Below are 106,281 nucleotides of genomic sequence, written 5' to 3' on the forward strand. Positions count from 1 at the left end.
AACATTCTTGATACCCTCGAAAACTACAATATATTAGAATGCCAACCGGTAAATATTTTCATTTTACGCTGACGTTGTGTGGCAACTGTAAAATTTAATGCAACACACATACGTGGCAATGGCAACGCCAACGTGACGAGGACGAACCGAGTCCTGCCTGCGAATAAATTTCTCACCCGGCCGCAAGCTGCCCCCCGCACCGAGTTCCCATAACTTCTACCTTCCCATTTTATTCCCATCTGCTGCTGCTTTTGCTTTTGCTACTGCTGACGACTACTTCTCCTGTTGCCAGTTCAGTGTCAGTGTGTCAAGCAGCGTGCGATGTGGAATAATTTGCAAAATGTCATTATTAGTTTGGATTTTGCGCAGCAGCAACTAAGCAGAAGCAGAAGCAGAAGACATTGAATAAGCCGGGAGTGGAAAGGAGACGAGGAACCGAAGCTATCCGCAGGACAAACGGGCACGTTCCTGGCTGACTGAATGCCTGCCTCTGGATATATGCTATCCAATGAAACTGCGTTCCCACAACCTTACTCGTATATCATCATCAACGCTGAGACAAGCTTACGTCCTTGCTCCTGCGTGTGCGTGTATGCGTGTGTGTGTGTATGTGTTGCTTTTATTGTTCACCTGAAGGACACGTAGCCGGCGTCGTTTGTGCCGTTATGCCATACGCATAAGCAAACACGCCCAGCAAAAGAGAAACAATGAAATTGGCTTGAGGTAGATGTAGATGCTGATGCTGATGCTGATGCACAAACTAAGGCAAATCATTAGGCAAGCAATGTAAATGAAATTAACATACTTCTATCCCGACGCGGGCCTAATTCATGCAAAGGACAGCTGGGATAAGTCCAATGATGGATTGCAGCACAAACAGCGGACGGGAGTAAACCCAAATGCAAAGTGAAAAGTAAAAAGGAAAAATTGAATTTGTTCGTTGATTAAACTTAAGGCCTGGGATAAAGACCTGAATACAAATCAAATAACATTAGTCAAAATCGGATCAAACAGGTGAATAATCGATTTCAGTTTGTCTGAGAAAAGTTAATTAAAAAGATATCATGCAAGTAAAGCAAAATGCTTTTATGTTATTACTTTATATCAATCAAATCCCCTGTCAACCATTTTTACAAATCAGCTCATCAAATATTCAGTTATACTTTTACAATGGTTTTTAAAATAAGACCATTTATTTTGGATTATGGGTTTTTTTAGTTTTTAAATGTATATAGTATATTAAATATATGTATTTATTTCATATTTGTACCATGTCCCCTTATTTTAAAGCAAGCGTCTTGATTTTTGACATATTTTGTATTCTTTGGGAAATTTTAAATGCATACTTTCAGTATATTTTAGTATACTCGTATTTGCGCAACATCTACTGTTCTTTTCATACTTCTCTTTAGAGACTTTAAGGAAAAAGCAGCCAAATAAAGTCACGGATTCTTAGCCAGAACATTATTTTGTACTGCTTCGTTTCGGTAGAAGTCCCGAATGAATTGTAAGCTTCTACTAAAGAAAATTAACTTTCGCTGAGACATCAGAAATGCCAAGCTCGTAAACTACACTCGGACACATGCCTTTATACAGTAACTGACAACAAGTCATAACGGCATAACGTGCCGTGTCTGCTATTCGTTATTTGATGATATACTGGATCACGTTGTCCAGCCACCTGGTCAACTGGCTGTATTACTAACTGGAAATGAAATTACGTAGAGCACTGAATGCTGAATTAAGATGGAAGCAAAAAAGAACAGAAAAAAAGCCCAGCCTGTCACATATACGTCTGTTACTTCGTCAGTCAATCAGCTAGTCAGTCAGTTAGAATGAAAGTGAAGGGGGCGTGTCTTATGTCAACATTGGCATCTAATAAAGCTTATGGAGCGCAAAATTGGATTTGCATACATTATTGGTTAACACAAGTGGAAAAGTAGGAAATTTGGGCCCAAGTCACATGGAAAATGGAGCACACAAGTCACAAGCTCAGCTCTGTAATGCGTTAATGGAAAATGCTTTTCACATTTCCCCCCAATTGACAGTGGTCCAAAAGAACGTTTAATTCGAATTTGTACTCAATTGCAGAGCAATCGGAAGTGCTTGAAATGAGCTGGCAAAATTAAAAAATTTCTCTACGCTACTTTTACAGAGTATTTAACTATAGTTAATTTGTATACATTCGTGAGTAATTTGATTATTTATTAATAACGAGAATTAAATGATATTAAATACAGGTATTAACATAGATGTTTTTTGTTTTACAATATCCTACTTTACATTTTGAGTCATCAATTAGTGATTTATTTTGTAATACCCGCTACCCCTAAGATAGAAGGGTATTATTATACTTCGAAGCTGAAGCTTCTCATATTCTCTCCATATCCGTCTGTCCATAAGTACACATAAGTGTAACTAGATATCAGAGATACACAGCTGTAATCTTTGATCAAGTTTATCCATTTCTGCCCCCATAAATCTAAAAAAATTGTATAACAAGCGTAATTTTAAGGCTAAAAAAGAGTCTTGGCACCTACAATAATAAATACAGTCTTTATGATTCCTGAGAATTTGGTTGAAGTTATTCCAGAAATTATTTTATATGACCAAAAACCTGGTATACCTGGTATATTTCGTACTCTGTGGTATATTTTGAACGAAGTTGAAATGAAGCATTCGTTATATTTAAGTGTTTTTCGGTATATTTATTAAGAATAATACCGCACTGTCTTACTTTTATTGAAAATGAGTGTTTGAGTTATTCTCGCTCTTAAGGTATTTATATTAATATATTCTAATCACATTACAAAATATTTATGTATTTATTTCTTTTGTTTTCACATTACCTTATTATTTAAATTGATTATCTAAGCTTAGTCAATGATTTTACTAAAAATAAATCCTATAGTTATTGTGGAAAAATGTAATTACTTGTAAATAATAAACATGCAAGGTATTTATATGGTATATTTTAATACTGAGCTCTTTTGAAAGTGGAGACTTGAATAAAAATAAATCTTAAACTTTCGTAGGTACATATAATTGTGTGTAAGTAATTTATTCGGTATATTTTACTTGTATTATATATCATGATTTTCATGTAAGGTATTTTTTTGCTATATTTTACAAAGATTCTTTAAACACTGAAAAAGTCTTTGTATTGTTCTAACTGTTAGGCGTAGTAAACTTTAATAAAAACATTACTTTTGGTCCAATGTGCAATTGGTTCGGTGTATGTTTTGGGTGTGTTTATATTTGATTGCCGTAAATGCGATTAACTTTAGCTTCGACTTCAAAAGCGACTAAATTTGATTGCCAGCTGTGAGAAGCCACTGGATAGCAGCTATTGGATACTGCCACTTTCATTGCTTAATACGACACGCCCCATAAATCTCCAAGGTGTAGTTCCATGGTTCATGTGGGCGTCATTAATAAAAAGGAAGCGTTCAGCTCAAAAGACAAGGACAATAAAAAAATTAAAATAAAAATGCGGATAAGACTGAAAAATGAGCAACGCGGTTGGTTTGCCTTGAGCATTTCACCGCACAAATACATACACATACACACGTACACACAACCTGCATTTTAATGTGCTGCGTCGTTATTGCGCCTAGAAGCTCACTATAGCCAGTGGCCAAAGGTCAGCGTGACGCGTCCTGTAGCTGCCTCTCTGTGGCTCTGGCTTTGGCTCTGACTCTGACTCCGACTCGGGTTCTGGTTGCGGTTGGTTCTGGTTGCATGTGACTCGCTGTGGTCAGCGCAAAGGTTTTAAATTACGAGCGAGCAGAGGAGCTGCTTGTTAGTGCTTCTTATGCGGCTATTTCTTGCAGCCCCTGCGGCAGGCAGGCAATATATTATATAATGAACACGTGTATATATGGTATACTCGTATGCAAGCATGTGTGTCACTAGATAAGACATTAGACACACTGGCCACTTGATACATTCGTACGTGTTTCAAGGGCAGCAAAATCATCTCTATAACAAGTCGACTACAGTCGAGTCGACTGATAGTTGTCGCTATTCTGATATCCTTTTTATTCTTTAAATATGCCAAATTATGTTTTTAAAAATACTAAAATATTATAAAGGCTATACTTTATACATATATTGATCATACATTCAAAATATATCGTAGAGCATAGCATAGCAACTATTACAACCCATCCTCGACAGCAACAACCAAGGTCTGGAGTTGTTTGTTTGTTTTCTTGTTTTAAAATTACAGTTGCTTGAGATGCCGTTCAGAATACTAAAACAAAACGGACTTCCTTGCAATAATAGAAAGTGTTGTTTCAAAAATTTCTATCTCTATTTATATCTTCATAATCTCTGAAATCAGACAGACAAGCGGATATGACTACATCGAGAATGCCTCTTTCTGTCTGCTGCACACGTTATAATATCCTTCTTTCTTATGGATAGCGGGTATTAAAAAGTACACACTTTGTTAGTTGTCAACCATTATTTAAACTCTAATTAAGTAATGTAGCTAAATTGACAATATAAGTGCATAGTTGTATTGTAAGTTGAAATGCTACAAATATTGTACTTTAAGCAAAGCTTCTTTAAAGGAGCTGCCGCACTTCCTGGCAATTTCAAGTCAATTACAAGTCTATTGAATTATGCAATTTGCATAAATAAAAGAAGGGAAAACGAATTAAAGTCACTCAGCACACATAACTCGGACTTTATTAGTTGCACTGCAGCGTAAATTCCAGTGATCTAATTAGAGAGCTACAAAATATGCTACACACGCCACGTGGCGTATGAGTAATGCTTTATTAAACAAGGCGCACACAAAGAAATACATATTAAGCATTTTCATTTTTTTAACAAGAAATGAAATGAAATTCACTAAACGAATTTTCGTGTTTAATGGTCGCACCCAAGCGGGAGGTCCCAGCACAAAAGGCAAATGTTGGGAAGGGGCTGGAAGGTTGGCAGCGAGCTGTGGGCGGTCAGCGCAAATGACAACGGCGACACATTTTGCATACAATGGCTGGCTTTGTGGGGAATATGAGTATTGGGTAGAAACGGCGAGCACTTGACAGTCACAGGCCACAGGCGCAATATTTCAGATGGACAACGTTCACTTGACTTTTCCTTTTTTTGTGTTTTGCTAACAAAGCCAAAGCGAGCTTGGTTTGAGGGTGGGCAGCAACAAGCCATAAATCAATTGACAGTGCAGAAAAATTGCAGAAAATTACTTGATATTTACGGTCAGTGCACACACAAAGAGAAAGTCACGGGGGCCACATGGCAACAAGCTACGCTGACGAAGATGATGATGATGTTGCCGATGAGGATGAGGATGAGAACGAGAAGGCTGCCACGCCCCTCGCCATTGCCCTCGTCTTGTGACAAACAGGAATGCAACAAGTTTTGCTGGCATCAATGACACACTCAAGGACAGCAACATTGTTAGCCATAATTACACATGTTCCATCTTTGAGTGTACCACATGGCGCATTAGTAATAAAAGCCTGCCAGCTAGCACACTGGGCTTCAATTATGGTATAAACATCATACGAAATTATATATCTAACGTATTCGATGTATCACCGTTGATATAAAATCCCGAATTTAAATATATGGGCACACTGTTTTCATATTATATCGTATTAAATGATCCTACTCTATGATGCAAGCGTTAACGCCAAAGTCGCATCACGCGAACATCTGATTTGGGGAGAAAATGTAAACATACTCAGACAGGAAGAAGAACAATATAAAAGGCAATATACATAATTTTACAATTTTATAACTTATGCAATTTTATAACTGATGGCATTTAAAAAGAATAAGTTTATTGTATATAAAATGTATTTTCTACATATATTTAGAAGAAGAATACGGACACATTTTCAGAATCATTGACCCATCATCAATGACGCGGCTCGATTAGTCGATATACTCAGCATCTTATGGAATTATGCGGCGGAAGATTCTACTAAACGCAAATTTTCAAGTCTATCTATCTATCTATGGTATTTTTATTAATTTAAAATCATCAACTGTCTAAATACAATAAATTCTAATCTTAAATGATAATGGCAAGTAAATGTTCAGCTTTAAATAATTCCGAATTGCTTGCTTCACTGTGCCACATCAATTGCGCAACGTGGGCAAAAACTGTCAACAACAAACGCAAGTGCTTTTATGAACTATTCTCGCTACAGTTGCCCTCCGATGTCCCTCGACCTCTGTTATACGCCTATGTCCTGCTGTGCACTGGAAGGAGCAAAGAAGATTGAGCGTTCTATAAATGTGTGTGACTTTGTGACAGTGTGCCTGTGTTCATGTAATTATTGTGTCAACTGAGGTGTGTGTCACGGAGCCAGAATAGAGACAAAAGCCAATATCCTTGCCAGGACAGGGCAGAACAGGGCAGGACAGTGCAAGGCCTAAGCCAGCGACAGTGACAGAGACAGCCTGTTTGTTGTTTATGGGTCGAACTAGACTCATAATTGCATTGTTGCCGTTGTAATTACTGGCAAACATGCAGTTAATTAAAATCATTAAAATACCTTTGAGCCAAAACAAGAGACAACAACAGCAGCAACAGCTGCCGTCACCAGTCACCCAGTGAAATGGAATGGCTCCTGAATTGGCCTGGGGGAAACTGGGGCACACAGGAGGAAGAGGAGGAGTCGGGGGAACTGCCTGCTGGCAGCTTTAATTTCCGACACACGCCAGCGTTCCACACAAATGGTACAAGAGAATGCAAGCTATCTACGAAGTCTAAGCACTCTAACGAACCTAATCAAGGACAAAGTATTCATTGAGAGCACAGGAAAGCAAATTCGAGATAAATGTGGCAAGATTCAATATGAATCCACTTCAGAATCTGGATAATCTTCAGTTTAATCAACCCTTGACTTTTTCAAATCTGAAATTCTTAAATTCAAGATTAAAATTTAATATAAATATTATTTTTTCATAGTAAGTTTTAATCCTGATTTCAAATGTAATAAAATAAAGAAAAATAAATAATTTTACTACTATTAATTGTATTTAGTTGAATTAAAAATTTGCGATATATTTATCACCAAATCACGCAAAATATTAATACTGCACAGAAAAGCGTCTAAAAAATGATTTACACTCATTTAATAAAAATTAAATTTTATGGTTTTTTTAAGTCTAGTTTACTGAAACAGAAATAATTTAACAAATTAATTCGTAATTCCAGCAAAAAATTAAGTTCATATAAACAAACAAAAGCCGCAAAAAAACGAAAAATACAACATTTCAGAGTTAAATCTTATCTGAAATATTTAAAAGTGTATATTTTTCATTTATGTTTTTAATTTTGTGTGCTTCTTTTTCGCATAATTCGATTCAAGATACTTTAATAATCTAGACTAAAATCTCAGCCTTTCCTTTCTTTGTGCCATATATTTAATCATTCATTCAAAATTCAAGAATAGCTTTGTACCCTCTTACCCTGAAAATTGAACTTAACGCATCACGAAATTGTAATGCTCTTGGGTAGAGTATGCATAACAAGGTGACATGCTCATGTCAGCAGGCTGCGTGCAAATTGCTTTGCACCCAACAGCGGGTATATTAAAATTGTCATCACATTTGCAATAAAGCGCCAAATGAAAACGCTAAGTACGTGAGTTTAGTTTACAAACTAACTATGGCCAGAGTCTAGAAATAAAAGTTCTTCTTTAAATCAACAATCAAGTACTCAATTTAAAGATCAATGCAACTTCGATGAACTGCTCTCTTCCCAACTATTCTTTCAGCATATTTTGCGCATTTTTATTACACTATTATCATAGTACCAGGCAGGCAGTTCACCGTGTAGTTCCCTAACCATGGAGCTGTCAGTCAGCCATCGATGAAACGTCTGCCCTTTATACACATATATTTCGTGCTCGTTAACAAAGTCAGGTTCAGGTTGAGGTTGAGGTTCAGATCCAGGATGAGTTTCGTCGTCTGGCATGCGTTTTTTATAGTTTGGTGCCTCCTATTTTAGCTGCCTAATACTAGACAGATTTTGATTAATGCTTTCGACTGCAAATATTGAGGACAAATGATTGAAGGTTGCCTGTTAAGTCAACATTTGTAGTTGATGCAGACGAGCCATGTAAATATCACTCTAACACATACAATATATCAAATTCGAAACATTATTGAAAACGAGCAGAGACATCCAAATTCCACAACAGTCTGGAAAATACCAATTACTAGCAGTAACTTATTGCACATAAGCTTGTTTATTAACATACAAAGTAAGGAAAGGGAGGTGCTAAAAATATTATATTTGCTTAATTCCTGGAATAGTTGTGTAGATTATGAATTAGCTTATTAACACAAATATTCGAAAGTAATAACAAGAATAACATAAAAATATTATAATATTCACATATGATAATTTCAATTCAATGATTCTATATTCGGTCCCCACAAAAGTTGTAAGGAAGTGTGGCTCCTATATCCGCTATATAAGTTATTCCTAACACACAAATATAAGAGACAATATATAGAACTACTTTGAGTTATATTTGGAAATAAGCTATCCAAATATATGGGACATTCAATAAATAAATATCGATTAATGGATATATTTAAGCTGATATCGACTTTAAAGTTAAAAGAGTGGGTTCCACGCGCATTCGCCTAAAGTTAGTTGGTGTTGAGATCTGGCAGTGAGTGACAGCAATAAAGAAAACCTATAAATCTAAAGAAGCAAAGTACTTAAATGTATTGTAACTGTAACATATATTTCAATAAATTCAAATTAGGAGTAAACAGCTGAGATTCTAAAACGAATGTTCGTTAGTATATGATAAAATCCATCAATTGAGACATTGAAGAGAACTGAACCCATCGGCATTAAAAAAAAAAGAAAAAAAACCCAGAAATTCAATCGAGGAATTACAGCCTCTTAAGGATTCATTCACTTTTATTTCAAATGTATATAGGATATACATATATGATTAATATTTTCATTTATATAAACTCTATTATGCATTTTTTTATCTATATAACTAGAATAAGATATCAGAAAACTGTGTTAATAAAAAACACAAAATAATAAGAAACTTAATTTACTTCAATGCAATAATAATTTGCAGTGCTATTCATGTAGTTAGATATTTATTTCATGTAGCTACAAATTTAATTTTTTCAGTGCTCTAATTAATAAAATGTGCGTATTAAGCAATAATAGTCAGTGCTTGCTAATGAATAAACTATTGTGGCCAACTCGATATGAATACAATCCTTAATCCCCAGTAAGCGAGACGTGCATAAAACATATTTAATGTTGATGAGAATCATCGGTAAAGTTGATTACATACAATAGAATCCAATATACGAGACTAATACAATACTGTCTGTATTCATGGCCAGCTCATGGAGTGGCAGCATTCCTATAATTAATGAGTTTAGTCTCGGATCTCGAGCCTGGACTTTGACTGGCTTTGTGTCTCTCTCTTTGCAGCTGTTATTTTATTCAGACGCTTGCCTACAGATAATTTTGCGCACGTGCTGCAAATTGTGTGTGTCCTTGGACCAGATAGCCATATAGCATTCAGTGCTGACGCATTTTCCCAAGGAAAAAGGCTGAAACCAATCGAATTTAATTGCAGTAAATAAACATGTTTGAATGCACAATTAAGATATTTAGTTTACTCTTTATTAATTTTAATTAAATGCTAATAAAAGACGCGAAAGTATTAAATAATTTCTAACATGATGATGCAACATTGAGTGGAATCCGTCAATAAGCGCCAACACTGGTCACATTGAGTTTGGATGCCCATAACTTATGTATGTATGTGTGTTAGTCTACACGCCAGATACTTGGCTTTAAGTGCGAGCATTCGTCTTTGGCATGTAATCAAATATGAACAAATTGGTGATTGAAAGAGGCGCCTGGCGAGCGCAATTAAAATTTAACGACCATTGAATATCAAAAGGTGCTATATAACTTTAAGTGTTCTGTTACATTTGCTGCTACAACAGCATTTCCTCGAAGCAACAATTTAATTGCCGACCAAATGTTTCGGAAATAATACCTCTGCAAATTCAGCGAAAAATATACACAAAACTGTTACGAAACGAGAGTCGAGAACAATGTGAAATGTCGAGAATGTAATAAACCAAACGACTGGCAGTTGAAATAAAATGTGAAGAGAATTAGAGTAGAAATATTGTTCAAAGCATTGTATTGAAACAAAAAAAAATATAAGAATTGCGATTGAGATTGAAATTGAAATTGAAACTGATATGAGATTAAATCAACGAAATATCTTTAAACGGGTCTCAAAAGTTTAAGTTGTTAAGCTTTGAAAGATAATCAAAAGTGAATATTTCTACTCTTATTTGATAAAATATAGTTGTAATATTAGTAATTTTGTTAATTTCTTAAAATAATATTACAAAGAATATGGGCATCTCAGTACGCAACTTTAATATTTATTTAAAAATACTGCAATTGTAGAGATTTTTGCACTTTGGAATTAAATTCAATTCAAGAGATGTTGATAACTTTCTGCCTGTTCAGGCATTAATCAATTTTAAAAGGGTGCAGAGTTGAAGAATATAAAATCGTGTCGTTATATATTTTCAATCTCTCAGATAGATTATCAAACACTAGCTTTAAGAAGAAGTTGAAACACTTAAGCTTAAATACTCTGAACCTAACTGATAATTATCCATAGATATTTGTTGCTTTACAACTCTGTAGTTCTGCAGCTTTTAAAGTGCTAATAAGGGCATCCCAACTGCAGTAGCTGTACAGCTGTAATTTGATCAGTAACAAATTCGCTGCTAAAAGTTGAAAATTGCTCTTGATTAATAGGCTAGCCAGTCGGTGTTCAATTAGTTGTAATTGGGCTAGCAAAATAAGGACACCTTTGTGCACGTTGTGGAAGCTCAACGAGATGCCACGCATTGCGCTCTGCAGAGGTTCGGCCTCGGGAGGAGTTGCAACGTCATTACTCAATGTCGCCGCAGGTGAGGTGAAAGCAAAAGAAAATGGGCGCAAGAGAAAGTTTGTGTGGGTAAAAATAAGCAAAGCACCAGGTGTACGTAAACGAAAAAGCAGCTCATAAAAATACTCAAGAAGGCGAAATGTTTAGCTTGAAGTGTGCGCTGGGCCCCCAAGGCACAAATGCGCGAAGGAGGAGAAGGCGAAGGAGGAGGAGGAGGAGATCGAAACGGAGGTGAAGATGGATGCGGAGAAGGCACTTGTATACCTTGGCATGCCATTGCCAGTAGCCTCTGCTTCTGCTTCTGCTTCTGCTTTTGCCTCTGCATTTAGCTTAATCCACACAAGTTTAAACAAAACAAAAAGCCTGGGTAGAGAGAACTCAAGGTCCTGCCAGGACGTCGAGTGCCAGTGGAAATGACAACTATGCGACTACTTGACAGTCGCTGACTTGAGTTCAGCTCTTTGTTTTTTTCCTCTTTTTTGTATTTTTTGCTTGCTGCATACTTTACATAGCGAGAGCGCATCTTATACGCTTTGTAGTTATAGTTGCCTTAAATATGTACTGCATTATGTATTTGTAAAACCCGCTCGCAACGCTTTGTTCAATGCAAATCGATGGCTTCTGTTTGCCTTCGGAGCGCGTACGCTGAAAAACTCGCAAATCCGTTGAAAATCCTTTTTAACTTTTAATGATGCCTGCCAACGTCTCAAAGTGTGCCAATGTTTTCTCTTGGGATTTGCGTAAAGTATCTGCTAAAAGCTTCCTTTCACTCTGCTTACTCTCTGCCTGCCAAAAAGGCAACAGAAACCACATGGCCAAAATCAAAATGTTGCTCCCCAGTTGCCCCAATTGTGTTTGCCATCAATTTAGCTTGGCCGAAACAATATGAACAAGCAGCTAACAGCAGAGCAACCCACCCATCAGGCCAATGGCAACTGACAGCCAATTCGTTGCCTTCTTTCTTCCCTTTATTTGCTCTCTTGCGCATTCTCAATTTCTTTTCCTTTTTTGACTGCTGTCTGTGTTTCCTTTTAATCTGGTAAATAACCGTCCTCCATGATCTTGCTTTCGTCTTGAAATTAACTTGAGCAACAAAAGAAACCCAATCTGGACTTTCTGTATTCCGTATTCATATCAATTTACTACAGAAAGTTTGCTTTCACCTTTAATGAACTTGCAACAAAAGTGATATAAACTGAATGCCCCACAAAGTAGGCAACATTTTACGAACTTCATTGAAATAGTAGACATTTAAATGTGAATTAAACTGTAACCCCAAAAAGTAGGCAACACTTTAACTTGAACTTGAACTTAATCAAAGCAACGCGTTCCAACGCAATAAATGTAAATCAATGAGTTTAGAATGTTCAATTATTATAGAGCCTATTGAAATGAGAAGCTCCTTAAATGAACATGCAACTAAAGTGAAATAAACTACGAGCCCCAAAAAGTAGGCACGGTAAACAATTGAAATTTGCTACATTTAAAATTGACAATTTAAATGTCTCTTTAACTGAATTTGACTATCTAAAATATGGATTGTCATTTTTATTTAATAAAAGAATGGCATTTATAACAATAACTACAACTGCATATATATCTAAGTTTTGATGGCATATTTTGAAATATATGGTAATATGGTAATTGTATAATTTTATAGCATTTCAAAACGTTTTAAAAACTGCAGATTTATTCGACAACTAAAGAGAAGACAGAGAGAAATAAATAAAATGCATATATAAATAAATAAATAGTATGAAATAAAAGGGATCTCTCACTATGTTATAGTCATTGTGTATAATGTTTAATATATAAAAAGTTTAAGGTTCCTTTTAAGTAGCAGAATAGTAATTGAATCCGAAGAAATACTCGAAATCTCAAATAAATTGGGAAACTTTAAAGAAAAAAAAAACAAGAAGAAGTTTCTTAAACATACAATTGAAGACTTTAGAAATTAAGTCCATAATTTTAAGTCATCAAATAAAATTAACTTTAAACATAAGGCAACAAATGCAAATACAAAATAGAGGCAAAAAACTGTGGAAAGGAAGCAGCGGAAAGGAAGTGCAACCATTTCTAGCGCATCCTGCAGCAGCAACAACGAGCGTCCGCCGCTCTTGGACCAGAAATTGTAAATTTTGCACTGCGGACAAACAAAAGCTCGCCAGGATGTGGGCGACTGCAGAGGAAGAGCAGAGCAGCGAACTAGTTAGAGTTGCAGTTGCATTGGCAACTTTTATGTGCAACTATCTTTTCTAGCTATGGCATTTTTGTGAAGTCCGCCTAAAGCTTTTAACTGTTTGGGTCAATAGATTTAGTTTTGGCCTCAGTCTCAACCCCCCACCTCAATCACAGTTCCAATTCCAATTCCGACCCAAGTCCTGCCCAGTGACCAACAAATCAAATAGCGGAAAAGTTTTATTTTGCAAGTTTTCCTCAAGCTTCCGGTCTCCGCTATGGTTTTTTGTCCCGACTCCCGGGTCCGGGTCGAGTCCGGGTCCGAGTGTGGGCAACAGTCCTAGTCGTCTTGGCTTCCACGGTGCCATCATGGGCCTCATAAATAAACAGAAATTGCATGCTTGGCTGGCTCAGCAGAGCAGCCGAACAGTCGAGCAGTCGAGCGTCCAAGCTTCTCTGCTTCCTTCACTGCCAAGGGAATAAAATTGATGACTTTGTAGCAGTTGCTGCATTAAATTGCTGGCCAAGATCGTTGGCAGTTTCCTTGAACTCTAGCCTCCCCCTTAGCTCAGCTCAGTTCGGTTGTATTTATGCGTTAATTATTTCATTAACGCTCCATTGAGCTCATCGCCTTCTAGTGCAAATTATTCCAGCCTATTGCATTCAAGTGATTCTGATTTTTGACCATAATGAGCCCTGTGTAATGACTTACCCACAGCAGCAAAGGGCTCATCGCCAGGGATTGAGATTGGCATTGGACATGGAATTGAAATTAGAGTCCTGGGGCGTGCGCCACTTCAAACTGAAACTGTGCAATCGACTGGAAGCGGAATGCCACAAAATGGTTTTCATTAGTGGGCTGGACGCTGATAATGTGAACTGGGGCGATTGAGCGATAAGAAAACCACAGTTTCAGCTCGAATATATTTTAATTAAATCCTTTTGTGCTTGATTGAATGCCAAATAAGTAACTCGAAAAATAAAGCTGAAAAATAGTAAAAAAAAATGTTAATAAATCATTGAATCATGCTGTTAATCAACAAACAAATATAGATGTTCAAATATAGTAAACAGATTTTAATTGTGAAGGTTAAATTAAAATACTCGTAACTACTTATTATATTTTTTGTATAACCTAATATTTTTATATTCCCATAAATATGGAAAGCACTTGAAGGATAGACCTTTAAAGTCAATTTACTTCAGACCATTACTGTCAACCCAAAGCTTCTAAGGAAATATTTTTTGATCTCTTAAAATTTATTAAATTTATAAAAAAGAATAGAAAAAAACATATTAACTTAAAACTTAAAACCATTGAAGAGTATTTCAATTCTTCTCACAGAGCAAATATAACTAAATTAGAAGTGATTAACATAGTTTAAAATAAGCAATAGTAAGAAAGCTACAGTCAAGTTTGACAGTTCGAGATACCTGATACCCGTTTTAAATAAAATAAAAATAGGGCGATAATCTTATTAAAATATACCAACTCAATAACTGTAATAATAAAAAGAAAGAGAGATTTTAGTATTAATTTTAAAATATACCAAATTAATATTATACAAAAATACTAAAAATACACCAAATGCTGTTTTAGGTATACAGTACTTCATTCAAAATATACCATAAAGTGCAAAGTATACCAGATTGTCATCCAAGGCAACTAAGGTCCCTAGTAAGTAGGCGGATTTAGTATATTTGCATCATATAATATTATATATGTATGAAACTGTTTACTATTTGTTGTATATAGTATATTTATATGAATATAAACATCTACATATATATTTGAATAGAACGCAGCTGTACTTTATAGATGAGATTTGCGTATGTTCTATGTAAAATCAATTTGCATGTCTTATGGAGAGCAGAGCAGAGCAAAGCAGGAGCAAACAATAAACAGTTTGCATGGTCTCAATTGCCGACAATAACAAACATTATTACGACCATACACAGGCACTTTATGCTGACTCCTGAGTCTCTTAAGGCAGCCACATTTTGAGTAGAAGACTCAATGCTCGAAGCTCGTGAAGCAAAGCCGGATGGGCATTTGGCATAAAGTTTCATGATGCTAAGTGGATGATTATTTGCGATTACACGACAGCAACAGCAAGTGCGTAGACTGGCAGAGGCAAAAGCAAAAGCAGAACCTCCAGAGCTGCAACAAATCCTTGAAGCGAAGGACACGGAATGGCGCACACACTCACACACATACACACAGATGGCCATTTCTTTTGTGTGTGAAATGTAATGAAGGTAACAACAACAGCAACAACAATAACAACAGCAACAAAAGCAAGGCGAAGGACAATACAAATACAAAAATGCGGGCCACTGCGCCCAAGCAATCGTCCGTTTTTACTGCTCCACGCTTTATGTGCGCAACTTTACTCCAATCCCAATCCCAATCTCGATCCCAGAGTCCTCGCGTTGTTGCTCTGGCTGTCAATGATTATGTGCTAATGGGCAACGCACGCGTTTTTATATCGAACGCCAAATTGGCTGCTAACAATTGATATATGGCAGCAATTACACAACACACATTACTCAACTCAACCCTCTTTCCCGATTCCCGTTCCCATAAATGCAACTCATAAATCTTATGCGTTGCATATAGCACAATAGTACTTTTTTGGGGCGCCACGAATCGATGCATTCGTTGCATGGCCAGCAGGCAAGAGCCATAAACATCAACCAACCATTGTCCTTGTGCCGCTGACTCATCGAGATGCTTGCCCCAAATAATGATGCAGTTGCATATTCAATTTGAATAAACTAAAATTCTTCTCTTTCCTAAATTTACAAAATTACGTTCTACAAACAAAAATCAAAATCTTCAGTTTTAAACATTTTTATTATGAATCAAAAATTTCAAAAGAAGAAATTATTTAAAAAGATTTTTGTCTTAAATTTTAAATTTAAATTACAACAATCTTATTTCACGACTAAAATATTGAGTTATATTTAAAATTATATATAGTATAATAAGATTAAGAAAGTTTTAATTTTAAATAAACATTTTCATAAATATATTTTATAATTATTCTAACCTTAAATTAATCTTACAAAATTAAATGATTATTATTTTATTTCCATTATCCGTTTTTTTTTTCATTTAAAAAAGGAAATACAAAAAATTGTCTTCTAAAATGAATTTTAATTATGTTATGTTCTTTCTGTATTTTATTATCTGACAAGTAAAAAAAAATATATATAGTATACCAAATTAGTATAACAATATACTATTACACTAAAAATATACCCTAACATAATAAATATATTTGAAATTAAAGTTACATCAATTTTCAAAAGCACATATATTTTAAGCCAAACACTGTTTTGAGATTAAAATTCTTTATTGAGATCAAAAAGCAATGTACTTTTATAAATTGAGACTGTTTACACGAAATATTTAGATAAGTGCTAGCCCGAAAAATGGAAGACAATTCGCAGTTTGATTATGTAGCTCAAGCAGAAACATTATTTATATGAATTCTGACGGCTGACGGTTCAATTTAAGAAATTAATGTGAATTCCTTTACAGTCAAGAGGCTATAAATCTAGACAAGGCGCAAAGGACGTGAAGTTGTCATTAGTGGAAAGAAAGAGAAATAAGGTGGCGGATGGATGACCAACCTTTCACAACTGAGGCAAGTCTGGGACGGAAACGGATGTCTTGCGCAAACAGAGTCGAGGAAAGCGGAAGCCCAAGTTCAGGCAGCGTGGCCAAAGTATAAGGCCCCATGTACAGAGTAAGTTTACTTTTGTTTTTGCCGCTTTATGGCATTTTGTGAAACTATAAAAGCAGCAAAACGGACCACTAAAGAAACCAAATGAACAGCCTGATATATCCAGAGGGTAATTCTCTGGCTGCAACTGCGTCCGCTATAAAACAGACAGACGGTCTGGTGGGCGAAGGAAGTTCCGACCCAAAGTGTTTATGTCACGGTCAGTTGGGGTGCAAAAGTTTTCAATTAGTTGCCAAATGAACTAAATTTAGACTTTACTTCATATTGATGGAAATGGTTGAATTTTAAGAAGCAGGTAGCATTTTAAGGAGCTTAAGTTACTCATAATATTTTTGTAAAATTTTCCCGTTAAATTATGTTTAAAAAATTTAAAAATAACCGGCTGAACATAAGGAGGCATACTATATATTATATTATAAAAAAAAATATTAAAAAAAAAACTATAAAAAAGTGGTGTTATCCTTAATTTTGTAACTGTATGTATGTGAATATATAGTAACTGATTTAACTTAGCTTGGCACAATCCCCTTATCAAATGTGCAATTAAAAAATAAACAATAACAAAATACGCGATTTGAAACAATGACGAAGCTTTAACTGTCAATTTGTACTTAATTGCCTTTCAACCAGATTTATATGACCGATATGAAATGAATTTGAATCTAATTAAACAAATATAATTAAATATTGAACAATAATGCTATCCTAACCATGATGCACGAAGAAGAATATTAAAGAGGAAATGGGCTGCTATTGCTTGATTCATAGTAACAATGGTGAGAGATATGAAAACAATGCTAAGGCTTAATTATTTATTGATTGAATTCTTGATAGGAAAACAATTTCGCAGAAGGTTAAAGGAGAAATTCTTTGTTCGTTCAAAAACAATAACCAATAACCTAAGAAGCAATGGCTGTTATTTATTTCTTTATGTAATTTTTTTTGCCATGTTCATAATTAAAAATAACATTTGGTGTACACACAAAGTTGATATTTAATTATTCTATTAAAAAATAATTTTAGAATGTAATTATATATCTTGCTATAAAAAAGAGTAAGCTGGCTTATGAAAATAACATTTGGTGAAAGGTAATAGGCTAATATTATGTATACGCCATGGGTTATCTTTACTTCCCTATTATATTAATTGAAATCACTTTTAAATAATTATCAAAATATTTAAATAAAAAAAAACAAGTTTTTACAACTACATGACTTAAAAAAAAAAATCATATAGCACGAATGAAGAAAATCTGTAATGTTTCGAGATTAGTTAATCTGATAACGAGTAAAATAAAAGGCGAATCCGAAAATATGTAAACAAGTGTAACAGTCTCTTTTCGACACAGCAGACTAAACAGTTTCAGCCTTTAAACAACGTCCGTTGAGGAAAATTATGCTTTAAACGTATTCGGCAGGGGGCCAGGATAATAGTTGCTTTGGGTTGCCTTGAGCTGTCCGTGCTATCCGTGTTTATCTGTATCTGTCCGTGTATTTGTAGAATGTTGTGTATACAGGAATTAGCATAATTACAGCATCAACCCTTCACAAAAGGCGCGCATTGACTGTCTGAAGCGGGTGGGGAGGCAGGGTGGAGCAGGTGGGCAGACTCTTGTACACGCCTAACTATGGCAGCAGCAACAATGTCCCGAAAACACAGAAAGAAACATCCCGCCCCCAAACCGCTGTCCCAGGCATGGCATCATAATAATTTCGTTGCGTTTGTTTTTTGACTCTGAATTGCTGGGCTGCGGAATTTTGTGCGGGTTTGTGGGACTGCTGCTCTGATGAAGGTACTAAAAGCCCGAAATCCGACGCATAAATTTATTTGTTGTATACAAGCAAACCCGATGAGTGGCCCCCCAGATCCCCAAAAACCTTAGCTAAGCCACAGCTTCAGCTTCAGCAACAGCAACAGCAACAGCTACAACCACAGTCACAGCCATAGCCACAGCCAGCTGCTGCTCATCAAAATTGTATGGACGGGTCCCTGTGGGCCGAGTGGGAAAGCAGACGATGGGAGGGTTTTGTTGGTGTTGCCACCAACAGGAGCAGGAACAGCAACAGCAAAAGTAAAACCAAAACCAAACAAAGCATGCCAAAAATTATCTCGGTCACTTTTCAAATGCACGCACACTTATACAGCCGAATAAATGCGAAGAGATGCAAACAGAAGGGTTAAGAAGGCAACCCTTAGCCCCAGCTCCTTGATAGGGTCAATGGTTTGACACCCATATAGCAGTCACTTGAAAGTTTTATGTGTATACCACACACACATCCACACTTTTGCTTTGCGGCAGCAAAGTTGACAACACTGTTTACCTAATGTACCGTTAAGCTGCACACTTAATGCCGTTATCTTTTCCCGTCTTTGTCATTGTCTCATGCACCAAGGAAATTATTTTCTTAATTTACTTTGAAGTGCCCGCTCTCCCGCTCGGAGGGGGTGACGGGAGGTGACTTTAAAATACTTATAATAAATATTTAAGTACTGAATTCAAAATGATGGCCGCATCCGCATTTTGAGCAATTTGCATTTGGCATATTTCACAAACTTTCGCTCATCAAACTTTTTTCATTTACAACAAAGTTGAGCACTTGTCCAACAACAACAATTAACATACATACAACTGAAAACAAAATACTTTCTTTTACAATCCGAACATTAAATACCCTTGCTGTGTAAAGTTAACTTTTAGTTTGATAAAAACATTTTCAAATGTGGCTTTTTTTACAAAATTATGTGTATTTAAATAAAAAGACAAAAAAAACGTTCAACTCTTTAGTTATGTGTGACATATTCCCTTAAACAGCTTACTCTATAAAATGGTTTCATTAAATCAAATTAGCCAATGTTTATTTGTATTGCTTTAATTAGATTGGGAATGCAAAAATATGGTTATTGTTACTACTCCAGATGTTGTTAATGTCTACTAAACATATTCCGCTCGTCAAGCCGATAGAAGCATCTTGGCAACCTTGTTCAACTTATGTATTGATTCATTCATTGTAACATATTTATACAAGGTATAACAATTCTCCGAATTTTTATTAATATCCAGCAAGTATGTGTGAGTAAAAGTCGGATTTATTGTTTTACCTTTTACAAAATATGCGAAACACGAAAATGGAAACCTTCAACGAAAGGATGACAAAAGGATTCACTGCAGCTGTGCAGCATTGTTACCTTGCCAACGAGTAAGGCCGAGGGAAAGCCTTGACAGCTCAGCTCGGCGCAGCACCACATACGCATGCCACGCCCATCAGCCAGCAGTTTCCTTCCCCACCAGCTAGAGCAACAGCAACTGCTGTAGCGAAGCCTAGTGCAGGTTAAGGTCACCACCCATCGTCAGCGGAGAACGCTAGTTGGCGATTATTTTATGCAGCAGACATCCGCACCAGCAATGGCATTGAAATGCAGCCGAGCCTGGGTTGGGCACGGACCTTGTCCTGAGTGTGGTAGGCCCCATCGGTGACGTTTAACGGTAAACGGACTTATAGCTACGCCAACACAGCTGATTTCGCCTTGGACCTGTGTCAGTTGCTGCAGATGCGTCTTCGTTTCACGCCAAGGCAATTGTCTTCTCTAGTTACTGCGCTTGTTTATGCTGTTATTTTTTTCTTAATCCAACCCCATTTTTTTCTTTTTGTGGCATGTGTGCGTGAATGTAAATATATAGTACAATAAACCGCATGCAATACTCGCAGCGCTCTCTGGAGAATTTAGTGTGTCTCACAAAAAAACTGCTAAAACAGCGTAAAAAGAACGCACAAAGACATTTTTCGAAAGCCACTTAAGTAGACACTTAAGTCAGTAGGATATGGCTACAAATCCACCACTCAACAAAAATCAAAGTCAATGTCAGCAAGCCATAAGGTCAATAGCTGAACAAATATTGCAGTCCCCGGATGACACCAAGGACAAAACATTTTTCAAATCAAAAAATAAAAAAAAATTATCTAAAACTGTACGAAATTTAAAAAGTGCGCACTGTGTGGCACTGTTGTATATGACATATCGATAACAAATGCCTGCAGAGTTGTCACCTACTCTATCCAAAAAATAAATGCACCCTGTTGCTGATTAATCGATATTTTAATAATTACTGTGGTTTTGGATACGGCTTTATTTAGACTCTAATACTACAATTATTTTAATTTATGACCAATTATGACCGTAAATGAGCTGATTATTTATGAAACGAACCATTCATTTATAATCGTAGAGTGCGCGTCACAGTTTTTGTTGGTGAACCACAAGTACTATTCAGATACCATAAAATACTTAACAAGTAACAAGTAATGAAATATCGCCCATCTCTAATTTAACGCGTGCTCTTTCTTTCCTCTTGCTCCAACATGGCTGATCAGGTAAGGCAGCAAAAATGTGTTCGAAATTAAATAAAATACAGCGTTAATTGGGCTGGTAAATGATAAAAGCAATGTAAACGGTGAAATTAAGTGGATTGTGAAACAAAATACACATTTTCCTGTACAGTGAGACCACTGCACAACATTCGTTGAGTGATCCAAAATTTACGCTGAAGCAATCCGTATTCAACATAACCACACTTGTACGCATGCTGTGTACGCTGGTGTCTCACAAAGAACACATTCGAAATTTTGTTTTAGCAAACCGAACGTGCATTTCGCAAACAACACGCTGTGCCAACAACGCGTCTTAAGCGCGCCAATGGCAAGAAGCAATCACGTTTACACCGTCGTATTGGGTTAGGCTTTAAAACGCCAGCCGAGGTAAGAGTCGCAGATCAAATGTAACTAATATTGCGTCCCCGTTTTCTTCCCTTTCATCCACAACCACCACAACAACAACAAACAAACGAAATGCCTCCGTCTCCCATGCACGTTGTTTGTACCCGGCCCCCGTAACTTGTCGAATGCAACGCTAACACGAAACAGAACGAACGCGCCTTCCAAAAGCAGTTCGGTGTTAACCTAAACCGTAAGGTGAAACCCGGCATCACCAAAAAGAAGGTGCTCCGCCGTTACCGTGATGTTGGTCTGGGTTTCAAAACCCCACGTGAGGTATGCATGCTCCTTTGTAGTCCCACCCGTTTGCCTTTAAAAGGATGTTTTTATAACTAATCTCCATTTCTTACACCCGACAGGCCATCGATGGCACCTACATTGACAAGAAGTGCCCATGGACCGGAGATGTCAGAATCCGTGGTCGCATCCTGACTGGCATTGTGCGCAAGGCCAAGATGCAGCGTACCATTGTCATCCGCCGTGATTATCTGCACTTTGTGCGCAAATACAGTCGTTTCGAGAAACGCCACCGCAACATGAGCGTCCACTGCTCGCCCGTCTTCAGGTATGTTCCACACAGGCCATTAGAGAATTATTCGATACTATATGATGATAAAATCATGACGGTCTTCATAAAACAAATTGCTGAAGCAACTTGACTCTTTTTACATACACTGTAAAAATACTGACAAATCTAAACGATTGTCTTATTGTTTATTTTACAATGCAATGTCAACTTAACTTGGAATTATCTCTTTACTTTGCAGAGATGTTGAGCAAGGAGACATCGTCACCATTGGCGAGTGCCGTCCCCTCTCAAAGACCGTGCGTTTCAATGTTTTGAAAGTCAGCAAGGGTCAGGGCGCCAAGAAGAGCTTCAAGAAGTTTTAAGTGAGGACAACACCACAGCGGAAGAAAACAATATTTGTAGCATTATTCTTTTTGAATAAAACAAAAAAAATGTAAATTTAACTCCACCGCATATATTTTTTTCAAGTTTATTTCAGAATTTTCAGAACTAATCCAATTCTTATGAGTACAAAAGGTTAGTATTCACTTAATTTTAATGTTGCTCTGTTAGCGTATTCTGATGATAAAATCATGACGGTCTTCATAAAACAAATTGCTGAAGAACCTTGACTCTTTTTTACTATATGTAAAAAAACTGAAATTTTTCAAAAGATTCGCAAAAGTTTTTTTGATTTATTTTCTTTTACTAATTTGTACAACTTTCATTTTGCTTTTCAGTTTTTAACTCCTTTTCGATGACACCGTAACTCCGAGACATGTGTTTATATATTTGACTTGAATAAAATTCTTTAAAATTAAAAATTGCTTTAAAACTTTATTTAATTTTGGGGAAATTCATTAGATTAGAAACAAGTTCCAAGCTCGCGTTTATTACAGGTATACGCAAGATGGAATTCCAAACAACTAATTGATAAGCATCTTCAGCTGCGATAAAAAAAAACCTATCTGAACTCTTTTTGCCCTGCGTAGGCTCAAAAGAATCGAATTGGCAAGAAAACTACCAAAAGACCTTTTCTATGTATTCCCAAAAATGTCAATCCATTTTAATCGGTGGAAATTTGATCATAATTTGCACCTTTCAACGTATTTTCCTGGGTATCAAACTCTCAACTTCATTTTGAATTCGTGTCTTTAACATTTGAACTGCGCGCCCAGCGTTGTTTATAAAGCAGTGAGTGAATGACTTGCTATTAAATAGTCTGGCAACGTCAAGTGACTCAGCTGTTGCAATGCACTGGCAACACTGTCAGACGCTAAACAAAAAAAGAAAAATAAGCAAAATGGAAACAGCGGGACCTGGTGCAGAAATTGGTAAAAAATAAATACAATTTGTTTTGCTTAATACAAAAAACAAAAGAATCTGCAAGCTGACATTGAGTACAATCGCTTGGTGCAATAAGCAAGTCAATTTGTGATTTTAATATGGCCAAAACAATTACTGAAACTTACAAACGTTTGCATTCTTTTTTTTGCAACAGAGCTTCTCGAGCGTGTTTTGCTGCGTCTGGGAAATGCGGACACCGATGAGAAGCTGGAGACAACTGTGGGCAAGTTCCTAACGCCCGTAATTCTCAAAATTAACTCGCCCGACAATGTAGTGCGCACAAAGGTGAATATATTAAATTGTCCAATCCAGTTGACGCAGTCTACATGACGATGCACAAATGATAAATAAAATAAAAAATGTATGTATGTATGTATATTGCACTTTCATCAGGTTGTTGAAGTGCTGACACACATAAAGCGACGCGTAACATCGCGTGGTCAGGTGCAGATACCGGTAGAAGCGCTCCTGGATCAATATGCGGCTCCTGACAGTACCACATTCCTCAAGAACTTTGCCATCATCTTCATTAGCATGGGATTTCCTCGTTTGCCGTTGGAGACACAAGCAGCGCTTGCCTCAAAGATTGTGGGCTGCGAGAGTAAAATGGAGAATTATCAAGACAAGCTCTTTACGCTGTTGTTGCCTATCTTGAGTGACATCAAGATTCCCGATGATCCAGCACAACGAGCCGAGTTGCTTAAACTCAAGGATAAACCAGCAATTAGAGCCAGTTTCTTGTCCTTGTTGCAGGATGTTCTATTGTTGCCATACGGCATTACACAGGAACAGGATGTACCACCCGGACTCAGTCCATATAGTTTTAAGCGCGTCATTGCCAACAATTGGCGAGCTGAGGAACTGGAGAAGATCAAAAAGGGAATTGTGCGCTTCCTATGTGCCAGTGTATTTAGTGATAACGAAATCTTTGTGCTCCTCGTCGTTGCATCTGCGGACACGCGCTTCAGTGTGGCGACGCCCGCCATCGCTGAGCTGAGCAAGCTTTGCACAATGCTGGACTTTAATAATCCAGCTGTGACCTCAGCTCTCTATACGCTCTTCATTGGTCAGCAGAATCCGATAACGGAGCGACAGACGCGTCCGTGCTGCGCTCGTGTACGTCAGAAACTGTTGCAGTATCTGATTAAATGTCGTGGCAAGAGCATTAATGTCGGCAAGGGTCTCCAGGTGATATTTGATGGACTCTTTGGCACCAATACCAATCAAAAGTGCAAGGTGTTGGCGCTACAATTTGTGGAACTAGTGCTCAAAGAGTAAGTAAAAATGAAAATGCGTTATATATTCCCTGACTGCATTGCTGACCTTTCACTTAATTTCAGTGGACCCCGTGAAGTGGTTTCTAAGGTTTCCAAGGTGATACTGACAGGCATCACAAAAGTTATTGGTCGTGACTCTGTGGAGCCCAATGATGTGCAGAATGCTGCGTATTCAGCTTTGGCACAGCACGCGCGTAGCTTCCCACAAGATGTCAGCCAGGACCTAAAGCTGGTATTGGGCTACTTCAATAATCTGGCGAATTGCGAGGCCAATCTGCATAGCTCGATACGCGAAGCCCTAGTATCAATGGCTCCAGCGTTTGCGTGGAAAACAAAGACCAAATCCGATGCCATGGACGTGGATGGCGATCCATCGGAGGTCCATCTGGATGGACAACAGCATCTATTGCTGGCCATGCTGTTGGACAATGCCGAGTCGAAGATACAAATTGTGCAAAATGTGACCAGTGTCTTTCTAACCAGCTGCTATCCAGAATTCTATGCCCCTGCTCGTTACTTGCTGCTCCTCATCGCTGGCGAACGGTAAGAGTTTTGCTAGCCGAGAAAATGTTTGTAGGTTAATAATCCTTAACTTGCAGCAATTCGTTGCGCGAGAATGTGACCACTTATTTGTACGGCACTTCGAAGAAAGATCATGTCAACTACAGCATGCTTACCTCTATTGATCAGACAGTTAAACACGACACCGAGTCCATTAGTGACTTTAATCATCTGTCGATGGAGCAGCGTCGTGTTGTGCTGCCCAGCTTCCCTGTGCTGATGGCCCATGTACACGACATGTCCAATAAGAGGCTGAAAAAGAGCACTTCATGCGTTGTAGTCGGTCGCACCAAACTACCCTACACTCTGGAAGTATACGAAGAGATACTTGACTATCTCCGCCTATGCTTGTGGTACTCGGCGGGTGTTGTGGCTGCTCCTGGCGATGAGAAATACACGCGCGAGCTTCGCAACTACATAAAGATTAACTATGACGAGGAAGAGACCAATGCTCTGCATCAATATATGCAATTCGTGCAGCGTGGCGTCGAAGCTAAGCGAAGTAAGTTTTAAATTGGTGTTATTACGAACCACATTTAATATTTGTTGCACTTCGCAGCGGAATCGAGTCTGCTTTGTCTTTATGATTTATTGAATGCTGCTCCCGAGCTATTTGCATCCAAGCAACTACATCTCCTTGAACCATTGAGCAATTCACTGAAGGATGTCTCCGAAGTAATGCGGATTAATGTCGCCCAGGTCTATGGCATATTGTGGGCTTATGGAATGCAGGACGATAAGTTCGATCAGGAGGTGAAGGATTGCTTATCCAATCTGCCACAAAGAACCTTAGAACACAAGCATGGTTGGCTCCTAGTTTTGGGACATGCTTTCAATCGCAAAATCGAACATTTAAACGAACAGAAAATTCGAAAAGATTATGACCAATGGACTGAATTTATTAACGCTGTGAAAGTTATTGGTAAGTGAATTATACAATTTCAAGAACAATGCCTAAAATTCTCCACAATGTTGTAGCAAAAATGCTTTGTGATACACGATGGCTTCTTGTATCCGCGGCCGTAAAGTGTACTTCGATGATTGGCAAGACGGTGGAGATACCGAATGTGCAGGTGGAAATCCAAGTACAGTGCAGCAACAACGATGACGATGACGACGAGGAGTTGGCCGAGTATAAGAGCATTGAGGCATCCACCAAAATGATCATCTTTGGCGTCGTCTTCCAGCTGCTGCGCAGCACCTCAGCCCGACAAAAGATTCGCGAGGAAGCGGCAAAGTGCTTGGGCTATTTGGCAATTGGCGATGGTGCACACTTTACTAAGCGCAATCTGGACAAATTCTTAACCTTGGCCAAGGTGCAAAAAGATGCAGCATTGAACATTGCCATCTCTGAGGCCATTGTTATTACTTTATGTGGCTACGATGTGAATCGAGGACCACCGTCTGAGACTTTCCAGAATATACATTGCAGCGATGCGGATTTTGAGCAGTTTCTGACTGCGTTAATACGCCTGGTCACCGAACCCAATCCTCAATCGCGGCAGGCCATTTCTGTGTGGCTGTTGGCGGTGGTTAAACACTGCAGCAACCGACCCGCTGTGCTCGGCAAGAAACAACTGCTGCAATTTGCCTTTACCGAGCTGCTCTCTGACGACAGCGGTAAGTGCAGAAAATTCAACGTAGCTTTGTTATTTCTTATATATACTTGTTTGCATTTACAGAATTCGTGCAGGATGTTGCTTCACGTGGCTTGGGCCTTGTATATGCGCTCTCAGATTCAAACAGCCAAACCGATCTAGCAAACTCTTTGCTCGATCAGCTCATCGGAGGAAAGCGACAGGTGAACCAAGTATCGGGTGACACAGAACTGTTTGCCGAAGGTATGCTGGGCAAGACACCAACGGGTGGCAACATTACCACCTATAAAGAACTGTGTTCCCTGGCATCAGATCTGAATCAACCGGACATGATATATCAGTTCATGCAGCTGGCCAACCATAACGCCGCATGGACTAGTAAATTGGGAGCTGCATTTGGGTTGAAGACGCTTTCAGCGGAGTCGCGTCAGAAGATGCAGCCATATCTGGGCAAAATTATACCGCGCCTTTATCGTTACAAATATGATCCCACGCCCAAGATACAGAACTCCATGATATCCATATGGGACACCATTGTCATTGACTCCAAGGAGATAACCGAGCAATACTATTGGGAAATCCTGCGAGAACTACTCGACAATTTAACATGCACCGAGTGGCGTGTGCGCATCGCATGTTGTCTGGCTGTTCGAGATCTGCTCAAGCGTCCAAATGGGCTGCGTCTTCGTACCGAAGAGCAACTGCCAATCGTTGCATCAACAGCAGTCACGAATAGTCCACGGCGTGTGACACCCGAGACCATGGATGTGGATGAGCTACCAGAACCAGAGCTACGGGAACTTTGGTATCAGCTATTCCGCGTTATGGATGATATTCACGAAGGCACCCGCATGACCGCCCATGGCACAGCCGCCTTTCTCGGCAAGCTGTGTGTGTTGGCATCTTCCTTGGAGCATGGCAAGTCGGGCACAGCTGTTGCTGCCTCAATTCTACCCTATTTATTGGAAGTGGGTGTGGGTCACAAGGTAGCCGACATTCGCAAAGTCAGCATTAAAACCATATCAGATATGATTGACTCCTCTGGAGCCCTAATTGCCCCACATCTTGCCACGCTTATACCATGTCTTCTGCGAGCAACAGGCGAACTGGAGAACACAAAATTATCCTATGTATCTACCCGTCTGGGTGCTGATAATGAAGCACAAGAAGCCGTTGACAGCTTGCGTGCGGAGGCTGCCAAATCCCATCATACCATGGAGACGATCAACAAGTGTGTGCGATTCATTGACTACCAAGTGCTAGAGCGAATGACACCCGAGTTGCTGGAACTGATTAAGACCAGCATTAATCTAGGCACCAAAATTGGTTGCGCACATTTTGTCTGCTTGGTAAGTGTGCACACTTCTAGACAGTCTATTATCACACATTTATCGTCGTCGATACTCTTTCAGATCAGCATTCGATTGGGCAAAGAAATGACACCGTTGGTAGGAAAATATCTGGGTGCTTGTTTCAGCGGACTCAAGGATCGGAATATAACAGTCCGCAAATACAATGCCAGCGCTATTGGCCATCTCGTGGGTTTGGCCAAGGTAGGACCCTGTTAACTTGCTCTTTATATGCAATTAAACACATTTTGTATTTAAATTTTTAGGAGCAATCAATTAAAAATCTTTTTGGCAAACTGGATGATCTGTACATGGAGCAACCAACCAATAGATCGATTCCGTTGACCATACAATCCATAAACAAACGTCACCATGAACTGCTTAAGGATTACATGGACTGCATGTTGCCGCTCATCTTCTTTGGCATGCATGAAGAGCAAACGGAGGAAAACAAGGCTAACATTGAACTTTGGAAGGATCTGTGGAATGACATTAGCCCCGGCGATGCTGGCATTCGTCTCAACTTGCATGTAATTATACCCAAGCTGGAGTCGTCGCTGACTGACGCTAGCTGGTCGCGCAAGGCTCAGGCGGCCAATGTCATACAGAATATTGCCACACGCCTGAGCAGCTCATTAGAGGAGGCAGATCGAGTGCGCCTTATTAAACTGCTGCTCAGCGGTCTACAGGGTCGCACCTTTGAGGGCAAGGAGCGTCTGCTTCAAGCTCTGGCCGCACTCTGCAAGAATCTCGATCGCCAGCACGAAATATGCGGCAACATAATTGAAGCCGCAATGCGCGAAGCACGTAAACAGGAGCCACTCTATCGAACAATGGCATTGCCTGCGTTGGGAGATATTTTGGATGAGCTGGAGGCGGATCGCTTTGAAGAGGTGTATGACATGATCTGGTATCTATTGGAGAAAAAGGAGCTTCGTTCCGCTGACTCTGACGACGATGATGAACCCAGCAGCAGTACAGCCAAAAAGGAATTAACCGCAGATGAAAGGAATAAGAAGGCTCAGACACTGAACAAGCTAAAAGAAGTAGTTTGGGAAACGCTAGGCAAATCGTGGCCAAAGCATGCCATTATAACACAACACAGATATCAGCTTTTCTTTGCTGAGAACTGCACCAGTATACTTAGCGAGAGCACCCGTCCCGTTCAAGTCAGTCTCTTGGCCGCTCTCACCAAGTACGTGGAGCGTCTGTATATCTTCGAGGAAACAGCCAAGCTACCCGAGATGCCAGTTGAACGCAAAAACCTGGAGAAGAAACCTAAAACAGATGCGCCACCGCCGCTGCAAACGCGCGAGGCTATCGTTCAGAAGATCTGCAGTGATGTCCTAGCCGCAGTCACTCTTGCAGCTGGTGTACCCCATACAGGTCTCAAAAAGGAAGCCCTCAACATTGTGTTGATGCTCATCAAACGCCTGAGCCCAAAACGAGATCAGACAACTTTTAACCTGCTTAAGCAAAACTTTGAAATGAATCTAACAAAGTTTCAACGCGACTCCGCACCCGAGGTTCGTTGTCGCATCAAGGATATCGAGGAAAAGCTTAACAAGCTGGATCAAACCAATTAAGGAGGAATTATGTAGAAACTATTTTCGTCAACAAAAATTGTGCATCTGAATTGTAAATCCGAATAAATAACTAATATGAGGTTATATTTCAATCGGGCGCATGCATCCCAAGTATTGTTGGGGCTTCAGATTGTACACTCGGGCTCTACATTTAAATTTCTCATTTAGGATCAGTTGGGAACGGTAGAAAATCACAGAGAACACTGATTAAACACCTAGGAGCTATAGGGTATTATAACTTTGAGACATAATATCTAATGTTTATATGCATAATTTATATCGAAATTGGAATTGAAATGCAATTAAATTTTTAGATTTATATTTATATTTTGTAATGACTTGCTTATTTTATGTATAAAATTATTGACTACAAATTTAGCTACACACTATAAATTAAAAAAAGTTGTTTGAAAACAGTTTCCTTTCTATTCTGATAATTTGAAGTACCTTTTGATATTACGCTAGATTCTTTCACTCGTATGACACACTAGATACATACTGAGCCGAGTATCTTACATTGAACTCCAGTCGATTGTATCACTTCGAATTGTATTTATAATAATTGAGTTATTAAGCTTTTATATTGTGTAAGTAGATACTATATACTATCGTAATACTTTGACCTTGCATGTCTGGTAATTTCGCAAACTTTTGATTTTCATAGCTAAAATGTGAAGTTAGACATGACTGTGAAAAGTTTGTAAATAGTTTATTCATAATGTACTCGTAATATAGTGTAACGTAAATATAGTGTATTTAGCAAGGATCTCTACAGAATCGTAAGTATATCTCGTCCATGGACTCCAGCATAAATGTTTTCGGATTAAAACGAATGTTGGGCACAGTTTTCTCACAGATCTCCACACGATGCAATCTCAAAATTTGGGCAACACCCAACTTAAGTTGCAACATACCGAGACGACTTCCAATGCAGCCATGTGGACCAGCTCCAAAGGGAATATACGTCATGGGCACAATGCTCTCTAGCCGCTCCGGGGCAAATCGTTCTGGATCGAAATGCAGAGGATTGGGCCAGTACTACAATTGAAAAAGTTCCAGTTAGGATAAGGAATCTATTTATGACTTACCTTGGCATCGCGGTGCAACCCTAGTATGGAGATATAAGCTGGCATGCCTGCGGGTATCACAAAGTCCACATGTGGTTGCAGGGAGAATCCTTCACTTTGGTTTGTCGTGCACTCACGATTGATAAAGGCGGCGGCGGGATACAGACGCAATGCCTCCAGGCAAATCATCTTCAAGTACGGCAATGAAACTGCCATTTCATAGCTTAACTTTGAGTGGGAGTCTTCGCGAAAGGCCTTGCCCAACTCTTCTCTTAGCCGCTGCTGCAATAGCGGCTGCTTAGCCAGTTCATAGAGAGTGAATCCCAGCAGTGCGGAGGATGTCTCAAATCCTGCTAGCAAAATAATTCCAGCCTGGGAGGCAATGAAATCAGGGTGCTGAACATAATGGTTGTGGGGTCGATTAAGTTGCAGTTGCTTTAACAAGTGGATAAGATCACCTTGATGGTGATCAGAGTGCCGAGACACCAGTTGTCTCATGAACTTCGAATACTGCTTGGAAAATACCTTAGCACGCCAATATGCCGCCCAGTGGGGAAGAAAGAAGATGCTCATAAAATGCAGAACCTTCATCAAGCTGGGCTTAAAGAGTTTCTTTGCCTCGTGTCTCAGTGGAGAATAACTATACCGCAGTCCACCCACATCTGAGCTGTAGAAGAGCTTACCCGTCACATCTGTTGTATAAAGTTGGCACATTTCGCTTAGCGGGAGCACGCGTTGCGTTTCTGCTCCCATTTTCCGCTGGAGATGTTGCTCCAGATCTTGTAACACTTGCTGTAACAGTGGGTACATGTGATTCTTCATCCGACCGCTGGTAAACAGTTGGGACATGCACTGACGACTCTCCCGCCAATGATGATACTTGGCCAAAGGGAGAGTGAGTGATCCCATCACATCATTTACAGCATCAGCGGCTTCATAGCGATTCAAGAAGCTATCGAATTGTTTGATTAGCACAAGGTGTATTAGCTTTGGATCCCTTATAATGAGTGCGGGCGTCTGAAAGATAAAGAAACCAGCGCACTTCTCTTCACTAATACGCTCATTGGCATAAATATTTTCAAAGAGATCTCCAAAAGATATGCGCAGAAACAGCAGCTTCTTCAAATGCCCTAAAGGCGTCCAGAAAGAGACCGGCAAATAGGGCAAATTGTGCCGTCGAAAGTAGCGATAAGAGTGCAGCAGGCGTAGATAGCTGATGAGCGCAATAAGAACCAGCAGATACATCCATAAAGGTAGCATGACAACTGTGAACAAATAAGTATAGCTTTGTATATAAGTAATACGGATGTTAGGACAATACATGTTATACAATACATTGCATCATTCAATGCTCCTAAAATTGTAGAATATATTCTATTACTCATAATCGGATACGTAGATCCAATCAGTAGCAGTAATCTTTTGCACCACTCAATACTTAGAATAATGCTACAATTTGTACATACGTACATACATACATATGTACGTGTATATGTAGGTCCATATTCACCACTCAGAAATATTGATAACTTATTTCAAATACTTCCATGGTATGGCAGATCACTGCTTTAATTTATTACTGGCTTCATCCGAATTTTGCTATATTTAAAACATAAATTTACTAAAATAAATGGTCTAATAATGTCGTCGATATGTACGTCATATTCTGAATAGACATCTTGTATGTTAAGTACTTACAGTACATATGCATACATATGTATTTGCATTTGTTTTATGTTTTAGCATTTTTTTATATATGTAAACTTATTTACATTTTTGGACATTTACATTCCTATAATGCTTTCTACATTAAACACAGCCCCAAGTTAACCTCACTTCTCTTATATTCTTAAATAAGCTAGGTAACAAAAGCACCACCATTCAGTCACAAAAGAGAAGTGACCCGTGGATGATCCCTGATCGAAATCTCTCATTTGACAGTCTCAAGTCCAGTTCTAACCCACAAAGTGCTCGGTTTATTGGAGACAGTTGTTCAAGATTCGTGAAACTGTAGAGATGACACTCGGAATGCTGCTTTCGCTGTTTGTTGTCCTGCTGGCATTAATTTATGTCCTGTTGAGACGACACTATTCCTATTGGCGACGTCGTGGCGTGCCGGAGCTACGTCCTTGCATGCTGCTGGGGAATCTAGGCGGGATACTGAGTATGCGGAGTAGTCCGGCCGACTTCATTTGCGATCTCTATAATCATCCGGATGCGCAGGATAAGCCATTTGTGGGCATACATGTGTTCCACAAGCCGGCGCTGCTGTTGCGGGATCCAGAATTGATTAAACGCATTATGATCAAGGATTTTCCAAAGTTCTCTGATCGCTACTCAAATTCCGATTATAAAGGTGATCCGCTTGGTTCACAGAACATATTCTTCCTGAAAAATCCAGCATGGAAGGAGGTGCGTCTGAAGCTGTCGCCGTTCTTCACCAGCAACCGATTGAAAAACATGCTTCCGCTGATCGATGAAGTTGGCTGCAACCTGGATGCATATCTGCGACAACAGCCGCTGCACAATGAGCGCATGCGATGCTTCGATCTGGAGGCCAAGGAGCTGTGTGCTCTGTTCACCACAGATGTGATTGCGACGGTGGCATATGGAGTGCAGGCCAATAGCTTCACACAGCCCAATAGCGAGTTTCGTCGTCATGGTCGCGCAGTTTTTCAGTTCAGCTTAAAGCGTGCCGCGGAGTTTACTTTGGTGTTCTTCATGCCACAAATGGTGCCCCATCTGGGCTTTAAGGTGGTACCAGCCGAGGCCACCAAGTTCCTGCGCAACACCATCAATTATGTAATGGCCGAAAGGGAGAGATCCAATCAAACCCGTAACGATCTGATCGACCTACTCATTGATTTTAAGAGGAGCACACAAAAAGCCAAAGCAGATGGCAGGACGGATCAATTTGTGTTCGAGGGCGATATCCTGGTTGCCCAAGCAGTACTCTTCTTTACCGCCGGCTTCGAGTCCTCCTCATCCACGATGTCCTTTGCTATGTACGAGTTGGCCCGCAATCCGGAAGTGCAGCAACGTTTGCGACAAGAGATAAAAGACGCCTTAATTGCAAGTGATGGACGCATCACCCAGCAGCTGATTGAGTCCTTAGAATACATGCACATGATACTGCAGGAAGTGCTGCGCATGTATCCACCATTGCCGTTCCTTGATCGCGAGTGCACCCTGGACCAAGGCTACCCACTATCGCCATTCCACGAGTTCAAAGTGCCCAAAGGCATGCCCATCTATATTCCCGCCTATGCTCTGCACATGGATCCTCAGGTAAGATATCAATCCAGCACTTCTCTTCTTGTACTCGATATCATATTCTTCTCCTTCTCCTTTTTTAGTACTTTCCCCAGCCTCGTCAATTCAAACCGGAACGTTTCTCCCCCGAAAACCGCAAACTTATTAACCCCTACATCTACATGCCCTTTGGCTTGGGGCCTCATGGCTGTATTGGTGAGCGTTTTGGCTTTCTGCAGGCTAAGGTGGGTCTAGTCTACATGCTGCGCAATCATCTGGTGACCACATCAGAGCGCACTCAGCGACGCATGAAACTCGATCCCAAAGCTATCATTACTCAGGCTAAAGGCGGCTTACATGTACGACTTGTACGTGATTCCCTAGGAGTCTAGCAACTTACTTGGACGTGGACTTGAACTCGACGTAGCTCTAGAGGATTGTTTTTGTACAAATTTTACCAGTCAGCGATTCACTTGCAACTGACTTGGGAACTCGCGTGAGATGTCAATTTAAATTATTTTTGCTACCAGAATTTGCGTTGACATCTTTAGAAATACATTGTGATCGAAGATTCGCGTGTGGCTTGATCGAAGCACTGCAGTGCGGTATACACATACATATATATTACTATATACAAAACAACTCCACTTAGCTTGAATTTAGAGCCTAACTAAATGCTATATGCCAATTATAACTGGGCTCTTTTAAAGTAAAAACAATTCAATTGACCGCCAAATAAATGCACAATATTTTGAACTAGTTGCAAATCATCATTGGTATCTCTAGAATTCTGCTCTTAGAAATACTCAAGACTCTGAGTTTATATTTTGCCCTTAAATATTTTATTTCGAATACTAAATCTTAATTATATTCAATTAAGTTTCACAATCGATATAATTTTTCATTATTCTTTTATTTTATTTAAATATTTTAATGACCATTGCTTAAAGTGGATTATAAATATAATTGTAAGTAGTTTTAAAGGAATAAGTACAATTGCGTTAAAAATATGTATTGATTAGGATAGACAATCGCTTATATTGAGAAAGAAAGAGTTAACATTTTCTGGAACAGCGCCAGTCAAAGCAATTGTTGAAATACATCTCAACCATCTGATAATACTTATCAGCCACCTCATTGTTAAAACAGAACAACGGTAATGTTTTTTTTTTGTATAAAGGTGGTTAGGTGGTTTTGTCAATATTAAGAGGAAGTGGACAATGTAATATAAATAATAGTTGCTTTCATAATAAATAGTTCAATTATCGTTTTGCTTAATGGCAAATCGATCATTCATTTACATATGTACATATATGCCACTTCAAAAACACTTCAAGTCACGCGATCAAATTTCGAAAATGATCCGATTCTATAATGTTCAATCACATCACTTGTCGTAGCAAATTGTAGATGATGGGACAAAGGCATCCCCGGGCTACAGATTAAAAAGCACTTAATCATGTAATATATAAAACGCTTTTAATCGTGTGCAAGCTCTACTTAAATTGTTGTTTACATTATTCTTATATCAGAAATAGAAAAATAATCTAAATTGAACATCGACGTCAGCTCACAATTCGAAAAGACCAACGATTGCCTTCTATTCAATCTTCACTCAATTGTTCTTGGATTTACTAAAACTGCTGCTCAAATATTTAATAGATTTTGGTCTTAAAGATTTAATATTACGCAATTCATTAGAGTTATAAGATATGTTAAATGTACTTATTAACGAATCGAATCATATAAAATTAAAATTCTTAGTACTATCATCGTAGAGCTTATCGTTAACAATTTCAAGATAAAGTCCCTTCTTTAGTTGGAGTACAAAAGTATTCGGATCAAATTCAATATCTTCTACGGTTTCGGAGCAAGTGCGTACGTAGTGATTCTTAAGAAAGTGAACCAAACCCAGCTTGGCTTGAAGCAGCCCGATTCGACTGCCAATGCAATTGTGTGGTCCCAAGCCAAATGGTTGATAGGCCATTGCATTAATTGTCTTGCGATTTTCAGGCGAAAAGCGTTCCGGGTCAAACTCATTTGGATTTCGCCAGTACTGTAAATAACATGTAATCAATTAGATTTGATTATTTTAATAGTCTAGTCTAACTCACTTTAGGATCACGCTGTAAGCCATAGACGGGTATAAAGACTGGTATGCCAGCCTCCAGTGTGTAGTCGTAGTAGGGCTTCAGAGAGAGATCCGGCGTACCCTTAATGCTCATATATTCACGATCGAGAAAAGGTAGCACAGGATACATGCGAAGTACCTCATCCACCACCATGCCAAGATATTCCAACGAGGTGATTGTCTCGTAGGTTAGTTTTCCGCCATCCTTCAGCAGAGCTTCATGGATTTCATTTCTCAGACGCTTTTGCAACTCCGGCTGTTTGGCCAGCTCCATCAGGCCAAACGACATGGCCGACGAGGATGTCTCAAAGCCGGCGGTAACGAAGACACCTGCCTGAGCAACCAGAAAGTCCTTCTTTCTGGCTAAATGTGGTTTCGTGGGATCCTCGGCAGCTTCCTTACGTAAACCAACCAATACATCAATGAGATCATTTCGTATAGTCGCTGTGCGCTCCCGTTCGTCCATCACATGATTGATTGTGTTTCGTATAAAGTCGGAATATTCTCGTGTGAAGAACCTAATGCGAAACAACGAAACCAGCTTCGGCAGAAAGAAAGCCACAAAGAAGTCCTTGCTGCGCAAAAGCGTCGCCGTAAGGACTTTGCGCCCCTGCTCATAAAACTCCCCCTTTGGATTTTGCAAGCTATCAGCATTTACCCCAAACGCAATGGCAGATATAGAGTCCATTGTAAACCTAGAGCAAATATCCTTCAAATCCGAAATGTATTTTTCAGTCTGGCCCGGATTATGTCTCGCCAAATGTGACTCCAAGTCGGCAGCTATCTACAAAAACAGCATTTAGAAAGCGAAATTATGCTGCGATCCATGGACTCACTTACCTCCTGCATGAGAGGATACATCGCTTTCAATTTTCCGCTGGTAAAGACGGGCGTCAATTTAGTGCGAATTTCCTTCCATTCCGGATTGCGCACAAAGAATAGATTTTGTGAACCAAGCGTGTCACCATGTGGATCAGAACGACCGTATCGGTTAGAGAAACGATTAAAGTCTTTAATTAACGCAGATTTAATTAGTTCGGGTTCCCTTAAGACCAATGCCGGCTGATTTATCACATAGATGCCAACGGCAGCTTCATCCTTCATCCGCGGATCATTGTATATTTCTGAGATGTGCAAGCCAAAGGAGCTCTTTTGCTTAAACACTGTCAGGGTATTACCCAAAATCAGGGTGGGCTCTATATAAGGCACTCCGTTACGCTTCCAATAACTGTGTCTTTGCTGAAACCACATATAGATAGCGCTCAAGGCGCCCACAATCGCAACAAGTATAGCTGTTAAGATCATGTTAAAGGCTGCGTAAGATTGTGGCCTAGAATTTCACTGATAGTTTTTAAGTTTCTAGGTTGGTCAACATTCCTTTGTTATAAGTTGAATCCAATATTCAGTTTGTTTAATTCACTTTTGATATGTATTCATTAATGAAAATGTAATATAACTGACCTAATTTTGCCGCGCGAACTTATGAATGACCGACAATTTCCGCTTCTCGCACAACACTCATTTAATTGAGACTGAGCGGAGGCTTTTATAGGCCTGAACTGCTTTACAGCTGATATGTAACAAACAAGATTATTTGAAAAAAGCTTACACGAATAGGGGATAATGGAAAAGATTATGTGAGATAACAACTTAGATTTCAGCTATTAAAAATATAAAAAGATATAGGTGGCGGACTTACATTTTATTTACTAACAATAAAATTAATTATTTTTCAAATACAATGTACACGATGTAACACTGCAAAAAATTTGTTAATTGATCTGAGAACAGCAAGATGTTCAGAATTTTAAAATAATAACTTTAATAATTGTTATAACAACCAATACGTATTCATGATTTAGAATTAAATTCTACAGTGTAATTAATTGTCTACTGATCTGAGAACAGTATATTGGAAAAATGAAATGTTTATTTATTAAAAAAAATATACATCATTGCATTCCATAGTATCTTTAAGAAGAGTGTTTTGTTTTGAAAGTGTTATGACTATTTAATTGCGTATAATGTATTTACATGTAGATTAGTAATCAGTAAAGTGACAATTGTAATCTAGATTCTACTAACGCGTTGATTATTGCTTGATAGCAACAATAGCATAGTGTCGAGGTGATATAACTGCATCAAACAAATCAATCAAATAGCTGTGCTCGTAGCCTAGCTCCTTTAGATACAAAAGTCGATCCAAAAGTATAACACTCTCCAGAATCGGAGCAAAAGACATCCGAATCAGATAGAACAGCTCCAGATATTGACGATCTTGTTCATGTGCCTTCAGCAATGCTTGCAATTCCGCTTCCTCCACAGCTGCCAACCAAGGTGCATTGAGCTTCTTGGCGCACTTTTGCACATATTCGGAGAATGAGCCGAATTTTCGCACCTTACCCACCTGCAATTCGTTCTTCAATTGCGGTGCATGACGACATACTAGTAATTCAAGTAGTGCGCGATAATAGAGGGTTATATTTGGTAATTCCTTGGCAGCAAGTGTACGTTCAATTGATTGAGCAGCAAGCATCCGTGCATTGCGACCCAACCGTAATTGTTTCTGCTGAAGATAGCGACTTAGTGGAAAGCCATATTCCGTTTGCTGCTCCATTACTACTTTGTTGCCAAAGAACTCCTGGTGTGAGTAGCGTTCCCGCAACAAATGATAGCAGCAGCCAATATTACACAATATACGACAAGAGTTCTGAGCATGAAATACTTGCAAGCAGGTTGTTGCCAGATTTCCGCAAGTGTGAAGGCCTGTTAAACATATTCCATTGGAGTGCTGGTCGAAATGTTGAGTCACTAAATCATCCAAGTTTATGTCTGTGGTTATGAACTGAGCTGTGGTTTTGTAATTTTCCATTGAGGAATGTGAAACTGAATTAGTTTCACGTTGAGCCGCTTTTTTGCCTCGACGTGGTGGTATTATGCCTTGGCTCTGTAGCTCTGCACGTTCAGTTAGTCCATTCCAAGCGCGCTGATTCAAAATTAAAAACAAGTGTTGGTTAAGTCTTTAAAAAAATTGCGTATTTTCTAATACTGAATGCGAACAACCCTGTATTACAGCTGCGTGTCGCTCTTCTTCTTACTTCTCCTTGCCCGACTCGCAAAACGTTTTAGCCGGCAAAAAAACATAAAACTTGCATTTCTTTCCAATCCCTTGCAACAAAATAAAAAACACACAAGATGTCGGCTGGCATGCCAATAAATCCAAAACCCTTCCTAAATGGACTCACTGGCAAACCGGTGCTCGTGAAACTAAAGTGGGGACAAGAATATAAGGGCTTCCTGGTGTCAGTGGATGGATACATGAACATGCAGCTGGCGAACACGGAAGAAGTGATCGAAGGATCGGTGACTGGAAATCTGGGTGAAGTACTGATACGCTGCAACAATGTGCTTTATATCAAAGGCATGGAGGATGACGACGAAGAGGGCGAGATGCGCGACTAACAGCAACAAAGCAACAATGGGCGCCATTCTCAGTACAAGACGTCGACACAAAACTTAGTAACATTAAGATTCGAAAGTAATAAAATAAATATGTATTTATTTTATAGAAAATTCCTTCCAACTTACCTGCAACTTGCGATTGCGTGTCAAAGCATTTTCAGTATTTGACTCGTTTGAATCAATACCAAGCACTCGATGTCCATATTGCAGCGCCAATCTAGACGAGAGGTAACCCTTGCCATCACCAGCGTCTACAATGCAACAACTCGCTTTCTGCGCTGGCTGCGACACGCTCTGAACTAGTTTATCCACCAGCGCCGCAGTCTGCTCCACCTAGTAATGAACATAAAATTAGATTGAGCAATCAGAAATCAATTGGAAACCTACCTCATGACACTTCTTGGCGCTCATAAATTCCTTAATACTCAGTTGTGTCTCCATGGCTACCGACAACTCTTGTTCCAATTGTTCTACGCTGGTCAGCACTGCATTTTCACAGCCTTCCAAGCGGAAACGCTTGCACGCCGCAAGGAAGTTCGCAAAAGCTGGAAATTGCAAATTGTCGCGTTCAGAATGCCAAAATTGTTGTTCTATAATTTGGTTTATTTCTTTGGCAGTGCAAGCCTCCAATCTGAGGTCTTCAGGCACAAAGTGCGTCCAGTGGTTGTCAGTTAAGTAGTTGACCATGTGGCAATTGACAAAATCCCAATGCGGCTCCAGATAGCTCAACAATCTTTCAAGAGCACTCTTCACCTCCCCCTCGCCCACAACACGGCTTTCCATTTTGCGTCGAGCACTAAAAACTGAGATCCTTGCGCTCAGCCCCCGTTGGCAGCTCCTGAGTACTGCGGCCTTTCTTTGTGCCAAGCAACGCTGTAAGCCGTCGATGCGTGTTGCGTATGAGCTCCACCGAGCCAATGATGTCTGCCTCGGGATCGTTGTTGCGGGGAAACTGATCGATTAGCGTACGTAATTGCTGCAGCGTACGCTGCACCTTCTCTGTATGCTCCAGTTGCTGTTGAGCCACCACTTGTCCGTAAATGCCACCCAATTCCTCGCCTAGTTGCACGCCCTGGGCATAGCCCAGCTGGTAGCCCTCCTGATTGCCCTGAGTAGAGCCGTCTCTGATACCCTCCTCGTAGCCTAAACGTGCGTGTGTCTCCTCAATCAGTAAGATATCATCAAAAAGATCGTTTATATTGTCCGATGCCATGGAGATTGCTGCAATGTGCCGACAGTGTGACCACAACTTCAAAGTATACCGCACACCTCCACAAGTGTTTATTGTGTTGCCACTTTATTTGTTGCTGTAGTGACAATCGAAATCTGACTTTCGATAACTTACGCCTTCGAAATTCGAATTATTTAGTTCTTAGCGATTGTCAACACTCGAGTGTAAACACAAACATGTAATGCTCGATCTGCCTAATATATTTTAATAATTTACACTAATGCTTAAAGCAAGGCACATACAAAGCTGGAACTAATTTAGTCGCAATTAATTTCTTCCCCATATACTATTCCCAAGCATCGTCCTCCTCTGAATTACCCTCATCGCTAGACACCGAACCCTTGCCCTTCTTCTTCACAGGCGCCTCAATCAACCTGGACAAATGACGCATCAATGGATTGCCCGACTGTTCCGCAGGATTCTGACTTCCGGAGATCCCTTTGCGCCGAAGCATGAGCTTATTATGCAGATCTGCCATAAGATCCCCACCAGACAACTGTCCGCCTGCCCGAGATCGTGCTGCATCATTTGTGCTGTGGGCATCCACTGCATCAACATTGACGGGCGCCGCTGCTGGTGAACGTAAGCGACCACCATGAGCACCGCCAGCATTACGTATGGCAGCCATAAGTTCGGAACGTGGATCCGGAGCAGGCGGAGCACGAGATTCGGGTATGTTAAGTGGTGTCTCAATTGATGGTGATAACGGTTTTATCACATTGTCGTTAGGCAATTTTAATGTTGCAGGCGGTGGCGGAGGAGGCGGTGGTGGTGGCGGCGGAGGTGGAGGAGGAGGATCTTGAGCTTCTACCGATGCTCTTGGCGGCTGCAGCTGCGCCACTTTTCTAGGCATATTCGTCTGAGTCGCCAGTGCTTGCACGGTAAAGTCCGTCGTCTTCTCCGCATTGAACATGGGCTCCTCTAGTCCAAGTAAATCAGGCAAGTCGTCTGGCACGTCAGCAAATTGATGAGAGGGCGCAATTGGCGTTTGCTCTGCCACCGGCTCGTATTGCAGGTCATTAGCAATGCCCGGCAAATCAGGCAAATCAAGCGGCACATCGATGGCAGGTGCTGCCAAAGCAGCCGGTGTGTAGCGCAAATCACCAGCAGGTGTCGCAAGCTTGGTGGTGCCATGGGCAAGCGAATGTGGGGCTGGCGCCAACAGTTCTGTCTCTGCAGATCTGGGCGGTTTATGGATAGCTCGCTTGTGGCTTTGAGGAGGCAAAGCGCGCTTCCAGGCATTGAGATCTTGCTGGCCACTTCTACCGCCAGTATAAGCAAATTCGTTGGAATTGAAGCGCATTAGCGCGGGCATTGACTTTACCGCCGCTGGTAAAGAGCCCAAGCCGGCTGTGCGATTCGTGAGTTGACGCTCGGCAAGCAGCGGCATCACAAGCTGATCCTCGCCACGCACATGGAAGCTGACGGAATCAAGAGTTCCCGATGCCTCTTGTTCAGCATCAGGATCGTTGGTATGTCCCTGCAGTCGCCGTGGCTGTGGTTGATTAGGTGTCGTTGTCGCTGACGAACTTGGGGAATCCATTAGGTCTTGGGCAACTGGCGGAAATGTGGCTGGGATGTTGCCTAAAACTGCGCTGGCGGGAAATCGAGCTGGTGCAAAGATTTTGATTGATTTCTTCGAACCAACGAGCGCGTTTATTTTCGCCTGCGCACGCATGACACGCTCATTTATATGCTGAACCTTGGCACCATTTCTTTCCAAACGAGCATCGATGCGGCCAAAAATTGAGTTGATTGTTTTGTTTAGACAGTCGAGCGACTGTGCTGCTCTGATTATTGTTTCTTCGTGATGTAGATCAGTTGGAATTATCGAGACTCGGTAGGCGCTGTGCAGGTAAGTGTCGCTGCTATCCATTTTGGTCCAATATGTAAATTAAATTCCGCTTAATCAGTGATTTATCTCGTTCACTTAATTTTCCCTATCAATCAACAGCTGGTTGGTGGAACGGCGTTGCCAACCAAGTACAAGTACTGTATTAATATTCGTTAATCGATATACAACGTAAATTTTATGAATGTCCCAGTGTGACCATGTGTGTATTTTTTGTATATTTATTTTAGCACTGAACGCGTTCACTAACTATAATGTGATTCACATAATTATAAATCACGATGCCATTATTAACATACGATTTTTCACGTTAATGACAGTTATGTTTTGCTACTTAAAATAAACAAAAACCTATTTATTATTTTTCCACTTTTTGAAGCCAGCATTAAATGAAATATTTTGCATTATTTAACAGGCCAATTGAAAAATCCCCGATCAGTGATAGTAAAACACATATTTTTGGGCAAAATTAAATTTTCATTATTTAAATAACTGATTATAGCGACCCATTAACTTTTCGATATCATTTTTGTGTTGCGATTTGTCTTTTGCTTCAAAATACGTCCCAGTTTCGGCGATGACCTCTTCATACTACGAAAATATCTTTCCAGCGTGCATTCTTTTGAGAACAGGAAATTGTCGCTGGCGATTTCGACCTTTAAATGGTCCAATAATGTAATATTCGCTGTTGATGGTCCTTCCTTTTTGAAGATCCATGCAGCTTTGGAGCTGATTTATCATGTGCAGTCCACTCGAAGGAATATAGACGCAAAAATTCGGGTTTATTACGCTTAACCTTCTTCAAACACTACTCGGAATCATTGACTCGTCATTTTGGTTCAAAAGCGTGGCACCCACTTTGCACAAAGCTTTCTCATACCCAAATATTCATGAATATATGGTGTACAATTTCTTTTTATATCTTTAAAGTGCCTGATATTTCGTTTAGTTTCAATTTTTATGTATTTTTTTTAATTTTCCTGGGGCAGCCAGGTTTTTACTTCAACTGCATTTTATTAATAAAAAATAATAAAAAAAAATTCAGAAACTAAGGCTGATGTCAGAGTGCGCGCGAGAAGCGAAGCGAAGCGATGCGAGAAGCGATGAGCAAAGCGAGAAGATGTCAGAGTGAGAGCGTTGCGAGAGCTACATTGTTCTATTTTTCAGTTATTAATATGATGGTGATAGATTCGGACGAAGATTGTTTTGCTTCAAGTGCAACATTTAACTTTGTTTTAAAAAAAAGTGGCATCCACCCGCTTAGCTGCAGTAGAAACGAAAAAGGAGAGCTCAAAAATTTATATAATGACTTGAGAAACCACCCAGAAAAGTTTTTTTAACTATTCAAAGATGTCTATTTCGATTTTTGACTATATATTAAATAAAATTAGTAGTCGGATTGAGAAGCGTTTGCCAAATTTTAAAATAAGCGGTAATTAAATCACAGAATGCAACAAAACAATCGTACGCTCTGAGAGAGTTGAAGCGATAAAGCAGGTTGCAAACTGCTCTCTCGCTTTGCTCTCGCTTTCTCGCCTGAACTCGCAACTCGCTTCGCTCTCACTCTGACATCTTTCGAGCGATTGCATATGTAAAAGGTTGCAGTGGTTTATCGCTCGTTCTCGCCCAATATTATCGCATCGCTTCTCGCGCGCACTCTGACATCAGCCTAAGGTTCAGTCGTTTATCATCAAAATCATTTTGATTTAATTCGATTTGATTTCTTATATAATATTATTATTTTACATTGCAATAAAAATGCGTTTTAATTAATTATTTAAATTAAGTTTATTGCAACTTTTAACAATACCGCCTCTGAAAAATGTTTTCGTAAACTTAAATGCTTCTGACAAAACACTTTAAATAAAATCCTTGCACCGATTTCAAATACTGTATTTGTAATACCAGTCCAGAAATTATAAAAGTAGTATTCAAAAAGCAGTATTAGTATATTTTTTTTTTAAATAAAACACGGTCACACTGCATAAGTGAGGTCTCACGCTAGTTCACACACACTGATACAAACGTTTGTCATCGCCAGTTTTTGTTACGTGAAAAATTTGTCAAAGGCTGATTTTATTTAGTTTAAAGTGCTCAAATAATTATATTTCCTAGCAAAAGTGCATTAAACTAATAGTACAAATGTATTAATATAAAAAGGTATGTAGAATACATTTCCACCTACATTTCCAATGTTTTTCGCAAGAAAAAATTCTTGTACAGTACAAACGTGGCCGCGAATGCGAAAATACCCATTAATATAACATCTATTTTGAAAATTGTTGTGAAAAGTGTATGTCTTGGATTAGTAATGGTGTGGTTAACGTATAGTGCATACAAAAAATAATAGCGAAAATGTGTATTTTGCTAACGTGAAAAATAATGCGTGTTTGCTTGTCTGTTGGTCGCCATTTTGAATTTTTGCTAAAATGTTCCCTCCCCGCTGTTGTGTGTTTATTGTTCGCCCACGAGAAGCGTGTATGTGTAAACACATATTTATTATGCATGTGTGTGTGTTATATGCATTCAATTCACTGCTTATTTATTTAAGTGTTGTTTTTTGGTTTTACTATGACAACGAAGCCACATCAACAATTAAGTATACATCATAAAGTTATGTGTGTGTTCGGCTTGCATGAACTCAAAATGTGAAAAATACTCTTAAGGGGATGAAAAATCGAAACATCAACAAATCTATAAGATTACTGATATCATATTTTTTACTCTTCCTTTGCAGCTTAATAACTGCAATTATTTTGTAAATCGCTCGACAAAAAGTGATACGAAATAGATTGGAATCGGGGAATCTTGGGAGGAAAACCAAAACGCCCAAGTATGGAGAGTTTATTCCAATCATATCCAGAGGATGCACGCCGCATTGGCGAAGAGTATCTATCAAGTCTCACGGATTTGAATTGCAATAGCAAGCCGCTCATCAATATGCTCACAATGCTCGCAGAGGAGAACATCAACTATGCCCAAGTTATCGTGCGCGTGGTGGAATATCACATCAGCCAGGTTAAAAACTAATTAATTAACTGCTACAAACACAGATATACACAGTTAAAAACAAAAAAAAAACAGGCATCTATACATATACATACACAAAGTGTAAAATGTGTTCCGAGACCTCGTAACGAACACCGCCCGATCGGCAGTTGTGTTAACTCATGTTCTCCATGTCCAAAATGTATTAGTGACCATAGGTCCATCACATTTCTGAGTTGAAAAACTATCAATAACTTCGATCGTTCGATTAATAATTAACAACAAGTACAGCATTGTTGACGATCGATCGATCAACTTGATGTACAAATTAGTGATAGGTTTCCATTTTTGTCAACAATGGAGCAGCATAAAATGCTACAATTTAATGTATAATTGCATAATGCATAATTCATTCATCATCCTTTCTTGCCTTTTAAAAATTTTTCCGGCCAACAGATGCTAAATTGTATTATCTTACAACGTCTATTGGTTTAGGATATATAAAATTTAAAATCGAAATTATGCGTGATTCACTTGAAATTTTTTTTATTGGGTTTTAAGCAGAGACTGATTTATCCTCTACAAGGTAAGACGTTGCGTTTACTTAATATTTCTTTTCTTCTTATCCTCGTTATCCTTGAAGTACATAAAATACACAAAAAAGAAATAGAAAAGAAAATTGCAATAAAAAGAAAAAATACTTAAACAATTGTGATGAAGTTGTCTTTTATTTTATACAAAAACATTGACAAATAATAAATGCCAATAAAAACAAGCAGCGATTTCTGTTGAAAAAGGAAAAGAGAGAACATCAAAAACAATTTGGCCAAAACAAAGGATACAAATTTTAAAGGATCATCATTGTTGTACACATTTTTGTTTTTTAAGACAATGAGTTTAAAGCTATCTATAACAATTTTAACACACTCAAAAAATGTAATTTTGATGCGCCTTTTCGTATAAATACGTAATAAATATTTATACTCATTGATTTCTGCCACAATCGGATTTATTGTTTGCCAAGAAATCGGTTTGTTCAATGACACATAATGAAATTCGGTAGCTAAACTGTAGATGTTTGCTAATTTTTGACTTTAATCTACTGTCCCCACTTCCCTTAATAACATGGAGATTCATCTGTGTACATCAGCTGTCGTCGTCGTCGTTCTCGTCATCGTCGTCGTTGTCAATCGTGATCGGGACATTGTGAATTGATGATGTGCCTCATTGATCTGTGTCCTTACACAACTCCGCTAGCGACGTTGCAGAAACTTATGTTTTATTTATTCTTACCTATCTTACCAAATCAAACAGGTGCCGCCAGAATTCAAATTGCCCATACTATATTTAATTGATTCAATAATTAAGAATGTGAAAAGCAGTTACGTCCAGCTGTTTGGGCAATGTATAGTCAATATTTTTCTCCACGCCTTCGAATCGGTAAGTCCTAAAGTGAAACCTTAATTCTCTCAAACAACTGATATCCACTTCAATACAAACTTGTGTTATTTCCATTGGATTTTTTAGGTGCAACATTCGCCGTCTCAGGTCTTGGAAAAGGTCAGAGAACGCATGTATCTATTGCGACAGACCTGGAACGAGGTATTTCCGGCCTCCAAGATGTATGCGCTGGATGTGAAAGTAAAACGCCTCGATAACAATTGGCCCATCACAGCTAAACCAAGTCAGGCCACAAAAATACATGTTAATCCGGCCATACACGTGAATCCCGATTTTCTTAAGACGGTAAGCCATTGAATATGAATACTAAATGAGAAGCACACAATCAAATAACTTAACATATTGTGGAACCACAGGGAATGGTGTCAATGCCTGTAAACAACACATTACAAAGCGACATGGAGGAGATTCTTCAGGCCAAAACTCGGGAGCTGTTGGAGCTAAAGAAACGAAAGCTTGAACTGGAATTGGAGCAAACTAAATTGCATTTAAAGGAACAGGAGCGTCAATTAAGCCAGGCCACTGATGCCATTTCAGTTGCACCTATGACAGTGGCAGCTCCCACAACATCGTTGCGACCACCTGGCATGGAGACCATATTAGCTCCAACTGGAGCTGCTGTTGCACCAATGTATCCCAGCGGAATGCGTCAAATGCGACCAATGGCACCTGCAGTTGCCGGTGGCATGCCGCCAGTAATTGGACAACAACCGGTAAGTACTTATTGATGACTTTCCCCAAATATCAGACGCTCTAACGATAAGGGCTATTGCAGCCGTTTGCGAATAAACCAAAGGTTCACCCGGTTAATCCGGCTATGCTAAGCTCGGTGCGTCAAAGGGATCCACGACTGGCGCGCCAGCAGCAGTCGCAACCATCGTCGCAAATGGCAGCTCCAATGCGCACTGCTGATCCGCGTTTGGAGGGCCACAAAACATCTTCCTCCTCATCATCGTCAACACACAAATCTAGTCGCTCACGTAGCAAATCTCCAATGCGTAACTCGGGCAGCAGTCGCTCCAGCAAGAGCGTCAGCAGCAGCAACCATCATCATACTTCGTCCAGTGGAAACAGCAGTCGCAAGCGTAGCGAGTCGAAGAGTTCCACGGCATCGACATCGTCGTCTGGCTCCGATGGTAGGCATAAAAGCAGCAACTCCGGAGGATCACCGGTTAAGCGGTCATCAAGCTCACGTGATAAGCCATCGAATAAGGAGCAAAATGAACGCTATGCCCACAATGGCGGATCGCCTGTGCCTTCGAAGCGCAAAAGCAGTTCACCAGCCAGCTCACCAGCAAAATCAAAGCGTAATGCCACACACAAATCTTCATCATCCTCTTCATCGTCAACGTCAAGGCGTGATGGTGCTAGTAGCAAGCCAAGCAGTTCCAGCAATCAACGTTCCCGCAGTCGCTCACCCATTTACAAAGATGTGGATATGCGCAGCGTAACACGAAGCAAGTCACCAGAGGTGGCGTCGGGACAGGGAGCACCATCAACAGCGACTGCAGCGAAGATCCAAACTGCCGCAGCAGCAGCTACAACAACGCCAGATACTGCACTCAACGCAATCGATTTAGAGAAACGTAAGAAACAATTTTTAATTCTAATCTCACATTTGTTAGCCAACAGCCAAGTCGAGATCGAAAGCGAAATCGAAATCGATACCCGTAGGCATGCAAATGACAAAGTAGTTGAAATATTCAGAAATTACAAACCAAATTGGCGGCACCATGGGCTCACACCTGGCCAAGGTCAATGGGGAGGAGGGGTTGTTGTGGGAGTGTGTTGATCGTTTTTCAATCGCATGCAACTATTTGCATATATCCGATTCATGCAGTTGATGAACCTTCAGTTGTCCACAAATTGTAAGTAAATTGCAAAACGTAAGCTTATACACATGAAAGCAAATCGAATACGGAGAAAGCTTATACGCTGTAAATCCCTAAGAACATTTGATATTGTTGATAAGCTTATTAACTTGCTACTGAATTAATTGCTAATATTTCAACTGTTGGAAATCCTGGCATTGTCTCAGAAGAATTTCATATTGAAACGTTTGATAGTATATACAACTAATTGGTGAGTTTATTCACTCGTTGCTCCACTCGGCACATTTTCTGTGGCTATATTTACCTATATATATTTATTCCAAAATTTTACTCAATATTATTTAATAATAACATATTTACAACATTTTTTAATACTTAAGAAACATATTGAAGTTTACTAAAGAAACAAGAGAAACTAACTTACTAAAAGATGAAAAAGAAAACAAATCCAATAAAAAGTGTTTTAAAACCTTTTGCATTCCAGTTGTTTTAATTACATAAAATAATGCAAAACTTAGCCAGGTGTCGCCTTTGGTGTAATTTTAAGTCTATTTACTTTGTGTAATTGTATAAACTAAAGATACATATGATCCGTGATAAACGATAAATAACTGTGATGCAATTGTACCTGATAAAAAAAATCAGTTGATAAAAACTAAGAAGAAATAAAGACTGCAGTTTTTAAATTGTTGTTGTTAACGTCTAAAAAAAACTTTTAAACAATTCCTATTTAATATTAAAACTTTTCATAAACAAACTCATATTTATTTAAGTGTATTGTAGCTGTATTATCATAATACAAACCTTCGATTATACGTCTCACACTTAACCTGTTTAAATATCTACGTATATATTATATTATTTTTATTACACCTATTTTTATTATTTTTTATACTTGTAGAACGGCACTTTTTTTTACTATTTTTCAATTTCTTTTTATTTTTGTTAATCTAACTCGATTCCTTTACGGATCTAAATCAAATCTTTTAGAGTATTGTTATTGTTTCTTTTTTATGATTTTCCACTAATTTTTCTAGCCCATTTGCTGTGCCTGGTGTTTGTTGATGCCCTAAAATATTGATCATTTTAATTCTTAATTTTTTGATTTTTTTTATTTAATTTTAAACTCTTAATTTAATTAGGCCGTGAGTTATTTTTCGTAATATCATAGTTTTCGTTTGGCACAACCAAAATTTCTTAATCGTTTGTTGGAAGCCTAAAACAATTCTAGCTACATTTCAAATACTTGAACCAGGGCCTCGTCCATCAGCAACTGTTGCTGCTGCTGCTTCCAGTACGGCGCCGCATTTAGAGGCACAAATAATGGACGTCGATATGAGGCCATTTGCCTCGTTGTCGTTGGCCAAGCCAGCGACGCCGCCGCCTCCGGTAATAACAATCGGCAGACCGTCAGCAACATCTAATCCAGAATCGAGCAACAGCATCACCGGCACAACAAACGCTAGCAGCGACTCCAACGCATCGAACAGTTCCTCCAAATTGCCCACAAAAGTGTCGTTCAAAATACAAAAACCGTTTAATAAATTAGAAAAATCTACAGCGCATTTATCAACAGCATCACTGCTAGCAGCAACCGCCATCGCACCATCATTAACAGCCGACGTCGCCAACGTGAAGCAACCGTCACCTGCACCCTCTTCTTCGTTGCAACAGTCAATTAACAAATTGATGAATCCTGCTCAGACGCAGGTTGGCGGCGAGAAACGTTCAGCTGGTCAACTGCCCTTAGATCACGATGACGTTGAAGAAGATGAACATCTCCAACAGCCACAGCAGAAACGCAGCAAATCAGCCAAATTGGATGCGTAAGTACAGAAGAACATTATATCATTACTATCTATATTATTGTAACTTGCATATTAATTGTTATGAACTCTTTCCAGACTCTTTGGCAGCGAGGATGTCGATTTGCGTCGAGTGTTGCCCGGCAAACCAGTTGCAATTGGTGCCAGTAGTGTAATTGTCGTTGAAGATGACTCTATGGATAACTGCGACTCTGATAAAGTGAGCCAGATTTACTTTATAAATTCCTATTTGTGACTAAATTTGATTTCAATTATCTTCTATTAGCAGTCTGCAAAAGCTTCCCACAGAAAACCATCGCTGGATGAACTTCGCGCCAAACTTGCAACGACTGCACGCAATAACCAAAAGCTCTCCAAGGGCGGTAAGTACCTAGAACATAAAGTGTTTGTAATTCAACTCAATCTAACTACTTTCAACACATATACAGAAAAACTGAAAGACCATCCTGTAACCCAACGTCTCAAACAACTGGCAGAATTGAAGCCCAACGATGACTCGCAGGAGGCGCACGATGAAACAATGCGCACGATACTGAGTCAAGCGCAGGAGATGTTTGAGAATCATGGCATGAATGAGGATCAATACAAAGATCTAGTCACTAAAGTGGTGGCTATGAACGAGAGCAGCAAATTGAAGGACAATCGCAGACGCGATCCCGCCGATGATGAGGATTCAGATCGAAATGCAGCTCGTGATGCAGTGTTGCGCAAACGTATACCAAAGCTAAAGGGCAACGAGAATCATGCCTCTAGTTCACCACGTAGCGACGGCGATCCCCGAGGATACGAGGATCAACATCTTGTAAATAATGAAAAGGCTCAGGCGCAATCCAAGCTATCGAAGTCAAAGCGGGACGGCAAGCGACGAAAGCCAAGCAAGTGGGGCGACCAGGTGGATCCAGCAGCTGCACAGCGTGCTGCATGGCAGTTGGCTCAAAACAATAACAACAATAATAATAATAACAATAAGCGTATGCCGGTTGCAAATGTCGCAGCTGGCGGTGCTTTTCGAAGCACGCCTTGGCAGCATCCTCCGATGGTTATAGCACAAGCTGCAGTGCCACCGCCACCACAGCCGCCGACAATGATGGGCATGCCGAATGTGGCACCGGCTGCTATGACCAAAGCCATTAACTCGCTGGATAATCCCATGGCGGACATGGTGCGTAGCATAACCATTGATGGGGGCAGCAAGGAGATACGTTTCTATAATCAAGTGGCTGTTATTTTCATGGATGGCGATGAGCCGCACGAGATTGGATTCCAGCATGGTCAACGGGCTATTTATATTGATCACAATGAGCCGCTGGCCTTAAGTTTCAATGATGATTACAAACCCTTTCAACTGGAAGGTCAATTGCATCGCATACGCTTTGGCCACCCCTCACGTGAACTCTACATCGATGATCACTGGTACGAAATCTACTTTGGTGGTCCTCCCGTTTCCCTGCCCATTGGCAACAAACTTCATGTGCTGAAGGCAGAAGGACCTCCACCAAATGTGGACATTGGACGTGTGCGCCGTGATCTGGTTGTAGGCAAGATCAACATGATTGTGGATGCCCACACCATTGTGCCCCTCTTCCTGGATGGCCGGCAGCAGACGTTCCTTTTGGGTGCCGAACAGCATTCACTCCAGTTTGTAGACAGCTTTCTGTACGCTTTGCTCGACGGACAGCTGCAGAAGCTTGAGTACGGCGGATTGCCCAAAAGCATGAAGCTCAATGGTGGACGCAATTGTTTCATACGTTTTGGAACTCTGCCCAAGGGAGTACAAGCCGGCAAAGCACATGTGCAAGATATGGTGTACATCAAGACCGATGCACCTGCTGAACCACCACAGCCTCCACCATTACCTGTGCCAGTAACTGCTCCAATACAGGGAATTGTGCCCCTAGAACAGCCGACTGCAAGTTCACTAGCTGGAGCCCCCGCGGGAGGAGGAAATGCAGCAGTGTCGCTCCCGGCAGCTGCAGCAGCGCTCAGCAATCTCAATATCGATGAACTCTTCCAGAAGCTCGTCTCGTCTGGCATTATTGGGGCACCTTCCACAGTCCCGGCTCCAGTTACGAGTAACGTGAGCGTTCCTGGATTGGAGGTTACATCCAACTCAAGCAAAGACGCAGCTCCTGCAGTAGCAGTCCCTATTCCCGCAGCAACACCTAGCGAGCCCATCAAACGTATCGATCTAAACAAACCGGATACCATCAAGACGCGCCAAACAGCGGTCATCGCAACGCTTTATTTGGGCATGCAATGCAGCAGTTGCGGTGTGCGCTTCCCACCTGAACAGACTATCAAATACAGCCAGCATTTAGATTGGCATTTCCGACAGAATCGCCGTGAACGTGACTCCACGCGTAAGGCAACATCGAAGCGCTGGTTCTATGATCTCACTGATTGGCGACAATACGAGGAAATCGAGGACGTGGAAGAGCGCGAAAAGAACTTTTTGGAGGCGCAGGGTCAACAGCTTGGTCCCGATGCTGCCGACGAGGTGTCGCAGCAACGTTCTATGGACTCGCCTATGCCCAGCTGTGCGGCCGGAACGGATGACGTTGATCGGTGCTGTGATATGTGTCATGAGAAATTTGAGCAGTTTTACAACGAGGAGCTGGAAGAGTGGCATCTGCGCTCAGCTATTCGTGTGGAGGACAAGATCTATCATCCTCTATGCTATGAGGACTACAAGAGCTCCCTAAATCCACCAGCGCCAGTTGTCAGCGAGCCCTCAGCTAATGGTGATGTGGATATGCTTAGTGCCAGTGATGATAATGCTATGGATACTTTAATCAAGCTTGAGGATGATATAAGTAAGTACCGCTAACCATAAGAAAATATAAAAAAAAAAAAAACAACAAAACGGATTTTTATGAACACTAATTGTTTTGAGAGGTTTTTGTTGTAGGGAAAGATTACAGTTTCCAATTTCCACCTTTAAAACTCAACATTTATTTTTTAAATCATTTACAGATGATGCCAAAAATCCATCGGAAACCTTGATGGATGACGATGATGATGATGTTATTGTGCTACCCAATGAAGAACCGAGTGTAACCGAGATCGTCGATGATGATGACGATGAGGAATACGTTCCGGTCAGTGTGGCACGTACAGAAGCGGATGTCGATTCGGAGAAAGAGAAGGAGCCTGCATCCGCGCTAAACACCGAAGAGGGACATGAGCAAGGGCTGCAAAAAGAGAAGGAATACGATCAGCACCAGAAGGCTGAAAATGCTAATGAATCAGATGTGGATGTAGAGATACAGGAGCCAAACATTCCCTTTACCGATCTTGATACATACGTTGAGAAGGAACCGCTTCCATTACTGAATGTCAAGATCAAGGAGGAGCCAAAAGACGACGATGAAGATGAAGACGATGACTTCGAAGATGTGGGCACAGTGGTGACATTGTTACCGCTTCCTGAAGATGAGATATCTATTAATAGCAGTGGTAAGTGGCGCAAATGAATACTTTGCCAGTTTCAAATCCTCATTTTGAATCCTATTAATTTAAATGTCTTCCGAACAGAAACACAAACGCAAACGATTGATTCATCTGCCTCGCCAGCAACTATAGAGCGCCCAGCATCGGTTGCATCGCTCTCAATGCCGGCTCATGAGGATGAACTTGAACTGGAGCCAGTTGGGCCAGTGCCGGGGACGTCATCCGAGGCTGATTTTAATGGTGAGAATCCGCAGGAGACACATAATCTGAGCGCAGCTGGACCGGCTCCAGCGTTACCTTTGGCTAGCATAGTTAATAAAATAAAAATAAATATAACTAAGAATACAAGTAGTAATAGTCATAATAGTGCCTCAACAACAACAACGACGACAACAACAACAGCAGCAGCAGCAGCAACGGACTCGCAAGTGTCGGCAATCAGTGTAATTGGTGGCTCTGGAAATACCGATGGGCAGCACCAGCTGCAGCAGCAACAACAGCAGAATAATTCAATAGAAACCATTTCCACAATTCCAGTTCTGTGTGGAGGCAATATGTTTGTCCCCAAAATTGCCACCAGCAGTTCCACAAATGCACCACCTGCTAACATTAGTTCAATATCGGTGATTGGCAGCAATTACGGCAGTAGCAGCAGCAGCAACAACAGCACCAGCGGCAGTAATAACAATAGCAACACTAGTGCCGCTTCGCGTTCAAATACAGCGACGGTATCTTCAATGGGAGCTCCGGCATTGTCAACGACTTCCAGCAGCGGGAATGCGACAGCGCCTACTGCTCAAAGGTCGACAACTCCGCCGCCAGCTGCTGCAGTTGAAGCTGATCCTGAGCCGATCATAGAACAAAAGCCAGCGTTACGAAACGTCACATTAAAGAAGACTAAGAAAGTTCAAAATGGTGTTGAAACATCGGGCCTCTGCTCCATTATGTAAAAAATCAGGAGGAAGAGGCACTTACATACATTACTATATATATTCCTACTCTCAATCAGTTTTTAATTAGCAATTTACAAATTATTTTAGAACGTTACTTAGTTTTAAACAATTTACAGACGTGTGATCGATCGAAGCGCGTTTTTCTTTTCTGTAGGTACCCATCACAACCTTCAGTATAAACACCGCCCCGCCTGGGCAGCGCTACGGGCGTAACACTTAACTTATTTTCTAACGGTAATGCAAATAAAACTAATTTTACACGAATAAAAAGAAAAATAATAAGTATACATAATTTGTGATAATTTTATAACACCTGAGAATAAATACAATTACACAAATCAAGCTTATATTTCATTATATCATGTAATGTACATCTGCTAATCTGAAACAATAAATCAAAAGCTGAATTTAATATTTTATTTTATTCGTTATTAATCCTTGTATATCCGATTATTTTAAATATATAAATACTTGATAATTTCAATAAAAATAACTACTCAATAAAATAAAAATTTTCTTTTATTTGTAAACCTACAACTTTTTTCTTAACTTTGCTAGTTTTTTAAAGTTTTAATTCTCAGGGCGCGCGACTAGAGTGTTGTGTAATGGTCGGTTATATATTTTGGCAAAACATCGTAGCTCTGAGCTTTCTTCACAAAACAATAGTCTAAAGTATAAATTATATACGATGTATGCGCATGTTGATGTTTTGGGTAACATATAACATTTTTATCTCATATTGATATATTTTTTCAAGCCACTAAAAAAAAATGCTTTTACTTGTTATGTCTATTAAAAATTTCGCGCAATTTCTTATACGTTTTGATAATTTGTCAAAATACCATTCCGCATAAAAATTATTAGGGCTTCTGTTATTTGTGTATTTTGATTTAAAACGAATAGTATTAAATTAACGTATTAAAAATTAAGTTATAATCAATTTTAACCTTTTAAAATATTTGTATTTTTTGCAAAAATTATCGATAACATCGATTTTAATATTCAATTTTGTCAACATTAATATATCGATAGTGTTACCGATAATTTTACTTTCCATGCACGTGGGCCTGTTTAGTGTTTAAATTTATTGAATATAAAAAAGTAGTTAAACAAATGTCTTCGTCTTTTTTTTTAAAGCCAGGCGCAGCTAAACAGGCCAACAAAAAACGCAAGGTCAGTATCATACATCGAAACTTACTACGCAACAATATTGACGGCACTCTCAAAACAGAATATTGCGGCAAAAGCAAAAAAAGGCGTCACAAAACCAGGGAAACGTACCCAAAATGCAGCAGCTCCACCGCCTAAAAAACAACGACGAGCCAAAGTTGATGATGAGGAAATCGCCAGTGATGATGATGAGTACGGCAGTGAAGTGGACGGTGATGCACTCACCTTCTCAGCTGACGAAGCAGAAGAAGCTGAAACACCACAAGACAAACGTTTGCGTTTGGCCAAACAATATTTGTCGGAGATTGAGAGACAGGAGGCGGAACGTGCTGAAGATCGGGAGCTAAGCAAAAGCATCGAACAACGCCTGCAGACTGAGTATCTGGATAGTGTGGGGCGATTGAGACGCAACATTGCTGGCAACATTAAATCATGCATCATAGAAAGCAACCTCAAACACAAGCTCCATCACACGCCGTTGTGTGCTCTTGCCTTAAGTGCGGATGGCAAATACCTCTATGCTGGCGCAAAGTCGCAATATGTGCTTCGTTGGTGCACGGAGAGTGGCAAAGTTCTGGGGAAATGCGATGTGTTGCCGCATCGCGAGGAACCCGAAACCGGCAAGAAGCGAAGATCCCATGTTATTGCCATATGTCTGTCTAGTGATATGAAGTTCATGGCCATTGCCGAGGGCGGTCTCCACATACAGATCTGGTGTCCACAGACAATGAAGCATGTGAAAACCTTTAAAGGCCACAGGGATAATGTTTCCGCATTGGTTTTTCGCAAGGGAACGCATGAGTTGTATTCAGCGGCCAAGGATCGTTCAGTGAAAATATGGTCTTTAGATGAATTGGCGTATGTGGAGAGTTTGTAAGTTAGAGATAGCTTTGCAAATGGAGTTCTTGATCATAATTAAACTGTAATTTGTCTGAAGGTTTGGTCATCAGACGGCTGTCACAAGTATAGATGCATTGAGTCGTGAGAGAGCAATTACTGCTGGCGGATCTGATTGCTCATTGCGTATTTGGAAGATAACGGAGGAGTCGCAACTGATATACAACGGACATAAAGATGGCATTGAGTGTGTCAAACTGATCAACGATGAGCATTTTGTATCCGGCGGCGTTGATGGGTAAAATATACTTCTCTTCAAATAGTTTCCACAATATTGAGTTGTCCCTTTTTTATTTCAGTGCAATTAGTCTGTGGAGCGCATTAAAGAAGAAACCAATCTGCACAACACAATTAGCCCATGGGAAGGGAGATAATGCTGTAGCGAACTGGATAACAGCAATAGCCGTGGTGGTCAACACGGATCTGATTGCGACAGGTGCGAAAAGTCATAATATCAGAAATCAAATGTAACTGCAACTTGTATATATTTTTCAGGCTCCTGCGATGGGTGTGTGAGACTTTGGCAAGCAAATCCGAATGCACGAAAACTTCAGCAGATGAATAGTATATCGATTGGAGGCTTCATTAATGGTCTGACGTTTAATGCAGATGGCACAAAACTTTATGTAGCCGTTGGTCAAGAGCATAGGTTGGGGCGTTGGTGGCGGCATAAAGACGCCAGAAATAATATAGTTGTAGTTGACATTAAGTTACAAAGCACAACCAGCAAATAGGTTAAATGTAAGCTTTAATAATGTTGTACCTAGAAGAAATCGGCCGACTTTATTGTATGTCGATCTTCAGTTAAGACATAAAACTGTTTATAATGAAAGAAAGCGATGATTTGATATTGGTTTATTATTTTTTATATATATGTATGTATATGTATTAAACCGTATGTCATTGAACATTGTTCTTTGATGGGCTTAAATATTGTTTAATGTAAAGTGCTTGCTCCAAAATACCCTATGCCTTAACAATAATCTCCATAATGAGTGCGGATCTCAGTCTAGTAGGTTAGGGATTTTCAAGTTTTTATTAGCAGCACTGATAGACTCGTATCATCGTTGCAACTACTTTAACCCTTGTATTTGGACCGCTTCTGGGATTTTTTTACCAGAAGGAATGGGAATAAGTGAATAAAATTTGGGTATGCTGTGAAACATGCCTTCCACTGTTCAGAGCACAAGTAGTGTAAATTTGAACCTGCGGGAAAAAAATGTACTAATCTATATTAGTATAGCTAGAGAAAATTTATCGGATTTGTTTGAACAAACTAGCCAAAATTTCACTTCAATTGACGTGATGCCGCTGCAATGAAAGACTCGTATTCTGTGTGTTCAGAGTTGCCCAGATTGCGTTTTTCATATCTTCAAATGAGTTTAAATTTCCAAATAATAATAGATTGCCAATTTAACAATTAATGTGGCAGTTACATAGTTGTACTCGTTCATCGAAAACTTTTTCAGTTTCATCAAATTTACCAATCCCGTTATTTTCAAAAGATCATAAATACATACATCTTGGGGATTTTCATAGAAGTTTGAATCCCTTCCAACAGGTATGTATATATGTATGTATATCCCCAACTATCCAATGCCCGTTGCTCTAGAGTGGGCAGAAGCTCTCTTGTTTTTGCGCCCAATTTGTGTTTTACAGTATTCTGGGTTTAAATTATTTCTTAGGCAAAAAAATTTGTTGAAAATTCTACAGTATTTTTACCGCATAATAGTGCGATCGTTATTGGCGTATTATATACTTTTTAGTATAAAAATACTGAAAAGTTTAATAAAAATCTTTTCTGTGTTAAGAAGACACACTGATGGAATAAAAAGTGTTTTATTAGAACGTTTATTTTAGAATGTCCAATTTTTTTTTTAAAGAACTGACAAGCTGAGTCCATGAAAGTTTAGAGTTACATTACAACAACTTGAGTTGTTAAAAGTCCATTTCAGTGTTGCTGTGGTCACACCCATGATACAATATATGTACATAATCTATAATTGTATCATGGTCACACCCCGACAATTAAGAGCTTTAAAAAGCTCATTTTTAGGAAACACTTGGATTGGTTTGGTTACAAAACAGCTAAAATGCAAAGAAAAGCCGGTGGCGGAGTTTTCAGTTATTTTAAGACGGAGGCAGGACGAAAGCTTGTCTTTTTTTGCAGCTGGCACAACGACGATTGGTCTGTGTGTGGCCAACTTTGTGCCACACACCTTTGGACTTAAATACTACCGCCAATTTGTGCAGTGCTATCAGTGGGTGAGCGAACGAGGACAGAACGATGGAACAATGTTTATCAAATTATTTAATTGAATTACAGAAATGGCATTGAACGCGAAGTACCACCAGCAGTGGAGCAACGGGTGCACAAAGCTATGGAGCAACTGAATGTAGATCCGCGGGAAGCGAAGTTCATTAAAACGTTCACGGTCTTTGGCTTTGACCTTTTCCAAGCGGGTACTACCAAGTTCCGCTTTGGCGGTGCATTAGGGATTCCCGTGAACTACGCTTACAATAGCATTGGTGAGATTAAGCGAGCCGACATTCGATTCCGCGATCAACAAATCAAGTGGGGCTCCGACAACGGCAAACTGCTTGAAGAGGCAATTGTTTTGACCGAGGATGAGCAGGTGTTTGGTCTGAGCAAAGCGATACTCCAGCTGCAGACGCATCGCGTGCTGATGAACTCGGTATTCCCCAGCGTGAGCTTCCTCATGGTGTACACGTTAGGACGCTATCTCAATATGCATCTTAATCTCTTTGCAAAACATGGCAGCGTAAGTTGAATGGATTGGTTATTGTCATAAGAACGTTGCTAATCATTATTCTTATAGGTGCGTTGCGTTATGTACGGCATTTTGGGTTTGTTTGGCATTGGCAGCTGGTCATTCATGAAGGACTTTAATCAAGTGACTACCGACGCGGACATCGATAAAAAACTGGCCGCACTGGGGCCACAATTTGTAGCCGCTGGCATCAGTTATTACGACAAGCAGCTGAAGAAGAACATTGCGTTGAGACATCTGATTGGCGATGATACCTACACAGCCCTGGGCAATGAAAACTTTTTGCTGCGCCAGAAGACAATGCCGCTGACAGCTCGCAAATCCTTCTTCGAGCAGAAATGGAAGGAACTGCAAAATGCGCAAGTCCAATAAACGTTTCTTAGTTTGTCTGTTGGTTAATTTATTCTTAAGCCTACAGGTGTTAAATAATAAATAATGAATGTCCAAGTACAAGTAAATAACTACAAAAGAACTTGACTAGCATCGTGTGTGGCATGGAATTTTGACTAAGCCTAAACTAATACATAAAATACGATATTCTGTGTCACTTAAAATGTCTCCTCGCCAACCAAATCACTGATGGTGGCCACCAAGCGACGTGAATGCTCCACAGCACACGTTGCCGTTACGAGACCCAAGTGGATGCAGTAGAGCTCATAGACGCGCACCTTCTGTGGTGACAACTTGGGGAAGCACAGTTCCACCAAATCACTATAGTAATCCATGGGCAAGGCGCCTGGCTCAGCCGTTGGTTTCTGTCCATTGCCATTACCATTGCCACCGAAGCCAGTGGCTAGGAAATGCTGTTGCAAGTCGAGTGGGCATTTTAAGTTACTGCCCGATAGGTCCTCAAACCATAGAAAGTACGAGTAATGGAATGTGCGATCCTTCCACATGACAGTGGTCTGGCCCTTCTTCAGATAGCCCCGTGTAAACGCAACCATTTGCCACAGTTTTGACTTGGGCACCAGCTTCGATGGTGGATTCAGCTGACGAAGTTCAGGCGCTAACATTTGACCTGTGCTGCGATTCACATACATAAAATGCACCAGGCCGGGAAAGTCCTCCAGATAGGCATCAATTGAGATGTTACGCGCCGCCTTCACGGCCAGAAATTCTGCCAATTCGAGCAGTTTGGCTTCCACCACAGCCGCCGAGTCGGCCAACTGATCTAATTGATGATTACTGGCGCTGTCGCAGCAGGCAAGCGAAAGAGTGAAAAGTTGCTTCAGTTCCTCAACGAATGCCGGAAGATTGGACTCGATACGCACGAGCAGCTCACGCTCGTAGCTTTTGAAGAACTCCACATACATTTTGCGCAGATTCTCCCAACGTGCTGTAAACTTCTTCACACAAATTTCCAGCTCCTCATGCTTCTGCTTCAGGTAACGTTTAAGAGCCGTCAACGTTTGACTTACAAACGATTCGAGACTCTCATAGGCCGGCTTTAGTGCATCACCATCGCCCTGCTGCTGCACGGCAACAATCTTTTGTAGCACAAAGAAGGTGTCGTAGATGCTGCTGGTTAGCGGCATGTGGCCATACTCAATGAGCTGCAACAGCACCTGGTGACCATGAAGACGCGAGAAATGTACTATGGTTGGCACACAACCAGAGTTCGGATCGTGGGAGACGCCTTGCAGGAATACGGCCACTGCACGTTGTGTTTGCTGCGAATTCAGAGCACGCGCCAGAATAGCCAGAAAAAGCAAATCAGCAGGAGCCAAAGGAAGCGCCAGGCGCGTGCTGTTCAATGCCAGCAGTTTGTGGGATATCAAGAGCATGGCATGGGTTCGCTGCTGTCCACCCGTCTGACGCAGCTGCTCCAACGTGGCGTCTAGGGTCACGTGCACGGTTCTTTTCAGTTCCGGATTGACCAGCAGCTTGGGCATCGCTTCCAGCAGATAAGCTTGCTCTTCCTGACATAACTGTGTCTCATAGCAGTTCAAGCACTGGGTCAGCAACTCCTGCTGCATATGTCCGGCCTGGACACCAAATAAATTGGCACCATAGCAGTAGCGTGTCAGTGTCATGGCCACGCCCAATTGACGCGTTAACTGCTCGATCTCGATTTGTCCGATCTTAAGGAAGCTGTAGCCCAAGAGCTCACCAAACACCAAGTTGAAGTCATTCTCACACTGGAAGCTGGCATACGCATTGTCGAACTGGCAATGCATTATTCGCTGCGAGCTGATGATTGGACTAAAGATTTGCAATAATACATTACTGTCCAGTGCAGCTCCAGCTGCTGTTCGACTTGTAGCTGGCAACAAACCTTGGGCAATGGCAATGTTGCAGATTTTGTCGGTTAATGTTGCATTCAGGTTCTGATAGACGACATCGTTGGCACTATTAAACACAATTAGGCCGTTCATTTTCTTATCAGCAGTGCACTTTGTTAAGTGCAAAACCACAACACAAGAAATAAATACACAACTTTCTTTGTAGTGTTGCCAACCATCGGAATGTTTCGTGATAAGCGCAAACCGTCTGTACAATGTTCGGTATAAAAATACTAAAATACAGCTTCAAGAACACATTTGTCATAAGAGGTTGCTCAACACCAATTTAATAAACATCGGTAGTGCGTGCTATCGGTGTCAATGTACCATCTCTAAAGCACACACAGTTCAAGAATTACATTGTCTTATCAAATCGTAGCAATTTCGCCATGGGTCGTCTAATACTCGAGCACACACTACAAGGCCACAAAGGGCGCATCTGGGGAGTCGCCTGGCATCCGAAAGGCAACAGCTTCGCTTCGTGTGGTGAGGACAAAGCCATCCGTGTTTGGTCCCTCTCTGGCAACAGCTGGAGCACTAAAACCATATTGTCCGATGGACATAAGCGCACAATACGCGAGGTACGCTGGTCGCCATGTGGCGAGTACTTGGCCTCGGCCAGCTTCGATGCCACTACCGCCATTTGGTCCAAGCACGAATGCAATGCCACCCTGGAGGGCCATGAGAACGAGGTGAAGAGCGTTAGTTGGTCACGCAGTGGAGGCCTCTTGGCGACTTGTTCACGCGACAAATCTGTGTGGATCTGGGAGGTGGCTGGCGATGATGAGTTCGAATGCGCCGCTGTACTTAACGCACACACGCAGGATGTGAAGCGTGTCGTGTGGCATCCAAAACTCGAGATCTTGGCTTCTGCCTCATATGACAATACCATCAAAATGTTTGCCGAAAGTGCCTTAGACAGCGATTGGGATTGCACAGCAACGCTCAGCTCGCACACGAGCACAGTGTGGAGCATTGACTTTGATGCCGATGGCGATCGTTTGGTGTCCTGCAGCGATGATGCTACGCTCAAGATCTGGCGAGCGTATCCGCCGGGTAATGAGGCTGGCATTGCGACACCGGACAAAACAACCGTATGGAAGTGCGTCTGCACCATAGCAGGGCAGCATTCACGTGCCATTTACGATGTGTCGTGGTGCAAGCTAACTGGGCTTATTGCTAGCGCCTGTGGCGATGATGGCATTCGCATCTTCAAGGAGACAAGCGATTCCAAAAGGGATGAACCCACATTTGAGTTGCTAACGACCGAGGAAAGTGCACACGAACAGGATGTGAATGCTGTCGAATGGAATCCTGTGACGCCAGGTCAACTGATCTCTTGCAGTGACGATGGCACCATTAAGATATGGAAACTAAGCGAGTAGAAGGGGATTCTTAATATTTTTTGTGTGGGTTTTATGTGTACATACCTAAGGATATGCTTAAGTATAAATGAATGTAATAAATATGTAACTTGTTGCAGTATCTAGCGACTATTTGCTAAGAAACGGCTCATGCAGCGTCTTGTACAGTTTCTTAGCTTTACGTGGACCCAGACCCATAACCTGAGACAGCCGTTCCTCACTGGCATTGATAAGATTCTCAAGATTACCGAAGATCTGCAATAGAGTCACTGCATCGGTTTTGTTCACTGGCTTGATGTTGGTAAGCGCTGCCACAAGCTGTAGAGAAAAATTCGATTATGATTGAGAAGCAAGTGCTTGAGTAACTCACTTTCTGATGGGGATTCGATTCCACACGCTCCATGATGAGATCAGGCGGACGCTTCTCAAATTGTTTGTACGTTTCTATGATTTTGCCGGCTTCCTCTGCATTCCATGCCAGCATCATGGTTAAATCCGCCAGCAATGAGATACGTGTTAAGCTCTTCAACGCATTGTGTGGCTCCGGAGTATCCACTTGGACCAGCAGAACTCGCAACTCGTACATCTTGCCCAGCGCTTTTAGACGCTGACATATGTAATCGGGATTGAGATTGTGATACTTGAGTGATAGGAATAAAATGCATGACGTGCGGCCCACCACATAATCGGGCACAATGTCATCGCGAAACTCCAGAGGCACATTGAGAATGGATTTCAGAATAGGATTTCCCCTTTGTTTACTGTGAACCAAAACACTGTGCGGATTTGATGGCAACTTGGATGAACCTGCAGCTACGTTGCTGCTGCTATTGCTTGAGGCTAGCGACTCTGATTGGACCTGCAATTTGGGTACCTTGGGAGCTGTGGGCATGTCCATGGAAGCCAATACATCGTCAAACGAATCGTCGATTAGATCGTCCATTTTAGCCCGGTAAATTATAGAATTTCACAAAAAAAAACAATACAATCGTTATCGAACTGTGTCTATCGAAATGATATTTACAAACATACTATGGTATATTTCCTATCTAAAATAGTATATTTTATTATTTAACTGCGGTCACGCTTTCCTTTCGAGTTGTCAACTCAGCGACGTGTGCGTGCAAATTGTTTATATTTTTTGCAAAAATAAATAATTAAACGTTCAATTAAATCATGGCTTCACATCCGGTGTTTATAGATCTGTCGTTAGATGAGCAGGTAATGTTTAAACACAAATAAGTAACTAGTAGCTACTGTGGCATCTGATGAACAGTAAAGTGAGGTTATGATGCGGCTGACTGCAAAAACAAAATTTGTAAATATCAAAATCCGAATTAACTTATATTTCTATTTTAAACACAGGTGCAAGAACTGCGCAAGTATTTCAAGAAGTTGGGTGCCGAAATCTCATCGGAAAAATCTAATAAAGGCGTTGAAGATGATTTGCACAAAATTATTGGCGTCTGCGAAGTTTGCTTCAAAGACGGCGAACCAGCCCAGATCGATGGCATTTTAAACAGCATTGTGTCCATTATGATTACGGTTAGTACAAAAATACCGTTTAATTACGGGAAAAATTCAATATTCTTCTACACGCTTGTAGATACCTCTGGATCGTGGCGAGAATATTGTCCTGGCATATTGCGAAAAGATGACCAAGGCACCCAACCAGCCGCTGGCGAAAGTTTGCTTGCAGTCACTGTGGCGTCTTTTCAACAATCTGGATACAGCGTCCCCATTGCGCTACCATGTTTACTACCACTTGGTGCAAGTGGCCAAGCAGTGCGATCAAGTGCTCGAGGTCTTCACTGGCGTCGATCAATTGAAATCGCAGTTTGCCAACTGCCCACCATCCAGCGAGCAGATGCAGAAGTTGTATCGTCTGCTGCACGATGTGACCAAGGACACCAATCTGGAACTGTCTTCCAAGGTGATGATTGAACTGTTGGGTACCTACACCGCCGATAATGCGTGCGTTGCTCGTGAAGATGCCATGAAGTGCATTGTCACCGCTTTGGCCGATCCCAATACATTCCTGCTCGATCCTCTATTGTCGCTGAAGCCTGTGCGCTTCCTAGAAGGCGATTTGATTCACGATTTATTGTCCATATTCGTATCAGACAAATTGCCATCGTATGTGCAATTTTACGAGGATCATAAGGAGTTTGTGAACTCTCAGGGTCTCAACCATGAACAAAACATGAAGAAGATGCGTCTGCTTACGTTCATGCAATTGGCTGAGAGTTTCCCCGAGATGAGCTTCGATACACTGACTAAGGAACTTCAGATCGCTGAAGACGAAGTAGAGCCATTTGTCATTGAGGTGTTGAAGACGAAACTGGTGCGTGTGCGTCTCGATCAGGCCAATCGCAAGGTGCATATCTCGTCGACTATGCATAGGACCTTTGGTGCACCACAGTGGGAACAGCTGCGTGATCTGCTGCAGGCATGGAAGGAGAACCTCAGCTCGGTTCGTGAAGGCTTGACGAATGTTTCATCTGCACAATTGGATTTGGCGCGTACGCAGAAGTTGATACATTAGAAATACCGATTGCGAAATATCTTAGTGACGTCAAGATCAAATAAAAAGCACCGTAAAAAGTTTATATATTAAATTATTTTGAGGAAATGCGTGAGAAACAAAGCTTGAATAAATTTCTAAGTAAATCGAAAATGGAGTATAAAATAATTTCATAAATTCTTGAATCAAACGCAATAATCGTTCTAGCTTATTAATACTAATACTACAAATTACTAATGATAAGGATTGATACAAGTGTTCCGAGATTCACGTTTGTTAGTCGATTGCTTTACAACTCTTCATGCATCTTCGCCTGCTGACGATCTTTTTCTTTGGGAAAAGACCAGAAATATGACGGAAAGTCATGTGCATCCCTTTCACGCTTTGCAAAAGCGCTATACGAAGAGATGCAGTTGCCAATAAAGTGATTTGATTGTCCTAGAATTGCCAAATCCAGATATGGATCATCCTCAGGCAACTTATGTACACTAATGTCCATTCGACTCAGGGCTGCGGTAAGTTCAGCGATCATGTGATTGGCATCGGATGCAACAAACACAGACTTTACCTCATTCTTGGGCTGGGTTTGACGCACATTCTTAATGGTGCGCTTTAATTGACGCACAATTGCCTCCTTCGAGGGCATGCATAGATCGGGATAGAGGTGACCACGCTCATTTTTATAGCCCAGACATTGAGGAGATGCAAACAATTGCTGGCTATCCTTAATGTGTTCACATGCACGCACCCAATCGATGCCATTGCGCAAATGGAGTCCAATGAAAGCGCCGCGTGGCAAAACGTTGCGTATATATTCTTGAGCTGCCACATTATACTTTCGACTCCATTGGAGATGTTTTTGTAGTTCGCGATTCTCCAGCTGTACAGGAAAGCTCGCTGGTGCGCCGGTAAACGCTAAGACTGGCCATTTATCAGCTGGATAATTGTTCATCCATTTGGTTGCCATGGCACTGTGATGAACATCAAAATGTAGCGGACCGTAGAACTCCGAGCGCACAAAATCGATATTATGAGTATCCCAGAAAGGTCCAAAGGGATTCCCATCCTTGGCATGGCAGTTAGGTGCATCTGGATCATTCTTCTCCTGCTGCAGGCTTTTGCGCTCCATGTAGCAGAAGGAGACGCGTTCCGTTGCTGGCCACACATCCTCAGCCAATTTTGACATGAAGTCCGACATTAGAATCACGCGATGATAATCAAGCAATGGCTGTACTTGGAAATATGTATCGAATGATACTTGTCGGGAGCGCATTTCACCCTTACGATACTCGACCCATGGAGGCAATATCAGCGTTCGATTTAATGCTTTAGCAAATGCCAACGAGCCCAGAAAATGATCCGCCTGATTACCAAAGCGTCCTAGAAACATAACTGAAAATATAGTTTAAATACTTAAAAAGTAGTTCAACTTACCCATGCAGGGACAATATGTCAAGTATCCATTAGGATCGCGCTCAAGCTGAGCTTCTGCTGTCAATATTAACGTTAAAATTAAATAAATAAATAAATTAGGACACAGCATTCTGCCGGCTTCGTCTTTTAGCCGCTTTGAATCGATAAACGATGACTTTCGATTACAAATTATTGAGTTGCCACCACATTTACTTTGCATAATGTGGTAATCTTGGTCAGTATGGCCAGTTGACAGTTGTTATTATTTGCTTTATTTTCACATATGTATAATCTATTTCATAATTGCTGTATGCTCACTTATCCATGATTTAAGATAAGAGCTTGTAGTGAATACTGTACAAATGACTTCACAGATTTACAATCAAAAGAAGTTCATCCCCACAGCGCCGGAGAAGGGCAGCTTTCCATTAGATCACGAGAGCTTGTGCAAGAAGCACTTCCTAATCTATGCAAGTTGCTTGAGACGCAACGACAACGACAACGGCAAGTGTCGCTTAGAGGCTAAAGATTATTTGGGCTGTCGCATGGACAACAATCTTATGGAAAAAACAGAATGGGAGAAACTGGGATTTTCGCAAAAGACGCTGCCCAAGGAGCAGCATCAGCCTCAACAACAACAACAATAAAGCCAGAACGCAATGTGATCATTGCAGCAACGGGAAGTGTTGCTACCATAAAACTAGTTCAATTAATATCCGAACTAAGTAATGAACAGCTGGAATACAAATTTAACGTGAGTTGCTAATTGTTGAGTTTCATTACGTTTTTACTTGATTACCATTTCTCATCAGATCAAAGTCATTATTACGGAACATGCTAAGCACTTTTTTGAACTGGAACAAATGCCGGAGAACGTTCCCATCTTACACAACCGCGACGAGTGGCTTACTTGGAATAAGCGTGGTGACCCTGTGCTCCATATTGAGCTAGGCAAATGGGCAGATATGCTCTTGATAGCACCGCTCAGCGCCAATTCTCTGGCGAAGATTGCTACCGTAAGACAAAATTATCTAAGTGTAATGCATAAAGATAAACTGATAAGTTGTTGATTTTTATAGGGTATATGCGATAACCTGGTGATGTGTGTTGTACGCGCTTGGGACCTTAAGAAGCCTCTCCTGTTCGCTCCAGCAATGAACACTCGCATGTACGATCATCCCATAACTCGAGAACAGATCAACAGGTTAATCAGCTGGGGCTACACGGAGATTCCCTGCATTTCAAAGACCCTAATGTGTGGCGACACCGGTAATGGGGCGATGTCAGAGGTAGCCACCATTGTAAAGAGTGTTGTTGCTGCCTTTCTGTTGTCGGTGTAAATACTTTATGATAATTGTTAACAAATAAATTATGGCACTCTCCAAGAGTAGTGATTAACGTATTCATTACACTCTTATTATAACGGGGATATATGAAATGTGACAGCTGAAATAAAAAGCGCCGCTATTTAGATTTTTTATTTTATTTGTAATAATGTTTATTGGTTAATTTTGAGTGCATCTAGGAGCAAAATGTTTTTCGTACTTGTTTTTTTGTTTGTTTATTTTTTTAATTTTGTTCCTCATGTCGTTTATAGTTTTGCTTCATTTTTTAATTGCATTTGAGTTTTCCATTTCATTTTATATTTTTATGTGTTGTAATTTTGTGTGTGTTTTATCAACAATTTTATGCATTTTAAATCATTTTTATATGCAAATTACAATTATTTTATGCGCTATAATATATATATTCTAGAGATGTGTGGGTGTGTGTGGTATGTATGTGTGTTTGTGTAGCGAATGATAACTTAAGATTAGGGAAATTAAAAAGCTTAGTTATTATTACACAGTAAAATATATATGTATGTTTGTTTTCGTGTATGTTGTAGCTGTAGATGTATTTAATTATTTCACTTCCAACTCTTTTTTTTTGTTTAAAAACGAATCAACTGAATATCATTACGCATATGCAGCGACAAATTATAAAAAAATATACATAGTCTTCAGGCATACATATGTCCAACCTAAGTATGAAGTTTTTCTCAAATCTAACTTAGAAATAAATATGTATTTATAAGTGTATATGTGTTCAATGTATACACGTTTTTACTTTTAATTTACAACTAATATTAAACATAAATATATACACTAAGCATATACTTGCTTTTCGTATTTTATTGGTTTTGCTGCCCTTTTTTGTATTTATCTTTAATTACAGTATGTTTTTTGTTTCGGTTCTTGTTAATGCTTGTTTCTATATTGTATCTGGTCTTTCAATATCCTTGAGAATCAAACTACGAAAACAACTCACATCTCAAGGATATGCGATAAGCGCAAAGTACTCAACATTTGCTTCGACTTTCCCCATAATTATAAATGTATGTCTGTATCTCTATAGGTCATTTGTAATGATTTATACAAAAGTTTTTGAGAGTTGCTGCAACATGCCTAAGTTTACATGGATATATACTATATATATATGTGTGTATTTATGATGAGTTGGGGTTTGTATATATTTTTGTCACAAGCACAAGCCTTCGCTGCACTCCGAGTTCTGTACGTTCTTATGCTTTTGATTATAGTCATTAGCTTACAAAAATTTGTCGAGTAAAAATGTCTATGTTTGCTGTCTGTTGTCTTGTCAAATGTTTCTTTTCCTGACGTTTCAACTAAGACTCACAATACAATACGATATTAGATAGCCAGTTCATCTTAATATGGGTATTATCTATATATAAATATTTATATACTACTATAATACGTTGTCAAGTTGCATCTGCAGGCGTAGCTTTCATCTAATCACACAGGCAACGCACAGCTTGGCTGCATTGATGCAGTCGTCGTGGCAGAAAGCACCGCACTGCTGACAAATGACCATCGCGTTTAGTGCACATGCGCAGCTGTTGTTGGTTGTTGCCTCGTTGCCTGGTGGCGTGTTCTCTCCGCTTTGTTGCATTTGCAATAATGGATGCTGCTGTTGTTGAGTTGTCTGCTGTATTTGTACCTGATTGCCAGCAATGCTGCCAGCAGCTGTTGTCGATGTAGTGCTGGTTGTTACCATAAAGTTATTGCCAGCTTCAATCAGAGTAGTTGCTGGTGCCGAAGTGCTGTTGTTAGTGGCATCAATGTAGGTGATATTGGTTCCTTTTTGTAAAAATAAAAAATATTATTAGCATATTCATTAAATAAAAGAATGCCAACTTAATTTCTTACAAAGAATACAAAATAATATTGAATTCAAATACAAAACATGCAGAGTTTACATACTCGATACGCAAATGCATACGCAAAAGTGTTACGTAGAAACAACGAAAGGTAAATCTAACAAATCTATGTGATAAATATTATTGCGTGCCAATGAGTCGATTTTGATTTGATTTATGGGCGATGGATTTGAAAGACGTACCTCGCTAAGCACTAATAATACACCAATTTACCTGCAGCGACATTGCGCCGCACAATATTCGCGGCCGCACTGACATTGCCCAACTGCTGCTGTTGCAGCTGCTGCTGCTGCGGGTGCAGTTCATGATGATGCAGTGCATCATTGTTGGCAATCACTGGCGCACCGTTGCCAGCCGTGTTATTGTCAACAGATGCCGGACGCCCGCGTCCGCCCATTGTTAATCCGTTCAGATTGTGCAACGGATTCTGCACGGTGACAAACTGCCAAAATAGTTGAGCACAGCAAGCAATTAGAATCAAATAAATTTGGATAATTAATAGTTTAATTAATAGGCATACCTGATTTTGATGCATAGGTGGGGCACTCGAGGCACGTGGCGCTTGATTGTCAGCTGCACCCACATTGGCGCGATGAACCAACACGTATTGCCCAGTTCCATTCTGATGCAGGAGCTGTTCCGGTGTCGTTGGCGGCGCCTGCTGTGCCACCTGTTGCCCAGTTGCCAACTGCAGCTGCTGTGCAGCATTGCTGGCGGCACCTGGCGCCGCTGTCATCATATGTCGTATAACTGTTGTGGGTGATGGCTTTCTCTGCACATACTTCTTACGCGGAAAGCCTCCCATGCGAGGTCCGATTACCTGCAAGCGTAAGAAACATTAGCTTTAATGGCATATACTATATAAGTTCAAATTTCCATTTACCTTGTAGACACCTGGTCTCCCCACACCCATTACATTAGGTGGCATACCGGAGGGCAGGGCTGGCGCTGCAGCAACTGTGGCCGCCCCACCGACAAGCAGTTCCTCCTGCTTCAAATTCTGTGGGGCTGCGGCGGCAGCAGCTGTTGCTATCACATTGCTGCTAACCGTGCTGAGATTGCTCATCGGTGTGGCAGCCACAGTAGATACATTCAATGCCGTATTGCTGCTAGTGCTGCTGACAGTTGTTGTTGCCTGCTGCTGGCTGAGAATAGCTGCCGGCGGTCGCAGTTGGGCTTTGAGGTTCTCGCGATTTGGACTGTTCTGTATTACAGCCTGACATATTTGATAGCTTCGCTCTAGATTAACAGCACCCGGTGGCAATCTATTGGTGGTCGCCTTGCGTCCCTTGCCCGTGGGCATTTTAGGCTGCAATCGTTGCTGGGCTATAGTGGTCGGTACACCTGATGGCGGCATTGCTTTCATTGTTAACACATTGTTAACTGCTGAGACGGGTACCTGCACAGACTGCTGTTGTTGCTGTTGCAAATTACTGTTGTGATTGAGCTGCTGCTGCTGTTGAGCTGTTGCTGGTTGCTGCTGAACTGCCGTAACAACATTGGCATAGCTGGACGGAATCTGTTGGTTATTTGCTGCTGTTGGTGTTGCGACAACAGCAGGCGTTGCAGCGGTGTTGGGCGATGCATTGGCTGGTCGTGTCATCGATATAATGTTCAGGGGTTTAGCTATGAACTTGGGCGGCACAACGCTTTGTTGCGGCTGTTGTTGATAGCTTTGTTGCTGCTGCTGTTGTTGTTGTTGTTGCTGCAGTTGCTGTTGTTGCAGCAGATTGTTGTTAGCTACCTGCGCTAGCAATTGTCTTTGATGCAATTGAGCCTGCTGCAAAGCAAATTGTTGTAGTTGTTGTTGCTTTTGCTGTGCTTGCTGTTGCTGTTCGAGTTGCTGTTGTTGTTGCTGCTGCTGCTGTGCGAGAAGATTAGGTGCCAAAAACTGCTGAGCCCCATTGCTGTTAATCTCAAAAGGCTTGCGCAACGTTATGGGCAACGTTTGATGTGTTTTATGTAACGCATTGCTGCTAGTTGCTTGCTGCTGTTGCACTTGTTGATGTTGTTGCTGCTGCTGCTGCTGTTGTTGCTGCTGTTGGTGCTGTTGTGCAGCTGCTTGCAAGGTGAACTGTTGTAATAATTGCTGCTGCTGCAGTTGCTGCTGCTGGCGCTGTTGCTGCTGTTGTTGTTGCAAAAGGAAATTCCCAATAATCTGACCATTGGAATCAACCAGAATCTGACGCTGCTGCTGAGGAGGCGCTGCAGCAGGTGCAGTTGCTTGTTGCGGTAGCTGATTAATCGCAATACTACTACTGCTGCTGCTGCATAAACTCAAGTTATTGCTGCTGTCGTTGCTGTTACTGCTGTTCGTAATAACCGTGCTGGATACCTCCATTTCGGCTGCCGACATGGGCACTGCATCACACAGCAGTTCATGCGTAATCTGCAAACGAAGGGATTCACTTTATCATAGTACTCTTCAATGTTATTCAAATTGCACTTACCTCATTTGAATAGTCGACGTTATGCGCTTGTGGTATAAACGAATGTTGCGCTAATTGCACCACATCCTGAATTTGCGCATGCAATTGATGTTGTTGCTGCTGCTGTTGCTGTTGTTCCTGCTGCTGTTGATGATGCTGCTGCAATTTGTCTACAATATCACGCACAGTGTCGCCCTCGCTGTCCTCGATAACGTGATCAACCATTGCACTCATCACTTCATCCTGGTCTTGTGGCTCAGCGTCAATGCATTCAACAATATCGTCATCCTCATCGACATTCTCATCGTCTTCGTCAACCTCTTCGGCCGCTGCCTCGGTGACATTATTGTCCAGCAGATTGTGACATTCCACAATGTCATCATCCTCTGCTTCATTTACCACATCCATCATGTGGATAGCCTCGTCATTTAAATGCTCTGCTCCATGCAATTCGTCGATTGTTGATGCGTCACTATTTAATGGCGCCGATGTCATCAATTTAATGCCACCAAAGTTCCAATCGTGCTGCACATGCTGAAACATTTCACTAGAATTTAATTCCACGGCGGGCGTTGATTGTTGCTGTTGCTCCTGTTGCTGTTGAAGTGTGGCCACTGAGCTGAGCATTGCTTGCATATCAGCAAGCGTTGTTTCAGCAGCTGTTGCTAGCGATATTGGGGCTGCCAAAGTCGTTGTTGTGGCAGCCGTTGTCGAGGAGTTGCTGCTGGAACAGGACGATGATAACGAAGATGATATCGATGACGATGTGCAATTGCTGGACGCCAACGAACTCGACGACGTTGTTGTCGACAGCGAATTACTGGCCATTGTCATGGGCATTGTTGGTGAATCCTCAATCTGCTTATCACAAGGATCGTCCAGTTTAATGATTGTTGCTGTCGCTATAAATGCGTCAAAGAAAATTGCTTATTAGATATTGAATTTCAATTAATAAATGTGTTGTGTATATTACAATTTGATGATGATGATGAGGAATAGAAATTGTGGCTAATGGTTGCTTGATGATCATGGAAGTAAGCTTAAGTGTGAAAAGAGAATGAATTTATAAATTTCGTGTGAATTGTATTAATTGTCAATGGGTATTAACTTCTTACCGTGATCGATTGTATCTGCAAATACAAAGTCATGGTTTCTTGTGGTTGTCGATGTCGACGCAGTTGTTGCTGTTGGTAGCGCCACATTAGGCGTTGCTTTGGTGTCTAATCATATAAGATGAATATAATATTAATAACTATAAATGAATATTTAAGCAATAAACATACCTTCAACAAGTTCCACATCCGGCGAGTAGCCTGCAAAGTGATTGGTAGTCACAGGAATTGTTGTAGGTATAATGTTTGATGTTGCTGCTACTGCTGTTGATGTGGACATCGATGTTGTTGCTGGTATTGATGCAGATGCTGTTGTTGGTGTTGGCGTTGTTAATGTCTCCGTATTTGTTGCCTTGTTTTTAGCACAGGTACTGTTTATAAGTGGCTGCTGGTCGTTTATTGTTACTGCTAATTTTGCATCCAACTCGTCGGTCGCATGCTCATCAATATTTGTTGTATTAGGAACAATCATCTCCACAACCTCTCGTTTTATTAGCTTGCTTTCTTTTGACGTTGTTGGCAACTCACTGACGATTGTCGATAGATCGCTGCGTTTGCGTCGTGATGGACTGCTCGACGGGCGTTTCAGAACCCGCCGATGTTGCTCCGTTATAGCGTTGCTGCTGCTGCTGTTGCTACTGCTGCTAATGATGTTGTTGCTACTTTTATTTAATGTTTCTGTTGTTGCATTGATAGTTGACACTGTTGTTTCTGCTGTTGCTAATGTTGCTACGCTACTGCCAGTAGTTGCAGTATTCTCACTGGCTATGGATATTGTTGATGTTGTGGTTGTCGTGGTTGTGGATTCGCACTTTGTGCTCTGCAAAGAATAAGAAAATTTGCTTAATATTGAATCGTTGTTCACAAATAGGCAAAACTCTGTCTTACAATATTAAATTTCAGTTCAGTCTCATTATCACATGTTGCTTGTTGTAGTTGTTGTTCTTGCTGCTGCTGCTGTTGTGGCTGTGGAGGTGGTGCTGTTGGTGTTTGTGTTGATGATGGTGGTGGTGGTGGCGTTACCACTTCAGCTGCATCAGCTGCTGTTGTCTCCTGCTTCTGCTTTGGGGGCTCGAGCTTAAGCTTACAGGTGGGCGGGTTGGAATTCGGTGCACGTTTCGCATTTTTCTCGCCCCAATAAGGCTCAAAGTGCTTCAATTTCCAGGGATCGACTTTGTTCTTTTCCCGTTCCGCTTCCGTTTTCAGCTTTATTTGATTCTCTGGCGTGAATTCGCCTTCGCTAAGACGTTCTCGCCACTCTAGGCAGGCGCGTGCAAAGAACTCGTTATTTAGGCAGGAGGCGCTTAATCGTATGGCTTCATGGGAGCTATTGCTGACACTACCACTGCCACTCCCACTGCTTGTACTCGGCTCGTCCGGCTGCTGCAGCGGTGGCTGCACAACCTCGCTGGCTTCGCGATCCACGCTCGGCAACAGTTGAATAAGATTGTGCTGGTACAGTGGCGGCAATAATGAGAATGTTTGTTTGTTTAGCAACGCGCGCAGGTTTGTGGATGCCAATATGGAGTCTGGCGTTTCCAAATCGATTTTGCCATCCTTAAACTGTTCAATTTGCGCCGCAGTTGTAAGCTTCTTGTTGCTGCGACGACGCGGCTTAACACTGAATCCCGGTATCGAGGCCAGTACCTCTCGCATTGTCGACGCTTGGGTAACAGCCTTAGAACTCGGTGAAGCTGTTGATGCTGCTGCTGCCGCTGCTGCGGCTGCTGTTGCCGCTGCTGCTGCTGCCGCCGCCGCTGCAGCCGCCTTAGCTTGCTGCTGCTGTTGGATGCGACGACTGCTGATGCCACGCACAGGTGGTGCAGATGTCGTGGATGAGGACGAGGCGGAGGTGGATGTAGTGGCAGCGTTGATGGCAGGTGATGGCGCCAGTTGCGCTGCAGCTGCAGTTAACGTTACTGATGTTGTTGGCGGTAACGCAGCGTTGTTATGCAATGCATCTTCACTGTTGGCTGTTGCCTTTTTCTCAGGTGGCATGGATTTCATTATGATGCGTGGCAGGTGGCGCCTGATTCAATGAAATTGACAAATTAATACCAAAATAATATTGAATAGACTAGTTACCTACCTCAGACTATGTGTGTGCTTGTTGGGTGACGTTGAATTTATCGCCGACTGCTGCTGTTGATGTTGCTGCTGCTGGGGCGTCTCTAATGGCAGCGTTTGATGCGCTGCGCTGTCCAAAGCTAATGGATCTTTTTCATCGTCATCGTCTACGAGATTCACGTGCGCCGTTGCTTCCATAATCACAGGTATAATATGCTGTCGCTGTTGTGGAATGGTGGCGCCTTGAGTGGGCATTTGTTGTTGCTGCTGCTGTTCTTGTGGCGCTGCTGATGTGGATGTATCCGGCGTTATGGTTTTCATATTTATACATAAACATATATATAGCGATTCTATATATATATAAATAGAACTATTTACAACTACTCTCAGCAACGTTTGTTTTTATTATTGTATCCATGTCAGGCGTTGATGCGATGGCAGTTTACTGGTTTCTTGCGTACATACTAAACATAAACACAAGAAATAAATATGTAAATAAATTCATTGATAGCAATATGAACACACTAACCTGGCCAGCAGCAGTTTTTGCCATATCAATGGGGCGGGGGCAACACGAGCGGTATCCAATTTTTGGAGCGTTGCGCCCCCTTTTCTTAGAAAATTTCCTCAGTTATTCAGTTATATAGTTTCCCTTCCTTACTCAACACAGTCACTTTCCTCCTCCTCGATTATTTTACACACGCTAATTTTCAGTTGTTCAGTTCTCTTCGCCTTTCCTTTTAATACATATGTACGAATGTATGAATGTGTGTCCAACGTAAATTTGTTGCCTACAATAACAAACACAACAACAAAAGAGCAAAGTTGGTTGGTTTGTTGCTTTTGCCCCTGCAGGAATATTACACACATACATACATACACATATGTAATACACATATACATATATAATTATAACGCACACACACACGCAAACTCGTAAACTCACAGGCGCACGCACGCACTATAAAGTGTTTTTTGTTTTGCGTGGTTTTGGCTTTTATCTATTGCGTATTAATCAAGCCATTGTTGATACACTTGCAACACTTGCACTTCTTAAATGTTAGTTTCCATGCACTATACCTAAATTAAAATATTGAATGCATGTTGCAAAGACACAAACAAAAGCAGAAGCAGAGAGCTAAAAATTTTGGATTCTTTTTCTGCTTCTTGTGCTCTATGGAGCTGACTCTTTCTGACGCTAGCCCTTGCATATGCCTTGGCCGTACGCCAACGTCTGTCTTTGTTATACGCACAGGCTGTAGCTACGCAGCAAAAAAGCTTGAATGTAATTGAATGAAATTGTTATTACTTTGACCACTAAAAACTAAGCACTCTCTGCAAACACTCCACAATTTACATTTTATTATTAATTATGATTTTATTTTTGAAACAATTATTATTCTAGTTATTTATTTAGGCTCCCATTGCGAGAGAGAGCACTACGCTATAGAGGGGTGAAGAAACATCGACGGCACTATCGATGCATCGATGTTTTTTGTATTATTTTAAATATCGTTTTTAATGGTAATCATCGACTGTTTTGTAATCGAAATAATAAAAAATAACTTATCATGTATTAGTACTTAATTAGTATGATAAAAAAGTTATTCATTGCCTTTTTGGGTTGAGGTGTGTCCACAAGAAAAATTTATTATATAAACGCTTTTATCGTTATGAGATATTCTATTGGTTTAAAATATTTGGTATATTTAATACGCCTGAATAGCGTGTTATCTTATATTCTTGTTTATAAACAATTTTATATGCCGTCTATAACATATATTCCTGGATAATAGTTGTAGTAGTTAAATAATTGATTGTGTGCTAAAGAGTGTTGACATAAATATTTATGTTTTGAATTAACATATGTTAATCGGATTCTGTTAATTAATTTTGGCTGTGAATAACAGAATAAAATGCGCCATGTTAAATCACAGCTGTTTAAATGAAAATCGAATATTTTCTTGTTTCCATAAATAATAAGTAAATTACGTAGTTTTAATGATTTATCCATGAATGCTGTGGATCATCATTAAAACCGCAGTGAGTTTAAACTGATGCTTGATTTGTGGTAGGTGATTCCAGTATTATTCGATAAATATGTTTGCGTTTCTTTAATTCGATAGCAATACCGATAAGTATTTGCGCTCTGTGGCAGATGGAAAAACAGATGTAAACAACGCCGGCAGCAGTCTTCTTCTTCGCTGAGGTTTTTGCGTGAAAAATGTTTTAATAAATAGTTGAATTGTTAACTTTAATTTGTTTTCCATATCCCGCCGAAATGTTTTCACTGTGCAAACAAACACACGCGGCCACATCGATTGAGTTCGCGATTTCGTGCCGATTTTTCAACAATGTCGAGGAGAATTTGGTGGTCGCCGGTGCCAATGTGCTCAAGGTGTACCGCATTGCGCCCAACGTGGATGCAGTGCAACGTCAAAAGCTTAATCCCAGCGAAATGCGTCTGGCACCCAAAATGCGACTTGAGTGTCTCGCCAGCTACACGCTGTACGGCAATGTGATGTCGCTGCAAAGTGTTTCGTTGGCGGGCGCCATGAGGGATGCGCTACTGATCAGTTTTAAGGATGCAAAGCTATCGGTGTTGCAGCTCGACGCAGATACACAAACATTAAAGACCTTATCCCTGCATTACTTTGAGGAGGATGACATACGTGGCGGCTGGACGGGACGCTATCATGTGCCCGTGGTTCGTGTCGATCCCGATGCACGTTGCGCTGTAATGCTCGTCTACGGCAAGCGACTGGTGGTGCTTCCCTTTCGAAAGGATAACAGCCTCGACGAAATTGAGCTGGCCGATGTAAAGCCTATCAAGAAGGCGCCCACAGCGCTCGTCACACGCACTCCGATTATGGCCTCTTATCTTATTGCGTTGGCCGATCTCGATGAGAAACTGGATAACGTGCTGGACATACAGTTTTTGCATGGCTACTACGAGCCAACGCTGCTCATACTCTACGAGCCCGTACGCACCTGTGCCGGTCGCATTAAGGTGCGCTCCGACACTTGTGTGCTCGTGGCCATTTCGCTGAACATTCAGCAGCGAGTTCATCCCATCATCTGGACAGTAAACAGTCTGCCCTACGATTGCCTTCAGGTCTTTCCTATACAGAAGCCCATTGGCGGCTGCCTGGTGATGACGGTCAATGCGGTCATCTATCTGAATCAGAGCGTGCCGCCGTATGGCGTAAGTCTCAATAGTTCGGCGGATAATAGCACCAGTTTCCCTCTGAAGCCACAGGACGGCGTACGCATCAGCTTGGACTGCGCTAATTTCGCGTTCATTGATGTGGACAAGTTGGTCATCTCGCTGCGCACCGGTGATCTTTATGTGCTCACGCTCTGCGTCGACTCAATGCGAACTGTGCGCAATTTTCACTTTCACAAGGCGGCTGCCAGTGTGTTGACCAGTTGCATCTGTGTCTGTCACACTGAGTATATATTCCTTGGCTCACGGCTGGGCAATTCGCTGCTGTTGCATTTTACGGAAGAGGATCAGAGTACTGTCATCACACTGGACGATCATGTGGAAGCTGCTGCTGCAGTAGAGCAGCAACTTAACAACAATGAGCTAACGCCGCCGCAACAGTTGGACGAGGACCTGCCAGTCTACGATGTGGAACAACTCGATTTGCCACCACAATCCAAATCACGTCGCATCGAAGACGAAGAACTTGAGGTGTATGGCTCGGGGGCCAAAGCGTCCGTGCTGCAGTTGCGGAAGTTTATCTTCGAGGTCTGCGACAGTCTCGTCAATGTGGCGCCCATCAATTATATGTGCGCTGGCGAACGTGTAGAGTTCGAGGAAGATGGCACCACTTTGCGTCCACATGCCGAGTCACTCAACGAGTTGAAGATTGAACTGGTTGCCGCCACGGGGCATAGCAAGAATGGAGCACTATCCGTGTTTGTGAATTGCATTAATCCGCAGATCATAACCAGCTTTGAACTGGATGGCTGCCTCGATGTGTGGACGGTGTTCGATGATGCCACACGAAAATCGACAACTGCCCGCCAAGAGCAACATGATTTCATGCTGCTGTCACAGCGTTCGTCGACGTTGGTGTTGCAGACGGGCCAGGAGATCAATGAGATTGAGAACACGGGCTTCACCGTCAACCAGCCCACCATCTATGTGGGTAACCTTGGCCAGCAGCGCTTCATAGTGCAGGTAAGTGTAACACATAACTATCTTGATCCATATAATTAATGTCTTCTTCTCGCCACAGGTCACCACTAGGCATGTGCGTTTGCTGCAGGGCACACGCCTCATTCAGAATGTGCCCATCGATGTGGGTTCGCCAGTGGTGCAGGTCTCCATAGCTGATCCCTATGTCTGCCTGCGTGTCCTCAATGGTCAGGTGATAACGCTGGCCCTGCGTGAGACTCGCGGCACTCCGCGTTTGGCAATCAACAAGCACACGATCAGCAGCTCACCGGCTGTGGTGGCGATAGCTGCGTACAAGGATGTGTCCGGGCTGTTTACGTGCAAAGCAGACGATGTGCTCAATCTGACGGGCAGCTCGGGCAGTGGATTTGCCAATAGTTTTGGTGGCTACATGAAGGCCGAACCGCATATGAAAGTGGAGGACGAAGAGGATCTGCTGTATGGCGATGCGGGCAATGCCTTCAAGCTCAACAGCATGGCCGATCTGGCCAAGCAATCGAAGCAGAAGAACACGGACTGGTGGCGTCGTCAACTGGTGCAAGCCAAACCCAGTTATTGGTTGGTGGTGGCACGTCAAAGTGGCACACTAGAAATCTACTCCATGCCGGATATGAAGCTCGTCTATCTGGTTAACGATGTGGGTAATGGCGCCCTGGTTTTGACTGATGCCATGGAGTTTGTGCCCATCTCACTGACGCAGGAGAACTCTAAGGCGGGCATTCTACACGCCTGTATGCCGCAACATGCAAATTCACCGCTGCCACTGGAACTGAGCCTTGTTGGTTTGGGGCAGCATGGTGAGCGACCATTGTTGATGGTACGCACGCGTCTGGAGCTGCTCATCTATCAGGTGTTTCGCTATGCCAAGGGGCATCTGAAGATACGCTTTCGCAAGCTGGAGCAAATGCATCTGCTGGATCAGCAACCAAGTCACATTGAGCTCGACGGCGATGGCGACAATGACGATGAGGAGGCCGAGTCCTACAACATGCAACCGAAATACGTGCAGAAATTGCGCTACTTTACCAACGTGGGCGGTCTCTCGGGGATTATGGTGTGTGGCGTGAATCCCTGCTTTGTGTTCCTCACGTCACGCGGTGAGTTGCGCATTCATCGCTTGCTGGGCAATGGCGACGTGCGCAGCTTTGCGGCCTTCAACAATGTGAATATACCCCATGGCTTCCTCTATTTCGACACCACCTACGAGCTGAAGATATCGGTGCTGCCCAGCTATTTGAGTTACGATGCGGCGTGGCCGGTGCGAAAGGTGCCGCTTCGTTGCACGCCCCGACAGCTTGTCTATCATCGAGAGAATCGCGTGTATTGCTTGATCACACAGAAGGAGGAACCAATGACGAAATACTATCGCTTCAATGGCGAGGACAAGGAATTGTCGGAAGAGAGTCGTGGCGAACGTTTTATCTATCCCATTGGATCGCAGTTCGAAATGGTCTTGATTTCGCCAGAGACCTGGGAGATTGTGCCCGATGCATCGATTCAATTTGAGCCCTGGGAGCATGTGACGGCCTTCAAAATAGTCAAACTCTCATACGAGGGCACACGGTCGGGTCTTAAGGAGTATCTCTGCATTGGCACCAACTTCAACTACAGCGAGGACATTACCAGTCGAGGCAACATTCATATTTACGACATTATTGAAGTGGTGCCGGAACCTGGCAAACCAATGACTAAATTCAAGCTGAAGGAAGTCTTCAAAAAGGAGCAGAAGGGACCCGTTTCCGCCATTTCTGATGTGGTTGGATTTCTGGTCACTGGTCTGGGTCAGAAGATCTACATTTGGCAACTGCGAGATGGCGATCTCATTGGCGTGGCCTTCATTGATACCAATATCTATGTGCATCAGATCATCACAGTAAAGTCGTTAATCTTCATTGCGGACGTCTACAAATCGATCAGTTTGCTGCGCTTCCAGGAGGAGTATCGCACCCTTTCGCTCGCCTCGCGTGATTTCAATCCAATGGAAGTCTTTGGCATTGAGTTTATGGTAGACAATTCGAATTTGGGCTTTCTTGTCACCGACGCCGAGCGTAATCTCATCGTCTACATGTACCAACCGGAGGCACGCGAGTCCCTCGGTGGCCAGAAGCTGCTGCGAAAGGCAGACTATCATTTGGGCCAGGTGGTCAACACTATGTTTCGCGTGCAATGCCATCAACGTGGTCTGCACCAGCGCCAGCCATTCCTCTATGAGAACAAACATTTCGTTGTCTATGGCACTTTGGATGGCGCACTCGGTTACTGTGTGCCCCTTCCGGAGAAGGTCTACAGACGATTCCTCATGTTGCAGAATGTGCTCTTGTCGTATCAGGATCATTTGTGTGGCCTGAATCCAAAGGAATATCGCACCATCAAGTCTGTGAAGAAGATGAGCATTAACCCATCGCGCTGCATCATCGATGGTGATTTAATTTGGTCGTATCGTCTGCTCGCTCACTCCGAGCGCAGCGAAGTGGCGAAAAAGATTGGCACACGCACCGAGGAGATACTTGCCGATCTACTGGAGATCGAACGTCTATCGGCTGTCTTCTAGAGCCCTCTGTAAAGTTATTATCGTTAATTGTAGCTGCATAAGTCTATTCCTAGCTAAGTTACGCCAAGTTGCATCTACTCCTTAGTCCGACTTAAATTAGTAGTAGTAGCAACAAAGTAATTTGTTAAATAAACCGATTTGTAGACTGTCAAATTGTCAACAACTATGACTGCTCGGCATTTTCATTCCCTCTTGAACCCATTGTCAGAATGCAAGTTTACTTGGCCACATTTTAATCGTGGGTATTTGTAATTGTATCTGGGTGGTATGCATTTATGCATATATAATAAGTATTAATATTATCATAATGTAATTAATTCATTGTGTAAGCTAACAACATCATCAAATTAATTAATTCAAAGGTGACACTTAATCCTGCCATCATTTTTCCGTACAAAGAAAAAAATACATATTTCAATCGAAGATCATCCGAAGGGAGAAACTTATAAGAATACAGAACAAATTTAAGAAAAAATTACAGTTTTTCACTTAATTATTTGTGTGTTTGGTGTGTTAAATGTATGGTGATTGTGTGTGTTTGTGTGTGAGGGTATGCGTTTCTATATATATATATAAGGTTATATGATGAAGGCGCTTTCAAGTGTCCATGATTCAAGTTCGTTGAGCAAACTAATTTAGTTTAGAATAAACAAACAGCTGAGTTTAACAATTTATGCTGAAATATGTGTACGTTGTGGTGTTATTGGGGCTTCTCTCTCTCTCCCTCTCTCTCTCTTTCTCTCTGTCTCTGGTCGCCGTCCCTCAGACTGCGACTCAGATCTGAGAGCGAAGACGAGGACGTGGCAGATCACCGAACACAGCCTCGCCATGGACACTCTTGGCCAAAGCCTTGATGCTAGCTGCGATGTCCACAGTGTTGTCAAGTACCTGGTGAATTAAAAAATAAACAATTTAATAAATGATTTACTTGGGTGTTCCGTATTTCACTTTCACACTTACCTCCTCATCGTCCTGGACAACGTTGTTGTTATTGTTATTATTAGCATTGTTATTCATACGCTCGACCAGTGGAGAGTTGGCTATTTCCACGGGCAGACTTCGGGCAAAATTGGCGAAATGCATTTGCGCATCGGTCGGACGTCCGGCCCTCGTGGGTATCGACAACGAGCTGTCCAAGTCAAGAGCATCTGTTTGAATGTAAACAATGATTAATAATCAATGTGCTGACGTTAAAGAGATCTTCAACTTGCACTTACCCTCAGCCTCGTCGGCATCGCTCATGTTGTCGACGTACTGCTGATAATTATGCTGTGTATTGTGTGGCTGGCTGAGCTGATGCTGCAGCTGTACGTGATGATAGATCTGGGCACGTGGAAAATTCGGCACAGGCTGACCCTGCACCTGGTTTGGTCCATCCACATCCTCCAGATCAAACAAGCAATCGTCAGCGTCGTCCGCTCCATTCGAGGTCGCAGCTGGCGTGGACAACAGCAACGAGCCGCCGTTGGCTGCTGTTGTCGCTTGTTGCTGCTGCTGTTGTTGCTGCCTGAAAGTGGGACTGTTGCCCACGCTCATGGGCGTGGCTTCTGGTGTGGCAGGCGGTGTATCAAAATTGGACATTTTGCGCGTTGTTAAGATGGAAGCGCTTGGAAGCTGCGGCGGCTGCTGTTGCTGTTGTTGTTGCTGCTGCGGCTGCTGCTGTGGTTGGTCTTGAGACAAGGCCAGGAAATTGGGCGGCTGCACCAAGCCACTGGGCGTAGTTGGCGTGGTTGGCACACCCAAGTCTCGCCGACTGCTGATGGTGTTGCGACGACGCGCAGCTGGCCCGGTCACCTCCAGGGCAACGGGCATGGCACGATCCAACAGCACACAGGCCGGCTCCGACAGTTGCTGTATCAAACGCTCCAGGAGCGCCACCTCCTGGTCAGACTTCTCGCGAAAGCTCTTGAGCAACGCAAAGTTCTGCTCGGAGAAGCGTTCGATACGCTTGGTCGTCTCATTGATCTCGTCCTGCAATCGCGCCTGTTGATGTGATTTCAACTGACTCAGACGCTGCAGTCTGCCATCCTGCGGCAACTGGGTCGACAGCGACCCAATGCTCAAGCTGGACGCCGAGTTGACGATGCCAACACCAACTGGCAGCGGCGACGGAGTGGTGACCGATGCAGCCACAGTTCTTCCGGGTCCGTTGTCGTCCTGGTCCATGATGATCAACTCAAAGGTCTCCGAGTAGGATTTGTGGCTGCGTCGATGCACCAGATCCTCGCTCTTGCACAGCATCGTGCTGTTGATGAGGTAGTGTGTGGGCGTGGCGCCAGCGCCGACGCCCACGCCTGCTGTTAAGCGTTTGGCACACAGCACCACCTTGCAATTGATGCAGATGCATAGCTGCCAGCTCTGGCCGGTGACGTCTAAAGTAAGGCTGCAGATAAGATTCTTCTGACTGATGGCATTTATGGTTAGATCTGGAATGGGACCATAAGCCTGTAAGCAGAGAGAAAAAACACAAAATAGTTTAATAAAAATTCAATATTTTAGAATAAAATGAATAACAAACGAAATTTCAAAGTTAGATTGGCGATGTGTGGTAAATACAATAAATTACAGATTTTATAATTTCAGAAATCTTTATGTCCCTGGTCTATTTTGAATGCAGTGGTTTATCAATATACCACATCAATCTTTAGGTATATGTTATTTTTAAAATAAAGTTTTAGGCATATTTTTAAATTTTGTCGGTATATTTTTTCGGTATATTTGAACGATAATATCGCTTTCGCATTTTTTTGCATTGAGACCGTTAAAACTTTTAATTGTCAGATAAATCTCTGAAGATGTTAAATACTTATTTGATGACAAAGTTCGACATGCAAACAGGCTAAAGAACATGATTGATTTTGCTTTATCGCTCATTTCTCTTGGTCAATAACCGATTAGCGACAAATTCTGATAAGCGTTGACAAATTGCCATGAACTTGCAACTCTTTTCATTTTGATTTTTTTTTGGTTTTTTCTTCAAATGCACAAATATATTTGAGTTGCGCTCATCATGGCATTAAAAATCGAACCAATTTAAAAATATTGTTCTGGTAGTTGTAGATATACCATATTTGCTGTATTCGTATTCGTATTCGTATTTGTCGCCCTCGCACAGTAGTTCGAGTGCAAATTTGTCAACTATGTTTTTGAGAATGTTCAAGTCAAGTGTAGATGACGCTGTTGTTGTTGTTGTTGTAGTCGTCGCTCGCTTCTTATCAATAGTACAACAAACAGAACGAGTAAACAACAAACAATTACAATTAGTGGAATGGCAAAATGTTGTAGCAGACGCCGCTTGTTTTCTTTTACCGAATAATACACAGCATAAATACTACTTGTGGCATAGAATTAGCAATCGCTGTATAACCAGATGTTCTCCTACACACCAAAGAAGAATCGTATGTATATATGCAAATGTTGCGCTGTTCCCAGCAAAATGATCGTGAATGTTATGCAAAGCACAAAGAGTGACACAAGCATACCAAATTGTCTGTTTTGATTACAATACAAGTATAAATAAACTTGCTTACCCTGCAAGAAGTGAGCATAGCGATGCATTTATAGCGCACTCTTTAAAGACGATCGCAAATTTAATTATTATATTGTTTTTACATTTACCTAGCTTAAAGTTTGAGAAACACAACATATGGCTTTACATTTTCATAACATATTGTTTACATAGTGCTATGTTGTTATAAGAATAAATATATTTCGTACAATTAGAGTGTATATCATAGTCGAATCAAGAGATTTATTAGATGATGTCGCACGTGTTTGGTGTGTGATAGCGCTGCTAAATTTGACACTTAGTTTAAACACAATACTCTCGCGTCCATATAACCCGGCAATACCACAATGGACGGCTGGCAAGTCGTCAGTCAGTCTGTCTGTCTGTTCATCCAGTCTGACCGTCAGCTGGTGAGACATTCAGTCAGTCAGTCAGTCAGGCAGCAACTGGACAAAATTAAATTGAATTAAGGTATAAAAATGCAAACGTCAACACAAATCAAATGACAATGTTGTGTGCTGTGTTTGGCTGAGCTAAGCTAATATGGCTTGGCTTATGACCTACTCAGCAATTCTTCTAATGTGCGTTATGTCCACTTTTAGTCGAATAGATTGCCTGCATAACAACACTTAAAACAAGAGCAGCAACTACATCAGGTCCACATCAGGTGAAATTTAATGCAACAAGTATAAACTGCAGAAACAAAGCGTATTCGATTGTAACATACTCATTACTCTGAGGTGACGTTAATTGAAATTATCCATCCGTCTAATATAAATATATCAAAGTAAGCTATGAACATATAGCACAAATTATACCAGATAATTATACATATAGTATATAAATATACCAAAGTAAGTTATGAACATATACCACAAATTATACCAGATAATATATACTGTATATATATACTGAGAAACAGTACACACTTAAGTACACTTAAAAACTTTAAAAGACTTAACACTTGATATTTGAGTGATTCTTTATTCTAAAATAAATCTAACATATTCTCAGATTTGGTAGGCCTGCTTCTACCATATAGTTCTTTGAGTTATTGACATTCATACAGATGACCAGATGGAGTAAGAATTGTATCGTATTGGTTAATATAATATAATAATCGATGATGCTTTCTTCCAACTAATGATTTGTTGTCACTAAGTTGGCATTCCTTTCTAGCTATAGATAATGGGTATAGAAGGTCCATTAAATAAATAAAATAAACATTCCAATGTAAGCGTGGCTGTTGCCTAATGTGTGTGTTGAGTGCTGTGATAGTAGTTTATGTGATATGTAAATTCTCATCAGTTATTATTATGAAGAGTGAGGGATCTATACTACATATATATATATATATATATATTATAGCGCACATGTGGAACTTCCGCATATTCATCATCTGCAGCAGATCACACAGTATTATTACAACATAGTACTTGTTGCACAGATCGTAAATGAAATGATCCCTGAACATTGGTTTAGGATCGTATAATAATTTGGCATTTCAGCTGCAGCTGTTTACGGTGTACTTATTACAGTATTCGTAGACATTCTGACTGCTGCTTTAGCTTTAAAATGTGGCACATTAAATAATTGTTGATGTCAAACGACTTGTTTACTTGGCGCTGCTTTAATATCTAATCTATACGTGGGGTGTTTTTGCACAAAAGCGAAAACAAAACAAAATAAAACTGAAAACAATGCAAATGCATTCATTTATGTCAAGTGCTAGAGGTATTTAGGAATATTATATATGTACATGAATAGGAACATACGACGATAAATAAATATAGCCACTGCATTTGTATTTGTTTTGACGTTAGCAGTGCGAATGTCTTAATATATTTATTGCTCATGTTTTTTTGTGCTCCGTCGTTCCGGCACTTCCTCTTCTCCTCTTGGGCTGTCTGTTGTTTGCAAAAACTTGTGCATTGCACTTTTATGACCTGTTGTTGTTTCACTTTGTAGACAGACACCGACAGTTCTTGTTGCCGATTTGCCTGCCTTATAGCCATACATACATATTTGCTGGGTTATATGGCTACGATGGATGGTTCTGAAGTGGGTGGTATTACGACCTGGTTGGTTGGTGTCTGTCTCTTGTTTGTTGTTGTCATCGTCATCGTCATCGGCATCGTTGTTATTGTTATTGTTTCTTTTTTTTTATCGCACTTGTTAAACAGTTGAGCACTGCGTTCCCCCGGCCCTCTCTATTCGCTCTTCTGTTTGCACAACTTGGCTTGCATTTTGTAACATTGTGCATCTCGCAATGTGCAAAATGTCAATGACTTCAAGCGACTGCTGATGCCGCTGCAGCAATAACAATTGAAGCCCAGTGGCAGCCACAATACATTGTTGTTTTTTTGCTTAATTAACGCAAACGATGTTGTTAATTGAAACTAAATGCTTTCATGTCGTTGTGGTGGCTAATTATGCTGTGGCGCCATCTAGCGCCCAATGCCCTGTCACATTCTCTCTAATTAAATGTCCATTTATGCGAAAAGTATCGAACGATTATTGTATGTTTATGGCTCACTTGATTAATTGTGTGAGCTCACAGAGACAGAAAGAGAGACTCTTGCTAATCAATCCAGGGAATGTAATAAATTAAACATTGCATGTTTTTTCGGCTGACGTTTGCCCAGCAATTTGAAAACGAGAGCTTGCCAGAACCGGACTGAGGAAACGTGCTGACGTGCACGTAATACTCCCGTATAAGCTACGTCGACAACATCGACGACGTCAATATCGGAAATCAATAAAAACAGAAAGTAAAATAACATTGTCTGAATTATATACAGACTATATGCAAGTTTGGAAGATGCAAATGCAGTGCATGAGAAATGTTAAGTTTGCTGAATACATTGTTTACATAACAGCAGCTTAACAGCGCTTGCTGTTAATCCTTTGGTGCACCCTGCGCCGTGAATTCTGCTTAGAATCTATCCAGTGACTGTAAAACTATCTAAAATGTTTCTGTACTGGAAGGAAGCTTATTAACATTATCTTTCTAACATTTGCTGTTAATTATTTCGTACATCTTTAAATACAGCTATGCGCTGGTAATTCTAGCCTAGAATTTAAAATTTTTTCAAGGAACTGTTAACTATAAAATGTAAAGTTGCCATTACTGAGTACTCAAATGTTTACATAACAGTTGTGTTATGTTAACACTATCATTTTGAACCCAACTGTTAATTCCAGGCTTAAATTAATGGAGTGACTCTGCAAAACTGATCACCAAATGTGCTATCAATTTCTAGTCAACTTTAAATGTCAAGCATTAACAATTGTAATTCATATCAGGATGCCTGGTTTCCGTCGACACAAATACCTCTCGTATCATATACATTTTTATTTTTTAACAATACCGCGCACCCCGTTTACCAGTCTGCTGTGATTTTAGAATCTCGCTATGATGCTTATGCAACCAAAAACCAAATGCACTGCGACTGTTAAGCACTTGCTATAAAAACAACAACTTTAAATATTTCATTTGCATATTTTGCATAATTTATATTGTTGTTTATGCGAGTAGTAAAAGCAGCAGTATTGTTGTTGTTGTCTCGACTGGCTGGCTTGCGAATTTAATTGATTGCCAGGCATTAATTATATGCACGGCGCTAGTTTCCTAAGTGGTTCTCAGACTGAGACTGTCGGAATGTCGATGTCATTGTCGAATGTCTAACGTCTAATGCGCAGCATTTCAATTAGCTCTGCTCAGACGAACTGAAAAACAAGCGAATTAAACTATATCAAACCGCATAACTAGTTAAGACTAACAGAATTCTTTCTACCGTGCTTTCTTTAAGCAGCTCTGCTCCCGACAGATTATGCTTAACTGTTATTAACATTAAGCTTAGACCCGTTCAACTAATCAGTAAATTAATCGCATTAGCCACTCTATTTAGTTATTAACAAAGCTGCGGTAATTGGTCATCAAAATTTTGGTAGCGTCTTCATCAGTATTCGTACGATTATTAACCGATTGACGCACCTTTTCTTTAGCATTGAATATTGTGGTCTGTCTGACTTTGTTGTGTTTTTCATTTCTATTTCTATTTTCATTTAAATTCACTATTTTTATTGCTTTGCGATAACTCGGTTCTCGATTCTCGGTTCGGTTTCTCTTTTTTGTTTTCTGCTACGTTTTCGCTTCATCGGCCAAAAAGAAAATAAGTTGTAAACAAATCATCGCACAAAAGGAACTACGAAAATAATCTTTTATAGATTTGCTTGACTGTTTTTTTTTTGCTTTTCGATTTTTTTTTTTGTTCTTGTCCCATTGTATTTATATGTGAGCACTTTTTTCGGTCTGGTTTGGTCTCGGGTTCGGGGCGCGACTTAGTTCGCTTCCAAATTATACCATTTTTTGCTGTTTTTCTGTTTTCTGTTTTTCTCTCTTCTCTGTATTATTTTTTGTGTGTGTTGTTTCTTGTTTTTGCTTCCCCCGAAAAGCGCAAACACATTTTTCGCTCAGATACGTCGTCGCCCGATGTTTTGCCCCATTATCATAAACAACAACTTTAGACAGCTGGGGCCCTCTCTTAGTCCGTCCGATGACGGGCCCCACGCGTACATCCGACATCGGGGCTGGGCTGCCTCTTTTCTTGCCTTTGCTTTTGCCTTTGCCTCTTGGATTACCAAACGCACGAGCGACTGAACGAATTGCCAATTCGGATTTTTGCCGGTTCTGTCTTGCTTCTGGCTGTCGGTGTTGTTGCTGTTGTTATTGTTGTTGTTATTTTCTTGCTGCTTTTTGGTGCCGGGTGCTCAAAAAATTTTCCATTGGGTTTTGCTCTTTGGCTCTCTGCCTTTTGGCTTGTCTCCCAATGGGAGTTTAATTCTTTACACGATGGTGATGACTCACACACGCATACAACTACAACTGGCTTACATGATGAGACAACTTGTTTATTATAGTTGATTAACAAATATCAGGGCAAAATACAAGCTGGCTACTTTTTTTTACAGGTCTATAGTACAAGCAATTGGATTAGCTGTTGCATGAATTCAGTTTAATAGGAGTAAGAGCTTTTAAATTTAGGAATATATTTTCTACATGTTGCAGGAGTTGATGTTTGGTTTCTTCAAATTGGCAACATTGAAGGTTTACTGTGTTCTCTCTCTGAAACATCTGAGTTGTATTACCTCTCTCTGTCCCATCTGTTACACGATGGCAATAATATTGACTAATGCATGACTTTATGATCCTGTAAGTTGTTATGAAAGTGTCAGAAGCCAGATAGATTTTATGCTAGTTAATCAAATCATTATTTAATTTCAAAAGTCTATTTAGATTGCACCTTTATTTTTAATATTAATTCAAGATCGTATTTTTGTAAATAAAAAAATTACATCTTTATCGTTGAAAACTTTCTTGAAAATTTCTCTTTTCTGAAAATTGAAGTCGATAATAATCTTTTCGATAGTTACTTATGCTTAAGCTTTTTAATCCGTCATCAATAAGATCAATATCACAAGTGCACTTCTTTATTTCTTCCTTGTTTGTTTCCTTCATTCCCTGAATAAAAGGAGATTGTAGTTTCTCAAAGTCGAGCACACTTCACTGTATTTTTAGTTTGTTAAGGTACTCTGCAAGTTCTTCAAGCTCCTCCCCAACCATTCTTTCTTTCTATTTGGTGCTCTCCCTGACGCCCGTTCTTACTTTTTGTTTCACTGCGAGTTCTTATCAACAAGCTAGTTATCTGTAGCCTTTCAATGTCGTTCGAAAACAAATTACAAATCTGATAAGGCACAAACCCAAACATAGCCCAGACTAGTCAAGCAGCCAAGCACTCAGCCAGTTAACCAGGCATTGGCCCCGGCCCCGGTTTCCAATCTATGAGTAAGTATTTACTAATAATAAGGGCCGACAGCTTAGTTAAAACGTGTACACGTGTGATGCCTTCGAATAGAACAACAGAAACTCACACCTCCATAGCTACTATATACTTGCTTATGTGTGAGTGTGTGTGTGTGTGGATCTGGCACCTGGGGGAGACGCTCATAACAGTAAATTAAGCGCAACAATGTTTGCTCACCGGCTGTATCTGTTGGCTGTGGACCGGGTCCGGTTTTTATTGTCTCGCCTAGCCCATTTTATTGCGACGCTACGACGGACGGACGCACGCTCGGGATGGGGTAGGGTTAGGTTGGCCAAGGGGCGAGGTGAGTAGAGAGAGGAGGAGGAGAGGAGGCGAGGGGTGGCTCCAGCTTGTACCGGGCGTTATCTAAAAACTTTGACAAACAATTTTCGTTGACGTGCGTTGTTTGTTTAGCGAGTCGGGCCTATGTGTAGTAGGCTCTATTGCCATATCTTTTCGATATAGACACACACACACACGCACACACACATTCATGTATATTTACATAGTTTTGTAGTTGTATTTGTGTAGCTCAAATTTGATATACAAACAGCGGCAAATTGTGTCGTTGTGTCTCTCTGCTTGCTTCTATATTTCTGTGGATGTGTGTGTGTGTTGGACTGCTGTTAATTGTTAGTTTATAATATGAGATCATCTTTGAGGTTTTTTCGATTGACATTTGCTTTTGCCGGGTATTCTCGTGGGCTACCTTACATCTTGATAACCGTTGCTATTTATAGAACGTTGTTTGTTCAAGGAGCGTCTTTAAAAGCGATTTTCTTTGTTTCTTACACGGACAAGCCCATTTAATAACAGCTGCTATGTTAAGTCGCTGTTAATCAATTAAGCGCCTGTTAATCATACTAACGCCTAACATTGCGCCATTTTCTTTCTCGCTCTCTTTCCAGGTACGTGTGTGTGTATGTTTCTACGGTGTTGCTTTTTTTTTTTTTTTTGGCTTTTTATGTTGTTTTGCAGCAAACAAATCTCAGCGAGCACATTTGACACAAATCCAGCACCGTTGCCTGTGTATTGCTGCTTAGAAGTAAATATTTATGCCCAAAGAGCACGGCCATAATTGTTGTGTGTATAATTCTCTTGCTTTGGCAACCCTTTAACTATATTGCAACCTTTCTTTGCATATGTGTGTGTGTGTCAGAGCAACCCTCTGCTGCTGTCTCCGTCGTCAGTGCTGCTCAATATCAGCGACAGCGACAGCGGCAACGGCAGCCAGCATCATCAGCGCTTTACATACGCAAATTTAACGATCTCGAAAATAAAATATCTCGTAAAAATATTCGAAAAATCTGCGCTAGCCAAAAAGGTGTTTTCATTTTCTATTGCTTATACATTTTGTTGTTGCTTTTGTGCCATTTATTTTTAGTCTAAAAGCGCGCACAATGTGAATTTATAGTTTTGTTTACATGCAAATTGGCAACACTGGCAACAGCGACCACTCGCTGCAAGTGTGCTTCTCTCTGGGCAATGACTGCCAGCAGCTAGCGTCGCTGCTTCCCCCCTCTTTCCAACCGACTACCCGACCGAGGAACATGCTCGTTGTCAAGAGGTTAAAAGTTTAACAGCGTGCGTTTAACGCTCATTAAAGTGTTATTGCAACAATATTCGACAGTTGTCGCTCCGCTCGGTCCATCCACATCCCATACATGGAGAAGAGGTGGCTTCTGCGCTAACGCCTGTTCACGTTGTTGTTGTTTTGGGGCTGCTGTCTTCAAGGTTATATTTGTTAAAGATTAACATTGGTTTTCAATTAAGCGACACGCGCTGCTGCTGTGCCAGCTGTTAGACAGAGCAAGAGAGGGAGTCAGAGAGAAGCTATCGAGATTGGTCACACTCACACAACAACCACAGCATAAAACAGTTGCTTCCAAACCTTTTGGTTTTATTTGTGTACCTCGTAGTCATGGGAAAAGAATCCTAGTTCAACAGTTATAGACTCGACTCGTCTCGCTTCGACTAACTTATCAACTATGGATTACTTTTACTTGTTTAGACTCCATATTTATATTGAATTTGTCTTGTCTTTCTATATAGTATTTGTTCCATTCGACTTCGAGTTGAACTTTGCTACCCATAAACTGCCCGCTGTATTTAATAATTTGTCAATCAAGATTTATATAACTTTCTATATAAAGAGAGCGGTTAATAGGGGTTTTACTGTCTTAGTGTAGTACCTGTTTATTACTGCATTTACCTAGCTGCTAATAGACAAGCTAGTTACTTATTGTTGCTAGTCTTGTTCTTGCCCGTCAATTTGAGATCGCTTAAACCAGGGGTGCTCAACGCCTATACACTGAGTGCACTTTTGTTTTTGTAGATGCTCTGTGCTTATGGCTAGTGCGCCCATACGCACCGTGCATATGGGCTTCGATTTGCATGCGAAACAAAAACAATTTTGCTTGTTTCTTCATTACATCTCTTTCCGTCGTCACGCTTCGCTGACCGCAATATAATTTGTTTTTGTTTTTTTTTCAAACACATGCACTGGAACTTATTCTTCTGTCTGGGTTGGGTTTTGATTTATTTCGTGGTCGACCATCGTAAGTGTTATGTTAAATTTTTTGGCGGGTTTGAAAAATAAGTGATGAATTGGAGAGCACTTTTTTTACCAAAAACTTTAAATGTGAATATAATGCGAAATATGCTTCGTAGTTCTGGATGTAAACACAAAATACAATCGGAATTTCTCTCAGTGCACAGCTGCGCCCCAACACAAAAGCGCCGCTACATATGTACACGTTTTCTTGTGTCTGTGTTAGTAAACGCACTGCCATAAGACGAATTTGAGCACCCCTGGCTTAAACTGTTTATTGCAATTAACACGTTGTGCTATCAACATCAGGAGCGCTGTTGGCAATTCACATTCATTCACTATCATTTAGTCGATTTGCTTTTTGTGTTTTTATTTTTGTACATTTATCTCTATAAAAAACAAACACTTTGAGCAAGTCATCCTCATGTCATAAGTGACTGTTTAGGAATAAAGCGTGTGGGTTTTTGTATTGATTAATCCAATGGACTCGATTGAATAGAGTGTTTTTAAACATAAACAGGACTTGTCAAGTGTTTTGATATTCATTGGAGTCAGTCATTCTCAGCAGCAGAAATTGTTACTTTTGATTTGATAATGCCTATCTATTTATAGAGCATTGCATTTCTCTTTATCTTCTTTCTCTCTCTCTCTCTCTCAGTCGTTCATTGATTAATTACGAGCGAATGTTAACATTCAGTTGAATGGATTAAGCAACCAGATGCACATTTGTAAGACGGACTAAAAATATATATGTATATATTATTATGAAAATATAATATACATATTAATGCCTTGTTTTTTTCTCGATGCAACTTGTTTCGCACAATTGAGAAGAGTTTTGTCATTTTGTCATGCTAATTAAATGTGTCGCTACTCGTGCAAACAAAATTTCACCGCTTATAGCATCTCAGATCAGGTAAAAGGCGTATAAGACGACAAATCACACATTTGTAAAGAGCTAAAAAACAAACTAATTATGAGTCTAATCATAAATAAATCAATTAAAACGCGAACCAGACGGCGACGTCAAGATCTGAATACATAAATACATAATATATCGCATTGTTTTTGTATGTTGCTGCTGTTGCTAATGCTGCTTTTACCGCTTGATAACCTAGAAAAGCGACTGTGCAGCGAGCGTTTAGTGTGAACGTTAAGTGATGGGCTGAACAAACCAATGCTGATAAGTTGATAAGACTCTACACGAGTAGTTACATCTATATGTACTTGTGTAAACTATTTCCATAGTATTCGTAAGTTGTGCTTGCCGGTTGCAAATATTTTGGACAGCTGTGCAACAGCTTAACAGCAGTTGCTGCTGTTAATAACAGCGCGCACAACAGCAGCAGCTGTTAGGCACCGCTCGCTGTTGAATGTAAATAATGTGAAATATGTTATGCACACGCGCCTCTCTTTTTATATAGCCCCCCATTAAGAGTTAAACAGCTTTGTTTATAACGCTACCAGACAACATTTTGTACACAATTTTATGCATAAATCCATACTTAAACAAAATGTTAAAGCAAGGCCTACGCATCAGTAACAACAACAACAACACAGGCACCAGAAACAGAAAAGAAGAGTGAGTTGAAGTCGAAGGGGAACAGAAGCTGCTTGTCAACTGCTTTGCCCGTCTTTGTTGTGGAGCAACGGACGACAGACAACAGACGGAGACGGAGTGGTAGCCTGCTGCTCTGTCTGTCTGTCCTACACCCTGCCCTACATACATACAACTCCCCCTCGCCGAAAGAGCACCCGGCTCCCTCGCTTCCCCCAACCTCCCCAGCTGGCCATCGGTCGCATTTGGAAATCTCGAAAACTTGTTTATACATTTTGTTGTATAAACAAGTTTTTTTCTCTGTTTTTTTTTTTTTTTTGGTGGTGCTGCTGCGGCTGTGGCTGCTGTTGTTATTGCTGTGGCTGCCTTCCTTCTTTGCATTTGCTTGGGTTTGTCGTCAGTTTCGTAATTTATTCTAAAAACGTTCCGTTTTGGGCTTTATATAGAGAGAAAATACATATTTATATGCTTTTATATGTCTGTGTGTGTGCCAAGCCAATGTGTTTGCGTGTGTTGTGTATATGTATGTATGTATATGATAATATATGGTATATATAAATATATATCGTATTTGAATACTCGCTTTTGTTTTGCTTCGCGCTTTGAATTATTCAAAATAACACTTTCGGTCTATTTGCCAAGCGCTTTATTATTATTTTTTTTTTTAGTTTGTTGTTGTTCTTGCTGCCTCAGCGCTTTTCAAGTGGGTGCAAAGCTAAAGCAACAACAAGCAAGAACTTTTGCACGATCCCCAGACCGCAACAACAATAATGCATAACAATTTAATTTCCATCAAAATAGACGCATAGTGTAAACCAATCCACCCACAAGAATATGTACAAAGGAAGTAGGGGGGGAAACTCACTTGCGGCTTGCACAATGGGTGTGGCTGCAAAAACAACTGCATTTGCATGCCTGTATTGAAAGCGTGCGCCTGTGTGTGTGCCTGCTCATGTAATTAAGCTGAGCTTCTGCCACAGTTTGAGCACCACTGTTAGTGCTTCTCAAACCACGCACACGTGCGAACCGGCGAGAAACTCTCGCTGAAGCCAAGACCAAGACCAAAACAAAAACAAACTGAGCGGCTACAGCTGTTGTTGTTTGATTTAACCTTGAAAATACACACACACACACACACACGCAAGCTCTCAGAAACAGTTTTTTGCTACTTTGTCGCTCTTACGCGTGTTCCATCTTGTATAGAGAATTTTATTTTAGCCAAGTCATCGCCAAAATAATTACGCATTGTCTTGGTGTGTGTCTGTGTGGAATAAGCCGAGACGCAACAGAGCTAAGTTTAAGATATGAGACAACATCAACTGATCATGATATGACAAGTCGATAGCTTAGGAAAACCGTTAGAACTTTTATGCTAACAGACTGTTTATGAATTTATTTAATGTGTTAAAATTATTATTACTGTGAATCCTAATATTAGCATATTTCTGACAGGAAATAAAGGAAGTATTTTATAAATTGTTCGACTTATCGTGAGATCAACAATAACGCCGAAAATTCTTAACGTTACATTGGTATGGAAATTTGTGAAAATAAATATGCAAATTACGGGTAATGGGCGTGACGGGGTAATGAAGAAGAAAAACTCATAAATCATGAAACGAAATGAAATTGTAAGTCATAAATTCAAAATGCCGCATCAAAAAGAAAAAACTAAAAATACAATGATAATTTAAAGAAGTCGACAAGAAAGAGCAAAGCTACAAAAACAATCGAGAAGCAGAATGGAACAAATACAGGGTGCCTCTAGCGAAGGAGTAAACAAAACAGGTGTAGAAAAATCAAACAGTACATGTATATGTATGTATGTATGTGTATGTGAACAGCAATTGCCAGGCAAAAGGAAAGGGCAATTTACCAAGTTGAAGCGCAGTTTTTTGTCCGTGCCCCAAGAGTGACCCTATTTTTTCTGGTGCTGCTCGCACACTTCTTAACTATCGCAACATAAATATGCGTTCATGTGTGTTTCTGTGTGTATCAAGAATAGGCAAAGGCAACGACAGCGGCAAAACATCGGTTGGCCGGCACACAAAGCATAAAGAACGATAATACACATACAGACGCACGCACACAGTGTATGTGTACATACTTATGTATGTGTATATGTATGCATAGGCCCTAGCACTATTGTTGTTGCTGCTGCTGGGCTTGCTATGCTGCGTGAAAAATTGTTACGCTGCGCATAAAGCAGAATGCGATAAAAATAAAAATTAAAATAAAACACTGAAATATTTATGTATATATACATATATATATGTATATACTTATTCGAGGTTTATTATTATTGTTTATTTATACTATGAAAAATTGTGACTTTAATACTTACATGTTTAAAGAAATCCATATAATTACTGTAGTAGAGAAAATCCCTTGGAACATTTTGCACGAATACCTGCGATAGCTGTGCCGGCAGAGCGGCATCTTCTCCACTGCTGCTGCCGCTGCCATTGCGCTGCAGCTGCGGCGAAGCGGCAGTAAAATTCAAGCATTTGCACGAGATCATCATGATTGGTTTTGATTATGATTTTTTATTTTTAACGGTATTGGCGGATTCAATTTGCCTTTAATTCACAATTACTATATATACTTTTTAATTGCACGTTCGCGTATATGTATTTATATTTTGCGTGTGGTTGGTTGGTTTTCTTTTTTCTTGATTTTGTGCGTGACTTCCTCGTTCGTCCTCTTTTGCGTTTGGCTGAGCGGCGCGGGCGCGTACAAAATCACATAAACACCCACTACAACTATTTTAATATAGCATTTTGTTCGTCCGTCCCTTCCGTTCAATGGTATTCTTTCGACTGACGCAACAGCCAGGCGCTCTTCTGCTACTTAACAGAACCAGAAATCAAGTAAACTTAACAGCGCAGTGTTATGTTATTTAACGGATTTCTGCTAAAATAATTCGAGCTGCAAAAGAAACAATTAATGGTTTTACTAAACTTTTTATTTTTAAAAATCATTTTTTAACTTTTTTAACGCTGAATATAATGTAATAATTCTTGTGCTTAGAACAGTAAATATGACAATAAGAATGGAAAAAGCCTTGCCACACTGGTAAATGTGAGCGATTACCATTTGAATGGTCTGTTAACGCATTCAGAGTGCTGTTGCCGCATGTGATAACTGTTAACGCATAAAAGAGTCTGTTATCGAAAATATTTCTATGAATCGATAAGTTGTGGCGTTGGACTTGCGGCCACACTGATTTTTAAAACAACACTAACAGCTGATGCAATTGGGCGGGTGTTTTAAATATTTGACTTGCACGAGGAAATCCTTTTTTTTTTTAATGCATTTAATAAATTAAAAAATGTTAATCCAAAGCCATACTAAGCTTTGTTGCAATATGCTTTAGGCTTGCTTGTTTTTCTTTATGCAGTTGCATTAGAGTAGTAAGGTATAAAATATGAATTTTGAATATCTTGCATCTTTTCGCACTCTGCAATTCAGCAATGTTTTTCTTGGCGCTTGATTAAATTCATAGATGGCCTCAGTTGTTGGCGGCGAAACATCAAAAATGTATGCAGCGAAACGAACTCGAAATAAGACACAGAAATCATAAACACCGACACGTGCCTAGGTTAGGCTAGAGGCCATCCTAAAAGTCCAGTTTCCAGTTTCCAGCTTGTCTGTTTGCTACTGTTTCAGCTTTCAGGTTTCAGACCACCGCATAAATTATGCGTCAATTTGTGTGTCTTGCTTTGGCACCTGGCGTGGGGGGACGGAGTTTCGATGGAAGGGCGCGTGCAGCAATTTTACAGGTTCAACATCAGGCTAATGAAAGTGTCGGGTCGCCGTAAGTCGTTCATAGATGTAACTAGTCATAACTTCAGTTGGGCAGCAGCAGGAGGGGTTTTGCTTCTTGGTGTGTAATTGAAATTGCGTGGCGTGTGCGGCATTAAGTCATAAAAGCAACTACAACTATAACAACAACTGCAACCAGTTTGTCACACTCTAAGGCCAGGCACGTACGCGCCAAGAGGTCAAAACGCACTCTGGACTTGGATCTGGTCAGCGCCACAACCAGGGACAAGCATACAGACCCAACATATACGAGTATATATACACATTCAGAGTCGGAGCCAGAGACTGGAAACAGATCCCAAGTAAATTGTGAAACTTGTCCGTTGTAGTTGTTTGTGTGTGACTGTGTGACTGTGTGTGGGTCATAAAAGGCGAGTGTAGAACAAGTTAACACAAAATTCTGGCTCAACATTTAATGAAGGTCTTCAATTCTGCCGAAACGTTTACCCACCATTGGGGCATCTTTCCTGTAAGTCAAGGCTTGTGTAATACTCTTCTTTGCCTCCATATAGCGTCCATTGACTCGTCTGGCAGCTCTAAGCTTCCGCAGGTTCCCGTTTCGAGTGGCTGACATCCGATTTCTGATCTAATATTTACATCGATTACCAACCAATTGAACGAACGATTAACGAACCAAGCACCCTCTCTCTCTCTCTCTCTCTCTCTCTTGGTCTCATTTAAGAATTCCTTTAATTCGAACGTGCCGCAATTGCGTTATTATGTAAATCGATATGGATATGGATCGCGCAATTGATTGATTGTGCTATTCAGAGCATGCGGCATTAAACACAACAATGGAGGCAGCAGCAGCAGGCTGAAAGAAGCATTCAACACACGGATGGAGCGAGATGGCGACTGAGAGATTGCGATTGTGATTGCGATTGAGTTGTTGTTTTGCGGGCGGTTTGTTTTGTGTGTGCGCAATTTATAAAGTTGCTGACACAAAAATATAATAATAATAGCATCCCAGGGATAGCGCAATGATCAAGCCACAACACCACAGCTCTCCAGGATGAAGCCAAGGCACCTCCGCCTTAAATTCTCGCGAAAAATTATAAAGGAGCTGCATCGAAAAAGTATTGTATTACCTCAGAGTAAGAGCGAAAGACAGAGAGAGAGAGAGAGAGCGACAGAGGGAGCAAGAGAGAGAGAGACAGAGGTTAAGGGAGTCCCAAGCTTGGTCGCCTTGATAAGACTCCAGGCACAATAAAGGTCCTTCAAGACAATGTGCTGGGACCCCATTTCCTTACGCTCTGCTTTGCGCCTTATCCACAATTCGTTATCACACCAAAAAGATCAAATTTCTAGAGCGCTGGGAAAGGATGTTGAGCATCTCCTTGTGCCCTGAGAAGCCCGAAACTGAGAATGTGATCCAGTCTGGCTCTGAAGAAGCTTTTTAGGGCGGACAGAAGTCAATGGGTATATAAAGAAAATGGTGGGATGAAGCATTGCATAATTGATATGTTTATTCAATGGAGGTATCTATATATGATCATTATTTTTGTTTAAATAATGCCAACTGACAAATGAATAAAATCGTTTTTTTAATCGAATAGTTTATGTTCATCTAAATTGTATTTGTATTCCTATCTTACTTGGACATAAGTATTTTGATACCTATGTATAAGGTAGACGAATATTATAACTTTGTGTCTCCATGAAATGTATGTAAAAGGCAGAAAAAGTCATCTCCGACCCCATAAACTAAATATTCTTACTCAACGTCAATAGATGATAAAGCTCATTATGTCAGTCTGGCCGAATGAAATACTTGATCTCAAAGATTATAATAGATAGAGCTAAAATTGTGTACGACAGAACTTGTAACTTTTACTAGCAGATTAAGATTGTTTTAGATTTTTTCCACGCCCACTTCCGATCCTTGCAAATCTAACAAAATCGAATGCCAAGCGTATTTATATCCGCTACCCATAGGGTAGAAGGATATTACAACTTTGTGCCCCAGGAAATGTTTGTAACAGACATAAAGAGGCATCCCCGTCCTTATAAAATATATAGTATATTATTAATCAGCTTCAACAGACGAGATGATATAGCCATGTCCGTCTGTCGTTATGAACACCTACATAAATCTCAAAGACTATAAGAGATAGATATATCGACAGTACTTGTAATGTTTGCAGACAGATGAACTTTCTTTTACATTTTTGGATCAAAAAAGCCTACTTACTAGTTAATAATCAGATATGTCTTGTACTTTATGGTATATTTTGAAGATTCTATTAGCTTCGATATACAAAAAAAGTCTTTTGATATATTTTAATATTGGAATATTTTAAAAATGATACCGCAGTGTTTTGATTATATTAAAAATAAGTAGCGGGTATCTCACAGTCTCTCACTCGACTTTAGCTTTCTTACATATTTAAATTAAAGGTGGCGGAAAACAGGTAAAATTAAATAGATTTGCTCGCAATATTAAAAACAATTACTGTAATTTGAAAGAATTTGAATACATAGAATATCCAATCTAAAAGGAAAAGTACTTTACCAAGCTACTGTTGCACCCTAACCACCTGGCGAGAGGTCTAACAAGGTTGAGCAACCAATCACGTCTTCGTCGTAATGACTTACCTACCCAACGACCGACTTGAGGGACGCGCAACCAGAATGCAGTTTTAACACACTGTTAGCTAAATTTTAATGTTAAGATTCGTAAACTTATTGTTAGTCTCAAAATTTAGGAGAAGATTCAATAAATAAAAGCAAAGTCCTCAAAAAAAAAAATGTATATATTTTTGTAAGCTTATTAAATTAAAAGTGAACTTTACAACAGGTTTAAAAATAAAAGATTTGTTGGCTTTTAAATAAACAGTTAGACCATTAAATTAAGAAGCAGATCATGCATCTATTGTGTTCCATCAAAAAGTTTGAACAAAGTCCCTATAAAGTAACATAACTTCTTAAATCGCTAGTCCCTTAACTTAAATGGTTCTAAAATGTATATTGAAAAATTACGAAAATTATAGCAAATTTTGAATGGCGCTATTCGAGTTACCTCATTCAGTTGAATTTGTTTTTAAGTATTAAGCTTGCAAAAATACAGACTCGTATTATAATCACAATTTAATGTTTGCTATTGCTATTGAGACCTACAACTTTTGACCTGTTTTCGTGCTTAGCTCAAGTGCATATAAATCACCCATGCCACGCCTTAGATACATCCACATCTACATCTACAGATACACACTCGGATACAGATACATATACAGATACAGATACGAGTGCCTACGTTTGTAGCGGCGAGTAGCCGAAAGCTGCCACGAATCTGCGATTACATAAACACCAAGCACAGACACACACATACACACATAAGTATGTATGTGTATATAGCTGACAACCAATGAAACGGGAGTAAATGAGGCAACTGTAAATGTATCTGTATCTTTGGGCTTATCATGTTTGTTATGTATCTGCTGCAAAAGCGTGAAGCATGAAGCTCTAGTCATGTGTGTAAGCTGCAACTTACAAATTTAACGCTGATGTCATAATTAGATGTGCGACGAATTGTCGTACAGTGGTCACTCCCATACAACAAACATTTCAATCGAAAGCGAAATTTAAGTTGAATTATATAAAACAAACTGAATGAGACACAAACTTCTGATACTTAAGCCTACCATTGAAAAAGAGTTGTCCTTGAGATGTAAAACACAGTTTTTGGAATAAAGAAAAGGTTTCATTTTATTTAATATGTAAAATGGAATTGGAAAAAGAAAAACAGCGCGGTGTTTGTCTTAAATACAAAAGGGATACCGAAGGCCTAATTCGGTATATCGATATACTATTACGTTGAAAATATACCATAGAGTACAAAATATACTTGATTGTCAACCAAAGCGTCAAGGGCCGCATCAACTGCTTTTTGCCATATTCAAATTATATCGTAATTATATCGTAAATACCTTAAACATACAACTTCAATCTGATCGCAAGCAAATTTTCAGGAGTCACTAATGCTATAGTTATTATTGTAAGTTCCAACTACGCTCGAGACTCTAACTTGAAAATTATGCTTGCCATTCGATTTCATTAATTAGCAAAGGGCAAAAGTGGGCGTAGCAAATCTCTATCTCTTATAGTCTCTGAGGTCTACTCGGTATTTATACGGACATGCCTAAATGAAGTACAAGTGGCAAGCAAAGATTTTTGATAAGATGATTTTATTTAACCCTTTTGGGACGGAGTTTTATTTTAAAATCCAAGATACGAGTACATACTTAACAAGTAAGAAAGTGTGCTCGACTGTGAGATACTCGCTACCCATTTTTAATAAAAGCAAAATATTGCGGTATCATTTTCAAAATATACCGAAAATACTACAAATATACCAAATGGTATGTTTGGTATATCGATATAGTACACCATTCAAAATATACCATAGACGGCACAATATGCCAGATTGTCGGCCAAAGTAACTAAGACCCCTAGTAAGTAGGCGTTTGCGCCCATACAAAAGATTTCCTTAATAACTTCCACAATTTTTATCTGATTGCAACCAAATTTTCATCATCATAGCTACTACAGTAATTATTGTATATACCAAAATTCGCAACTCTAGCTTTTAAATTAGGCTTGTTATTCGATTTTTTTGATTTGCGGGGGCGGAAGTGGGCGTGGCAAAAATTTGAAACAAACTTGATCTGCGTGCAAATATAACAAATGCTGTGGAAAAAAAATTATTGCTCTATCTCGTATAGTCTCTGAGATCCAGTGTTTCATACGGATGGACGGACAGACGGACAGACGGACATGGCTATATCGTCTCGGCTGTTGACGCTGATCAAGAATATATATACTTTATAGGCTCGGAGATGCCTTCTTCTACCTGTTACATACATTTCCTGCCGGCACAAAGTTATAAGGGGCTGTCCATATATTACGTAATCACTTAGGGGGTGGGAGGGGGTCAAGGAAATGATTATGTTTGATTACATGGGGAGGGAGGGGTCTTGGACAATGATTACGTAATCATTTTATAAAAATTTTGTTGTTAAATGTATTTATTCAAAAATTAGTTTAGCGCCGATTACTCTGTCGATAAGTACCGAATGCAATATTTCTTATAAATGTAGCTGTAAGCTTCGATTGGAAATCAAAGAAACCCCTTTACCGTGTGGCTAGACGGCGATAGGGAGAATGCCTAGTAATTCAGAATGGCTTGACGAGGGCTATGTAGACGACGAAGATGATACCTGCGGATATAAAGAGATTTTGACAAGACAACTTCCAATAATAAAAATATTAAAGATTGGCTGGAATCTTCTTTTGAAAATAACGATTAAAAGAACAAATTTTCATATTTTTCTTTTTTTGTGATTACGTAATCATTGTTAGGTGTTCATCAATTGATTACTTTTGATTACCAGGGGGGGGGTCAAAATCGCAGAAAACGTGATTACGTAATATATGGACAGCCCCTAATACTCTTCTACCCTATAGGTAGCGGGTATAAAAATCCTTAAATCATTGTAAAATATACACTTAAAGCTGCGTTTAGAATAGTTCATATAAGCGATCGCTTTAAATTGATGAAAATACGGAAGTTTTAA

General features: G+C 40.6%; 20 protein-coding genes across 30 annotated transcripts; 11 read left to right on the plus strand and 9 right to left on the minus strand.

The window, feature by feature from the left end:
- The first annotated feature begins 21,129 nt into the window (after nt 1-21,129).
- Nucleotides 21,130-22,630, plus strand: LOC133844818 (small ribosomal subunit protein uS17). 2 transcript variants are annotated; one of them, XM_062279082.1, is made up of 4 exons: nt 21,130-21,259; nt 21,809-21,934; nt 22,018-22,223; nt 22,426-22,630. In XM_062279082.1, the coding sequence occupies exons 1-4, from the start codon at nt 21,248-21,250 to the stop codon at nt 22,547-22,549; spliced, it is 468 nt and encodes a 155-aa protein (XP_062135066.1). In that variant the 5' UTR covers nt 21,130-21,247; the 3' UTR covers nt 22,550-22,630. The 2 variants fall into 2 exon arrangements, with proteins under 2 accessions (XP_062135066.1, XP_062135067.1); XM_062279083.1 differs by lacking the exon at nt 21,809-21,934 and adding an exon at nt 21,521-21,643 and having other exon boundaries at nt 21,233-21,259.
- Nucleotides 22,631-23,341: 711 nt separating this feature from the next.
- Nucleotides 23,342-29,976, plus strand: LOC133844813 (proteasome-associated protein ECM29 homolog). The gene is made up of 10 exons (XM_062279078.1): nt 23,342-23,500; nt 23,668-23,798; nt 23,907-24,787; nt 24,854-25,333; nt 25,390-25,853; nt 25,911-26,273; nt 26,330-26,971; nt 27,034-28,298; nt 28,362-28,502; nt 28,565-29,976. The coding sequence occupies exons 1-10, from the start codon at nt 23,419-23,421 to the stop codon at nt 29,882-29,884; spliced, it is 5,769 nt and encodes a 1,922-aa protein (XP_062135062.1). The 5' UTR covers nt 23,342-23,418; the 3' UTR covers nt 29,885-29,976.
- Nucleotides 29,977-30,605: 629 nt separating this feature from the next.
- LOC133845159 (cytochrome P450 6g1-like) lies at nt 30,606-37,864 on the minus strand. Its single transcript, XM_062279527.1, has 5 exons — nt 37,175-37,864; nt 36,318-37,118; nt 35,959-36,259; nt 30,973-32,216; nt 30,606-30,922 (listed from the first exon to the last, which is right to left on the minus strand). Exons 1-5 carry the CDS (start codon nt 37,637-37,639, stop codon nt 30,641-30,643), a joined length of 3,093 nt encoding a protein of 1,030 aa, XP_062135511.1. The 5' UTR covers nt 37,640-37,864; the 3' UTR covers nt 30,606-30,640.
- LOC133844816 (probable cytochrome P450 6g2) lies at nt 32,897-35,127 on the plus strand. The gene is made up of 2 exons (XM_062279080.1): nt 32,897-34,239; nt 34,308-35,127. The coding sequence occupies exons 1-2, from the start codon at nt 32,968-32,970 to the stop codon at nt 34,593-34,595; spliced, it is 1,560 nt and encodes a 519-aa protein (XP_062135064.1). The 5' UTR covers nt 32,897-32,967; the 3' UTR covers nt 34,596-35,127.
- Nucleotides 37,865-38,311: 447 nt separating the features above from the next.
- LOC133844817 (probable methyltransferase-like protein 25) lies at nt 38,312-40,579 on the minus strand. The gene is made up of 3 exons (XM_062279081.1): nt 40,184-40,579; nt 39,923-40,129; nt 38,312-39,320 (listed from the first exon to the last, which is right to left on the minus strand). The coding sequence occupies exons 1-3, from the start codon at nt 40,577-40,579 to the stop codon at nt 38,427-38,429; spliced, it is 1,497 nt and encodes a 498-aa protein (XP_062135065.1). The 3' UTR covers nt 38,312-38,426.
- On the plus strand, nt 39,421-39,907 carry LOC133844819 (small nuclear ribonucleoprotein F). The gene has a single exon (XM_062279085.1). The coding sequence runs from the start codon at nt 39,530-39,532 to the stop codon at nt 39,794-39,796; it is 267 nt and encodes an 88-aa protein (XP_062135069.1). The 5' UTR covers nt 39,421-39,529; the 3' UTR covers nt 39,797-39,907.
- A 13-nt stretch (nt 40,580-40,592) lies between the features above and the next one.
- On the minus strand, nt 40,593-41,093 carry LOC133844820 (protein LTO1 homolog; the record flags this gene model as incomplete). The annotated part of the gene is made up of 1 exon (XM_062279086.1): nt 40,593-41,093. A coding segment is annotated over one exon (501 nt), but the record flags the coding sequence as incomplete, so codon positions are not given.
- Nucleotides 41,094-41,206: 113 nt separating this feature from the next.
- LOC133844814 (WASH complex subunit 1) lies at nt 41,207-42,991 on the minus strand. The gene has a single exon (XM_062279079.1). It carries the CDS (start codon nt 42,901-42,903, stop codon nt 41,314-41,316), a length of 1,590 nt encoding a protein of 529 aa, XP_062135063.1. The 5' UTR covers nt 42,904-42,991; the 3' UTR covers nt 41,207-41,313.
- Nucleotides 42,992-44,877: 1,886 nt separating this feature from the next.
- Nucleotides 44,878-55,790, plus strand: LOC133840419 (uncharacterized). Of its 4 annotated transcripts, none has more exons than XM_062272227.1 (12): nt 44,878-45,039; nt 45,617-45,897; nt 47,182-47,307; nt 47,395-47,613; nt 47,685-48,041; nt 48,104-48,914; nt 50,416-50,986; nt 51,065-51,185; nt 51,252-51,348; nt 51,415-53,799; nt 53,960-54,442; nt 54,521-55,790. In XM_062272227.1, exons 2-12 carry the CDS (start codon nt 45,715-45,717, stop codon nt 55,384-55,386), a joined length of 6,219 nt encoding a protein of 2,072 aa, XP_062128211.1. In that variant the 5' UTR covers nt 44,878-45,039; nt 45,617-45,714; the 3' UTR covers nt 55,387-55,790. The 4 variants fall into 4 exon arrangements, with proteins under 4 accessions (XP_062128211.1, XP_062128213.1, XP_062128212.1 ...); XM_062272229.1 differs by having other exon boundaries at nt 44,879-45,039; nt 50,722-50,986; nt 51,255-51,348; XM_062272228.1 differs by having other exon boundaries at nt 44,879-45,039; nt 50,722-50,986; nt 54,521-55,789.
- A 614-nt stretch (nt 55,791-56,404) lies between these two features.
- LOC133843250 (U3 small nucleolar RNA-interacting protein 2) lies at nt 56,405-58,304 on the plus strand. The gene is made up of 5 exons (XM_062276706.1): nt 56,405-56,562; nt 56,621-57,432; nt 57,497-57,694; nt 57,756-57,892; nt 57,952-58,304. The coding sequence occupies exons 1-5, from the start codon at nt 56,503-56,505 to the stop codon at nt 58,188-58,190; spliced, it is 1,446 nt and encodes a 481-aa protein (XP_062132690.1). The 5' UTR covers nt 56,405-56,502; the 3' UTR covers nt 58,191-58,304.
- A 1,186-nt stretch (nt 58,305-59,490) lies between these two features.
- LOC133842306 (transmembrane protein 177) lies at nt 59,491-60,709 on the plus strand. The gene is given in 4 exon segments (XM_062275356.1): nt 59,491-59,615; nt 59,617-59,717; nt 59,783-60,239; nt 60,297-60,709. Coding segments are annotated over 4 exon segments (948 nt in total). The 5' UTR covers nt 59,491-59,549; the 3' UTR covers nt 60,621-60,709.
- LOC133842300 (BLOC-3 complex member HPS1) lies at nt 60,648-62,728 on the minus strand. The gene has a single exon (XM_062275350.1). The coding sequence runs from the start codon at nt 62,621-62,623 to the stop codon at nt 60,797-60,799; it is 1,827 nt and encodes a 608-aa protein (XP_062131334.1). The 5' UTR covers nt 62,624-62,728; the 3' UTR covers nt 60,648-60,796.
- A 108-nt stretch (nt 62,729-62,836) lies between these two features.
- On the plus strand, nt 62,837-64,038 carry LOC133842305 (probable cytosolic iron-sulfur protein assembly protein Ciao1). Its single transcript, XM_062275354.1, has one exon. It carries the CDS (start codon nt 62,920-62,922, stop codon nt 63,913-63,915), a length of 996 nt encoding a protein of 331 aa, XP_062131338.1. The 5' UTR covers nt 62,837-62,919; the 3' UTR covers nt 63,916-64,038.
- Nucleotides 63,926-64,915, minus strand: LOC133842307 (DNA excision repair protein ERCC-1). The gene is made up of 2 exons (XM_062275357.1): nt 64,265-64,915; nt 63,926-64,212 (listed from the first exon to the last, which is right to left on the minus strand). The coding sequence occupies exons 1-2, from the start codon at nt 64,835-64,837 to the stop codon at nt 64,024-64,026; spliced, it is 762 nt and encodes a 253-aa protein (XP_062131341.1). The 5' UTR covers nt 64,838-64,915; the 3' UTR covers nt 63,926-64,023.
- Nucleotides 64,916-64,956: 41 nt separating this feature from the next.
- On the plus strand, nt 64,957-66,571 carry LOC133842304 (eukaryotic translation initiation factor 3 subunit M). The gene is made up of 3 exons (XM_062275353.1): nt 64,957-65,115; nt 65,260-65,439; nt 65,501-66,571. The coding sequence occupies exons 1-3, from the start codon at nt 65,071-65,073 to the stop codon at nt 66,437-66,439; spliced, it is 1,164 nt and encodes a 387-aa protein (XP_062131337.1). The 5' UTR covers nt 64,957-65,070; the 3' UTR covers nt 66,440-66,571.
- On the minus strand, nt 66,481-68,014 carry LOC133842303 (GDP-fucose protein O-fucosyltransferase 1). Its single transcript, XM_062275352.1, has 2 exons — nt 67,853-68,014; nt 66,481-67,798 (listed from the first exon to the last, which is right to left on the minus strand). The coding sequence occupies exons 1-2, from the start codon at nt 67,959-67,961 to the stop codon at nt 66,708-66,710; spliced, it is 1,200 nt and encodes a 399-aa protein (XP_062131336.1). The 5' UTR covers nt 67,962-68,014; the 3' UTR covers nt 66,481-66,707.
- Nucleotides 68,015-68,205: 191 nt separating this feature from the next.
- LOC133842308 (phosphopantothenoylcysteine decarboxylase) lies at nt 68,206-69,233 on the plus strand. Its single transcript, XM_062275358.1, has 3 exons — nt 68,206-68,585; nt 68,644-68,847; nt 68,911-69,233. The coding sequence occupies exons 1-3, from the start codon at nt 68,406-68,408 to the stop codon at nt 69,169-69,171; spliced, it is 645 nt and encodes a 214-aa protein (XP_062131342.1). The 5' UTR covers nt 68,206-68,405; the 3' UTR covers nt 69,172-69,233.
- A 700-nt stretch (nt 69,234-69,933) lies between these two features.
- LOC133842298 (polycomb protein Asx) lies at nt 69,934-78,124 on the minus strand. Of its 7 annotated transcripts, none has more exons than XM_062275342.1 (12): nt 77,972-78,123; nt 77,192-77,399; nt 76,685-77,126; nt 75,484-76,624; nt 74,767-75,415; nt 74,599-74,703; nt 74,457-74,522; nt 73,505-74,385; nt 71,938-73,443; nt 71,575-71,874; nt 71,268-71,496; nt 69,934-70,974 (listed from the first exon to the last, which is right to left on the minus strand). In XM_062275342.1, exons 3-12 carry the CDS (start codon nt 76,981-76,983, stop codon nt 70,622-70,624), a joined length of 5,529 nt encoding a protein of 1,842 aa, XP_062131326.1. In that variant the 5' UTR covers nt 76,984-77,126; nt 77,192-77,399; nt 77,972-78,123; the 3' UTR covers nt 69,934-70,621. The 7 variants fall into 7 exon arrangements, with proteins under 7 accessions (XP_062131326.1, XP_062131325.1, XP_062131329.1 ...); XM_062275341.1 differs by having other exon boundaries at nt 77,192-77,453; XM_062275345.1 differs by lacking the exon at nt 77,972-78,123 and adding an exon at nt 77,609-77,927 and having other exon boundaries at nt 77,192-77,453.
- Nucleotides 78,125-78,814: 690 nt separating this feature from the next.
- Nucleotides 78,815-83,570, plus strand: LOC133842299 (cleavage and polyadenylation specificity factor subunit 1). Its single transcript, XM_062275349.1, has 2 exons — nt 78,815-80,851; nt 80,910-83,570. Exons 1-2 carry the CDS (start codon nt 78,944-78,946, stop codon nt 83,397-83,399), a joined length of 4,398 nt encoding a protein of 1,465 aa, XP_062131333.1. The 5' UTR covers nt 78,815-78,943; the 3' UTR covers nt 83,400-83,570.
- A 74-nt stretch (nt 83,571-83,644) lies between these two features.
- On the minus strand, nt 83,645-99,707 carry LOC133842301 (uncharacterized). Its single transcript, XM_062275351.1, has 4 exons — nt 99,228-99,707; nt 84,617-85,844; nt 84,360-84,547; nt 83,645-84,287 (listed from the first exon to the last, which is right to left on the minus strand). Exons 1-4 carry the CDS (start codon nt 99,405-99,407, stop codon nt 84,174-84,176), a joined length of 1,710 nt encoding a protein of 569 aa, XP_062131335.1. The 5' UTR covers nt 99,408-99,707; the 3' UTR covers nt 83,645-84,173.
- Nucleotides 99,708-106,281: the final 6,574 nt, after the last annotated feature.

Source organism: Drosophila sulfurigaster, chromosome 3 (assembly GCF_023558435.1).
Source record: "Drosophila sulfurigaster albostrigata strain 15112-1811.04 chromosome 3, ASM2355843v2, whole genome shotgun sequence".
NCBI lineage: Eukaryota > Metazoa > Arthropoda > Insecta > Diptera > Drosophilidae > Drosophila > Drosophila sulfurigaster.

Bases quoted from the DNA above. Each gene is read 5' to 3' on its own strand.
- LOC133842305 (XM_062275354.1), top strand. From the start codon at position 62,920: ATGGGTCGTCTAATACTCGAGCACACACTACAAGGCCACAAAGGGCGC.
- LOC133842303 (XM_062275352.1), bottom strand. From the start codon at position 67,961: ATGCTGTGTCCTAATTTATTTATTTATTTAATTTTAACGTTAATATTG. The intron at 67,799-67,852 runs GTAAGTTGAACT...TTATGTTTCTAG, and splicing joins GACATATTGTCCCTGCATGG to GACGCTTTGGTAATCAGGCG.
- LOC133844813 (XM_062279078.1), top strand. From the start codon at position 23,419: ATGCACTGGCAACACTGTCAGACGCTAAACAAAAAAAGAAAAATAAGC. The intron at 24,788-24,853 runs GTAAGTAAAAAT...ACTTAATTTCAG, and splicing joins GTGGAACTAGTGCTCAAAGA to TGGACCCCGTGAAGTGGTTT. The intron at 26,972-27,033 runs GTAAGTGCAGAA...TTGCATTTACAG, and splicing joins GCTGCTCTCTGACGACAGCG to AATTCGTGCAGGATGTTGCT.
- LOC133842300 (XM_062275350.1), bottom strand. From the start codon at position 62,623: ATGAACGGCCTAATTGTGTTTAATAGTGCCAACGATGTCGTCTATCAG.
- LOC133844819 (XM_062279085.1), top strand. From the start codon at position 39,530: ATGTCGGCTGGCATGCCAATAAATCCAAAACCCTTCCTAAATGGACTC.
- LOC133843250 (XM_062276706.1), top strand. From the start codon at position 56,503: ATGTCTTCGTCTTTTTTTTTAAAGCCAGGCGCAGCTAAACAGGCCAAC. The intron at 56,563-56,620 runs GTCAGTATCATA...CTCTCAAAACAG, and splicing joins AGGCCAACAAAAAACGCAAG to AATATTGCGGCAAAAGCAAA. The intron at 57,893-57,951 runs GTGCGAAAAGTC...TATATTTTTCAG, and splicing joins CACGGATCTGATTGCGACAG to GCTCCTGCGATGGGTGTGTG.
- LOC133844818 (XM_062279082.1), top strand. The intron at 21,935-22,017 runs GTATGCATGCTC...TACACCCGACAG, and splicing joins GTTTCAAAACCCCACGTGAG to GCCATCGATGGCACCTACAT. The intron at 22,224-22,425 runs GTATGTTCCACA...TTTACTTTGCAG, and splicing joins CACTGCTCGCCCGTCTTCAG to AGATGTTGAGCAAGGAGACA.
- LOC133840419 (XM_062272227.1), top strand. From the start codon at position 45,715: ATGGAGAGTTTATTCCAATCATATCCAGAGGATGCACGCCGCATTGGC. The intron at 48,915-50,415 runs GTAAGAAACAAT...TACTTGAACCAG, and splicing joins CGCAATCGATTTAGAGAAAC to GGCCTCGTCCATCAGCAACT. The intron at 51,349-51,414 runs GTAAGTACCTAG...ACACATATACAG, and splicing joins CCAAAAGCTCTCCAAGGGCG to AAAAACTGAAAGACCATCCT.
- LOC133842308 (XM_062275358.1), top strand. From the start codon at position 68,406: ATGGGAGAAACTGGGATTTTCGCAAAAGACGCTGCCCAAGGAGCAGCA. The intron at 68,586-68,643 runs GTGAGTTGCTAA...ATTTCTCATCAG, and splicing joins AGCTGGAATACAAATTTAAC to ATCAAAGTCATTATTACGGA. The intron at 68,848-68,910 runs GTAAGACAAAAT...TGATTTTTATAG, and splicing joins CTCTGGCGAAGATTGCTACC to GGTATATGCGATAACCTGGT.
- LOC133842301 (XM_062275351.1), bottom strand. From the start codon at position 99,407: ATGATGATCTCGTGCAAATGCTTGAATTTTACTGCCGCTTCGCCGCAG. The intron at 84,548-84,616 runs GTAAGTGCAAGT...ACATTCAAACAG, and splicing joins CGATGCCGACGAGGCTGAGG to ATGCTCTTGACTTGGACAGC. The intron at 84,288-84,359 runs GTAAGTGTGAAA...TTAATTCACCAG, and splicing joins TTGTCCAGGACGATGAGGAG to GTACTTGACAACACTGTGGA.
- LOC133842299 (XM_062275349.1), top strand. From the start codon at position 78,944: ATGTTTTCACTGTGCAAACAAACACACGCGGCCACATCGATTGAGTTC. The intron at 80,852-80,909 runs GTAAGTGTAACA...TTCTCGCCACAG, and splicing joins AGCAGCGCTTCATAGTGCAG to GTCACCACTAGGCATGTGCG.
- LOC133844814 (XM_062279079.1), bottom strand. From the start codon at position 42,903: ATGGATAGCAGCGACACTTACCTGCACAGCGCCTACCGAGTCTCGATA.
- LOC133842304 (XM_062275353.1), top strand. From the start codon at position 65,071: ATGGCTTCACATCCGGTGTTTATAGATCTGTCGTTAGATGAGCAG. The intron at 65,116-65,259 runs GTAATGTTTAAA...TTTTAAACACAG, and splicing joins ATCTGTCGTTAGATGAGCAG to GTGCAAGAACTGCGCAAGTA. The intron at 65,440-65,500 runs GTTAGTACAAAA...ACACGCTTGTAG, and splicing joins TTGTGTCCATTATGATTACG to ATACCTCTGGATCGTGGCGA.
- LOC133844816 (XM_062279080.1), top strand. From the start codon at position 32,968: ATGACACTCGGAATGCTGCTTTCGCTGTTTGTTGTCCTGCTGGCATTA. The intron at 34,240-34,307 runs GTAAGATATCAA...CTCCTTTTTTAG, and splicing joins CTCTGCACATGGATCCTCAG to TACTTTCCCCAGCCTCGTCA.
- LOC133842307 (XM_062275357.1), bottom strand. From the start codon at position 64,837: ATGGACGATCTAATCGACGATTCGTTTGACGATGTATTGGCTTCCATG. The intron at 64,213-64,264 runs GTGAGTTACTCA...TTTTCTCTACAG, and splicing joins AATCGAATCCCCATCAGAAA to CTTGTGGCAGCGCTTACCAA.
- LOC133845159 (XM_062279527.1), bottom strand. From the start codon at position 37,639: ATGATCTTAACAGCTATACTTGTTGCGATTGTGGGCGCCTTGAGCGCT. The intron at 37,119-37,174 runs GTAAGTGAGTCC...CTGTTTTTGTAG, and splicing joins TGTATCCTCTCATGCAGGAG to ATAGCTGCCGACTTGGAGTC. The intron at 30,923-30,972 runs GTAAGTCATAAA...TTTCAATTGTAG, and splicing joins GGTTGCACCGCGATGCCAAG to TACTGGCCCAATCCTCTGCA.
- LOC133842298 (XM_062275342.1), bottom strand. From the start codon at position 76,983: ATGAAAACCATAACGCCGGATACATCCACATCAGCAGCGCCACAAGAA. The intron at 73,444-73,504 runs GTAAGTGCAATT...CTTCGTTTGCAG, and splicing joins ACGTCGACTATTCAAATGAG to ATTACGCATGAACTGCTGTG. The intron at 70,975-71,267 runs GTAAATTGGTGT...TTTTACAAAAAG, and splicing joins GCGGCGCAATGTCGCTGCAG to GAACCAATATCACCTACATT.
- LOC133844817 (XM_062279081.1), bottom strand. From the start codon at position 40,579: ATGGAAAGCCGTGTTGTGGGCGAGGGGGAGGTGAAGAGTGCTCTTGAA. The intron at 40,130-40,183 runs GTAGGTTTCCAA...GTTCATTACTAG, and splicing joins GCGCCAAGAAGTGTCATGAG to GTGGAGCAGACTGCGGCGCT. The intron at 39,321-39,922 runs GTAAGTTGGAAG...ATTTTGAATCAG, and splicing joins CACGCAATCGCAAGTTGCAG to CGCGCTTGGAATGGACTAAC.